Source organism: Propithecus coquereli, unplaced genomic scaffold, assembly GCF_000956105.1.
Source record: "Propithecus coquereli isolate 6110/MARCELLA unplaced genomic scaffold, Pcoq_1.0 Scaffold299, whole genome shotgun sequence".
NCBI classification, from domain to species: domain Eukaryota; kingdom Metazoa; phylum Chordata; class Mammalia; order Primates; family Indriidae; genus Propithecus; species Propithecus coquereli.
Window position 1 is genome coordinate 4,012,474 of NW_012148607.1, and position 137,547 is coordinate 4,150,020.

At 50.3% G+C, this 137,547-nt stretch overlaps 7 protein-coding genes across 13 annotated transcripts in view; 3 read left to right on the plus strand and 4 right to left on the minus strand.

Annotated features, from left to right (window-relative positions):
- Positions 1-10,657: 10,657 nt before the first annotated feature.
- On the plus strand, positions 10,658-13,421 carry HYI (hydroxypyruvate isomerase (putative)). The gene is made up of 8 exons (XM_012649043.1): positions 10,658-11,051; positions 11,129-11,240; positions 12,254-12,368; positions 12,550-12,628; positions 12,718-12,767; positions 12,869-12,938; positions 13,027-13,161; positions 13,264-13,421. The coding sequence occupies exons 1-8, from the start codon at positions 10,853-10,855 to the stop codon at positions 13,335-13,337; spliced, it is 834 nt and encodes a 277-aa protein (XP_012504497.1). The 5' UTR covers positions 10,658-10,852; the 3' UTR covers positions 13,338-13,421.
- A 38-nt stretch (positions 13,422-13,459) lies between these two features.
- Positions 13,460-63,427, minus strand: SZT2 (seizure threshold 2 homolog (mouse)). Its single transcript, XM_012649045.1, has 72 exons — positions 63,340-63,427; positions 53,250-53,375; positions 52,770-52,943; positions 52,301-52,471; positions 48,720-48,851; positions 47,832-47,973; positions 47,317-47,423; positions 44,254-44,464; positions 43,852-44,022; positions 43,184-43,418; positions 42,865-42,994; positions 41,951-42,093; positions 41,545-41,697; positions 41,312-41,426; positions 40,880-41,097; positions 40,564-40,779; positions 40,168-40,246; positions 39,825-39,919; positions 39,366-39,534; positions 39,071-39,185; positions 38,846-38,959; positions 38,457-38,627; positions 38,192-38,286; positions 37,830-37,953; positions 37,562-37,726; positions 37,273-37,477; positions 36,876-36,991; positions 36,506-36,752; positions 35,452-35,593; positions 35,201-35,293; positions 35,003-35,081; positions 34,606-34,899; positions 34,299-34,440; positions 34,017-34,124; positions 33,515-33,578; positions 33,098-33,283; positions 32,563-32,730; positions 32,409-32,487; positions 32,203-32,274; positions 31,817-32,018; positions 30,550-30,649; positions 29,660-29,789; positions 27,448-27,600; positions 27,246-27,348; positions 27,052-27,157; positions 26,851-26,962; positions 26,051-26,169; positions 25,778-25,942; positions 25,425-25,509; positions 25,099-25,263; positions 24,818-24,985; positions 24,305-24,438; positions 23,506-23,672; positions 23,275-23,372; positions 23,058-23,190; positions 22,742-22,872; positions 22,512-22,612; positions 22,262-22,438; positions 21,794-22,061; positions 21,643-21,722; positions 21,419-21,544; positions 21,097-21,296; positions 19,219-19,309; positions 18,916-18,996; positions 18,759-18,833; positions 17,956-18,169; positions 17,420-17,573; positions 17,145-17,267; positions 16,632-17,037; positions 16,402-16,518; positions 14,463-14,531; positions 13,460-14,295 (listed from the first exon to the last, which is right to left on the minus strand). The coding sequence occupies exons 1-72, from the start codon at positions 63,364-63,366 to the stop codon at positions 14,152-14,154; spliced, it is 10,290 nt and encodes a 3,429-aa protein (XP_012504499.1). The 5' UTR covers positions 63,367-63,427; the 3' UTR covers positions 13,460-14,151.
- Positions 63,428-63,553: 126 nt separating this feature from the next.
- Positions 63,554-70,151, plus strand: MED8 (mediator complex subunit 8). 4 transcript variants are annotated; one of them, XM_012648997.1, is made up of 8 exons: positions 63,554-63,572; positions 65,220-65,338; positions 66,032-66,176; positions 66,704-66,844; positions 67,035-67,116; positions 67,828-68,076; positions 68,951-69,011; positions 69,500-70,151. In XM_012648997.1, exons 1-8 carry the CDS (start codon positions 63,567-63,569, stop codon positions 69,546-69,548), a joined length of 852 nt encoding a protein of 283 aa, XP_012504451.1. In that variant the 5' UTR covers positions 63,554-63,566; the 3' UTR covers positions 69,549-70,151. The 4 variants fall into 4 exon arrangements, with proteins under 4 accessions (XP_012504451.1, XP_012504453.1, XP_012504452.1 ...); XM_012648999.1 differs by lacking the exon at positions 69,500-70,151 and having other exon boundaries at positions 68,951-69,330; XM_012648998.1 differs by lacking the exon at positions 69,500-70,151 and having other exon boundaries at positions 63,563-63,572; positions 65,158-65,338; positions 66,050-66,176; positions 68,951-69,330.
- A 7,043-nt stretch (positions 70,152-77,194) lies between these two features.
- On the plus strand, positions 77,195-87,948 carry ELOVL1 (ELOVL fatty acid elongase 1). 4 transcript variants are annotated; one of them, XM_012649006.1, is made up of 8 exons: positions 77,195-77,231; positions 85,716-85,775; positions 85,961-86,151; positions 86,331-86,411; positions 86,548-86,604; positions 86,694-86,799; positions 86,889-87,025; positions 87,208-87,940. In XM_012649006.1, the coding sequence occupies exons 2-8, from the start codon at positions 85,730-85,732 to the stop codon at positions 87,430-87,432; spliced, it is 843 nt and encodes a 280-aa protein (XP_012504460.1). In that variant the 5' UTR covers positions 77,195-77,231; positions 85,716-85,729; the 3' UTR covers positions 87,433-87,940. The 4 variants fall into 4 exon arrangements, with proteins under 4 accessions (XP_012504460.1, XP_012504457.1, XP_012504459.1 ...); XM_012649003.1 differs by lacking the exon at positions 77,195-77,231 and adding an exon at positions 83,149-83,243 and having other exon boundaries at positions 87,208-87,948; XM_012649005.1 differs by lacking the exon at positions 77,195-77,231 and adding an exon at positions 83,583-83,897.
- A 158-nt stretch (positions 87,949-88,106) lies between these two features.
- Positions 88,107-93,532, minus strand: CDC20 (cell division cycle 20). Its single transcript, XM_012649002.1, has 11 exons — positions 93,491-93,532; positions 91,684-91,912; positions 91,426-91,574; positions 91,243-91,339; positions 90,966-91,094; positions 90,671-90,867; positions 90,464-90,558; positions 90,090-90,318; positions 89,805-89,930; positions 88,696-88,813; positions 88,107-88,339 (listed from the first exon to the last, which is right to left on the minus strand). Exons 2-11 carry the CDS (start codon positions 91,862-91,864, stop codon positions 88,161-88,163), a joined length of 1,500 nt encoding a protein of 499 aa, XP_012504456.1. The 5' UTR covers positions 91,865-91,912; positions 93,491-93,532; the 3' UTR covers positions 88,107-88,160.
- A 3,589-nt stretch (positions 93,533-97,121) lies between these two features.
- Positions 97,122-109,719, minus strand: MPL (MPL proto-oncogene, thrombopoietin receptor). The gene is made up of 12 exons (XM_012649007.1): positions 109,641-109,719; positions 109,335-109,467; positions 108,835-109,010; positions 107,971-108,269; positions 106,989-107,151; positions 106,609-106,735; positions 103,206-103,390; positions 102,912-103,054; positions 100,866-101,025; positions 100,549-100,645; positions 97,583-97,670; positions 97,122-97,376 (listed from the first exon to the last, which is right to left on the minus strand). Exons 1-12 carry the CDS (start codon positions 109,717-109,719, stop codon positions 97,122-97,124), a joined length of 1,905 nt encoding a protein of 634 aa, XP_012504461.1.
- An 11,327-nt stretch (positions 109,720-121,046) lies between these two features.
- TIE1 (tyrosine kinase with immunoglobulin-like and EGF-like domains 1) overlaps positions 121,047-137,547 on the minus strand; it is a 19,398-nt gene continuing 2,897 nt past the window's right edge. Inside the window, exons 2-23 of the mRNA XM_012649057.1 lie at positions 136,605-136,922; positions 136,402-136,512; positions 134,819-134,974; positions 134,524-134,655; positions 134,225-134,365; positions 133,907-134,035; positions 132,904-133,049; positions 132,529-132,673; positions 130,220-130,378; positions 129,923-130,060; positions 129,464-129,760; positions 128,749-129,039; positions 128,215-128,405; positions 125,785-125,995; positions 125,518-125,628; positions 125,111-125,301; positions 124,175-124,288; positions 123,994-124,064; positions 122,787-122,827; positions 122,604-122,700; positions 122,378-122,477; positions 121,047-121,526 (exon numbers count right to left, since the gene is read on the minus strand). Of these exons, the coding sequence (XP_012504511.1) occupies positions 121,455-121,526; positions 122,378-122,477; positions 122,604-122,700; positions 122,787-122,827; positions 123,994-124,064; positions 124,175-124,288; positions 125,111-125,301; positions 125,518-125,628; positions 125,785-125,995; positions 128,215-128,405; positions 128,749-129,039; positions 129,464-129,760; positions 129,923-130,060; positions 130,220-130,378; positions 132,529-132,673; positions 132,904-133,049; positions 133,907-134,035; positions 134,225-134,365; positions 134,524-134,655; positions 134,819-134,974; positions 136,402-136,512; positions 136,605-136,922 (3,362 nt within the window). The 3' untranslated portion in view covers positions 121,047-121,454. The remainder of the gene's footprint in view (positions 121,527-122,377; positions 122,478-122,603; positions 122,701-122,786; positions 122,828-123,993; positions 124,065-124,174; positions 124,289-125,110; positions 125,302-125,517; positions 125,629-125,784; positions 125,996-128,214; positions 128,406-128,748; positions 129,040-129,463; positions 129,761-129,922; positions 130,061-130,219; positions 130,379-132,528; positions 132,674-132,903; positions 133,050-133,906; positions 134,036-134,224; positions 134,366-134,523; positions 134,656-134,818; positions 134,975-136,401; positions 136,513-136,604; positions 136,923-137,547) is intronic.

Sequence of the window (137,547 nt, forward strand, 5' to 3'; positions counted from 1 at the left end):
TGTCTAATGCAGTGTCTGTAGGATCCTGTGCCGACCCTGTGTTTTCTCCCTCACTCTCAGAGGATATGCTGAAAAGAGAGATACTTCATAGCTGGCAGAATTCTTATACTGGTCCTCTGACCCATGAGATGCGGGCTATTATGGTGAGAAGGAGGGCAGAGTGGAAGGTCCCAAAACTATTTCCCCTCATTCCTGCCTCACAACACCAACAAAGTCAAAAGCCACACTGCAATCCTGGGGATATTATGGTGATTAGTGCTACCATCAAAAACCTGAGATATGCAAGATTCCAAACACATCTGCATTTTACTTATTTATCTGGCCAGCACCAAAGCCAGATGGGACATGCAGAAAGAGATCTTTGTAAACTTAGTCAAGTAGTAATGTCAGTCACTAGAGTTTGACACAGCCCGTGACACCTGGCATTCAGCATCCAATTCCTGGGCTTTTGACCTGGGAAACATTTTCTTTTCAGGAAAAGCTGAAGCAGTTTGCTTTTACATAGGTGGGCAAATAATATACCCAGATCCTTCCTTACCATCTTGCACCTGGGCATTGCAAGTCTTTTCTTCTCTGTCATAATATAGTGTGACGGGAACTCGATCATCTTGATATCCTACAGGACGGCATCCCGGTTCATTACATTGATGGAATTATGCTAACTAGACCTGGCAAGTGGGAAGCACCAAGCACTCTAGATGCCTTTACAAGATATGTGTGCCTGAGGTTGAGAGGCATACCACAGAACTGAAGTTTTTAGGAGCTCATTGTTTGGGACACTGTCACTTAGGCTAGTGTGCAGTGGTGCAATCATAGCTCACAGCAACATCCAATTCCTGGGCTCAAATGATCCTCCTGCCTCAGCCTCCTGAGTAGCTAAGACTACAGGCATGCGCCATGATGCCCACCTAATTTTTTTTTTAAAGAGATGGGGTCTCACTATGATGCCCAGGCTTGTCTCAAACTCCTGGCTTCAAGTGATCCTCCTACCTTGGCCTCCCAAAGTGCTGGGCCTCCATCTTGAAGGGAGCAGAGATTTGTTCTCATGTTGTGAAAACATATTCTGGGTGTGTATTTATCTTCTCTGCCTGAAGTGCTTCTTCCAGCATCACTTGTAGACTTATAGAATGCCTTGTCCTTCACCATGGTATCAAATACAACATAACCTCTGATAAGGGGACCCATTTGACAGTATGAGAAGTATGACAGTAGGCTCATACCCATGACATTCACTGGTATTACCATGTGGCTTATCACTTAGAAGTAAGTAGCTTGAGAAAATGGTGAAATAGATTATTAACAGCTCAGTTACAGTGCCAGCTGGAAGATGGCACCCTCCAAAGTCTGGATGGTCTCCCAAATAGGATACAGTATATGCTTTAAGTCAGAAGTCAGTGTATGGTGCCCATAACCAGGGTACATGGCTTTGAGAACAAAGGGATAGTGGTAAGAGTGGTCCCTCTCACCATCATACCTAATGGTCCACTTGAAGACATTTTGGCTTTGCATCCTTGCAACCTTAGGCTCAGTGGATCCGAAGGTCCTAGTGTCCAAAGTAGTAATTCTTCCATCGCGAAAAATGATCCTGGTTCCAATGAACAGACTGATAAGAAGCTCTCTTTCTTGGCTGGGTGACTGATCCTGATCACTGGGGGAAACTGTGTTGCTGCTACACAGTAGGGGCAAGCAGGACTGTGTTCAGGGCCCCTCTTAGTCCTCTCTTGCTCTGAAGTCCCAGTGAGCAGAAAACTTTGACAACCTAATAATGTCAAAACCACCAGACTCACATCCTACAAGAATGAACATTTGGGTCATCCCGGCAGGTAAAGAAATCCGTTCGACAGAGGTGATGGGTGAGAACAAGGGGAACCTGGATGGAGTGGTGGAGGAAGGCAGCGGTCATTACTGACGTAGGCCCCATGACCGGGTACAGAAATGGGGGCTATAAAAGCTGTGTTTTATGTTACCTTACTGTTTGCTCCCTGTATTAGTTTTTAGTGCTGTTTAACAAATCGCCATAAACTTACCTTAAAGCAATACCCATTTATTAGCTCACAGCCTTGTAAGTCAGTGTTCTGGGCACAGCATACATGGCTGGATGCTCTGCTCAGGGTCTCACAAGGCTAAAATCAAGGTGTTGGATGCGTTGTCATCTGGAGCTCAGGGTCCTCTTCTGAGCTCGCATGGTTGTGGCAGAATTCAGTTCCTGTGGCTAGAGGACTGACGCCCCCCTTCCTTGCTGGCTCTCAGCTCTGGGAAGCCCCGCACATTCCTTGCCCCAGGCCCTCTCTGTCTTCAAGGTCACAGTGGAGAATTTCTCATGTATCAGATTAGAAATCTCTTCCACCAGGAAGAGCCCAGTTCCTTCTAAGTGCTTACCTGATTTGGTCAGCTTTACCCAGGATAATCTCCCTTTTCCAGCTGATTTGGGACCTTAATTACATCTGCCAAATCCCTTCCCGGCAGCCCCGTGATCAGTATTTGATTGAATAACTGAGAGAAGGTGTGTGTGCTCCAGGGAGCAGGAATTTGGGTAGGCAATCTCCGAATTCTGCCTACCACACCTCTCCTACTTTTACCCAATTCCTTCTTGGAAGAACATCAGCAGAAGTAATGCTTTAGGTTTCAGGAGGGAGTATGCCAGATTGAGATCACCTCCTGAGAAAACGGTAGCCAGTGAGACTTTGTGCATCCCCTTTGAGGAGGACATGAATTTTTCACCCAGATAAAAGGTAAGAGTTGGAACTGCAGTGGCTTATGCCTGTAATCCCAGCACTTTGGGGGCTGAGGTGGGAGGATCACTCGAGGCCAGGAGTTCAAGACCAGTCTGAGCAAGGGTGAGACCCAGTCTCTACAAAAATATTAATAGAAAAATTAGCCGGGCATGGTGGTGTGCCCCTGTAGTCCCAGCTACTTGGAAGGCTAAGGCAAGAGGATAGCTTGAGCCCAGGAGTTTGAGGTTGTAGTGAGCTATGATGATGCCACTGTGCTCTAGTCCAGGTGACAGAGAAAGACCCTGTCTCAAAAAAATAAAAATAAAAATAAGAGTATATACTGAGGGAGGAAAGAGGAGAACTATGCCAGGTATTTTCTGTTTATGCCTCCAGATCTCTCCTCCCCTCTCTCTGCCCAAGTAGGTGGACCCATGTTGATTACTCCAGCAGGTTCCCTTGCCCTTTGGCTCTGCTTGGTTGATCCAGTAGGAGAGTAGAGGGAGGGAGGAGAGTAAGGTCAGGTTATTTATTTCTCAGGCTTCCTCCCGGTGGGCTTGCCTCAAGCTGCCTGTGTCCTTCAAGGGAGGACTTCTGCGTGGCCCCTCCTCTTGGATTTCAGCAACCCCCACCCCAGCTTCACCCTCTCAGGCCTCAGAGGCTGTGGGTTGGTGCCCTGTCCCATGTGTCTCCCCTACGCCTGCCCACACCTTCATAAATAGTCCTGTTATTAAATCTCCTGAATTATCCTAATTGGAGGATGCCATCTGTTTTCTGTTTGGACTCTGACTGATTCAAGAACCTATTAAGAGATAGACACAGGAGTGTGGCAGATGGAAATGCAAATATTACTTTTATTACCATCAAAGCTGATACTGGACAATATGGCTTAAATCTGCCAGGCCAGCAGGTTTGCTAACATCCCACCCCTGAGGTCAGCCCTGCGAGGCCCTGTCCCTGTAAAACTCAAGGGCATGGAGGAGCAGACGGACAGAGCGGGGTGGAGGGGACGGATGCAGCTGAGCCTGGCATTTAGGCTCCTCCTTTCTGCCGAAGTCACCTGCTGATTGAGTCACTCGCTCTGCCCAGGGGAAGACTGAGAAGCGGGGCCAGAGGCGTGGAGACCTGCTCTGGAAGGGCCCCTTTCACAAGGGAACACAAAATCCGATAGCGCCAACATTTTGAACAGCGAATAAAACCAAAAGATAAACAAAAAACAGCCAAAGACTTAACATGTAGAATTTTTATAAAGAACTACAAACTGATTAATTAACAATACTGGGAATCCAATGGCAAAGTAGACAAAGACCACAAATAAGCAACTCGCAGAAGAGGAAATAATGACGGCTGGTAAACATCTGGAAAGATGTTCAACCTCAGTAATAGTCAAGAACTTGATTTCTTAACAATGTTTTTTCCCCTTCAGAGTGGTGAAATTTCTAAAGGCTGATGTTATCAGGTGCTGATGGAGATGCAGGGAAACAGGCACTCTTGTAGGTGTCAGTAGGAATGTAAATCGACAAGGCTGAAGAGCCAGTTAGCAGTGAGTTACAACTTCCAGAGTGCGTACTCTTCACTGCTGGGGATCTATCCTGCAGAAATGCTCTTATTTGTATGCAAAAAAAAAAAAGCATAAACCAGGGTGTTTATCATTTGTAATAGTAAAGATTTGGAAGCAATCTTGTTATCTATCAAGAGTGGAATGATAAGATCTTTATATTTTGGAATAAAATACAGTTAAAAGACTGGCCAAAAGGAGAGAGAATAATATAGTAAGGTAGATTTTATTTATTTATTCATTTATTTATTGAGACAGAGTCTCACTCTGTTGCCCAGACTAGAGTGCCATGGCATCAGCCTTGCTTACAGCAACCTCAAACTCCTGGGCTCGAACGATCCTTCTGCCTCAGCCTCCCGAATAGCTGGGACTACAGGCATGCGCCACCATGCCCTGCTAATTTTTTCTATATATTTTTAGTTGTCCAGCTAATTTCTTTCTATTTTTTTTTTTTTTTATTAGGGACGGGGTCTTGCTTTTGCTCAGGCTGATCTCGAACTCCTGAGCTCAAACAATCCTCCTGCCTTGGCCTCCCAGAGTGCTAGGATTACAGGCATGAGCCACCATGCCTGGCCGGTAGATTGATTCTGTATGTTTTGTTTCCCAAGGAAAGACTTCCTATCTATACATTGCTAAGGGGAAAAAATAAGTTGCAAAAATACACACATAACACTAAGGGTATTATCCATGGTTGTAAAAATTAAACAAGGGAAGGATAGGATTCTGTAGTATGGGTTACTGAGATTTTTCAAAATTATAAATTAAGAAAGAAACTTAAAAAAAATTTTATACGTGTACCCTTTGAGCCATACACATGCTGGTTGTACTTAAATAGGTTTAAAGTTTGCATGTAGTTGGCTGTGCAATTAGTTAACGTTCCCGTAGTTAAGACTACCAAGAGCCTGGTGTGTTGCTAACAACACGCACATGTAAGGAAGGGGCACGAGAAGGGTTTCTGGATGTGCTCCAACCACCCAGTAATAGAATAGAAACTAAAGATAAAGGGCCGGTTATAGGAACTTCCTTTTAAAGATAAGACTGTATAACATGGAACAGCAAATATTATAATATTCTTCCAAGAATATGGATGATCGCTCATGCAAGCACAAATTTTGTAAAGTGATTCAATATTGTTTTGTATAATGATGTTATTCAATGTACTATGTGTGTATGTGAGATGATTCTTTTTAAATCTGCTGAAATTTTAGTTATAGAGTTCTAATGTGGATGTACCATGGATATTCCTGTACGAATGCTTGGCTACAACAGAAACCTACGAAAGAAAAAATTTACCCAAGATTTAGTTTTCTTTTTGACACTGTTACAAGCTGTCATGAATCCATGTGTTATGGACTATTACTAGTAAAATTGAGTAAAGGAAGAAAGTTCAATTCTGAAGCCTTAGAAATGCAGGCTCAATGGCTCAAAAAATAATAATAATTGAGTAACACTTGAATGTTGATATTCTTAAATCTAGACAGCTGTAACTGTCTAGAACAGTGAACACATGGTTAACACCCAAATGAACACACGGTTGGGTGTTAAAATAAATAGCATGATATATGGAATCTGATTTGAGCATACTGTATAAAAATGGCAGAAAGACTGGTAGCTCAAGAAAGTTAAATAGATAATAGAGATGCTCTTATATAGAGCAAGGTAGGAAAGAGTTTAAAGAAGATTGGGTGAAATAAAAAACATTAGCATAAACTCATGACTTTGAAAGACAGATTCTCTCTTAAACACTGAAATCTCTAAGTAGCTATGGGGTCTCCCAGCCTACTCTACAAGTTATATGAAATTACATAAATTCATGAAATTCTATAAATATACAGCCCTAGCGTCCCAGGGTTCAGGTCTTTAAGTTGATTTTTATCAAGAGAACCAAGTATTTGCTGAAATGTGCACAATGCTGGGTTTTTGGTTGGGAAAAGAAAGTTAGTTCAGGGACATCTTGACTTTGGACAGAGCTAAAATGAAGCCAGAAGGCCAGCCTGACTGATTCCCCTACAGCGGCTCCAAGTCCTGAACACAATGCCTCTCAGTTTTTCTTTCCTCTTCTCTCTGTACATTATCTTTATTGTCTCTGGCTGAGTGTCCCCGTAAGTATGGTTCTATTAGGAGGGAGAAAAGAGGGAATAGATGTTGGCTAGGCAACCTGCAATGTCTATAACAGGCATTATGGTTGGTCCAGCTGGGTCAGGTGCCCACTCATTGACCAGTCACTGTGGCTAAGAAGAAAGAATCCCATTACATGGCAGCATCCGTTCACACCTTACGGTGAAGAAGTGGTGCAAGTGACATAGTTCCCCCAAACATGGGAACTGTTCTCAGAAAAAGAGATCCTCTATCAGTTATCTATTCGGCTAACAAATTACCCGCAAACTCAGTGACTTAAAACAACAAATATTTACTACCAAGAGTTTCTTTGGGTCAGAAAACTGGGTGTGGTTTAGCTGAGTGTCTCTAACTCAAAGTTTCTCACAAGGCTGCGATCAAGGTATTGGCCAGGGTACAGTCATTTTAAGGCTCAGTTGAGGGAGGATCTGCTTCTAAGTTCACTCATGTGGCTATTGGCAGGCCTCGGGTTCTTGCCAGCTGTTGGCCAGTGTATTAGTTTGCTGGGGCTGCTATAACAAAATACCATAGACTGAGTGGCTTAAACAACAGGCATTTATTTCACAAAGTTCTGGAGGCTGGGAAGTCCAAGATCAAGGTGCCAGCAGATTTGGTTCCTGGTGAGGGCCCCCTTCCTGGCTAGGAGACGGCTGCCTTCTTGCTGTGTCCTTACATGGGAGAGAGAGAGAGAGAGAGAGACAGAGAGACAGAGAGCTCAAGTCTCTCTTCTTCTTCTTACAACGACACTAATTCCATCATGGGGACCCCACCCTCATGACTTCATCTAAACCTAATTACCTCCCAAAAGCCTCACCTCTAAATACCATCACATTGGTGGTTAGGGCTTCCACATATGCGTACTGGGGGGACACAAACATTCAGTTCATAACAGCCAGAGACATCAGTTCCTTGACATACAGGTGTGTCTGTCCACAGGGCAGCTCACAAGGCAGCTGGTTTTCCTCAGAGCAGGTCAATGAAAGTGAGGGAAGGCACCTAAGACAGAAGCTGCAGCCTCTTTGTAACCTAATCTCTGAGGGGACATCATGCCACTTTTGCCATATTCTACTTGCTAGAAGTGATTTTGTAGGTCCAGCCCACAAATAAGGCAAGGGGAGTACCAGGAGGCAGAGACTGGGGACCATTTTACAGACCATTTCTCACAGGTTCTGGGCAGATAATGCAATAAACGACCACTACACTGAGCAGTGACAAGTTGAGTCTAAAAAAGCAGTAATTATAGTCCAAAGTATATAAATAATACAAACAAGCTGAGTCTGTAGAAAAACCTTGAGATCATAATGACATCACAATGAGGATGTTAATATATTAATAAAATGTGCTAACAGGTGGTAGTAATGCACACATATATGTAAGCTATAAAGAAGAGTGATAAAATTAACATACACAACCGAACCACTCAGTGTAAGAGAAGGGATAGCTAACACTCTCAAAGTCTCCAAAGCCATCTCTTCCCTGCCCCTCCAGATGTCACCATCTTGTTGAATTTTGTGATCATTTTTCACTTTATCTTCTTCATTGTTTTACCACAGATATTTATATCCTAAACAAGATATTGTTTGATTTTCCCTGATTTTGACTTTATATTAATATAAATGGAAACATACTGTGTGTATTTCTCTGTGATTTGTTTCTTTCTCTCAAGATTATGTTTCTGAGATTTATCCATTTGATGCCTTCACACTGACATTCTCAATTTGAACCAAACTTCGCTAAGCTCTTCATATATTGCTCTAACACAAGAGCAAACTCAGTATTATCATTTGAGCCACCAGCTTTCTCTTTGCTTTTATATACAGCACTGTATGACTATACTACAACTCATCTATTAATATATCTGTTTGTAGGGACCTTTGGGTTAGTTCCATCTTTTTGCTGCTAGGAACATCATTTAACTTGTTTCCTGGTACACCGTGCAAAAGTTTCCTCCGAGGATACACTTGGGAAAGGAACTGTTGGATCAGAGGCATATCAGCTTTAAGAGATGATGCCAGATTGCTTTCCAAAGTGGTAGTAGTGATTTATACTCTGATCAACAGTGAATAAATGTCCCAGTTGTTCCAAATCCTATCCAACATTTGATATTGTCTTTTTTATTTTTGCCAATCTGGAAGTTATAAAATGGAATTTCATTGAGATTTTGATTTGCATTTCATACATGAGTTGTAACATGTTTACCGCATTGGCAAATGCTATCCAGTGATCGAATGAGACTCTGAATTATATACTCAAGTTTTAACCATCATCCATGCAAATGCTTACAAATTCTTGTTACCTTAACATCACACCTGTACAGATTCCTTGGTTAAAAGTCAAATGCAAAGAATCAACATTTGTGATAATAACTTAGGGTAATGCATGTGCTGCAAAGTGGTATAAGACATAGAAGTCAAACGGTGAATAAAGCAAGCGATTTTCATGGACATTGTGCTTCTTACGTATTATTTCGGTATATTATGTGCAAGTGTTGTAAGGGAATTAAGGGGAAAATTGAGTCACGTACATCTAGTTTATACATTATCTCTGCTGTGCTGAAGGATGTACAAGGAAACAAGGGATAGACCACTGGGGGTTGGACAAATTTTGTTCCTGAGACAGAGCCCTGCAGATGGTGGTGCTTTCAAAGTCTTAAGTTAAGTTTGCATACTCAGAGATTTACAGGGAAATGTTAATAAAGGAATTACTTCCCTTAGATGTTACTCTGTATGGTCAACTTTGGATTGTAAACATGCTATAAAGTTGGGATTGATTAAAATGTTAAACTTAGCAAGGTCACATCCTAATTGGACTATACTCATGAGACACATTCCAGCACAAGCCAAAGGTCCAAGTATAAAGCCAGCTGCACATGGGCAAGAAATCAGGTGATCAGTAGTAGCTGGTGGCAGTCTGTTCTTGGAGGCGGAGCTTGGAACCTGCATGGATCAGCCCGAGCCCCAGGTCTGAGTGGACCTGACTGGGCAAGGAATTGAGCACTGACAGAATGAACAGTGGAAGCTGGGTGCTCCTATGCTGCACTTTGAGCTTCTCTGTCAAAGATATCACAGAAAATAGATCAAGATGATTTTTACTCGTGTATTGTTGGAATATAAATTTACATTTTTGGAAGGAAATTTAGCACAGCCATCAAGAACTTAAATATGTTCCTATTTTTTGACCATGTAATCTATCCATAAGAACCTGCCCAATCAGTTGGGTGATTGTAGATGTAAGTAAAATCAAATTATCTCATGAAAAATTAAGAGTCTATACAGACCCAGAAACCCAGGAAAGTCTAAGCAACCCAGCCTGGGGAAGTGCACACACCTGGGAGCAGCTATGGGTTTGGGCAGCCTGGGGACACCAGGGGTTTCTCAGTGTGCTACCTCCACTCACAGGACTTGGTTACCCTCCTCCCTGCTCTAGCTTTCCTTTGCCATCCTCCTCCTGCCCATTTCGTTTCTACAGCCTCATTTTCTGACAACACCACCTCTTTAGTTGACTCTCAGCATTTCCTTGTTTGAGCTTTTGAGAGGGGAATCTGGCCAGATTCTCTCTCCAAACTACGTGAGAGGTCTTGACCAGTCTGTGGACTGGCTGCCCTTGGATCAGATGTCCTCCCGTGGTCCAATCAGCTGAGGCTAGGATCGGACAGCCCACACATAGACGCTCAGTGCGGTGACCAGTGGCGGTGGCAGTTTTCCTTATAAAAGACAAACACAGTGAACGGACAAAAGCTGTGATGGACATCTCTAGAAAAGGAACCTAAGAAAAAGATTCAGCGATGGGGACTAAGAGATGCATTAAAGTGCTCTTATGGTGTATACACACGCACACTATCCAGCGACACAGTAGTATGATAATTGTGGGCTAGCTGAATGTGCAACAATGAGCAGCTAATGCATTGACTATTAAAGAACACGAGGAAACGCTCACAAATTAATATTACATAAAAAACAGGCTGTAATACCGCATGTACACTTGGATCAGAATTTCCAAAGAAAAATATTGCATTTATTTTTTAATTTGTAAGAGAAAATTAACGGGTTAGTGTTGTGATAACTGGTGGTATAAAAGTTCTTTATTTGGTCACACAGCTTTCAAACGCTCCTTAATGAACTGTTTTTATAATTAGGGGAAATGCTAAACACTGAAACCCACGTTCCTTAGTTTAAGCTGGCCCCAGGCGGCCGCGCTCTCTGGCCCCGCCCCGTCCGCCCCCACCCCGGCACAAGGCACTTTCCTGGGCTGCCCCGGGGTTCCACAACACGTCGCTTTTCTAGCCCCAAACAGCACGCGCGCGTTGGGAGGGCCAGCAGAGGGCTCCGGCCGCGCTTGCAGCCCCGCCTGGCCCCTGGGGCTCCCGAGGGCTCGGGGCGCCACCTCCCCGTGCGCATGCCCTCCGCGCCCCGCCTGCCACCTTCCGGTCGGCTCGCGGACTCTGCACTGCCGGTCCTCCCGCGACATGGCTCCGCTGCGGTTCTCGGCCAATCTGTCCTGGCTGTTCCCCGAGCTCCCCGACCTCACCGCGCGGCTCCGGGCGGCGGGCAGCTCGGGCTTCGAGGCCGCCGAGGTGGCCTGGCCGTACGCGGAGCGGCCCGAGGCGCTGGCGCGCGTGGCGCGGGAAGCGGGGCTGCGGCTGGTGCTGATCAACACGCCCCCGGGTGCGCCGCCGGGCCGGGGTGCGGCGGGGGAGGGGCGGGGTGCCCGAGCCCGGGGCTAAGGCCCGTTCTTTCCGCAGGAGACCGGGAGAAGGGGGAAATGGGGCTGGCGGCCGTTCCCGGGAGACAGGCGGCCTTCCGAGAGGGACTGGAGCAGGCTGTGCGTTATGCCAAGGCTCTGGGCTGTCCCAGGTATCCCTCTGCCCTACCCCCCCGTGGGACCCATGACCCTGCGGGACGTTTGAGTCAGGAAGAAGAGGACGCCAGGTCTGAGACGCTCAGAAGTCTGAGCGCACTGGCCCTTCTCTGCCTCTGTGGTCCTGGTCCTTTGTAAATTGCCCTTTGTGTTTTTCTGCCTTGTGTCATTCTCTTTGCCACTCTTTCATGCTTATCCCATGCCGAGACCCCATGCTGGGAGCTCGGTCTGTCCAGGGAGATAGCAAAGTAAATATTCCCAGCAATCCATTCAAGGTCGGGCCTATTCAAGCAAGCTGTGCGAGCAGAGTGGACACCCGGCAGTGATGCTGGAACTGAGTGTGAAGGAATGGGTGTTTTCTTGAAGGGCAGGAGGTAAAGAATATTCCAGCCAAGGATGCTGTAGCCAGAGGCAAGAGGAAGCTTGGAGTGTTCAGCAGAGTTCCTGAGGCTGGAGATGTAGCCTGCTGGGGTTGGGAGGGCCTGGAAGTCTGCTTGAAGCTGGATGTGGCTGAGAAAGATCAGGAGGTGATGGGAGGAGGCAGAAGGCTCAAAGTGGGGCTATCGAATGTCAAACCCTGCAGAGCCAAACAGGCTGAGAAGGAACTGGCAAGAGGAGATCGTTACTGGAGAGTGGTGGTGCCAAAAATCAGATGGGAAGAGGCTAAGAAGTAGATGCAAGGAGAGGAAGTGGAGATGAACTGCCTGGAATACTGGAGAAAGGGCTAAAATAACTTTGGAAAGAGAGACTTTAATGTGCTTGTCAGGTTGAGAAGGACCAAGGGGAAGGAGAGGTTGAAAGTACGTGAGGCAGGAGTGATGGGTTGACCCAGAGGTGTCTGGGAAAGGGCTTGGCCTTAGGCTGTCACAGGAGTGTCTCTGAAGGTGCTGGGAGGCCCGAGCATCGTGGCCCAGGTGGTGCTGGATTGGAGACCTGGGGAGATAGATGGGTGAGGGCTGGCCCAGAGAGCCAGGGGAGTGGCCTCCAGTCCTTCTAGTCTGCCCCACAGGATCCACCTGATGGCTGGCCGAGTACCGCAGGGGGCTGATCGAGCAGCAGTAAGGGGTGAGATGGAGACAGTTTTTCTGGAGAACCTCAGGCACGCAGCTGGGGTTTTGGCTCAGGTGAGACAAGTGGAAACACATACATACGTGTGTGTGGTTGTGGGTGGAGGAGGGGGCCCACAGTGGGGACACAAGTGAGGCACTGGCCCAGGTCAGAGGGACAGGTGAGGGTCTTGACCAGTGACTGCTAGGAGACCAACGTGGGGAGGAGCCTTGTTCATAGCATCCAACATGGTGCTAGGAGAACCTCGTGGGACTGCTGGAGCCCATCAACACCCGTGTCACTGACCCCCAGTACTTCCTGGACACACCCCAGCAGGGTAGGACCCCAGCCCTGGGCCTGCCCCTGTCTTCTTTGGTTCCTGTGGTCCCCTGAGTCTCACAGCCCCTCCCTGGCTTCTCCCCGCAGCAGCAGCCATCTTACAGAAGGTTGGAAGACCCAACCTCCAATTGCAAATGGTAAGTGGGAGGGCCAACTTCACAGAGGGCCCATGTGCTCCAAATCTGGGAAGGATGGTGGGGGCCTGAGGGGTCTCTGACTGTGGTATTCTCTTCCCCAGGACATATTCCACTGGCAGATCATGGATGGGAACCTGACAGGAAACATCCGGAAGTTTCTGCCCATTGTTGGTTAGAGGGTCTCTCCCTTGGCAACTTCCAAGTCTGCTGTGCTGCCTCCTATGCCTCCCACCCTCTCAACCCCCACATCTGTCCCCAGGGCACGTGCAGGTGGCGCAGGTCCCGGGCCGAGGGGAGCCCAGCAGCCCTGGAGAGCTGAACTTCCCCTATCTGTTTCAACTGCTGGAAGATGACGGCTACAAAGGCTTTGTGGGCTGCGAGTATCAGCCTCAAGGTGAGGTGGGGTGAAGCTCCAGGGGTCGCCCTGGAGGGACAGGTGTTAGATGGGGGCTGTTTTCTCCTTGTGGGGTGAGATGCCACTGCCTCTCTCTCCCAGGAGACACAGTGGAGGGCTTGAGTTGGCTACGTTCATACTGGGATAGGCAGGGCCACCCAAAGGCTGGCCAGTGAGGTCCTGCACACCACCAGCCCACCTCTCGGAGACAGTGAGTCGGCATCCAGAGTCCTCCTCTACATTAAAGACGATCTGCTGAATGTTTTCATATGTCTATGTTATAGGGGTCAGGGTGGGGGGGACACACAGTGTCTAACACTTCAGTTTCTCTGGGTTGCTTCCCTCCCCTTGAGAAGGGACATACAGCTCATGCTCAGATCCTCCAGCTGGTGCCAGGGTTGCCGTGGAGACAGGAGAGCTTTGGAGCCCACCTCCTCACTTGAGGATGAGAAACCAAGGGTCTGAGAGCAAGGGGACTTGACGGTGGTCACAGGTGCTTCACAGGCAGAGCTGGGAGTGGAACCAAGATGTCTTATCTCAATGGCAGTGTCCAGCAGTGATGCCCAAGCAGGAAATGAAGACCAGAGGGCTCCGGAGGGGCAGGTGGCTGACAGTGAGCAAAGCCCAGGGGCAGGATTCAGGCAGGGGAATCTGGGGGTGAGTGCCTGCCACCTGGGGTCAAGAACGCCTGGGACTCCACCAGGTGAACAGGAAGGAGGACCCCCCTTCTGGAAGGGCCCAGGGTGGCCTCAGGGAGTTGACCTGACCCTCTGGAGCCCTGGATTGGTCAGCAGATATGAGTGTTTGGGGAGGTCAGTTCCTGCTGCCAGGCTGGGACAGCAGACCCCCAAGACATAGTCACAAAGCCTTTGGTGTTATTCAGTGTCTGCGCTTGTCATGAGGCCCAGAACGGCTGGCCAGTCCCACATCAGGTGGGCAATTTTGTAGATCCATGATGTGAGGAACAGTGACATTCAGTGGTCCACTCCCTCAGAGGAGGCGGGTCCACAGGGTGAAACAGGCCGTGTTGATGACGGATTCCAGGTGGTGGTAGGTGGAGACCAGCTGGGCAGGGGGGCTCTCGCTGTCCTGGGGCTGTACTGGGAAGGGCTCTCGGAACACCACTGTCAGGGACTGTGGGGAACACAGTAGGGGTGTGGTGGTGAGAGGAGGGCATGGGTGGGGACAGGAAGCAGGGCTCAGGGAGAGTGGGCAACCAAGGCTCCGTGGGCTCTGAGGTGGAGCATTTGGAGTACAGCTTCCCACTGGGCTGACACAAAGCCCCCCACCCCTGTTCTCACCGTCTTTCCCAAGTGGGAGTCCAGAAACACTAGCACAAAACAGTCAGTGAACTTCTGATTCAGTACAACCTGCAGCGAAAGGAGACATGAGAAGGTGACTGAGATTTGTGTCACCTTTGGAGGCACAGACCCTCTGTAAGGCATCCTTTGGAGATGGGAGGATGAGGAAAGGCCTACTTCCATCACCAACCTAACCCCACCTGCACCCAAGGTCACTCAGGAAATGGCTCCAAACTGAACCTCAGCCTCATCCTCCCTGGCCTGCTAGTCAGCCTGTCTGAGAATCACCAGGATAAGTGTCACACTTGATTCTCGAGGCCCTGCACAAAGCCTGGCACCCTAAAGCCAATCGGTAATGGAGCATGCTCTAGCCCTGGTGCGAGCCCTCCTTGCGCCCCCGTCCTGGGTCCCTGATCTCCCTGGTGCTCAGCTGTGTGATCCATCCCTGGCTGGATTCTCCTCCCACTGCTTCAGATAGCACCTGTCCACACAGCTGCTGTCTAGACCTCTCCTGGGCTCCAATCCCTGATGCCCACACACCCTGCAGACAGTGAAGATCCTCTCGCACCTCAGACTCCACTCGCCCCAAGCAGGATGCGTTGCCTTTCCCCCAAACCCACTCCTGCTCCAGCCTTCTCGCCACCCGCAGGAGCACCCCCGTCTGCCGACGCCCACTGACACTACTACAGCCTTATCCTAACTGACCCCAGCCTCTCTGGATGATCCCCCTGCACTCTGAAACACACATCTTCTCACTGCAGGACCCCTCACCAGGCTCCAACTCCTACTTTTTCATTTGAAGTCTTTCTCAAATGCCTCCTCTCCCAAACCTCAGTTCTTGCTGGGCCTATCTCTTTAGTCTCTTTTAATTCCCCACACTTGTGCCCATGACCATAGCTTTTTCTACCTGTCTTTTATTTTTTATTTTATTTATTTATTTATTTTTGAGACAGGGTGTCATTCTGTTGCCCAGGCTAGAGTACAGTGGTGTCATCATAGCTCACTGCAACCTCAAACTCCTGGGCTCAAGTAATCCTCCTCCCTCAGCCTCCTGAGTAGCTGGGACTATAGGCTTGTGCTATCACGCGTGGTTAATTTTTCTATTTTTCGTAGAGGTGGGGTCTTGCTTTGTTGCCCAGGCTAATTTTCAACTCCTGGCCTCAAGTGATCCTCCCACCTTGGCCTCCCAAAGTGCTGGGATTATAGGCATGAGCCACCATGCCTGTCCTCCCCACTTGTCCTTTACCGCAGTGGTCCCCAACCTTTTTGGCACCAGGGACCGATTTCATGGAAGACAATTTTTCCATGGACCAGGGGTGAGGGTTGGGGGCATGGTGTGGAGCTCAGAGAGGTGATGCATGGCCCATTTCCTAACAGGCAACAGATCAGTACTGGGCAGTGGCCCCGGGGTTGGGGACCGCAGCTTTATAGCAATGCTTTCAAAATTTAATGTGTACATGAATCACCTGGGGAGACTATCATAAAATGCAGACCCTGAGTCAGTAGTCGGGGGTGTGGCCTGAGTGTCTGCATGTCGGCAAGCTCCCAGGTTATGCTGATGCTGCTGGTCTGAGGACTCCTCTTTGAGTAACAAGGCTCAAAGCCCAAGAGGTCCTTTCTGGGACTCAAGCCTCTGAGATTAACCCCTTATGATGTGCTGAGAGCACCTGGGGTTATCAGTTCCAGAGCTTGGCCTCAGGATCTCAAGCCAAGGTCTGTGTTCTTGGTGAGTCTTTGAGGGCAGAGCTCTCAGTGACTTCTCAGCAAATCACAGGCTGTGGACTTGATGCTTGAAGGGTTTTCCCCATATCTGCGTGGTCCCATTCCATCTAGGCCTCCCTCCGGAGCAGAGCTTGCTGAGGCTGAGGGGCACATCTGTCATCTCTGATGAGGATTTCTACTGTGTTTCCCATTTCAGGGGAGGGGCAAGGGGACTTACCAGGTACTGAGTTCCCAAGTCTGGGCTCTGGAAATGGCGACAGCTCTGGGGGAAGCGGCTTAGGAGGACCTTGATCAGGCTTTGGTACCAGGAGACCGTCATGGACAGGAAGCAGTCCTGGGAGAGGATGCACAGGCCTGAGTCTGCTGTCCCAGTCACCTCTGAGACTCCTGTGCCCTCCAGCCTGGCATCCATCCTAGCTAGCCCTTTCTGGGGCCCATGTCCCTTACCAGCTGGGGGTCGATGTCCCCAATGGATTTGGCATGGACTGCTTCTAGGAGCTCCTCCAGCTCTGCCAGGGCCAGGCGCCCTCCTAGCCGCAGTCGGTCAGGCCCTGGTGGCTCCAGCAAGAAGAGGCGCTTCCAGAGAGTGTCCCGGCGGCAGTGCCCTCCAGCCAGCCGTACCAGCTGAGCCAGCCGTGCCCGTGCCATGCCCACCTCTGCAGCCAGGGGTGGGAACAGAGGAGCTGGTCCCGGGGCTAGAACAAGCCCTGAGCCCTCCCCAGGGCTTCCGGCTGAGCTCCCAGGAGCCTCTGGCTCAGGGGGCAGTCTGGGTGGCTTCCGGAAGCGGCGCATGTCAGCAGTGAGTCTGGGGAAGAGCTCTCGTTGGCTGGTGAGCACCACGAAGAACTGCAGCCTGGGGTGGGGAGGAGGGCAGGAGAGTGGTGGTCTCAGCAAGAGACACACAGGGCAAGAGCAGGGGCAGGCTGGGAAACGGGCATGTTCAAGGTGGGGTCTGCTGACCGCAGAACGTGCCGCTCAGCCTCTCCTTGCTCCTCAAAAGGTGCAGCACAGTGACAGACGAGCAGAGACACGTCAAAGTCATCCTGGTGGCGAAGTCCCTCAGAGTCCAGGTAGGAGCCGGAGCTATGAAGTGGGGGTCGGGGAGATGTCATCTCTCAGGTTCTGATGAAACCAACCCCACCCCTTCTGCCCGGGAAAACATGGGTCTCCCGACTGCATGCACAGCTCCAACCTCAGCTTCCCCAGAGTGTGTGTGGGGTGCCCCCCAGCCTTACCTGTGCCATGCCGACACCAGGGCATATTCGTTATGTTCTGGGCCCCCTGGCCGGGCCATACGCAGTGGCTTCATGTGGTAAGAGCTGGCGTGGTCAGCCACGTAGTTGTACAGCTGGTGGGCGGCAATGAGTGGTGTAGGGAGTTCCAGTGTCCCTGAGGGGCAAGTTACAGGAGACAGCAGACACTAAGCTGGGATAGACACACTGATGTGGTGGGGTGTGCGGACGGGAGTTGCCAAGGCTCTGACTGGCCGGCAGAGTGGCTCTGCTTTCGTGGGGGGCTCCTGAGTTCCGGTGGAACACTGAGATGGGACCAGAGTAGCTCAGGACAGAGAGCAGGGTACAGGTGACATGCGGTCCAAACTTTGATATGAAACAGATTGTGAAGAACTTTAAGACAGAGACAGACACAGGACAGAAACATGGGGACCCGGTATGTGTGACATGAGGTGATTAACAACATGGGACCACTTGTTCTAGAGACACCTTGTAGCCTGTTCTTTTTCGGGCTCACTGGCTTGTCCTAGGACACTGACCTTGGTAAATGTGATTGCGGCCGAAGTGGGGTCCGTCAGGATGGTGGGCCAGGAAGTGTCGCAGGAAGGTGGTGAGGTGGTAGCCGTGCCGCAGCACCAGGTGGGCGCCCAGCACGTGCTGGTGCACGAGGCGCAGGTGGAAGTCATAGCTGAACGAGTGCACGTGCATCAGATCCCGCACCTTGTCACACTCCTCTGTGAACAGCATGGACAGCTGGGGAGGTGGCAGCAGGGGACGGGGTTAGGGTGTGGTAGCACTGGCCGCCCGGTACACATTTCCCTCTTTCCGTGGGAAGAGGGAGCACAGCAGACTCCCCCTGTTGCTGTGGGCCCAGCACAAGCCCCTCTGCCAGAGCGGTTTCCATGGGAGGCCCTGCTCATTCTAGTCTCACTTTTTTATACTGTCTGTGTCAATAACTCCTGGTTTACAGGAAACTATGGCCATTTTGAGAGACTGGGCCTTTTTACTCTGTCTCCCAGGTTCCACTAGAGTGTGGCACAGATGCTAGATGACCGCAGGCCAGGCCAGGCGCTGTGCTGGACTGACTGCCTTCTGCCTTGGTGCTACAGCTGAATACAGTTTGCACTGCCCGCAGGCTCAGAATGGCCACTGGTGTGGTCACGGCAGCAGAATGAGCACTGACCTAGCCAGGCCACACTGCCTGGCTAATCAGCTGACCAGCCGCCCACTACATTACTCTGACTGCCCGCCAGATGGGGCATGGGGCACAGCATACTGGGGTGCGCGGACTGTGCCTCAGCCTCGTTCGTCCACACCATATTCCTTTGTCCCCACCACATACCTGAGAGTTGACAGCCTGCCCCATTGGGATCCGGGAACATTCCAGGGCAAACTGTTTGACGCAGAAATAACAGCCCTAATGGGAGGGTGAAAATAAGGTCAGGAGGGCCAGGCACAGGTGGGTGTAGCTCTCCCCACGCAGTGCTCCTCCTGCTCACCTGGAAAGCCAGCTCCATGAGGATGATGCCCCCGGGCAATGCCCGCTGCAGGTGGTAGGTGGTGACCGGAGAGCCAGTGCTCTGAAGAAAGGAAAAAGGGGGCAAGGGTTGGGGGCTCGCCAGCTTTGAACCAGCAGTGGGAAGTCCCTTGGGTCCCTGCCTTTAATGGTGTCAGTCTGGGATCAGTGACCTCAGTACATCACTCAGGGTCACTGACCTCAGGCCTTAGGGAAGTAATTCCGTATCAGTGACACTGGTGTCTAGGGCATCTCAGACTTCACTGTTATATGACAATCGAGTTACCTTGGGGCTCCCATCAGCCTTGGTTTTTGGGCAGGAGAAGGAGCCTCGACCCTCAGTTCCAAGGATAGCCATGGCCCGCAGCCGGCTGGTGCTACGAAAAGGAGGAGAGAGGAGAGGCTGGGAAGGCGGGTGGGGTGAAGGGTTATGGCTATCAGACCCAGAATCTGCTTTACATGGGATCGTCTGCAGGGGAGGGAACAGGTCCACAGAGGGGAAGGACTTGCCCAGGGTCCCACAGTGAGTGAGTGGCAAGGCTGGGCTGGAGTCCAGGTCTAGACTGCAGGGCAGGGCTCGCTCCACAGCAGCTGCTACTTCAGGGGGAGGTGAGAGCAGTGCTCAGTGGGGAGGGAGAGACCAAGTTTCTCTCTATTGGTGAGAGGGTACGTACATGCAGGGCAAGAGGGGGTGATGCACGTCTAAGATTTAATTAGGAAAATTCAAGGAGATGCTTGATGCCTGGTTAGGCACTTTCCTCGGAGGGGAAAAGTGGTTCTTTTTTGGTTGGGGGATGGCAGTTTCACGTTTCATAGGCCTGCTGCTCTTCATTTCTTAACTCAGAGGCAAGGGAAGAGAATCAGGGAAGGGACTGGGAACAAGGACACAAGAGAAGGGGTCAACACATCCATTCCTCACACCAAGGGGCTAGAAACCACAACTCTTGCTGGGGGTCAAAGCCTCTGGCGGAAGAAATGTCCCATTTAATCCCCAAGGAGATGAGGACAAGACTTTAGTGATTGGTGATCATTAAAGATTGGTGAGAAAAGAAGGCCTGACTTTAAATTTTGCTCTAGAAACATTTTTTACCCCAGTGTCTTGTTTTAAAAAAAGAATTCAGATTTTAAGAAAAACATAACTGAATGGCAAGTATGCAAATTAAAGTCTTTTAGAGACTCCCATAGTTGGGAGTTCGGGCTGTGAGGAGAGGCACGCTGAGCTCCTCCTCATCGTACTACGAGGGGCCGGCCTGGCCACTGAGAAGGGAGTGGGTGGGCCGAGGAGATGCGGGCAGGCCTCTCTTCCTAAGGCCTGGAAAAGAGAGGGGACCCTGGGAAGTGGACAGCTAGTTACAAAACGCAAAGGAATCGGAATTGGCTTTCTGCCCCCAGGGGTATCTAGAGTAGGGAAGAACTACATTTTACGCTTGAAAAGGTGTCCAACTGAAAACAGAGGAAGAAAATGCCTCGATAAACATAAAATGAAGACCCGAAAGTAACTGTGTGTAATGTGAACAGATCATTTTTCCCCTATAGGGGGTGGGAACACAGAGCAGGGGCCACAAAAATGTGCATCTGAGATTTGGTACAGGATGGGAAAGATGGTTGCAGAGTTGTCCCTGAGCTCTGGGGAGATGGAAGGTGGTGACAGAGGGGCTGCCTATTTCCCCAGACTCAGACCTGTCAGGATTGGCCAGTGAGTGAGCATGACCAAGAACAGGCCAAGAAAAGTGATGCAGGTAGGCCCAGTGCGAGGTCCTGGGTGAGAAAAGGACTTTCCTGGGCCAAGAACCACTAAATCTTAGGAGAGGTCAGTAGCATGATCAGGGCAAGAATCATTAAGAACTTAGGAACATGTGTGAGATTCACGTGTGGATGTACACAAGCACGTAAGCACACAGGATGTGTGTGGGCACGAGCTTTGTGGGAACACAGTTCAGTGTATGGGCATGGCCGTGAGTTCATGAGTTCCACGAAGTGGATGAGGTTTACAGGACATGCACGAGGGCTACAGGAAGGTGTCCAAGACCCTCACGTGCATGTGTGCCAGCTGGGTGAGACGAACACACACAAGGCTGAGTTGTCAGTGTGGAACTCTGTGAAGGGCCGTGGGGCCTCACCCGCCGGAGAGGGGGAGACAGAAGGGAGGAAGGCATGGGCTCACCTGCGGGCGGGCGAGGGGGGCCGCAGCGGTACCAGCACGAAGCCTATGCTCTGCAGATACTGCACGTATTGCTGCAGGAAAGTCAAGCTCAGCTCCTTCAGCCAAGGCTCCTCACGGGCCCCTGGTGGAGGCACATCCAAGGATTCGCAGCTTGTGGGGGCCTCTCGGCTCCCAGACCCTGACTCAGGGCGATGGCGCCGCTGTGGGAGTGAAGATTAAAGACTCTGTCTGTTGTCTGCCACTCCGCTGGGGGTGGAGGAATGGAGGTCACTGTGGGGTATACAGAGATCTCATAGAAGAAATTGGAAGTCTTAAGCCTCACCTGCCCCTCGGAGGGCCCAGATGTCTCAGGGGGCCCATGCAGCCAGGCAGCTGGGTCAAAGAGCAGTGCTGTTGCACAGTAATGCACCAGGCGGGAGGACTGCTTCAGTGTCTCCAGCTCCCCGGCCTGGAGAAATGGGGCAGTGAGTGCTGGAGCAGTGCCAGGCAGGATCACCAGGTTCTTGTGGAGGACACAGGGTGGGGTCACATCTTGGGGTCACTCACACTGATGGGCATGCTGGCTGGGGCAGAACGCTGCTGCCAGGTTACAAACAGGTTTTCCATCTTCATCTGGCGCTCCAGCTCTGGGGGTTGGAGGCATTTGTACTAGTGCCAGGTGCTGTCAACCCTCTCCCTCCCAGCCCAGTACCGTTACCTCTGCGCTCTGTCATCTTGATCTCTAGGAACTGTTGTCCATGGTAGGTGACGGGATCAGGGGGTCTGGGCACGGGACCAAGTGTGGAGCTGGGGCGGGCAGCCGTGATATCCCTCAGGGCCTCATCAAAGGGGAATGTATCCAGGGGAAGGGGACCCCCACCACGAGAGGACCCACTCAGCCAGCCCTGCTCACGGCTCAGTGGGGGGCTTGCACTCCGGATGAGGGTTTCCACTTCCATGGTCGGCAATAGGAATGGGTTTGGCTCCTGAGAGATGGAGAATCACAGTGGGTTCACAGCCTCTGCTCTCGGACCCTCTCTCCTACCCCATGGCTTTGTCTTTCAGACTCTCCCTCCCTACTACCTCTGCCCTCAGACTGTCCCATCTCCCCTGCTTCTTAGCTGGTACTTCTTTAACTGACCCCTCAGTAGCCAGAACTAGAGGAGGGAGCCAGGGCAGCAGGCACCTTTTCATCTCGCACTGGGAAGTCCAACTGGCCATAGTGATGGAAGAGTCCAAGCTTCTGGCTGAGCAGGCAGAAGATAAGATGGGCTCGTGCATTCTGCCACTGCACAAGGCGAACCAGCGCTCGGCCCAATGCTGCCCCCAGGTCTGGAGCCCAGTTGTAGGTCAGGAGCTGTAGCTGGAGGTCAGGGGTCAGGATCAGTGAGATCACAGGATCCCTCCTCCCACCCAGTCCCTGGCCCCCCATTTACCTTCTTATCCACAACCTCCAGCAGCAAGAGTCTCTGCCGGGGAGCGTTTCGTCCTGAGCTCCCGTCACCTCCAGGCTCAAAGCGCTGCATGGCTTTGGCAGCTACAGGGTTAGGGAGGGGTACAATGGGGTCTGGGGGCAGATTGCCCTAGATCCAACCGACCTCCTGCAGGGTCAGAGACCACCCCATCAGTTACTCTGAACCCACCCTCCCCTAGGCCATGCCCTCACCCTGCTGGGTTGGTCTCCTCCACTGCAAGAAGTTCCTTCCCAAAAGCAGCAGATGCCTCTCAGCTGCTGGGTGGGGAGCTGGGCCCAGTTGCCCAGGGGAACAAGGACTGAAGATCTCTGGCTCTGAACCCCTATTGGGAGGGAGGGGTGGACACAAAGGAGACATCCATGGCACCATTCCCTGGCACAGCCTTTACCTCCCTGGGCCTAGATTCCGCCTATCCTAGCCCAGCCTCCACAGGTTTGGCTTCTTACAGGCCCAGCTTTTAGGAAGTCTAGGGAAGTTGTCTTTAATTCCATGAGAACCCAAACTCACAAATGCTGCTCAAAGACACGGACACTGGTGTCTCCGGCCATTGAGGTGACCAGAGTGGTGAACTCAGACAGGACGGATGGAAGGAGGAAGCGGGACACCATGTGGGTGGAACTTCTGGACACGGAGGCGCACCCTGGAAGGCAGAGAAGTCACTGGGGGGCTGTGGGTTGGAGACCAGGCCGGGGTGGAGGGATGGGGGCCGGGGCTGCGACCTCACCAATCTGAACCATAAACTCCATCCAGCGCCGAGTGACACGCGCAAACGCAGGATGCAGGGTCCCCACCTCACCCTCTTCTAGCTGTGTTGTCCGGCGTCTGAAGACACAGCAGGAGTAAGAGCCTCACATCCACACACGACACAGGCACGTTTGTACAAACCAACACCAGCCTGCGACTTCACACCCACGCCCTCCCAGAGCACAACACACGACACACAACGCACGCACACCTTTGTCTTTGCGCTCCAGAGTCCTGGCCTGGTGCCCGCTCAGTTCCACCAGGAGTCCGAACACTTTCAGTTTTGTGACGCCTCCGACCCCGAGTGTCCTCTGGCCGATCCAGGACAATGTCATCCGTTGTTTTGGGGGAACCCAAATCTCCACATTCGGTTTTACTCTGCGGGCAACGCAATGAATGAGGAAGAGCTACCGGAAGAGGGAAGCTATGGAAGGAGGAGGCACTGTGGAACAGTAACAAGTTCGGAGGACTTGGAGGCCTGGGTGCAGACCCTGGCGTCCTGAAGGCTGAGCAGCCTTGGGCAGGTTACTTGACTTTCCTGAGCCTCATCTTCCTCACTGGTAAAAGCTCTACTTGTCTTGCAAGCTGTCATGAGGATCTGACAAGAAAAATGGAAGTGAAGGCACTTACTAAGTTAAGGCTCTCTCTACATCGGCAAGAACTTGCCATGTTCTGAAAAATCCCATCCAGAGAACAGAGAAGTTTTTTTGTTTTTATTTTTGAAGGGATGGGGTCTCACTATGTTGCCCAGGCTGGAGTACAGTAGCTATTCACAAGCACGATCATAGCCCACTGCAGACCTGAACTCTGGAGCTCAAGGGATCCTCCTGCCTCAGCCTCTCTGTAGCTAGGACTATAGGCACGTGCCACCATGCTTGGCAGGACAGAGCAATTTTACATAAAAGATCTATGGCAAGGCCTATAGGGGAGTTGGGGGCATGGGGGAGTGTAGGAAGAGCTAGGAGGCAGGCAGGAAGATAGATGCCAACCCCACCACTTCCTCCCATTACCAGCATATCCCAGAAGCTACGCCGGCCAGCCTTGCTGGGTGGAGTCACAGGCTCCCCAGGGACAGGGGCAGGGGGAAAGGTGCTAGCTCGGCCTGCAGAGTTCCTGGTTTCCAATGACCCGCTCCTGAGACTTCCTGTGGACACCAGACATTAAAGACCCCCATCACTGATCATCCATCCCTATTCCAGACAAGCTAGCCTCAAGACTGGTATGAGAGTGACTTGCCACCTACTCTACCTGTTGGTGAATGACAGTATATGGAATTGATAGTGTGCGTGTGTTTGTGAGCTCCTGATGATATAGTTCTAAGTGGGTGACAAACTACACTTGTTCTGCCAGTGTATCACCTTGATGATGCCCAGACAGGGTCATGGCTAACTATGAATACGTGTTTCTCAAGGCGCCTCTGTCATGCTTTCCCTGAACTCCACCTTTCCATTCTCACCTGCCACACTGTCCTACCTAGATTTGTGACATTTTCTGGACCCCCAGGGGCCTCTTGACCTGCATACCTTGGGGAGTGTCCTCTGTACATAGTGAAGCTGGCAATAGCTGAAGCTCCATGATGGCATCTGCCAGGGCCTGGCGAGCTGCTCCCCGGAGCTTCTCCTCCAGCTGCACAATACTAATGTTCCCCTTTTCCCACACGTCCAATCGAAGCCGTGGGGCCCCATTCTGAGCTGGAAGAAAGAATGGAGGACACTTAAGGGTGCCCCTAGATCCCACCCTACTCGCTACCCCTGCCTCCCACAGCATTAACTGAAACCCCCATGCTCCGACCAAGTTGCCCCACCTGAAGGACTGTCCGGCATGACTGGGCAGCGAATGACCTGAGTCAGTTGCTCAAATTCCTCCTCTTGCAGTGGGTCTGGGGGCCCCGGAGAAGAAGGGGGCCACAGTGCCAGTGACATGGGGGCCCCTCTTTCATCCACAAAGGCCAGAGTGATGCAGGCGACCCCTGGGTAGACATCGACAGGAGGGCTCAGATCTGAGACTCGCAGACCTCCCTTCCCTAGGTCCCCCTCAGCTGCGAGGCTGGGAAAGGCCCTCTCAGCCACAAGAATGAGGAAAGGCTTTCCCACACCTGGCAGTGCCACAGGCCCGGGACCTGTACTGTACCTTTGCCCCCAGTGCCCTGTCCACCAGGCTTGTTATACAAGTAGATGTCCAAGTCAGGGAGGCCACCTTGTGGTGGGAGTGGATGCTGGGGAGAGAACAGCCACAGAGCACTAAGAGCAAGTCAGTGGACAAAACCCTCAGGGACGGCATCCACAGTGGGGAATGGGGTGCAGGTACACATGGGAGCACAAGGAGACACAGGATGACAAAGGTGCCTGGGGAGCACAGGTGTTTATGGGTCCATGGGCAAAGGTCCACGTGGGGGTATCTGTAGAAAACAGTCCCACAATAGGGTGTGTGTGGGCAGGGGGCGTGGGTGTACACAGTGTGGAGAGAGATGACTGCAGTCTCACTTGGAAGTGGTTCCGGCTGTTGCTGTCTGTGTACTTGGGCGAGTGCAGGAAGATGAGCAGGTTCTGCCGCAGGTACCAGGCCAGGGCAGGAAGCCAGGGCCTGCAGGAGCTGGGTAGGGCCAGATGCAGCACCTCTGAGGGGAGACTTCCAGGGGGCTGGATGAACTGCAGAGTGGGAAGAGAACAGAGATGAATGGGGAGTTTCCAGCCCAGACTGTCCCAGCACCTGCAGCTGAGCCTGGGAAGGATGCTGGAGTCTGGGAGGGAGCTGACCTCCACATCAGCTGGTGTCAGCTTGCAGTTCCGAACAAGCATAACTGTAATGACGTCCAGTGTGGCCTCATCCAGGCGCCGACGCAGAACCCGCACTAGCTCATCCGTGATCTCAGGACCTTGACACAGCCATGGTGGGAAGGTGGGGACACTGGCAGAGGATCCAGCTACCCACACAGCAGCCGTTATACCCAAGAGTCAAACAATCCCCTGTATACTGGAGGCAGTATTAGGAGAGCCAGCTCTGGAGGGGGCCAGCAGCAGGCTGTAGTTCTGCCAAGCTACTCACTGTGTGACTGTGGACATGTGAGTTTTACCTCTCAAAGCCTCAGTGTCCTCATCCATAAAATGGGAATTATAATAGCATCGCCCTCATAGGTTTGTTGGAAAGATTAAAAGAGAAGTTACGTGATCTTAGCCCAAGACTCAGTGCACACTAGGTGAGCTGTAAGTATTAGCTGGAATATCCAGCTGCCTACTGGACACCCGAGGCTCAACATATCCCAAACTGAATCACCCTCTTCACCCCAAACCTGCCCCTGCTAGCAGGCTAGAGACACCACCAGCCCTCCTCACAGTCACCCGGCTCCTCTTCCCCAAGCTGCACCTCAATCACCTACAAGACCTACCCACTAAACATCACAGGAGTCTGTCCTTTCCCACCCAGCCCTGCTTGAAAAAAGCCCAGAGCATAGCAGGAACTAGAGGAGAGGACCCAGGGCAGAGTAACAGAAGGCTCTAAGAGACATCCCAGAAGATTCTGGAATCTCATCTCGTCCCTCCCTTTCCCCTGTCCTTACCTGCCTGCCCTACGCCATGTACCAGCAGCTGGATGTGTCTGTCCACTTGGCCCACAGGACGAGCAGCATCTGAACTGCGGCTCGAAGCCATGTCTAAGGGAGAACGAGGACCCTACAGGGACAATTGTGGTCAGGGCCTGGCTCCAGGGAGCACAGGACAAGGGGCGCACGGGGGCACCAGGAAGTGGGAGTGATACATGCCGAGGCTTCCTCAGAGTAGATGGGCTCCTGGCTTCGGGACAGAGCTAGGGAAGGGGGCAGGGCGTCCCCTTCCCATGGCTGGTCACTGCAGGATGTCTCCAGGAGCCTGTGAGAGAGTGGCAAGGTCTCTGTACGTGCCTCCTCCCACACCGTCCCTGACTTATGCTTTACGCCACCTTCCCAGGGCCCCCTACCGAAGATAGTACACAGCCTTCGTTGCTCGCTCCTGATAAACAAACATATTCTTCCGGTTCACCACGGAGAAGGCATTGAGCACAGAGCGCAGGGCCTGGATGGCTGCAGGGGGTGGGGACGGGGTGGGGATATCACGGGCTTAGGAAACTCCCTTTTCCAGATCCTCCCACCCCCTACCTGCCCCTCGTGCCAATCACATACCCCGAGAGACCCCCATGCTGGGCCCCATTTTGAGGCGTGAATGGACTCGAATCACAGTTCCCCACACAATGTCACAGGAGAAATGGCCAGGGACAAACTGCATGGTGGCTGCTAGGTATCCTCGGGGTGCACAGTTCTCATCCGCAGCATAATCTGGAGAAAGGGACAGCACAGGTTAGGGACAGGACACACAGCCCTCTGAACTGGCTTATTTGTCCTCACTCTCGCAAACTCCCTGTCCCTGTCCATTCCGCTGCAGGGAAATGATCATGTTGGGTCACAAGACAGGGCCAGGCAGAGGTGCGCCCTCTAGAAGATAAGCTAGAGTACGAAGGTTCAAGGCGACTTACAGAAGGAGCCAGGGAGAGGTGTCAGGAAAGGCAAAGCATGAGGAAATCCTCAAGATGATGCCAAGAAATTCTGACCCTGTCGTAAGGTATGTCACTGGCACTTTGTAACCCTGTGTCTTCATATGGAGTTGCAACAGTAACGTCATTAAAACAAAAAGGGTATGGTTGCTTATGCACACCAGCTGCGCAGTAGAGGAAAATGATGTCTTGTGCTTTGGAGGACAGCTATCCCAAAGAACCCAAAGGGTGGTGTGGCAGTACACAAGGGCCCATGGCCACAGTCCAGTGCCGTGGTTGACCTTTTTCAGGTTTCCAGGTTGATAGGGAACCTTCCAGTAAGTCAAAGTGGCAGTCTGGTTTCCCAGAGAAGCTGCCGTCAGGTCTGAGCAGCATACAGCCTACAGGAGGCTGCAGAGTTTCCATGTAGACACTCTGGAACGGCATGCTGGTTGCTAAGGGTTTCAGGAGAAAAAATCTGGAGAGACTAAAATGAGCAAGGGCTGTGTCTGGATTCTGACTGGTCTTACAGCTCCGGCTGCTGGAAGTCATTTTGAAGTGAAAGTGCTTGGCTGTCCTTGCTCATCCTCAATTTGCAGAAGATGCCTTCAAAGCCATGGGAGCCCAGCAATTATGGGATTCTGCTTTGATATAGAATACATCCTGGGATGTGCTGAGAAAGATGCACTCTCCTGGAGATGTCAGAAACGTTTGGCTACAGATTTGCTGAGAATGTTAAAAATAAGAAGTGGTCTAATTTTAATTTTAAACCAGAAGGGAGAACTGCAAAGGATGACATGGTTTAGCTTTTCCTCCATGAGCTGGGGTTAGAGGTCATCAGGAGTAGGAGAAGGCAGTAGAAGTGTCAAGACTTCAATTACCATCTTGAGTAGATTATCATGTTTCCTTACCATGCCCAGAAATCTCCAAGGGGTCCTAGGCCTGCCTGCCTGGAGGAAGAGCCAATCAGAAGGCCAGTTCTTCTACCATTTTTCTCATGCTTTGCCTTTCCCAACACCTCTTCCTGGCTCCTTCTGTAAGTTTTCTTGAGATAGTTCTGGAATCCTTTGTGCTATGACCTGTATTCCTGAGGGCACATCTCTGCCTGGCCCTGTCTTGTGACCCAATATGATCGTCTTTTCCCTGCAGGGGAATAGACAGGGACAAGGAGTCTGGGGTAGTGAGGACAAGAAGGCCAGTTCCCAGGCTCTTCCCCTCTGGTCTTTTCTCACCTGGGAACTGGCCCTACTTGTCCTCACTCCCCCAGACTCCTCATCCCTGTCTATTTTCCTGCCAGGGAAAGATGATCTTTTTGGGTCACAGGACACAGCCAGGCAGCAGCATGCCCTGAGGACAGAGGTCATGGCCTGGTGCCCCTTCAATTCCCTCTTCTCCTCTGTACTTCTCCTCTGTACTCTTCAACCTCTCCCTCTCTATGGGCTCTTTCCCTAAGGAACATAAACATGCTCAAGTCTCTACCTTATTTTAAGTGGAGTTTTAAAAGTCCCTTCCCTGCCCCCATCTTTTTTAGTCACTGTCATATCTATTTTCTCTTTCCCTTCACTGCCAAGCTACTTGAAAGAGTGGTGATTCTCCACTCCACCTAGCTGTCCTTTCTTTCATTGTTCAATTTCATCTGGTTTCTCTTCTCATCTGTCCATTGAAGCTACTTTCATGAAAGTCACTGATGAACACGCAGCCAAATCCAGTGATCCCTTTCTGTCCTATCCTCCTTGCTCTCTCTCCATGACTTGGCACCAATGACCAAGTAATGAGGACTCGGCCCTCAGCTTCTTGCCAAAGTACTGCAGGGAAGCGTGGGCAGTAGCACCACCCTGTGAGGGAAGCTGCTGGTGGTACCTCACCATCACTGGGCAGCAGGGCCCGCTGGCGGGAGTGGAAGGGGGTCTCACTGCGCCACAGATCTTCTTCACTCTCAGCCACCAGAAGAGAGTTACACACATGACTGTCATGAAGGTCCTGAAGAAGCAGTCTCTGGGAGAAGGAGCAAGGTGTCAGAGAACTGAAATATCTCCTAAGTGGGTGGTGGTGGTCGGGGTGATCAGAGGCCAGAGAGAATGCCCGCTATCACTGGGGGTCAGAGGTCAGAAAGAACATCTGTCTCACTGGGAGGTCAGAGGTGGTGTCCCTCAGTCACAGAGCTCAGGGCTCTGAGAGTGAACTCCAGTTAGGAACACTTGTCCCTGTTCTTTGCCACAATCTGTTCCCTATTCTTCAGGTCTCAGATTAAAAATCACTTCCTCCAAGAAGCCTCCCTTGATACTTCAGATGGTCAGATCCCTATAATATGCTCTCATAGCAGTCTCTACTTTTCCTTTGTTCAATTCTTCATAATTGTCATTGAAATAATTTGTGTAATTTAGTTGTTCCATGCCCCTCCTCCCCGCCCCGATTCTACACAAGCTCCAGAGTTAGTTTCCCTCTGTCGGGTTCACTATTACATTGCCAATGCTAGCACAGTGCAATGATAGGGAACACCTCATAGTTACTGGGAGGGTATGACAGAGTAACCTGCTGTAACTGGGGATTGGTTGTGGAGAGCTCCCTGGTATGTGGGGCATTGGGAGAATAACAGCATCCCACTAACTGGGGCAGGGGGCACGGGCAGTCAAAGAAAACTTTCCATAGTTACTGTTGAATCTGATATGGACCAATAGCCTCTGAAAGTCAAGTTCCCAGAAACTCCTTCCTCATCGGATCTGATATCTCAGGGCCTAGAGAGCCCTGCCCTTACCTGGTTGACCTCTCTGCAGATCTCCCCAACTCGTCTCACCAGGAGCTGCTGCAGGTGGCGACACTCGGTGCCTGGCCCCCCATCCTCCCGAATCAGCCTCCTAGAAGGAAAGGTAGATTTGATACAGAACTGCAGTGGGGAAGGCTTATATAAATCATGAAAGGGAGGGGAGGTCACGGTACTGGGGCCAAGGGAAAGTATGAAAAGGAAGTAGACTTGGACAAAGGGAAGTAAACCTGATGGGAACTGGGAAAAGTAGAATTCTCAAGAGCAGTTCTGGAGGCCTAGGCTGCATGCTTGCCTCATGAGCTCCCACACCGGTACCACCAGAGGCTTCTGTGCATTGTGCCTCTTCTTTATTTTCAAATCTTCTTTGTCAGAATGGTGGTCTTCCCTTCTCAACCCCACCCTTCCTCCCTCACCCTATCCACCCCCGAGATTAGAGATTTAACCAGATGCCTCAGCATGAATCCTGGCTCTGACACTTACTGTGACCTTGGGCAAGTATTTAACTTATCTGTGCATGAGTTTCCTCATCCATACAATATGGATAATAATACTTCGTAGGATTGTTACATAGATTAAATGAGCTGATGCATGTCAAATTCTAGAACAGTGCCTACCACAGAGTAAGCACTTGTTAAATTTTAGCTATTATGCCTTATTTTTATATGTCAACTTCTGAAGCTTCTCTGAACTGTAGATATTCTTTCTTAATGCTCAGCTAGAAGGCAAAATCCCCATCAGCTTTTCAACTCCATTAAGAAAGTCAAGAATGACGTGCTTTGTCATAAGATACGGGAAGTGATCTGGAGCACCCAAGCTGAGAATGTAAGTCAGCTCCCTACCCAAGCTCTCGGTCCCAAGTATTACTTTTTTTTTTTTTTTTTTTAAGAGATATGGGGTCTCATTTTGTCACCCAGGCTCGACTGCAGTGGTGTGATCATAGCTCACTATAGCCTTGAACTCCAGAGCTCTAACAATCCTCTCACCTTAGCCTCCCAAGTAGCTGGGACTACAGGTGTGAGCCACCATACCTGGCTATTTTTTTTTTTCCTGTAGAGACAGGGTCTCACTACTTTGCCCAGGCTGGTCTTGAATTCCTGGCCTCAAGCAATCCTCCTGCCTTGGCCTCCCGAAGTGCTGGGATTACAGGCGTGAGCCACTGCGCCCAGCTGACACTTAATAACACTGGAAAGAGGTATTGTAGGAACACGGAAAAGGGGTTAACGTGAATATCAGGGCGCAAGCCCTGGCTTCAACTTACCGTGCATGTGCATACACTTCCACACGGTCCTGCAGTACTCGGACAATGAGCCAGAAGTCAGGCAGGCAGGGGCCAGGGAGGCCTGACAGTGAAGGCTGTGGAGGTGCTGGCCCGGGTGGAGTCCGTAATGTGAAGGGGGCCTTCTCACTGACGGTCTCGTTGGGACACTCACTGTCTGAGCCACTACTGCCACCATCATAACCTGTGTCAGATGTGCTGAAGTTCAGTCTCATCCTAAGCTGACTCATCTGATCTTCCAAGTGCATTGGCTTGATGGTCTCTTCAGATCAGTCCTTTTTGATACCCCCTGCCCAGATCCTTCCCTGTGCAGCCCTAAGCCCACCTCCCGTCAGCTTAGAGTCTTCTGCTTCCTGCCCCCAGCTTACCTAGGTGGTCTGAGTCCACACTGCCCTGACTGGACATGAGGCTTAGTCCCCGGCTGGGCCCAGGCTGACCCCCTGCATACAGAAGGGAAGTGCCTGGAGCCTTTCTCAGTCCTGTCTAGGGCCTCCCTCCAAAACTGGAAACAGGACCAGGGATCCAAAAGTCCCTGGTCCTGGCCCCAGACTTTGCTGCCCAAGTCTTCTCTTACCTCCCTGTGGCAGGCTGATGAGGGGGGCATCCTCAGAATCTTCTGGGGACCCAGGGGCTTGGGGGCTGGCTGTCAGGGCCTGAGGGGCAGGAAGTCAGGTCTGAGGTATAGGCCCCACACATCCACCTCACCCTCATTTCCAAGTCAGTCTCACCTCCCCTTCGATGCCTTCAGCCCTGTCCTCATGACTGTGCCAAGCCCAGGCTGCTGGAGAGGGCTCCCCATGGGCCCCACCTGGCTGCTGGCCCACTGCCACAAAGAAGAAGCCACTATCAGTGTCCTCAAGAAGAACATGGCCAGGAAGATGGAGGCGGCGGAACTCCTAGGGAGCAGGAGCCAAGATCACAGTTTAGGCAGGAGCAGCCCTCCCTGTACATGGTGCCCTACATATCCTCATTAGACACCCTGAACTACCTGGTGAGGCAGATGCTGGCCTCCCTATTGCTGAGGTAAGAAAAGGTTCAGTGACTTAAGGTTTAACACACCCAGTGACAAGGTTGGGAGCTGGGTTTATTTCTACTGGTTTGGGTTGCCAGGCACAGGGGTGAGGGCAGACAATATGGTGAGGAGGGTGACAGGAGGGGTAATTCTGTGGACTCAACCTAAGCGAGGGCCTTCCAGGCCTGTGCTTGGGGTCCAGAGAAGGACGGGCCTCAAGGTGACCATGGAGTGTTCTGAGGGCAGCTTACCTCCTTGAATTGTGTGAGGGAACGCTCTGGCCCAAACACAAAACTCAGTGGCAGAGTTTGGCGAAGGCAGGTGGAGCGTCCGGGAGAGCTATGAATGTGGGCAGCTGCACGGTGCAGGGCAGGGCTCTGGGGGATGCCCCCTCTTCGGAGTGCCCCCACCATCTCATCTTCCAATAGCCAGCGGATCTGTGGTCAGAGAGCATGCCAGGAAGTGGCAAAGGCACCTCCTTGCTTATTGGGGCATCACCTCAGTCCCAGACTAGAAGACACTGGAAGATACTTTGCCTCATAGACTGAGGGAGGCCACACTTCAATCCCACAATAAAGGGGACACCTTATCTCATGCATATAATGGAAAGGGTACCAGTTAACAGTATTGGGGGCTGTCACTGAGGTTGGGGGAGGGAAGGCCCTCACCTCACTCATGGTGGTCTCTATAGCCAGTCTGTGGGGCGTGGCCAAATTGGATAGTCCTGGGTGCCTAAATGGAAGAAAGGTTTAGATACTGGTTTCCAGAAAACGAAATTGGGCCGGGCACGGTGGCTCACGCCTGTAATTCTAGCACTCTGGGAGGCCGAGGCGGGCGGATCGTCTGAGCTCAGGAGTTCAAGACCAGCCTGAGCAAGAGCAAGACCCCGTCTCTACTAAAAATAGAAAGAAATTGGCCAAACAAATAATAGAAAAAATTAGCCGGGCATGGTGGTGCGTGCCTGTGGTCCCAGCTACCTGGGAGGCTGAGGCAGGAGGATCGCTTGAGCCCAGGAGTTTGAGGTTGCTGTGAGCTAGGCTGACGCCACGGCACTCTAGCCCAGGCAACAGAGTGAGACTGTCTTGGAAAAAAAAAAAAAAAACAAACAAAAAAACCAGAAAACGAAATTGAGGGGGAGCAAGGAACTCTGAGAAGGAGATAAGGAAATACCTCTCTTCTTCTGGAGGTGGCAGTGGGGGTCCTAGGCCATCATCTGACCTTAAAGATGATGGCTGCCCTGGGGATCGTGGGAATGAAGCACTGCTCTCAGATGTTGACCTGAACAGGGTGGGAGCAGAAGTCAAAGGTCAGGAGCTACTATCCTTCCAGGGCCTCCTCATCATTCCTTTCTTGGACTCAAGGTCTCCTTAGTCCCCACATACCCTAGATTCCTTTAATGGTCCCCCTCCCCTAACAAGGCCCCAGGGCCCCCAACCAAACTTGCTGCCACACCGGTGGTGCTGAGGGTCTGAGGCTGGGGGGAGCTCCACTTCCAGAGGCAAGGTCAGCACGAAGACATCCAGAGTGACACTGAGGTCCCTCAGGGGAAATCGGCCTCCAATGGGGGGGCCCTCCAGACTGGAAAGCACCTGGCCTGGGAGAGGGGGAAAGTTAGGTGTTGCTGTGGGGTTTAAGACAAGCACAGATTCCAAGTTCTAAGTACTATAAGAGTTATACCCCTAGGCTCTCCTCTACCCGCAGACAGGTAGGCAGTCTGTACCAGGACTTTTGCCCTTCCCTCGGGCTCCCCTAAACTCACCCAGGCAGGTGGGCAGGCTGCACACAGGTACTGAGCTGTGCTGCCCACGCAGCCGCACAGAGCACGTGAGGTGCAGGAAGAGTGGTGGCAGGTCATGCATGAGGTTCTCAGGTCCAGTGGGTGACTCGCCCCCCAAGATACTAAAGGAGTCTTCATCTGGGTTCACAGTGTCTGCATCTGACAGCGACGCGGAGTCTAGTCCAGCAGGCCCCAGGTCTGGTTCACGGCTCTCCCGGTATTCCACCTCCAGCTCTGGGTCACTCTCAGTGACCACACAGCCGGCAGATGTATCTCCTAGTGGTGAATGTCATGTGGTCAGTGGGAGAGGCTGGCAGTGGAGACCCCTGGATCCTGGCTTGAAGCAGCCTTCCCCACCTCGACCCGCTTGCCCACACACCTTCTTCCCCCATGAGCTCAGCCTCTGAAAACTCCAGGTCACTGACTTTTCTGTCTACTATGTCCCGGGGGCCCTCATCCTAGGTAAAAGAAAGAGACAGTTTGATCTAAGGCAGGACAAGAACCACATTCAGGCCTCAGGCAGGCCTCTGGGGCCATGGGTTTGGGGCACGAGGGAGGTAGAAAGAAAGCCACTCACCTCTCGCCTGCTGGATGGAGGGCAGTAGAAGAAGTAGTGGGGATTAGAGGGCACTGTGCAGAAATGGAGACGACTGATCTCCAGAAACTTCTCCTATTGTGGGTTAGAAGGAGGCTATGTCAGCCAACTCTCAGTAGGATGTAACCCCTACTCTAGAATAAGGCACATGCACACCACCACCCAGGAAAGAATACTGTCCCTCTGCACAGGCAGGACTCCATGCCTCTTCTACCCTCACCCAAGCTTCCCACCTGGATGAGGCTCTGAAGGGCATCATGTGCCTCTCCTCTGAGCTGGCAGATGTCTGTTAGAGAGATCTCCAGGCCAGGGTCTGGATTGCCAGGGACACGGGTGTTCTGAAACTCAGGCTCACTTAGGTCCTCGGTCTCTACGCTGAGAGGTCAGGATGGGGGGTGTTGAAGTGTTAAGAACACCAAGTCCTGGAGGAGCCTCTTCCCAACTGGGGAGCAGCACACTCCTGTTTATTTGTCTACAGGAAGGATGCTTAGCACAATGGATGGCATGGATGGTGAAAGAGACAGGGAGAACCAAACCACCCATTTGGGCTCTAACCTCATTTCTTAATGGTTAGGCATTTCTGTGAACAGAGTAAGGATGACTCACAGTTTTCTGACTTAGATTACTGGGTAGAGGGTGATATCTTTTACTGTGAATGGAGAAGACAGGTGGAGAAGAAAGGTTTGGTGGGAAGAAAATGCATTCATTTGGGGGCATGAAAGGTGGAGGATCTAGAGCTCCAGAGAAGGAACGGGGCTGGAGTGCCGACCTAGGAGCCATCAGCATACCCGTCCTTTGGGTTCTTCTGTTTCCCCAGTGCTAACACACTGCAGATGCCAGACACAAAGCTATCTGCTCCCTCTCTCCCTCTCCTCCTCCTTCAACAGGGATCTGTTGAAGCCCCTAAGGTGAGCTGGGGACCCAGCAGTGAGCAGAATACAGTTTGGGCCCCTGTGAAACTCACAGATCAGCTGGGGAGAGTCTTACTACTGTGTAAATGTCCTCAGAACAAGTCTCTACTTTCACTGTTGGTAACCAGGAACTCCCTATCCCTGCCCCAGGTCATCCCTCCACACCAAAGCAGGAGAGACAGGGAGAGCCGGGGAGGGAGACTGCTCTCTGTGCCAAATGCGAGAAAGAAGGCTGCGTGGGGGCATGGGGGACAGGGAGCCAGCGACAAAGCACTCCTGCTTCCCTGGTGCTTAGGTTCTACCTGGACTGGAAGCCCCAAGTTTACAGGGACTTGGTTTGTTCCCCCTTGTAGTATCATTCAAGAACAGTCCTAACCTGGATTCAGAAGCTAGGACAGCTCGTTCCCGAGGCTCAGGGCCTTCCTCGATACTGCTGCTGAAGGGCCCAGGGCTAAGGGGACCAGGGCTTGGGGGTGCATGAGGCAAACCCCAAGTGTGGCCACACAGTGCAAGCAGAAAAGGGGTGATGTCTACTTCTTGTAGTAGCTCCTCACAGGCATCTACTGCTGTCAGCAAATCCTGGGAGGTCACGCTCTGTGCTTGCTGCAAGCTCCGGAACAGTCCTGGTGGAAGTTGAAGGGGCCACACAAGTCAGGCTCTAGAATAGCCTCTCTACTCCTCACCCCTGTGATCCCTGCTCTCACCCCCCAAGCCCTGCTCCTCCCTCACAGGGGTCTCCTGCTCACCACGGACATAGCATCGCTGCGCGTGCTCCTGCAGCAAGGCACAGTGGTTGGCTGCCTCCTTGTACCTGGGCTCCAGCCAGGCTGAGGATGGAGAAGGGTGGTCGAGGAACTGGGTCCTAGGAATGAGAGGGAAAACAGAGCTTGACCAACTCCCTGAAGTGAGCCCTGATACTCATCAGCCACCCACATTCTGAGGGATCACCAAATGTATTCACAGCCTAGCAAGTTCAGCTGATTTGCTGAGGGACACCAACCAAGGAGCTGGTAGGACGTGGCTAAGAAGCTGAGTTCCTGCCACTGACCATCAGCCTGTCTGTCCACACCCATTAGTGTGTATCTAATCCTTGGTTGGAACCACGGTTGGGGGATGACATAGGTCAACATAGAGGGTGCTCACTGGAAGATGAGGTCTCGGGGTGCTTGAGGGGGCTGTGTGCCAACCATCTGCTCCCTCAGTGCTTCCAGTGAACAGCTATAGATATAGACAGGACACCGGGTCCGGGGCCCATCTGCACCCTCTGTCTGGGAAGCTTGACGCCCAGCGTGAGCCTGTAAGTCCCGACGGAAGGGTGGACTCAGCTCTCCTTGATTCTGGGCATTGTCTGTGGGGAAAAGGTGTCACATGGTCTTCATGCCCTCCATTGTTGCCCATTCCCGTGCCTGCATGAGTGAGTCAGCAGCCTCACCATCAGCCAGGGTGACACTGAGGATGGGGACTTGGGACTTTGTAGCCTTGACTCCAGTTCCTCCTAGATCTTTCAGGCTGGGGGCCCCACTCCAATCCCCAAACTTAGGCTTTGTCTCCTCTTGAGAGGGTCCCTCCAGGCCACAGGCGGCCAGACGCTGGACATCTGAGGAGGAAAAGAGACTAGATCAGAGCTGCCAGGTGGGCTGGGGAGGGAGTTCAGGGGTTTGTGTCTGGGGGAGTTAGTGAGGAAGGTCAGTGGCGGGTACCTGAGAAGGCAGCTGGGAGAAAAGTCAGAAACACATGCTGGGGGCTCACAAGCCTTGCATAGCAGCGCCACTGAGGGGCCTGGGCAGAGATGAGAGGCTTGAGAGCTTCAGGGAGACCTACACTCTGTAAGAAAGAAACAGAAAATTAGCGCAATCTGTAAGGGAACATGCAGCCCCCATTCCCTTCCTCCACCCTACAGCTGACTCATCTTAGGTGCAGCTTGAAAGACCCAGAACAAAGGGAAATGACAGCCTGTCACTGGCAGAAGGCATTCAGTATCCAGAGTGACAGGAAGTTGGGGCATGAAGATGTGATGGAAGGTCAGTATGGAAAGGGCTCTGGGAGAAGAATCGGTGCTGACCAGGGTGGTAAAAGCTGAGTCTCCAGTGGCCTGGGCGCTGCCAACTGCTTGGTCCTTCAGGAGCCCATGGCCCCCGTATGGTGACTCCTCTGCACCTACAATGGGGGTAGAGATGTGTAGAGGAGGGCAGGGCCAGCGGAGAGGCAGGGCTCAAGTTGAAGAGACAGAGAGGAGGAAGGCCAAAACTCAAAGGCAGGAACCACCCTGTGGGGGTGGGGAAAGGGTTGGGCTGGAGTCTGGCGTTAGGAAGAGGGCGGGAGCTCACCTGGACCGTGGCAGGTCCGCCACAGCACCTCACTCAAGAAGGCAGCCTGGTCAGCAGGGGTCAGCGGGATCTCCCGGTCACTCAGCTCCTGCCCCAGGCAGCTGTGCAGCAGGCACAGCACCATGTCGTTGGCGGGACAGGGCCCCTCGGCGAGAGGGACACCCTCTGGCTCTGCCCGACACACACTCTGCTCAGCACCAAGAGCCTCCTGCTGCCCAGTGCCCCTGGCTCAGCCCTGACCAGTAAGGCCCCTCCTATAGCCTCACAGCCTCCTCCTGCCCCCATCGCTGCTCTGCTCCCTCGCTGACCCATCTGCTCCCTATTCTCTAATAATCCCAGGCTTGCTGGCCCTTTAGGTGTGGGGTGAATGTGTACAAAGTTCCACCCACCTCGGGAAAGCAAAAGGAAGAACATCTGGAGCTGCTGGCACTGTGGCAGCAATCCCATTAGGTCAAAATGGAAAGGGATCTCATGGACACAGGTGTCTCCTCTCTGGTCCAATCCTAGGAGAGAGGGAAGACAGGACACATAGCAAGACCCAGATTAACTGTCTATGGCTGCCTTCTCCCTACCCACTCCGCTGTTCCACCCATTGGGCCTCCTCCCCCACTGACCATCAGAGACCCTTGGCTCTGGGGGCAGAGGACCCCACTCCTTGCTCTGGCACAGCTGTATCAGGTATTCAAAGCTCAGCATGGAGCCTATGCAGGCAGCATCTCGTGGATGGAGCTAGAGAAGGAATATCAGAGGTCAGGAGTCAACCCCTCCTAGCCCAGGATATCCCAGCCTCCAGCTCTCCAGGAAGCCCTGACATTCAGAGGGGCCAGGAAGCCCATGGGCTGCAGTACTCCAAAGGAGATGACACCGCAACCTGGTAAGAGGTCGGGGTACTGTTCTGAGGCCACTCACAGCTTGAGGGATCTCAGAGTACGTCAGGTCCTGGAGGTGCTTCCAGTTTCCAGGGCCAGGTCCCACTCGCCCACATTGTGGCTCCACCCACACCTCGGTGACCAGATTGAGCTCTGAGTCTCCCTCCAGGGCCTCCACCTCCACATCATTGTCATCATCTGTTGAGAAGCTAAAGGAGGAGGGTCTGAGCCTGGGGGAGAGGAGGGTGCAGTGCACAGCCTCACAGCAGGCAGCAGGCCTCACAGAGCACGGGAAGGAGGACAGCATGGCACAGAGGACAGCCACAAGTTGCACAACGCCTTTTCAGGCCAGCATCTGCCTGACAAACATCTAAACACAGCAAGCCCTGCCCCAACTCTGGACCAAGATCACCTCGGGGTATGAGAGCCAGACGTTTTGAGGGCAGTGGGGAGAGGGCGGATTCTGCAGAGAGGAGGATCCCACAGAGGCCTGTCTCACCTGTCTTTGGTGGAGGTGGAGTGTGGGGGGAAGAGGATGTACTGGACAACGCAAGTGTGCTTCTCTTCAGCTGCAGCCTGCCCGGGTGGCTCATTCTGTGGGCAGAATGGGAGATCTTGGGCAAATCCCAGCCAGTGCGGAGATCTGGCCTGGCCTACCTGTGGCCCTCAGAACTTTACTCTCCTCACTGCTTCATCCTACGAGGTGCCTCAAACCTTGTGTCATCTACCCACATGGCCCCTGTGAGGCAGAGTTTACAGCAGTCCCAACCCAGCTCAGAGGCAAGTGTCCCCGAGATTATGACGGACCTTCCTGGGGAGGTGTCATGAGGGATGGCGCATACCTGAATTGGAAGCTCCAAGACCATGTTGATGATTCCTTCCCCGCTGCAGGCGAAGTGGAACCCTTCAGAAAGTCGGACTCTGAAGCCCCATAAAGGTGGAGGCAGGGCCAGGATGAGGGAAGAAGAGACACTCAGAGTGCGGCCCCTCCCCTTACATACGCACCTCCCAGCAGTCTGCCAGTGGTCTCTTGGGGTGTGACAGGTCCAATTAGGACCAGAGGCCAAAATAAATCAAGTTGGGGGAGGGGCAGTGGGGAAGGGCAGTAGCGTGTGCTGTTCTGTACTGGAGACTGACGCTTAGAGAGGGGAAGTGAAGGATTTAGGCTTTTCGTCAAAACCCAGTCTACACTCACTCTCTCCCTGCCCCAAGTGGCCTGGTAGGCTTGGGTGACATACTCAGTGAGGATGGAGAGGAGCTGGGCGAGGGCACTGAGCGGCAGCGCAGGGGCCAGTCCTGACGGGACACTCCAGAGCCAGCGCTGATGGTAGAGGTAGCGCGACAGTGATGCTAGGCTAGAAGAGGCTGAGCGGCCTGACACCAAGGGCAGTGGCCCTGGTGGCTCCAGTGTCAGCAAGAAGGGTGCCCGGTAGTCCAGGGGTAGCTTCTCATACCTGGGAAAGGGGGCAACTCCCCAGTTGATCTCTACTCACACCCAGCTGAGCCGTACCCCTCCCCACTGGCCGTGGGCCCCTCCCCACCCTCTGTACCAACCTGATGAGCAGTTTGTCCAGTGGCTTATGTAAGACCACAAGGCAAGGACGGTCAGACAGGGCCTGCTGTGGCCCCAGAGTGGGGGGCGACTTGGAGGGCGAGTTGCCCCCACCAATGCCCCCCAGCCCTTTCCGTTTCACCTTTGGTGTCGGCTCCTTGCTTTGCACCCGGTGGGGGAAACGCAGGCGCAGGATCTCTTCCCGCAAGCCTGACACAATCTGAAAGGAAAATGCGGTCAGATCCTCTTACTCCCATCTCCTACAGGGTGGGAAAAGGGGCCTACGGGCAAGGTAAGAGAACCTTCCACTCCAAGCCGCACTTGGTCCGGGGGCCCCTGTCTCTACTAGCTCTGGCCCTGTGGGGTTTGGGGAGATGGAGCTAGTCTACACCCCAGGGCTCCTTGGTCTAGGAGTCAGTCCGGGCGCAGCTTACCTTGTGCCGGGCCTGTGCTGGTGTGCCAATGGGAAAACCCAGGCGAAGAACCATGCACGGGGCCTTGGAAATGATGCGGACCATGTAGAAGGAGGAGGGGGGCTGGTCTGGGGCACTGGGAAGAGATAGGAGTCAGTGAGCAGCCCTAGGTTGGGAGGGTGAGCTCTGGTGTTAGAGGAGGAGACATGGGATGGGGTTGGGGGGGAACGGTGAGGGGACATCATTTTGCCCACCTGGAGAGCAGCTTGACGTAAGAATAGCCCTCTACTAGCACAAAGCTGCTCCAGTCCCGAAGCAGAGAGGTCAGCGAGGAGTGGGAGATCCTGCACTGGATAGTGCTGTAGCGGCCATTGCTGCCTGGGGTGTGCAAGTGCTTGGGGATTGGTCTAGGAAGAGGGGTGTGGACTGAGGTCAGACCTCCCAGCCCCAATCTTGGGGAGAAAGAACAGATGGCTGCCTCTCTCTTTGAGGCCCTGCCTGAGGTTATGGGGGCTACTGAGCAGGAAGACGAGGAAAGGGCCATAGTTGCTACTTGGCCAGTTGGTAAGGGCTCATCTGCTGTTTCCCTTCCTGTCATTCCCTATTTCCTGAGCCCTGCTGCTCCACCCCAGCTGTAGCCCTAGCCCTGAGGGTACCCACGTGTCATGCTCCAGGATCAGCACCAGGCGATGCATGTGCAGCCACCGCTGCCAGGAATTAGCATCCATGGACAGCACTGGCTTCCAGTAGGCAGCGAACTGGGCATGGGATGAGTCAGAACCACTGTGCTGAAGGGAAAGCACCTGGGGACAGCAAGCACAGGCTTATAGGAGCATTCGTGGAAAACCAGGGTACAACCTCCAAAAAGCAAACAGAACCACAGGAAGACTCAGTGCAGGGGGCCAGAGACAGTGGTGGTTTAAGTCTGAAGGCTACCACCCAGCCTGGGACAGAGGCAAAAACTGCTTCCACTATGAAGGCTAGATTAGGATGACTGAGCCCAGGGACACACTGTGTAGCACTTTAAAGCTGAATCCACAAGGATGGAACCTGCCCAGCTATATCACTGACTTGGAAGGAAAGCCACTAAGTGGTTGCAGGACCTCATGATGAGGCCACTGCATACTAGCATAAGCCACTGGCCCATCAGTGCTAGGCTGACAGGGTAGACTGGGTGTGAAAAAAGCACAGGACCAAGGAAGCTGTGGTCTGCAGGAAGTACACAGTTCATGGTGGTTGGAAACAGGAGAGGGTCAGGGGGGGAGACCAGAGTATGCCACGTGGAGATGGGACGAAGGAGCGCGCAGTCTGCTGCGATACCACCACCTAGACATTCTGCAAGCGTTTGCCTCTGCCACCCGTGGTCTGTTTAGGACAGCCTCTCTTTATAGATGCTCCTCTACCCCAGGGCCTCAGGAGGAGGGAGAAGAGATGCTCTCAAGGCTAAAGCGTAGGCTTCTGGCTTGGGTGCCTCAGACTTAAGAGAAAAGGGATAGAAGGCGGTTCTGGGCTCCAGATGCCGTGCCAGTCCAAGTTGGCATGAAATGGGGCTACTACCCATCAGAGCCACTCACCGGGGTGGTGGAGCCAGGAGGGATGTAGAAGAGTGGCACCCCACTCTTGGTGCTGTCAGGAAGCGTGAAATGCTCGGGCACTGAGGAGAAGGACTGAAGGTGAGCTAGCATCTGGTCCGTCTGGTTGATGCTGTAGAACAAGGGGCAAGTCTGAGTCACATCTGACTCTGCTGAGTGCAGATGTGGGGAACCTCAGGAGTACATAGGACCCTGGACACAAGCCTGGTGCTCTGGGTGACTCTCCCCCATTGCCTGCTTCACATATCTGTCCCTCTACACAACAAGTGGGCAGCGCTCACTGAGTGGTGACCTCACTCACCTCTGCAGTGTGTTCCAGAAACGCCGGATAACATGGGTACGGTACAGTGAGCGAATGGGCTGCCTCAGTGCACAGGACACATCATGCAAAATGTCGTAGCCACCTTCCATTGTCACTTCCACTCGTGTTCCTCGAGGGCCCTCGGGCTCCAGGGGCCAGGGGGCCACAGCCACATACTCGATGCGCATGTTGTGTTTCCATAGCAACACCAGCTTCACCTCCAGCTGGGACCCCCCTTAAGTGAAAGGAGGCACAGGACTGCAGGCCTGGGACTGCATCCTCTCTGCAACCCCCCCAACCTCATGGAACTCCAGCTGGGCCACAGGTTCTGAGCATGGTTCCATAGGTTCCAGGCCCAGAGCCTGCCAACTGACACAAACAGAAGCTTACAGGAATAATCTGAAAGCCAAACCAAGTTCGGGATCCCACACCACCCCTCAGCTGCTTGACCTTGGGCAAAAGGAGATGGAATTAGGGAGCCACATGCTAACAGAACTAAGCCCTGAAGGCAGCTCAAAATGCACTTGTCTCAAATGACAAGTGGCGTCTTCACTACGACTCTCTTTCATGCGAGATACCTGCGGGTCCTCTGCTTTGTTCAGCAGGCCCTCCCACACACAAATTCTTAGAGGTCTGTGGGATTAACAGCAGGACCTAGTGACACTTACCTTTGGCCAGCGTGACCTCTCGGACACTATAGCCCTCTCGAAGCCGTACGGACACAGTACTGACCAAGTCAGCTGGCACCTCCTTCTCAGTGTGCTTCTTCCGGCGCAAGGCCAAGGCAGGGTTGCTGCTCGCAGACACCAGGTGCTCGTTAAACAGGCGGTGCTGAGAGCCTAGAAGACCAGTGAGGATGGGGAGGGGAAAGTGGTTATCTGCCAGCTGACAGAGCTATAGGGGGAAGTGGCACTGAGACCACTGAGGGAACAGTGCCAGAGGAGCTAGCCCCAGCTACACTTTCAGGCCTCTGAGAACCCAAACCCTGCTTAGACCAATTCTTGCATAATCTCTATGCAGGCCCATTCTATATTCCTTGCTTCCCACACCTGCCCCAGGCTGCCTCTCACCACAGTAATATTCAGGGTTCAGTGCTTCCCCACTGCGCAGGAAGGAGTAGAGGAGAAATGCCCGGTGGTAGACAGTCAGACCCAGGTTGCCTGGCTCAGGTTCGGGACAAGTGGACAGGTAGGAGCCAAACGTTGCCATTGCGATGAACTTCATCAATTCCACATTGGGCACGTGGCCAAAACTGCAGTCGTAAGAGTAAACTCCTCCCACCTGGGGAAAGTGAGTGTTTGGAGACCTGGCTCCAACAGAAGTACAGGAGAAGCAAGAACAGAAGAGGAAGAGACAGGGCTGGGTGGCTGTTCCCATTCCCTGGAGCGCAGAGTGGAAAGTGGGCCAGTGTTCTCAGATGGCTGCTCTGCACCTCTCCTTCCCTGAGCCCTTCTGTCTGAAGCCCATGTCATCTGGCCACACCATCTTCTGCCCTTCCTCAACATCAAATCCCCCCACACCCTTCACTAAAAATTTTGGCAATTGGTTCACTGGCTTCCTGTCATTATCCCGACAGACTCCAGTGTGTCTCTAACAAAGTGCCTTTCAAATTTTATGATGCATACAAAACCCCCAGGGATTTTGTTAAAATGCAGTAGGTCTAGAGTGGGGCCTGATATTCTGCTCTTCAAACAAGCTTTCTGATGATGCCAATGCTGTTTGTCTGTGGGCTACATTTTGAGTACCAAGGCTGTAGATCAGAAATTGGCAAACTATATATGCCTTGTGGGACAAATCTAGCCCATCACCTATTTTTGTAAATAAACTTTTATTGAAACACAGCCAAGCCCACTGACTTCGTTTTGTATTGTCTATGGCTGCTTTCACGCTTCAACAGCAGAGCTGAATAGTTGTGACAAACAAAATGGACCACAAGGCTTAACTGTTTACTAGCTGGCCTTTGCAGAAACTGTTGGCAGACCTGCTCTAGATGACTCAATTCCCTGGCTTCTCAGTTCCACACCTCTCATCTCCAGTAACTCTACTCCACTCACCTGTCCACAGGCTATACACTGGCCCTTGGAATAAATTCATCTTTGCAATTCCAAATTGCCACACCCCAGTGATTACACAATGCACTATCCTTTTAGCTTCCTGCCACTCTCCTCCTCTTGCTGCTCTTTGACCTCACTAAGACTACCAGGCCTTGAACCTCTGCATTCTCCAAGCCTATCCGCGCTTTCCAGACCCTCCTTCCTCAACCCAGCCTGGACCCTATGTTCAAGCAAGTTTATAAGCATCACTCTCAAATTCCTGGCCCTCTTCACTCTTTTCTGCATCTACCTAGAAACCCCACCTGGGGTTACAACCTCTATACTTGGCCAATGGTGCCCAAATGGAGAAAACTGTATAGTTGTGTAGGCTGGCACATCAGAACATACGACCCCCCAACTCAGCTAGTCCTTCATAGCTGTCCTCAACATTGTTCCTTCCTCCCAACTCTGGCCTGCCTTCCTTATGGCATTCACCTTTTACTTCAGACAGAAATCAGAGGCCCTTTGCAGAGTTTATCTGCATCTTACTTCTACCTTCCAGTCTCCCAGAAAGAAATGACTTTCTTTTGAAAGTCCAAAAGAATTCTCCAAAAGAATCCCTCAATCCGTTTCTACTTGACCAGGCTCCCTTTTCTTTCCCTTATTTTCACTCTTCTATGCCACAGATCCTTAGAAATATGCTTAAGTCTCTAGCTCACAAAACAAAACAGAACGAAACACTCCTCCTTCCACCTTGTACTTCCCTCCGGCTACCATTCTCTCTCGCTCCCCTCTTGATCCGAACAGCCATATTTCTTGTGTCAACACTTGTTCCTACTTCCTTCTCTTCTATCCACTCTTCAGTCCATTGCAATCCTTTCCCTTACCACCCCTTCACTGAAATCAAACTCTGAAAAAGATCCCTGTGACCTTCTAATCATTAAAGGGCCCTTTTCATTCTTCATTTTACATCATATTTTTGCTCCCTCTCACAATGTTAACAACTCCTTTCTTCCAAAAACTCTTAATTGCTCCGACACCAGAATCTCCTGGTTCTTGTCCAATTCTTCATTCTTGCTGGGCCTTCTTTCTATGAAAGACTTTTAAAAGTCAGTGTTCCCCTGGTGCTGCCTGATGTGCCTGATGTCACACAGCTAAGAAGCAGAGCCAGGATTCAGACCAGGCATGCCTAACTCTAAAGGCCATGTCCTTACCTGCTATCCTGTGTTGAACCACAGGCACCTCAAACACAACGTGCATAAACCTGAATTTATCATCTCATCCTCACTCCACCCCAACTGCTTCTCTTCCTGTTTGCTCTGCCTGCCACCCAATTATCACTGAAGTCAGAAACCTGGAGACATCTTTAACCCCTCTTTTTCCCTCATCTCCCACCCACATCTTGCTAATCATAAAGTCATGTTGACTCTACCTCTTCATGTTCTCAATCCTCTTACCCCTGATTCCCCTCATTGAAGCCCTGACCCTCTCTCACCTGGACCACTGCAATTAACAGCCTCCCTTCCTCCACTCTTGCGCTTCACCCAGCAGCAAGAGTAGCCTTAGTGGAACATAAACCCAACTAGTGATTTTCCTTCTATACAGCTGCATCACCCATAGAGTTACGCTTAAACTCCTTAATACAGCAGAACCAGCTTTTCACACTTTGGCCTGTGCCTACCCCTCCAGCCTTGTTTCCCATAGCTCTTTGCCTCCCACCCTATAGTCCATCAACCCCAACTAGCTGCAGTTCCATGAATATACCTCTCCCCACCTTTGCTTAAGCTAGTTTGAGCTGGGTTTTCAGACCCTTATACCCCAAATAATAATGACTAATCTATTGGGGGACGTAGGACTGGAACAGATTTCAAGTTGTGAATTCTTTTTACTATAACATGGCTCCCAAATCCTAAGAAAGAGGACAAAGATGAGAGTCCTCTCCCACCACTGCCACCTACCTTGTTCTAGACATGACTCCTTCCCTCCCGTGTAACTATGTCATCAACTTTATCTGGTAAATCACTACCTGCAAGAAAGCAACTGGCCATGCCCAATTTTGTGAGATATCCCACTTCTCTCTCCTTCTTAAAAAGTCCTCACCTGCACAAAGGAGCAAGCCACAGTGCCACTTCGAAGCTGGTTCAGCAGCGTCTCACAAACAGCAACATCAGGGACGCTGGTCACCCCATCTGTGATCACGATGATACCTGGAGCAGGGAACACCAGACAAACCTGGAGACACTGACCAGACCAAAGTCACAGGGAGGCACCTAATTGACAGGGCCTGGAAGAGCTCAGTATCTGCCCACCAATGTGTTTTATAAACTTGAAACACCTTTCCTTCTCCCCTCTCCTCCTAATTCTTCCTCCTGAGTGCTAGGTCACAATCTCCCCTAAGTGATGCCCTTGAAGCTCTACTCCTTCCCACTAGGGTCTCAGATGATTGTCAGAGCTGAGGGTACTGGAATATGCACTAATACAGACTTATATTTTACAAAAAAGGAAACAGATCCTCTTCCCTGGGGCCCGCTGATACCTTGGAATCTCTATCTTTGCTGATCTCCCACCCTTCCCAAATCCCTTTCCCCAATCCCACCAATGTTCCTTCTACTGACCTGCGCTAGAGTTTGAAGGTAGCAACTGCAGTGCCAGTATGCCCTGACGAATCATACTGACCAGCCCAAGATCAGCTGTCACCATGGAGACTCCCACCTTCCGGCCCAGTGGCTCCCCCGAGTCTGGGGACTGGTCCTCTGCCTGGTCCCAAGTTATAGAAAAGACAGGGTGGGACAGATGGCATTGATGCCCCATCCATAGCAAAGTCAGAATTTACAGCCCAGCACTGCCACAGGCCTAATCCTATGAGGACCCCAACCCCCTACTACTCAGCTGAGTCCTAACTGTGCTCCCTCCCCGGTGTGTGCTCAGAAGCCGACCCTTGGAATTCAGCACCACATGAAGCACCAGCCTGTACTAAAGCAAGACTTCTCCACCTTTTGCCAATAAGGGCCCCTTTCCATATTTTTCCATCACCATTATGAAATATTTTATACATCAGTTAAAATTACATTACTAGTCATCAGGCACATAGAACTGCCATTTGCCTGGCTACTTCTGGGGCACCCAAAGTAACAAGACTGGGCAGTCTAGCTGATCCCAAGCAGCTTTATCCCCGATTGTACAAAATGCTAACTAGAGATCAAAGCCACCCATGACCACCTTCTCAGATCCATTGGGGGAGAAGATCCATGAATGAAAAAAAAAAATGCCTTCACATTTTTCTCCCAGCAATCTGTGTTTTGGGGAGTGTATCTGAGTACTCCTCCAACAGGGAGCCTATTATGAACACTCACTAACACTCACTAGCACCTTGGCTCACTCTGTCCCTGGCTCTTAGACCCTTTCTGCTCTCTTTCCCTTATCTATTCGGCTTACTCCCCCTCTCTGCCCTGTGTCCTTAGCTGCTCCTCTAAGTTGCCTCTGCCACTTTCTCTCCCATGTACCTGGCTCTGGGGCTCATACTGCTGCTGCAGTGTGGCGGCCACCTTGTCCTCAAAGAGGCAGAGCTGCTCATACACCTGCTGTAGGAACACCTCCCGCTGGGAAGGGTCCAAGAGGCAGCCCTGTACCAGCACCTGAGAAACACAAGGATGAGAAGCACAAGGACTGAGACAGGACAGTCAGGAGGGCAAAGGACCCTATACTTTTGCTCTATTTATTTTCCATAGCTGCATCTAGGTGACTTCCCACCCAACCAGGATCTAAGGTATGGCTCCACAGCCAGTTCCCCTTATCACATCAACTACTCCCATCAGTCCCCAGCCCAGGTACACTGTGTCCCTGCTCAGGGCCCCCAGGCATGAGTCACCTTTACCCGGGTTACAACTTTCTTCTATCGATGACCCTCTACATTGGGCTTCCCCAAGCCCCCACACGGGGGTGCTGTAACATCTGGGGTTCCATCCATCTTGGGCTACAGGATGTCGTCTACAAACTTCCCCACCTCAGCCTGGCAAAGCCTTTTCTATTCTGACTCACACCTTTTAATTTTTTTTTTTAATATCTAAGCATACTGCACACAGAGGCTGTTCTAGACCTTTTCTCCTTTTTAAACCCCAAATCCTCTTCTTTGTCCCCCCATGAATGCTCCTTCCTTCCCTTTACCCTGAGCAGATAACTCCGCCCCTACCACCACCCTCTTCAGAGACAAAGGAAGCCAGGCAATAGGAACTCCCCACTTACCCTAACCCCAGGGGGCTTACCCTAACCCAGGTGTACTACTCTCCAACTCTGAAAACCACCCTCCAGGTTTGCTAAATATTTACATCTACCTGTGTTCTCATTCTTAGAATTCCTCTTCCCTCTCTTTTTTCCTACAGCTAATCTGTCCATCTAATCTTGGATCTTTTCTTTCTCTAATGTCTTCATTCTTTCTCCATGGGCTCCTTTCCTTCCTCTTCAAACATAAATACGTGCTCCCATTCTAAAAATTGCATGCGGGCCTGGCAGCGCTGTGGTGGCCCTCAGGAACTCGTCTTCTTTCCCCACTGCACTCCTACAGCATGGCCCACCTGCCCACTTCTCCCCCCACGGAACAACTACTTCTTTCCTCCCTGTTCCCAACAGGGTGGGGACAGTCAAAAGAGGGAAAGTGGGACACTATCTCACTCTACAGGCCTTTGAGGAGACAAGCAGAATCAGAGAAGAGGAAAGAATTAGAGCCATAAAGAGGTGAGAAAGATGTTCATATCTGTATTGCTCGGAACAATGAAGACTGGGATAACCCAAGTGGCCATAACAAGGGGCTGGCTAAATATATTGTGCTAAAATATGATAAAATAGTAAGTTAAATAGCCATTAAAAATTAGATTTTCAAAGAATATTTAGTGACATGGAAAAATGCCCATATTATATGTTTAAAAAGCAGGACATAAAATTCTATGTCTGGAACGAGCCTGATGTGTCTCCCTCTCTTTGGATGAAGGGATGGTGGTGAGGGAGAATAAACGCATGCTCTCGAGACTACAGGGAAATTCTATACCATGTTAACAGCTGTTTCTGAGCATTGTATTATAGATGAGTTTTGTTCTTCTTTATATTTTAATGTATTGTTCAAATCTCCTTCAATGAACATGTATTATAAATGCGATGTAACTTTTTTTTTTTAAGAGCAGCAGGATACATCTTGAGGGAGCTACACAGAAGATGAGGCTGGCTCAGGACTGATAAGTGCTGCTGGCAGCTTAACTGACTAAATCCCCTCCTTCCCTACAGCTGCTATCCTTGTTGTGGCCTCCTCCTCTCTCCCATGCTGCAATAATCTACCTGTTCTCCCCACATCCAGACTTTGTCCCCCAGTCCATCCTCCACATTGGTCACAAACTAGTGTGATCTTCCTAACGCACAAATCTGATCCTATTACTGTCCATTTAAAACTTTCAATGGTTCCCTACCACCTGGCTGACTGTGGTAACAGTTAACACTCGCACGTCTTCTACGTGGCAGGCAGCGTTCTAAGTGCCCAACGTGTTAATTCAATCGCCATATAATATAGGTACTGTTAACATCCTCATTTTGGAGAAAAGACACAGATGTACAGAAAGGTTAAGTAACTTGCTTAAAGACACACAACCAGTAAGTAGTGATCCCAGATCCAGTGCTCTTAACCACTGCACGGAACTCCCCTATAGAATACAGCACAAAGTCCTTAGCGTGACATTCGCTGCCCTTCATAACCAGCCTCCACTTATGTCTACAGTCTCCTCCTTGCCATCACCTCCCTACACTCAAACTTTACTTTGTCAAAACTGAATAATATGTAGTTCCCTAAAACACCTGTGATTGAGAGCACAGTGTTTGCTTGTGCTGGTCCCTCTGCCTGAAAAGCCCATTTCCCCTTATTTGGATGGTTAAGCTCAATTCTTTCTTTAAGACTCATTCAAATGCCGCTTTGTCTGAAAGAATCCCGTCACTGCCCTGGGCTTGGCTGGGTGCTCCCTCTCAATGCTCCCATAGCACCTGAGTCAGAAATTATCAGTGCCCTCATCACATCACATTCAACTGCAATTACCTCCTCAATATCTGTTCCAGGACCTAGCCCAGGCCTGGCGTAGATCAGGCTTCAGTGTTTGCTAAACTGTACCAAGTTTTGCGTGATTACCTAACACCCACGCTCTCCCTACCTTGGCTATCAGTAACTGCAAAGCCTGGCCCCTGTCTCAGGATGTAGCCCACAACCAACATTACTAACAGCCATACTAGGAAAGCACCTTAAACTCTGTTAGAGGGCTGGCAGTCCCTGCCTGGGATCCGGGCATGTACCAATCGTGCTGTTGTATATTTCAGACCCTCAGATGCTGTTCCTGGTACCCTGACTCTTAAAGCCAGTTTGATAGCTAAGGTGACAATATAGCCAGCAGGGACAGCTTCAGGGCAAACCCCTACCAATGAGCTGAGGATGGTTAAAAGCAGATGAGGGAAAACTGGGCCAATATTTATCTAAGCCAAAAACAGATATACCAGTAACAGACTTGGCCATTGCCCAAAAGGAGTGTCTTGTGATAGCCTGCTTGGGTGTTGGATAAGCCCTGTAATTATCTGTGTGGTTAGCATTATACCCAGCAGTTCAGATGGCCCTCAGAGAAAATGACCCTCCTCTGTCCTTGAAAGAAATTATGTTTCTGGGTATTAAATTTCAAAATCATGAAACTATTCCCAAAAACCATCTCCTGAGGTTACTATCAGGAGCCAGCACATCAGCAAACCATCTGACAGAACCAAAGGAGGAGGTTGGGATCAGAGAAAATAGACATCCAGTGGCCAGAACCAAAGAAATTTATAGGAGTGGTGAGAGTAGTGTTTGTCCAATCAATACCAGCTGACCTAAAGCCTATGGGAAGATCCTTTAAGACCAGAGAAACTGGTTCTTCTCAAGGGGAGAGAGACCATGGGGATGACTAGGAAATGGGTTCAAGAAGCCAGCAGAGCTGGGGACTTTGGCACGAACAGTAGATAGGATAAGGGCTTGGTCAGTGACAACAAGAAACTTGGTCTGAGGGTACAAACTTAGAGAGAAGAACAATACCTGGTGGGACTGTAGGCCAATGATTGAGGAGTAGGCCTGGATAGTTATGTAGATCTCAGGCTGGAAGTCGATGCAAGACCCAGGCACTCGGAAGGGCCGAAGCAGCCCACCCAGGCAGCGAGACAGGGCATGGAAAACTTCATCAAACAAGATCTCCCCTGTGGAATCATCCTGAGGGCAATGCAGAGAAAGATCTGTCAAGGGGGTCCAAAGGCAGCCCTAAGCAGAGGGCAGAAGCAAGCAGCTTCTGTGGGTCAGTAGGACGCTTATTTTATGGTTGATCACACCCACAAATACAGTGGCACACGTGGAATGGGATCTGTCTTTAAACTCGCCACCATTCCTTTATAAGCCTGTCTTCTTTCTACAATAGTAGGTTGGGATCATTTTTCATTTCCCCTAGGCCTCTCCCTCTCTTCCTCACCCTCTGCCCCATTTTTCTTCCCATTGTCTCCCTCCAACCACATACCACAATACCAGTAGATGGGCTAAGGTCCAGCTCAATGACAAATCGATATTGCCAAGCCAGGAAGGTGATCTGGGTAGAAGGTACGAGGAGGAATGGCCTTGGGACTACTGGTTCATCTGGCTGCCACCCAGGTGGAAGGACACTGAGCACTTCCAACTCTTGCTCAGACTGATGCTGACAATTAGGATGAAAAGAAAAGGAAAGGGTCAGGAAAGAGTCACCCCTTTCTTCCCAGCACCTGCCTTCTATATCCAAAATGACACACCATTGGCTCCACCTTCCTCAACACAACCATAAACTCTTCCCCCACTATGGAGAAAAATTATTTAAAAATTTTTTCATCATCTCATGGGCAAAGCCACTTGCCCCTCCCTGACTTAGAACCCTGAGAGTTAGTCTCCCCTCCTGTTTCTAGCACCCTCCTAAAGAACAAAACCTTCTGGGCCGGCCCCTTATATACTGCCTGTCTCTAGACCTCACCAGCATTTCCTGGGGTGTAGCCTGCACAGTTTGATGCAGATGATTGAGGAACCAAGCCAGGCGAACATTTCGGGAGATTCGATAATCCTTTTTCATTAACAGGAACACCTGCCCAGCTTCTTCCACCTGGGGACAAAGAGACATTTGTGAATCTAACAAATGGCACTGAGTTCCTAAAATATACAGATCATTGTGCAAGTAACTTGCTCAAGGATATCCCAATCTGTAAGTGACAGGCAAGGCAGCAGAGGTGAAAAGTTTACCCCCACTTCCACGCAAGGTGTTCCCAGGGAGTCAATTCTCAACTTTGTTCCCATTTGCCCTATACAGACCCTTATGCAGATGAAGTCATCTTTCTACATTACGTTTCCACAAGCGTTTATGTGAGTTTCTCCTATAAACTATATGCTCTTGAGGGCAGGAATTAAGTCTTATTCTATTTTTGTGCCCTGTGTTTGGCAAATTGCTTCCGACAGAGTAGATACTTAATAAGTCCCTGACACACTAAATGAATGCCAGGCAGTTGCTCCTAATAAGTCCCGACAACAGCAGGCACTGATGCAGTCTTCACTGAGTGAATGGCAAGCCTCCTGAATACCTCAAAATCAAACCTCTGGCTGGGGACGGTGGCTCATGCCTGTAATCCCAGCTACTTGGGAGGCTGAAGTGGGAGGACTGCTTGAGCCCAGGAGGGTGAGGTTACAGTGAGCTATGATCATGCCCTTGCCCTCCCTGTCTCTTAAAAAATATATATACATCAAACTTCTGTGGGTCACAGTCTCTACTCACGTACTTCTCAGTTGTCAACACTCTAGTTCCTTCCCTCCAATGCTTCATAAGTGGTCACTTTAACAATGTTCTAACAAGCACCAGTTCCCTTGCCCACTTCCCTTGTCCTCTTCCTTCCACTGCACAAGCCCTGCCAAACCTTGCCTTGGGATGAATCTGACATTCCCCCTCACTCACACCTATACCATGGCAGCTGCACTCTGACAGAAAGAAATGTGTCGCTTTGCCAGTGGTACCAACTCTAGCAGGCCTTCACCAGTCCTTCGACTTCTCCTTGGTCAGAAACCCACATAAGGTTTTCCGATCTCTCAACCCCCTCACTTGCAGCATATAAACTTGCCTACTGTTCACAGAGAAAATAAAGGTCGTCTGGTCTAAACTTCCCCAATGTCTCTTCCTAATTAATCCTTATCTGTAACATTCCTTACTCCCTTACTCTTGCTTATTCTAGATAAATGGCAAATTTCTCCTCCTGTGTCCCTGATTAGTGAAAGGAAGAACACCAAGCTGCAAGAATTAAAGAGCAAGTAGTAGAGGAGAAATAAACAGAAGTTAATGACTGCCTATTGAGAAACTTAATGTTGAAAGGAAGTGAATAATTTTTTTTCCCAAAATGGGGAAATGTACATGGAGCGGAGATGGAAATAACCCTGGAAAAGCAATAATGGAGGGCGACTGATATCAGAGAAGAGTGTAGACAACTAAAGATGTAGAAAGTCTTTCTTCTTCTCCAAGACCGAAGGCAAGGGTAAAAAGATACAGAAACAGGCACTGGGAAATGGCAAGGATGACAGTAGAAGGCAAGGAGGAGGAATTCACATCTATGGGGCACCTAAGGTATATCCAATAGTACTCCATAGAAGGTAAGTGCAAGAATTTCAGATCCAGCCTGGGTTTGAATCCCAATTCTGCCACTTATTAGCCGTGAGATTGTGGAAAAGGTATTCAACCTCTTTAAGCTTCAGCGTCCTCATTTGTAAAATGAAGATAATCCTAACACAAATCTTAAGTGCTGTTATGTGCATCAAGGGAAATCATGCATACGAAGTGCTCAGCACAGTGCACTTGGTAAGAACATAATAAAAGTTAACTATTACAGATTATTACCAGGTACTACGCTAGGGTCTCCAAGTAAGCTCATTCAATCTTCACAATAAAACATTTGCCAGAAGAAAACCAAGGTCCAGAAAAGTTAAGAGATTTAACTTAAGTAGTGGGTATAGGGTCAGAAGTCAAACCAAGGCCTGTTGAGCTGCAAAGCCCATCTACTGAGAGTAACAAGTGGATCAAACTGGGGACTTAAAAGCAGAAAAGATTTAGAGCAGTTAAAACAAGGAACATGATGGGGGCAATAAGCTGAAAGGATGCTTTGACATAATCAGAAAGACAAAAAGACAATAAACATCAATATTCTGTGATTCCATATTATTTTTTGTTATGTCTCTATAACATCTAAAATCACACTTTGGAAAATACCACTCTCTATACTGCTTCCCAACATTGCTGAGGTGGGCCCTGGCTAGATTTTGGATTTTACCCTAAGAGGAAGGTCAAACTACTGAGGGGTTTCAGTAAGGCAGTAATTATATCTGCTTTTTAAAAAACTCCCTCTGGCTATGATGTGATTCAGAAAGACCCACTAATGACCAGGGGAGACAATAGCAGCTTAGACCAGAGCTACTCAAAGTAGCCATTCTGTTAACTGTTTAAGAGCGGTCCTTGATGAGATAATACAAGACAGTGCTAGAATGCAAAACCATCACCGCCTTTCATTGAGAAAGTCTTGTTATGGGGAAAAAAACCCCCCAAATTCAGCCATACTAAAGAGTAAACTTAGTTGCATTTCAAGGGGTCTTTAGGATAGGACAGACAAGAAATGGTGATTAATTGCAAGTGAGGACATAGGAGTAAAGTAACAAAAAGGAAGGTGTGAAGGATGATCAGGGTAGAATTAGAAACTAGTATGTTGCTGAATGACTTCCAAGTTAGCTAGAAAAACTAGAGACAGTTATTACTATCATTCTTAAAACCCCTCCCCCTCAAAAGGTCCGATCAAACTGTATACACTCTCATTGCCACACTCCTAAAAACAGAAAAGGTGTCTAAGGAAGGAAATCACAGCAATTACTTGCCCTTTCTTTCTCTGACCCTTGGTCTTGCGGGGGGGGGATACTCTCTCTCATAAACCAGGCAACCTCTCCTTCATGTTTGACTTAGCTGGTGCGGGTATGACAGTGTGTGTTGACTATGCTGGATCCTGCCAAAGTTCTTATCTAAAAAAGGATGGTTTGGGGCTCAGAGTGTTATCAGAACAGGAAGGATATCCTAATTTAGCTGTCCTTTTGTTTGTTACTCTATCCCCAGAGCCTAGTGCAGTGCCCGGCACATAGGATGTTCAATACAATTTTGCTAAATAAGTGAATTCACCTTATGTTCTAAGAAACAAAGCAAACTGGACACTTAAAACTAATCATAAATAGTACAACTCTTCTTAAGGTAAGACCATCTTAATGCTAGTGTATGCACTATTTTCCTTTTGTTCTTTGGTATTTAGTAAAAACCTTCTTTTGGCCGGTTGCGGTGGCTCACGCCTGTAATCCTAGCTCTCTGGGAGGCTGAGGCGGGCGGATTGTTTGAGCTCAGGAGTTCGAAACTAGCCTGAGCAAGAGCGAGATCCCGTCTCTACTAAAATTAGAAAGAAATTAATTGGACAACTAAAGATATATAGAAAAAATTAGCCGGGCATGGTGGCACATGCCTGTAGTCCCAGCTACTTAGGAGGCTGAGGCAGAAGGATTGCTTGAGCCCAGGAGTTTGAGGTTGCTGTGAGCTAGGATGATGCCACGGCACTCTAGCCTGGGCAACACAGTGAGACTCTGTCTCAAAAAAAAAAAAAAAAAAAAAAACCTTTCAAGTGCCAGTCTGTTTCAGCTATGCAAGGAAAAACCAAGGAAAAAGAGATTTGGCCCATACTGGGCCAGGGTTAAAAGGAGGGCCAGCACATGTCTGTGGGTCAGCACTTATAAGGACAGAGTTGGGGCACTTAGTCACCCTATCTTCTAGCACTAAAATCTTGGCAAATCTGGGTTTAATAAGTGAACCTTTCCATGACTATCTGCACTAAATTAGGACCCTTTGTTAGGCATTCACAAAGCACCTACCAGAGTTTAAGCATTTGCATACTTTTTAACGTTTGTTTCTCCCACAAGTCTGGAAGCTCCAGGGAGGTAGGAGCCAAGTCTATATATTGTTCCTTGCTGTAACCCTAGTACCTAGCACATTGCTAAGACATATTAAGTGTTCAAATAATATTTGTTGAATGAATGTAGGAATGAGGGAAATTGCTCTTACATGCTATATTTACTCTCTTCTGTTTCCAGCTATGTTCTTAATTTCTTACTGATGATTCCTACTTTTTCAATCTTTTATCAACATCTGTTTTTTGTTTTTGAAGAGTTCCCATCCTTCCTCAACCACTTTATGGAAAAATTAACATATTCTATTGTTTGGATTTTTCCTTTGCTTCCACAAAAGTCATTTTTACCAGGTTGTCACTAGTATTTTCTTTTCTAGTATTCCTTTTCTTTTACTATTTCTGAATCCTAGGGGCAGCAGGAGTGGGGGTTCTAACGGATTTGCTTTAGGTTCCGTTAGATGTGTTTTAGAAGGAAGAACAGTGTTATGGAAAGAAAGTCTGATTTGATAGCTGAGACTCTGGGCTTGAGTTCAGTTTCCTCTTCTATAATATAAAATGCCACCACCTACCCTGATGATGTGTGAAAAGCACCTTGTAAAAAGTTCTGTATAAATGCACATATTAGTAATAACAAGACATTGCTGTTTGCTTCTTTTGAGTCAGTCTTTTGAAGAAGTCCTACATAGCCATTCACTTCAGCTTTTTATACTCACCCCCATTCAGTTGGCATTTTTGGAAATGTCCTCACACAGAGCCAGAATTTGTCTTCCTGATACTATCTTGACCCATTCTTGAAATCTGTTCTCTTCTCTAACCCACTTTTGGTTTTACCTCCTAAAGATACACGGAGAAAGTCTGACCCTCTGCCAAAGAAGAGTTTATCAAACATGTGATGACAGCCCTAAGTCTTTGCTTCTCCAGAATAAACATCTCTGAGTTCTTTAAATATGTCTCAAATGGCATAGTTTCAAGTTTCCTATTTTATATCTTACATTACATGCCCATGAATAAACTCAGGCTGGTCTACTTTTCAATTTAAAATACAGGGGCCAGAATGGAACATAATACCCAGGTAAGGTCATAAATTCAGATTCTTTTAGGTTATATTTGCTTTTCTTGAAGCTTTACCATACTGTTGACTCAGAAAACCTCCAAGACTTTCTGACTTGTGCTGCTGAGACACATCCCCCATTCTGTACTCATGCAGCTGGCTTTTTTGGACACATAAAATTATTCAATTAGTTCTATCACTTTGGATAAATTCACTCTATTATTCTATTGTGAAGCTTAGAATGTTGCTCCTTTTAGTAAATCTCTCCAGCTTAATTTCCCTGCTAATTTGATCAGAATGCCATCTGGTCCTCATCCAACTCCAGAAAGGACAAAGGCAAAGTAAGCATGCATTCATTCATTCAGTCAACAAATTTATAGAGAGCCTGCTACATGCTAGGCACTAGGCAAGATCCTAAGGATACAATGGAAAGCAAAAATATGTATTCCCTGCTCTCATAAAACTTACTTTATAATGGAGGACAAAAGCACTAATCAAATAATCACTGTAATTATTGTATTATTACAAACTAATTAAGTGCTCCAAGAGATAAGAATGTGGTTCTATGACAACAAATAACAAAGTAACCTGGCCTAGGCTAGTACTTTAGGAGAACATGATGCTGAAGGTTGAGCAGGGTTTGATTAGTGAGGAGGGAATGGGGGTAAATCAAATGGGGGACAGAGTGCTATTAGAAAGCTTTCCTCCAATTATTAGCAGGCCACTAAATTTCACTACTGTACAGCTTTCATTTCTCCACTTTGCCTTGAAGATTATTTTGAATGATGGATTATCCAAAGCCAAAATGAAATCTAGTTCATCAGTCAGTTCTTAAAGAATCCACCTTTCTGAAACCAGGAACCTGTGCCTAACATTTGCCTGGCGTTCTTGCAGCATTTCCCCTTACATATGATCCTTCAAAATCAACAACCATATTTTCAAAACATCATTTCTTGAGGCCAGGCATGGTGGCTCATGCCTGTAATCCCAGCACTTTGGCAGGCCAAGGCAAGAGGAGGGCTTGAGGCCAGAAGTTTGAGACCAGCCTGGGTAACATAGCCAGACACCATCTCTACAAAAAATAAAAAAATTATCTGGGTGTGGTGGAACATGTCTTGGGAGGCTGAGGCAGGAGGATCCCTTGAACCCAGGAATTTGAGGTTAGTGAGCTGTGATCGCACCACTGCACTCCCGCATGAACAACAGAGCAAGACCCTATCTCTAAAAAAATAAAACAACAAAAAACCATCATCTTTAGGTTTTTGCTTTCAAGATGTAACATATCAGAACCAGAAGATTTAATAATTTAAGGAGCTAGAATAATGTTTTTCAAAGAGGGATCCAAGGACCAGCTGTGTCAAAATCACCTGAGGTGTTTATTAAAATGCCAATTCGGGCCCTGGGCACCACCCCAGACCAAGTGAATTCAGAGTTGATGGGGCTCAGGAATCTACATTTCTACAAATTCCCCAAGCGATTCTTCCAGATTAACATTTGAGAATCCCGAATTAGTTCTCGCAGCATCTGCACTCATATGGAGCTTCGAGTCCCCAACAGTAATCCCCTTTGAGTCTGATGTACAGTACTCTTGGAGTAGTCTGGCAAAGATAAAGCAGGGTTTTGGAGTCAGAGACCTGGATTCTAATCTGGCTCTATTACTACTTGCTATGTAGGTGACCTTGGACAAGTTACTTAATTTTTCCAGGCCTCCATTTCTTCATTCATAACATGTGGATAAGAATATCTTCATAGGGATGTTGCAATTCAACAGGAGAGTCAGAACAGGAAAGAGGAAGGTTATCATTCTTTGGAACATTTATTGAGGCCTACATACCATTTATACAATTTGTAATGAATAAAACATTACCAGGCACTGTGCTGCATACTACGTATGCCAGGATGAATGAAACATGGTCCATCTCATTAATTTGTTTTGTTTTTTGCACCTGTCCTTTTGTGATTAAGGTCTAAATTATTTTTTGAGCCTTTTCTAATCTTTGTGCTGTCTAACTAACCCTTGTGCTATCTTCTGTTAACATACTCCCATACAATAATGTAGATTTTTCTCCTGTAAACTGGCTGAAGCCTCCTTACCACTTTACACCAAAGTCCTACCTTGTGCCAGCGTTGGTGGTATAGTGATGAGCATAGCTGCCTTCCAAAGTCCTACCTCTATCATGGCTTTGAGTTGTATCTTCTTCACCAGCCTTCTCTCTCACCAATACCCCCTTCAGCTAATAGCATGCATTCTAGTGTTAGAGCCCTTAGGATCAAATGCTGGTCCTGCTGCTTATTAACTATTTGGCTTTGGCATAGAGATTTTAAGTCTCAGTTTCTTCATCTGTGGAACAGGGATAATAATAGTGTCCATTTTATGAAAATTTTATGAGTATTAGATACTTAGTAAGCATTCAGTAAGTGTTAGCTATTCTCATTGTCACATTATGAGCTGCTTCCTCTCAGTTCTCTGAAGGCTCCAAGCTCCTTCTCACCTCAAGATCTTCACCATTCCTTTTGCCTATAATGCTTTGGCTTCTTCTTATAATCTATTCTTCAGGCCTCAGCTTAAATGTCATTCCTCTGAGAAGTCTTCCTGATCCATAATCCCCTGTCTTCTTAAAAGAGTGGGTTAAGATCCTCTGTTACACACCCTCACTCACTCCTTTACAGCACTTATTATCTTAGTGCTTGTTTACTCCACAAAGACAGGGAACATGTCTGTCTTACGCTGCTGTGTATCCACCCTGATACTTAGCACAATTCTCAGTCCACAGTAACACTCATAAAATATTTCAAGTATCTGATGAATGAAGGATTTCCTAAATCTGACTATGCCCAATCTTTCTCTCTTGGGATCCTAACAACACTAAAATTAAGTCACTTTATTACCCCCAGGGCTAGAACTCTTCACTCTTTTTACCTTCTGATAAAATTTTCAGAAATGTAAATCAAAAACTTAATGAATGCTTAACTTTTGGCTGAATGAGACTCCTACGATTTTGTATCTTGACTGGAAATTACCTTTGATCTGCACTGTTCAATATGGTAACCACTTTCCTGTGGGGCTATTAAGCACTGGAAATGTTGCTAGTCCAAAATGAGATGTGCTGTAAGTGTAAAATACAACACCAGATTTTTTTTTTTTGAGACAGAGTCTCACTTTGTTGCCCGGGCTAGAGTGCCATGGCGTCAGCCTAGCTCACAGCAACCTCAAACTCCTGGGCTCAAGCAATCCTACTGCCTCAGCCTCCCGAGTAGCTGGGACTACAGGCATGTGCCACCATGCCCGGCTAATTTTTTCTATATATTTTTAGCTGTCCAATTAATTTCTTTCTATTTTTGGTAGAGACGGGGTCTCGCTCTTGCTCAGGCTGGTCTCGAACTCCCGAGCTCAAACAATCCGCCAGCCTCGGCCTGCCAAAGTGCTAGGATTACAGGCGTGAGCCACCGCGCCCGGCCTTAGATTTTAAAGACTTGGTACAAAAAAAGAATGCTAAATATCTCATAATTTTTTATATTTATTACATGTTGAAATGACATTTTAGAAATATTGGGTTAAATAAATCACTAAAATTCATTTCACTTGTTACTTTTTATGTTGCTATTAGAAAATTTAATATGACATATTTGGCTTGCATTAGATTTCTACAGGACAGTGCCATTTTAGACTATCTGTATAAAAGGTATGCTGCATTTCCACACAACATCCCTCCATTTCCTCTCATTTTAATCCATAACGAAACATATTCCAAATTGTTTCATGGTTCTTCTCAATATCGACATTTCTGATGCATGGGCTATTCTACCACCTGTGAACATGTCTGAGTCTTTTAAATAAGGCACGGTTTCCTACAACCATATTCAATCTTGGGTCTTATCACACCAAATCCCAATGAACTGGAGATTTACCATCCTATGGCTACTTTATTATTTATACTATAAACATTATGGTTAAGAACACAAGTTCTGGAGCCAGACTACCTGTTTTGGAGTCCTGGCTCTAATACTTACTAGCTGTGTAACTTTGGTAGTTAGATAATAGTTCCACTTCAGAGGGTTGAGAGGATTAACTGATATCAGTAAAGTGCTTAGACTCCTGCCTGGCATGCAGTATTCAATAAGTAATGACTACTATTTGTATCATTATACACATCCCTCACCCTTCCCACCTACTACTATATTCTCTCGTAGTACTTAGCACCTCTCCTAGTGGTGTTTTCTTTTATTCAAATCTGAGATTTTATGCTCAGATCTCCTAACTCCAAAACTTTGCTACTCTCCAGCTAAGTAGCACTTGGGTAAAGTACTCAACCATTCTCACTTTTCAGTTTTCTTCTCTGTAAATGAAAATGGATATTGCCAACTTTCTTGCACAAGTCTGAATGACACAATGTATATAAAGTTCCTTGTATGGTCCTTTGCATCTAAAGACTACCTCATATGCCGTTTCTGGTTTGACACATGTGATCCTCACAACACACTATAAGGCAAATATTTTATAAAGAAGGAAACAGGATCCAGGAAGTTAAGACTTGCCCGAGGTTACACAGACAGCTAGCTACATAACAGCGCTGATATTGGAAAAAGCTTTCAGTTCCAGTCAAAGGCTTTTTCATGAAACTAAAGCTGCTTTTCCAAAAGCATGAGCGTTAGAACTAAATTAATTCATGCTGTTTATGGCATTCCAATGCTTGAAGAAATGCAGAAACCGGCAAAGTCAGTCTATTGCCGTGTTGCCCACTGAAACTGCAACAGAAATCAAAACACAGGTTTTGTTAATACCACTATCATGAAGTCAAAGAGTCTGAGACGCGGATGAAATTTCAGTAAAAAAACCCCAAAACAAAATGAAGAGTTTCTCCTCCAGCCCCCAGGAAACAGCGGACCGCGGGGAGAAGGTTTGATTGTTGGGCCTTCAAGGATGGGCCGGGTCCCTGCAGAGAGGCTACGCGGCCCGGCCAGCCCTAGACCCGGAGGAGGCCAATGCCACGCCTGCCCTCCGGACCCTCCCCCAAGGATCTCGGGGCCCAGTGCTGTGCCCGTCCGCCCCTCACCTCCGGCTCCGGGCGCTCCGAGGCCATCACACAGCCCTCCCGCGCCGGCCCGGGCCAGTGAGAGTGCTCCACACTTGACCCCTGACCTGGCTACTTCGACTCCCGGCAGGAACCGGAAGTGAGTGGGAGGGCCGAGTTCCAAGTCTTCTGATTGGTGATCGAAGCCCTCTCAGAGGCGCTTGCCGTCTGGGAAAACGGAAGAGGAGGTGTTTTGCAGGGCTGCCGCAATGCAGGTGAGAATTGCGTTGGGCTTACTAGTTGCTGGCTAGCTTCAGGTAACGGGACCGAGAGTGGGCTAGCTGAGGAACTTGAAGAATTGACACTGAGAGGGGAGGGCAGACTTCGCGGCTGATAAGGAACGTGGGATGGAGGACGAGGCCAACTGAAGAGGGAGCGGCGCAGATGAGAGGTGGGGGCGGAGCCCGGATGACAGGAGAGAGACAGACTCCGGCTAAATACGGAAGGAGGAGGCACCACTGTCTTGCTTGCGTGTAGGAAGGGATTAGGTTGTAATTTGGAAAGGCTGAGATTCACTTCAAGAAGACGGCTCAAGAAAGTGGTGGGTTGGCTCCGGCCCTGTCCTGCGCTGTTGGATGCATACATAACAGGGGATCTATAATTGGAGAGAAGCCCGAGGAGGTGAAGGAATTGTGGGCCGCTGTGGCCCAAAGTTAACCGGTTTATAAACTGAAGCCATGGTGGAACCCAGGATCAAGCTCCTGTCAGGCACATTGGCGGGTTTGCAGGACAGTTTCGCATCATTCTTCCCAGCCTGTGCCCGATAGTTGTTAAGGGTGAAGAAGTGAAGTAAAACAGGAGACCACAGATGGGAAGGAAATGCTTTGCAGACCTCCTGCATTTAAAATTGTTTGTCTAGTAGGGTGCGGTGGCTCATGCCTGTAATCCTAGCGCTCTGGGAGGCTGAGGCAGGAGAATTGCTTGAGATCAGGAGTTTGAGACCAGCCTGAGCAAGAGTGAGACCCCATCTCACTTTCTAAAAATAGAAAAATATATCTGGGTGTGGTGGCACACACCTGTAGTCCCAGCTAACTCCAGAGGCCGAGACAGGAGGATCACCTGAGCCCAGGAGTTCGAGGTTGCAGTGAGCTATGATGACAATGCCACTGCACTCTAGCTGGGGCAATAGAGCGAGACTTTATCTTAAAGAAAAAAAAAATTGTCTAGTGGCTAGGAGCACATGCAGGTTTTTGTTTGTTTGTTTTTTCATTGTCACTTAGTTTCTTGTACCTGGTAGTCTCTCAGTAAATGTCTATGGGTTGACTGAGCTCTAGAAAGAGGCACAGGAATATTGACATAGAGATAAACAAGTGCAAATTAATTCAGCAAGGAGAAGGTTGAAACATCAAATGCCAAGAGGTGGTGGGTGGGAGGAAGCCAGAGGGGAGTGCAAGGTTGGTATTCAGAGAAACCTTCATGAGTAGGCAGATTTCCCAGAAGTCGTTTTGATGACGAGAACATCCAGGTTCATAAGGCAGATTCTAGGACAGAGGAAGCTGGAGTACATGTGTTTCAGAGGTGCATGTGAGATATTGAACCCCATGCATTAGGTCTGCATTAGGTCTCCCTCATTAATGAGGGAGAGTAGGGTGTACCTAATACAGAGAAAAACCAGGCATGGCTTACGATGGGAGAAAGGAATCAGTTGGTGGGAGGACTTAGGGTCAGGTGAACAGGTTGAAAAGTCTAAGGGTTGATGCTGTCTGTAACCCAAATATGAAAGATAGAAAACAACCTGGCTATCCTATGCCAATGAGATCCTGTGTTACCTGACTGGCATTGCACAGTCTAGCTTTTTAGCCTTCCTCTGTATGTGTCATGTCCATGTCTATCTGGGTAACCAACTGTTCCTGTTGATGCAGAGGGAGGAGAAGCAGCTTGAGGCATCCTTAGATGCACTGCTGAGTCAAGTGGCTGATCTGAAGAACTCACTGGGGAGTTTCATTTACAAGTTGGAGAACGAGTATGACAGGCTGACCTGGTAAGGGTTGCCAGGGCAAGCTGGGTAAGGTTCCATGGGTGGGGGGGCAGGCCTTCTGATGGATAGGTCATTTCCAATGATGTAACCATTTATCAGTTTGCAAACATCTTTAGATTTGGAAAGAGCTGGGTTTCGCAACATTTAACAAGTGGGTTCCATGGCAAGGAAGTAGAGAAATGCTCAGTTTCTCAACCGAGGTTCTTTCTAGCTTCTAATTCTTGCCTTGTGACTTCTCTAGTGAGGAGGTCCTCCCTCAATGGGTCCTCCCACTACAGCTCTATTCATCCTGGATCTCTTGCCACAGATGTGGCTGAATCTTTTAAATCCAACCTACTCTGGAAGTGTGGATCCTATTTCCAGGCTGGAAAAGTGACTTTTACACAGTTTCTAACTTTTTAGTGGTAATAGTGTAGCCATGGTTCACTCCTATTTTGCCACTATTCCTTACCCTCATTCAGACAATGAACTGCCTTTTTTCCACATCAGTGTCAGAAACTGAAAGTGTAGTGTGCCCTTCTTTCCCAACCCCATCATCCCTGTTAGCCAATCTGGTTCTCACCTAGGCTAGTTATAGGACTATGAGACTTTTTGGGGTGAGTCTGGGTGTTCCTAGTCTGAAGGACCCTTTCGAGACTACTGGCAACCACTCCAGGGAAGGGGTAGAACATTCTGACACCTTCTTACCACCACCAGGCCCTCTGTCCTGGACAGCTTTGCCCTGCTCTCTGGACAGTTGAACACTCTGAACAAGGTCTTGAAGCATGAAAAGACACCACTGTTCCGTAACCAGGTCATCATCCCTCTGGTGTTGTCCCCAGACCGAGATGAAGATCTCATGGTAAGAGGAGGAAAAGGGTACAACTTGGGAAATTAAGTTATTGGATGAGAGCCTAGACCACAGTTGTTCATTAGTTATTCTAGAAGTTCTGAATGTGGAGTAGTGTGTGGGAATAAGAAGCAAAGGCTGCATTTTTGAGGCCTTTTTGTCCTTCTGGAGGTGGGGGAGCACTCCCAAATAGTGCCGTAATAACCTGAGGCCTGTGGCACCAAGGCAGAGACCTTTCTCCTCCAGTGTCTATCTCAAGCCAAAAAGTCTCCTTTTGTGACTGTCTATTCCAGTCTTTGATTAAAATGTAGCAGAGAGAGGTAGTTTAATTTGCCTCTAGGTCTGATAGAGATAGCAGTATGAGAAGACAGAAATGACAGATGGGAATGAAGGGGGCAGTATCCTAGGAAGCTAGATATTGCATCTCAGGTTGTGTTTTCCCTGAAAATGCACTGTTTGCCTGTGGAAGGGACTGTGTATCAGGCCAGATTGAATCTTCTTGAGTGCATAGTAGGATCAATAAAATCTGTGTGTTACAGCGGCAGACTGAAGGACGGGTGCCTGTTTTCAGCCATGAGGTAGTCCCTGACCATCTGAGAACCAAGCCTGACCCTGAGGTTGAAGAGCAGGAGAAGCAACTGACGACAGATGCTGCCCGCATTGGTGCCGATGCGGCTCAGGTTGGACTGAGTAACTGCCCTGCTGCCCTCGTCCCTGTCCCATCATGAGCAGCTAGGCATTACCATTCCTGTCTAGTAGGGATACACAGTTGGTTATATATAAGTTGCCTCTGGAAGAGCACAAGGAATAAACTTCTCCATGTCATTTCCTACTTACTCTAATCTCTGCACAAATTTCCATATGTTACAGAAGCAGATCCAGAGCTTGAACAAAATGTGCTCAAATCTTCTGGAGAAAATCAGCAAAGAGGAGCGAGAATCAGAGAGTGGAGGTATGGAGGGACTGGTGGCAAAATGGAGAGGGAGAGGTGTATAAGAGCACTGGAATAGGAATGGTGGCTTTGGTAGTAGTAAAGTTAGGACACAAGAATGAACTGCTGGCTGGGCGCGGTGGCTCACGCCTGTAATCCTAGCTCTCTGGGAGGCCGAGGCGGGCGGATTGTTTGAGCTTAGCAGTTTGAAACCAGCCTGAGCAAGAGCGAGACCCTGTCTCTACTAAAAATAGAAAGAAATTAATCGGACAACTAAAAATACATAGAAAAAATTAGCCAGGCATGGTGGTGCATGCCTGTAGTCCCAGCTACTGGGGTGGCTGAGGCAGAAGGATCGCTTGGGCCCAGGAGTTTGAGGTTGCTGTGAGCTAGGATGACACCACAGCACTCTAGCCCGGGCAACACAGTGAGACTCTGTCTCAAAAAAAAAAAAAAAAAAAAGAATGAACTGCTTAGGAAAGGGTTTGCATCCATTCTGTTAGCCTTTTGTACTTAAGGCCAGCCTTGGAGCAGGTGGAGGAAATGGAGACAGTGAGAAGGGAGACTTCTAAGATAGGTTTGGGGGTCCCCTGGCTCTTCCTCTGTGCTGCGAGGGAGTCTAGATGCTGAAGTCAGGACTCCAAACCTTGGCATTCACACTGGTCTTCCAGCTGCTAGGTTCGGTTCCAGGCCAGAGGCATTCTTCAGGGTTCCCACTTGCTTTTTCTTCAGGTCTTCGGCCGAACAAGCAGACCTTTAACCCTGCAGACACCAATGCCTTGGTGGCAGCTGTTGCCTTTGGGAAGGGACTGTCTAATTGGAGACCTTCAGGTAGCAGTGGCCCTGGCCAGCCAGGCCAGCCAGGAGCCGGGACAATCCTTGCAGGAGCATCAGGATTACAGCAGGTGCAGATGGCAGGAGCTCCAAGCCAGCAGCAGCCAATGCTCAGTGGGGTGCAGATGGCTCAAGCAGGTCAACCAGGTAAGGTAGCAAGAGTTGAAATGTAGTTGATTTTGAGCAGGGGAGTGGGAAAAAACTAGATTATCTGGGACCCCAGCATTCATCCCCAGGCCTGGAGATTTTCTCCTTTGTACCATGACCCAGAAAACAATTTTCAGAAGTAAAAAATCTCATCTGACACTCTGCAACAGGCACCAGAGAGTGAGGAAGAAATCTGAGTAACAGAAACTGCTCTCCTCTCCCATCCCCATCTCACGTCTCTCTCACAACTATCCTTCAGTCTCATTTACTCTGGATGTTAGGCGTGTTGTCATTGTCTCTTCTTGGGTAGCGAAATCAATGGTCAGACTTTAATCAAGACCATTTGGTAAGTGCATCAGGTATTGACAAGCAGGCAAGTTTCCCGGTGCTACATGTATTCCTTTCTCTGTATCCTGTCACTCTTGCTCTTGGCTTCCTGCCTTCTCTCCTGCTCACTTTTAATAATTATGAGAAAATAATAGATGTAAGCCACTAGAAGAGGTATTTCTTCCAAGCTGCCTAGGAAAAGGGACAATTGGAACAAGAGAGAACATGGTAGTCTTTTACCTGTGACATTAAATGGGGGTCTAAAGGTTTAGCTGTCTTTTCCAGGAGTGGATGAGCAGGAGACTGCTGGGATGTGATCTGACCACTCCCACTATTCTCCCATATCACTCCTTTCCTCCTAGACACCTTCAGGGACAGAGCTGGGTGAAGAACTACACCTCTGATCTCTGCCAACCCGGGTCAGATACCACACAGAGGTTCTGAGATGACAAAGGAAGTGGCAGAAGGGAACCTGAGGATACCACATTTCTGATTTTTCATGAGAGTCTTACTTTGCTTCAGAAGTCTTTCTTCATGTTTCTTTTAGGGAAAATGCCAAGTGGAATAAAAACCAATATCAAGTCGGCTTCAATGCATCCCTACCAGCGGTGAATGTGGCTGGCAACCTCCGCTCCCAGATGCCCTTTGCAGAGTTGAGCAGTGAAATTACCTTTTGCTCAAGGCCCACCTAGATGGGTACAATAAAAAGAACATGGGCTTTCGGCAACAGACAAATCCCAGCTCTACCACTGACTAGCTGTGTGACCTTGAGCAAGTGACCTAATTTTTCAGAGCCTGTTTTCTCATTTGTAAATGGTAATAATACCTACCTCATAGGGTTGTTGTGAGGATTAAAATGAGAAAATGAATGTAAAGCACTTAGCACAGTATATGAAATAATGGGTATTCAATAAATGATAGTTTCTATGGCCACTTCTCCCTACCACCCTCCACAATTCTTGATCCAGAACTTACCGTGATCTGATACTGCTTCATGTCAATGGTGAGCTAATGGACACAAGATCAAATAAGTCTGTGCTTATTTTCTGCTGCCAGAAACTGTAGCAGCCTCTGCGTCCTTACACTGTCTCTGCAGGCCTTCGTGCCCAAGTTCCATCATGGCTATCCCTCTAAGCTGCAGGTGAAGAGGCTTCTGGGCTGGGCCAAACTGTCCACCTACAGCTCTGGTGAAGCTCGGGCTTGCTCTGCTCTTCATCCTCTGAGAAGCCAATTCAGCTCTTACCTGGGAAATAGGCACAAAGTCCCCTATCCTTTACCCCACCCTGTACACATGAAGGATGATGTCAAAGGGCTGATAGGTGGGTGATTTCTCAGGATGTACCTCTGCCAGGTAGGACTGTATAAAAAAGAGTTTTTCCCTACCACGTGAAAAAGCCCCTTCCCCTGGATTGATTTTTCTTATTTTGGAGGGAGAGGGGCATTGCATTTCCCATTGTCATTGGGATTTAGTTGTCCTCATAATAGTGGCTAGTTCCTGGACTCTAACCCGGATGGCTTTTCTCCATTCCACTAAGCCTGTGGCTCAAACAGGAGCTGGACTGATGGTGGGATGGGGCAGCCCCCAGGAGCTTTGCCTGCTTTTATAAAGTTGAAGAACAGAGTGAGTTTGGACATGCAGCCTAAGATGCCTTTCTTAGCACTCGTTTGTGGGTAGGGGCAGGGGTTGAGTCAGCAGAAGTGGACCAAAGGATTCCTCTGAATAAGGTTATTTAAGTTGATGTTCACTGGCTCAGGGTTGTCTGATAGCAGTTTATGAGAGCACCACGTAGGGATCAGAGACAATTTGAAGTTTGCTGCAAGGCAATTCTAATTTGTTCTCCATTAACAGTTTTCTTACCTTTAATTAGCTTTGGTTTAAAAATCCTAAGACTTCCTTCCTGCTCATACCTTCCAGCTGTCTTTTTTCTGTTCTGTCACACACTGGTACTTTGGCATTTATTCAGTGCCAAACAGAATTCTGCCAGGCTGTGGCAGCAAAGGACTGGAAAAGTGGTCCCAGATGTCACATCTGTTCTGGTTCCATCAAGACAAGAAGTGGTATCCACAGGCTCACTGACCACAATACACAGCATCAGGGGAGTCCTGTGGTCAGCTCTGAGGCAATGCCAGACCTTTCCTCCACTCAAAGGGTCCAGGTCATCAGCTCTCTCAGGTGTTCTTTATCTTCTCATCTCTTCCCTTCCCACTGGAAATGTCAGAGCCAACTGTCATGCTGGAAAGAGTTCAAGCTGTGCTTCTCTAAAACCCCTGGATTGTCTTTTGGTGACTGCTGTCCTTTATTCCACCAAAAGATTCCCTCCTATTGAATGCACCAACCCTGAGTTTCTTTGTTGTCCCTGGCTAATATGACTTCATTCCCAGCACTACTGAAATGGATTCCTTGTCCTCCAGGAGTGGAAATGTCCTCCTGCCCCAAGAGGAACATAGGATGTCACCTATCTTGCGTGCTTAAGCAAACACTCCTTAAGCAAACACTGTGGAGGCACTCTCACCTCTATATTTGTCACTGTGGGGCCACATGCTCTCATTTCCATCCCCTCCTCAAAATTCTCTGGGGTACACAAGCCTCTGTAGGATCTCCCACTTTGGGGTTCATACTGCCCAGAAAACACCTCAATGGAGAATATGTATCTCTCACCCCTAACGCTTATTCCCTCAGGAGGGAAATATATATGGCATTTCCTTTGAAGAGGACATGACCTGCTTGCTCAGATTTAGGATTTGCAGAGGTGACTCTCTCAGCCTCCTTTGGTAATATTCCTCTGTTTCTGAATGCCCTGTATTGCTTGGAGGTTGTGCCTTCTACTCTTGGGGTCTCTGGAGAAAGCGATTAGCCCATTGTCTCCCAGGTTTGTGTCTAGGATGGAGAAAGAAGCAGCAGCTGTGAAACCTCAAGAACTTGCTGTAGCACAGAATTCATCCCACTGAAAGTCGGAGCTTATAGAGTCAATGTCAGCAGGAAGCCCACTGCCTAGGCCCTCTCCCTCTCCAGCTCTGCCTGAGCCTGAGATTTGGTCACCGCTGAAGCCCGCCTTTTGTTCATTTCCCAGGCATCCCGTTCTCTTCCCCTTCTGGTGTCTGTTGCTGCCCTGCAAAGCTGGCTCACCTCATTGAACCCTGTACTTTTTTGGGAAACAGCCAAGAGAGATTGTAGCCAAGTGCTGCTTCCATTGCCTTAATGGGTCCCAGGAATCGGACTGAGCTGGCAGGGCTGCAATTGCCCATCTCCTGTCCTGCTGCTGAAGGGAAGAAGCTGAATTCTGCAGGAATGCCCCAGTGCAAGGCTGGTCCCTTTTCCCACCCCCTTCTCACCTCCCCCAGGCAGCTGGAAACAACCTCTCCCTTTGTCTGAGTTTCTTGTACAGAATAATCCTCCTTATGGACAATGTATTCTCTGTGCCCTGTGGACACAGGAGCCGTGTGAGCCGATCCCAGCACCAGGCAGGACAGAGGCTGAATCCTTCCAAACGCCTACCCTGGGTCAGTTCCTGATTACTGTCCAGATGAACCACTAAGGGGTATACATTTTCTTCCATCTGCCTTTTCTATCTGCTCCAGAATTAGTGGGGTGGAGGGGTGAGTGGGGCACTAGGAAATAGCCTATTGAAGTTTAGCATTGGGCCAGGAGTAGGAATAGGGGCTGTGGTCCCTTATCTGTTTAGTCCTGGGGGTTAACAGCACTTACCTAGGGAGGCTTGACATAGCTATTTCCTGAAAACCTGAATGCACAGGGGCTAACAACTGGAAAGGGCTTCCACCCTGCAAACAGGGTTTTCTGTTCCACGGTTAGACAGACCGTGGTGCCCTATCACTTCAACATGTGTTTTGTCCCACGGGATAAATTTCCTCTCTTTAACTTCTATCTCTTGTTTCTGAGCTCCCATGTGTCGCTGAGGCAGCTCTTGGGTTCCTATGTGGTCTCTCCGTGAGTCACATACTCTCAGGATGTCAGCAACCATTTGGACATGGCAGCTTCCCTGAGTACATCATGGACAAGGCACCTGAATTCCCTGGGCCTCAGTTTCCTCACCTGGGGGATCCCAGTGATCTTTTCTAGCCCTAAAGTCTCTGGCAATGATTTTCAAGCCCCTTTTCCCCAGGCATTTTGTTTGTTTTCCTCAGTGCACAACTGTGTTACATAAATAGGCCAAGTTTTTCCTATATCAGCCCCCAAATCCCTCAAATTCCTATAAACTGTTCTTACAGTTCTCCCTATCATCTACAATTTAACATACCAACATCCCTTTAGACCATTACCCCAAAACTGTTTTCTAGCTTTCATATCATTCTCTAGTGAAGACTCATCAAAGAGGTGGCAAGTTACCATAAGTTACAAGTTCCAACATGTATGTCAAAAGTCACCCTCTGACTCTCAAACATCTCTCTCTACCCTGGGCAAGATATCTGTACCAGAGAGCCTCTTCTCACTTTTTCAATATGGCGATAACCTTTCCTACTGAATCAAATGTCAAGTGCCCTGAGTTGCTCCCCTTCCTATGTTCTCTCTGCCATTCCACTGCCTTCCCTTGCCCTTACCCCAGTTTCCCTAGTTCGTGCTTATTTTGAATTTTCATCTTTTGTTGTCCATCCTTGTAGCCATGCAGACCATCCTTGTTCTTTTTGCTAATTTCTCTGGGATATATCCATTTCCATGGCCTTGGCTTGTGCCATTTTAACTGTCTCTTCCACGTTAAAAAATCCCTCTTGACCTGACATCCCTTCTCACTGCCTCACTCACAGCCACACTCCTGAAATAAAGAGCCTATAATCACTGTCTCTTCTTCCATCTCCCATTCACTTTTCAGCCCCTGTGGTTGGGCTGGTACTTCTGCCATTCCTCTGAAACTGTATCATAGATTATTGTTGACCAAATGGCTAAATCCAGAGTTTTTTTAATCCTCATATTACCTAATCTCTTTGCAGAATTTGACAGTACTGACCACTTCCTTTAAGTCTGTTTCTCCCCACCTTGGCTTCTAGGGTGCACACTCTTCTTTGTTCATCTACTCTGGCCATTCCTTCTCTGGAGCTTTTGGATTTCTATATATCTGCCTGCTTCTTGAATGTTGTTATTCTCTAGGACTTGTCCTTAACCCTCTTTTCTTTTTATTCCACCTGCTTTCTCTGTGATTACCACTTTTTTTTTTTTTTTTTTTTTTTGAGACACAGTCTTGCTCTATCACCCTGGCTAGAGTGCAGTGGCATCATCATAGCTCACTGCAACCTCAAACTGCTGGGCTCAAGCAATCCTCCTGCCTCAGCCTCCTGAGTAGCTGGAACTACAGGCATGTGCTGCCATGCCTGGCTAAATTTTTCTGTTTTTAGTAGAGACGGGGTCTTGTTATTGCTCAGGCTGGTCTCAAACTCCTGACCTCAAGCGATCTTCTCTCCTCAGCCTTCGGAGTGCTAGGATTACAGGCGTGAGCCACTGTGCCCGTCTGATTACCACTTTTATGTGCATAACTCAAACAAGTTTTATTTTCAGCCCAGACCTCTTTGCTGAGCTGCAGATTCCTATTGGGCATCTCTACCTGTATGGTCCACAGGTACCTGAATGCCCAAATCCAATTATCCTTCTTCCCTCCACACCTGTTTTTCTTCTAATTTTCCTGGGCATGGCCTAAGCCAGGAATACGGAAACCATCCTAACCTATTCCCCCTCTATGTCCCCAGCCCCCCTATACCCAATCAGATACCAAATCCTATCAGTTCTGTCTCCCCAGTGTTTATCTATCCTGCCCTACAGTTTAGGCTCTGGGCCTCTCTCACTAAAAGTATTGTTTAGACTTCCTATCTCCAGTCCCGCTCACTCTAACTTGTCTTCCAAAGGCTGCCAGATAGTGCTTCCTAAACTGCAGATCTCATCAATTATTACCTTGATTAAAATATTTTTCATAGTTCACTCCCCGTGTTTCTCAAACTGGTGTCCATGTACCTGGTGGTTGGTAGGGGCGGTGTGCCAGGCATACTGAAAGTCAAGATAAAATCATCCTGGAATGTTCATTTTACCTGTAAGGTAAGTAATTTAAATTTAAGGTAAGTAATTTAAAACAAAGAATGGAAATTTAGCATACATGCATTATTAAGAGAAAACAGACTTCAAAAATTTTCTACTAGTCTGAAGAACTTCAGACTAAGTCACTAGATTCCTTGGGGATGTTTATTTACTCTTTTTTTGGGCTATTACATCTACTTCATTGGAAAAGTTTGAAACATAGCTCAAATTTTCTGGAAAGGCAAGTAAGATTCTGTGTGATCTAGCCCCCTGCTTCCTTCTCCTAACTAATCTATATTGTCTTGCCACCCACTAAGTTCCCAAGCCATGCAGATTGCTTGCAGTTTCCTGAACATAGCAGGTTCTTTCAAACTTCCATTCCTTTATTCCCACTGTTCCCTTTGCATGGAACACTTTGCCCTATCATTCTGATGAATACCCAATCATTTTTTCAAAATTCAGCTCACAAATCACCCCCTGTGAAGCTTTCCAACAACCCGGTCTGTCTACAAATCAACGCCATTCCCACCAGGTAAGATCAGTTACCTCCTCTTTTATGCACATTTGTACATGGTACAAACTTATTGTAGCTCCTGCTACACTTCCTTGTCCCTCAAGTTCAAACATCCTGAGTTTGAATTCTTGTTCTTCTACCTGAGAACTGTGTGATCAAGATGATGTGTGTGTCTGGCATACTACAGATTCTATAAATGGTAGTGCTTCTATTATTATTACTATTATGATTTATTTGACTTTGGAGAGGTAGCATAAAATAACTTTTTGGTTAAAAGAGCAGGTTGTACTGCCAGTCTGCCCAGGTTCAAATCCTAACTGTGCCACTTACTAGCTGTGTAGCCTTGGGCAAGTTAGTTCACCTCTCTTTGCCTTCCTTTCCTTATTCCTAGGCATGATAATAGTGACTGTTTCATAGGTTGCCGTGAGGTGTAAATGGGTTAATAAGTACAAAGTGCTTAACAATAGTAGAAACTCCGTACACATTAGCTATCCCTAGCATAGCATCTAGAAATCTGCTTAGGAATTGTTGCTTGAATAAATGATTGACCAATCCCTCTAAGATGTCATAACCTCTCCCTCCCTCTGCAGCTCCCCTGTGCTTATGGCTTAGAAGCTCAGCCTCAGGTGAGACTTTTTGTGTACATTTCATCCCCCGCAGTATTTCCTTAGCAACTAGTGTGGAGTAGGCACTGGGACATTTTTACATTGGAGTGCCTGACATGATAAGTCAAACTTGACTCTAGTTTTGCAAATCTTATTTCTTCCACTTAGTTGTTGCCTGTATTCATTCTGTCATTAAGCCCCAGTTTGGTCTTAAATGGTATCATTTTGACTTGATACCAAATGACAAGCTCCCTTACCTGAAATATTCTTCTTCATCCACTCTAAACTGTATCTCTTCCCTGTCCAAACCAGCTAAAGACTCAGTTTTACAGTCTTCCTACATTCTGTCCCTAAAGGGGGCCCTTCACCACTCATAGCTTTCTCTGTGTGCAGCTGTGATGAGTTCTTGCCTCATTTGTCTGTGCTTGCTAGGTCTGGGCTCAGGTCTTCATGGGTGGCTGTGAAATTCCCTGGGTATTAAAACCAGAGCTGTTTGATGCCATGCTTGCCTCTCTTCCCTTTGCATTCACCATCTGTCTTTCAGACCTTGTTTTGTCATAGCATACTCCACTATTCTTGCCACTCTGCTATAAGTGCTCTCAGCTGTAGCCATCAGGAGGCACTTGGGGGTCAGGTGCTGCCTCACATCTCCATGGCTTACAAATGCTCTGCCCTCCTCAGAATGTCTGTCCTCTCTTTTTCCTGCTCTAACCCCCTTGTTCACCTGGTGAACAATTCATCCTTTCACTTCAAATGTCACCCACTCCTGTAAAGTCTTTACCACTTCCTCTCCTATACACTTGACCATTTTTAAACTGTACCTCTCTTGTACCCTCTACAGACCTCCATTATAGCATCCGTAATTCTATTAAAGTTTATTTATTTACAAGTTCCAATGCTGGCCTGGACACTTATCCACTGTGTGAGCTTAGACAAGTTACTGCTCTTCCAAGAACCTCAGTTTCCACCTCTGTAAAATGGGATTATAGTACCAACTTCAAAGGGTACTTTCAACTGAGCCTATTTAAAATTAAATTTAGACCTTTAAGTAGCTCTTACTTTTCTACAGAATAAAGCCCAAGATTCTTAGCAGGGCATACAGGGCCCTTTAGGCAGATAGTCAGCACTTAAATGGTAACTATTGTTCTCTTCTTCTACTTTCTTCTGAGCAATCTCCTGATGGTATATTAGACTGGTTTCATTTCAACACATTACAATTAAGCTAGCGTAACCAAAATAAAAAAAAAGGGACCCAGTTGTATTTGGGTTAAATGGATGGCTTTAGATGGGCTCAGGAGCTCAAATGTTGTCTGGACTGTGTCTCTGCATTTCTCCACTCTACACTATCATAACTCATCTCATGGAAGAACTCTGGTTTTGCTTGGATTACATGCCATGAGGAGCTTGGACTAAGGGGAAGTTGGAGAGAACACCAGGATTAATGAGCCAATGGAGTTGGGGAGGAATTCCTTAAAGGAAATGAATACAACCAAAACTAGAGCTACCACAGTCCACTTTGCATAGTTTCATCTCTATACAAGAATCCTCAGATTTTTTTCTCCAGCCCAGTCCTTTCTCCTGAACACGCGGTATTATGTTGCAGATTGCCTGCCAAATGGACCAGCTCACCTCAAACTCATGGTGTCCCAAACTGCATTCATTTTCTCCATCCTGCTCCACCTGAGTTATCCAGGTAGACAACCTGCTATCAGTTTTGGGTCCTCTCTCTGCCATATCCTTTCTTCTTCCTTTTCACTGCCATTTCTCTAGGTCAGGACTTCATTGTGTCACAGCTTGCCTCTAAGCTGGCTCCTAGCTGGTCTCCCTTCCTTCCTCTGCTTTCCCCTTGATGATGTACATTACTGTTGCCAGGTTTGTCTTTTTAAAGCACAATGGGAAACATATTAAACCCCTACTCAAAAATCTTCAGGTCCCAGAGACTTGGGAGGCTGAGGCAGGAGGATCACTTGAGGCCAAGAGTTTGAGACCAACCTGGGCAATGTAGCAAGACCCTATCTCTAAAAAGAAAAGAAAAGAAAAAATCTTAGCCATGTGTGATGGCATGTGTCTTAGTCCCAGTTACTTGGGAGGTTGAGGCAGGAAGATCCCTTGAGCTCAGGAATTCAAGGCTGCAGTGAGCTATGGTTGTGCCATCACACTCTAGCCTGGGCGACAGAGTGAAACCCTGTGTCAAAAACACAAATGAAAATCTTCAGAGATGTCCAAATACAACTATACTAGTTTTTTTGAATCCAAAAAACATCTTGATTTAGGGCCAACTTACTTTTCAACCGTCTATCATGTGAAGGTCTTTCATTCACCATATCCTTAGCCAAACTGAATCCCTTGCAGTTGCCTATGCCTGTCCTGTGCTTTCTTATGTCCATTCATTTGCCATACCTTTTCCTCAGCCTGAACACCTATATTGTTTCTACCTTACTTGGTATGTGACCTGAGCAGACCCTTCAACCTCTCTGATTCTATTTTTTTCATCTGTTAAAAGGTGATGATAGCACTTACCTTACAGGATTGAACCGTAAGAGTGAGTATATGGAGAGCAGCCTGGCCCTATGCTTGCCAAAGAAAGTGCTGAATAGAATAGCAAACTTCTCTTTTTCCCTTTTGGCCCTTCCCACATGTCTTCCAGATCTTGCTCTCTTTCCTCCATCCTGATAACCTGGTTTACCCACTAACAAAAAGCCTCCCCTTTTCTCTCTCCAGAGTTCTTCCTACAGGTTCTCTCGTATCCTTCTCTCTCTCTCCCCCTTCCTGAATTTTTGTTCATCTCAGTAAACAGTGAATGACACCCATAGTGTGCAGGCACTGGCTACCCACTGATGGATCAGACCTTGGCCCTGAACTTTCAGGAGCCCAGGCAAACCCTCACATTCCAAATGATATGATGAGTGTTTGCATGCACTCTCTCCCTTCTGACAGCCAGATGTCTTTCCAGCCCCAGTCCCTCCAGTCAAGGTCCTAGCCTGCTTGAGAAGAGGACACTGGCTTGCTGGCTGAGGCCCAGGGACATGCAGAATGATTAACTGGCAAACACCTTGCCCTCATCTTTGCTCTCCTGTCCTCGTGGGCTCAACCCTCCCCTCAGCTCCTCTGTGTGGGTACTGTGTAGGAAGTGCCCTTTGACCTTTACAGGATAGGGAAGGGAGAAGCTTGACACACTCCCCAGGAGGCTGCTTCTGTCTCCACCTGCCACTCCTGTTGCCGCTCTCCCTAGATCCTCAGCTCCTGGTGTCATAGCTGATTCCCCCGTGTCTCCCACGGCCTGTTTCTTCTCACTCACACATAAACATGCAGGCATACCTTTTTCCATTTTTCATTCACTGCCATTCCTGCTTCTCTGATCCCACTTCCATTTAATTTTTGTGCCAAAACATATACAGTCTCAGACAATCACAGAAATAGAGTTCATAGCGATAGTGGTTTTTAGGCTGAACTTTTATTTCATTTTTTAATTTATTTTTTGAGACAGGATCTTGCCCTGTTGCCCAGGCTAAAGTGCAGTGGTATCATCCAATTCCTGGGCTCAAGCAATCCTCCTGCCTCAGCCTCCCTAATAGCTGGGACTACAGGCACATGCTATCACACCTGGCTAATTTTTCTATTTTTTGTGAAGACAGGGTCTCGCTACGCTGCTCAGGCTGGTCTTGAACTCCTGACCTTAAGTGATCCTCCTGCCTCGGTCTCCTATTACAGACGTGATCCAGTGCACCTGGCCAGGCTGAATTTTTAGAGAAACTACATTAATGGTTTATCTCCTTGAGAAAAAGGATAGATAAGGGCCCCTTGGAGAGCAGTGAGTGAGGAGTGAGTCAGCAGGGTGGGACCCAGGGGAAGTCATCACCTCACTTCCCATGAGTCGGGAAGGCTCCATGAAGGAGGTTTTAGCTGTTGGACTGAGTATTCTTTCCCTACTACACCGGGCCTTCTTCCTTATCAAGTTTGGGAGTTCCTTGACCCCTTCAGTTTTTCCAGTTGATCCGCCCACCCCTGGTTAGTTTTCTTTCTACTTAGCCTTCACTAACCTTCTCATCTACAAGGCCTTCTTCCTGGCTTCCCTGCAAATCCCAATGGTCCCGTTTCTGCTCCTCTGCCTCCCAGTCACTTAGCTATGCTGGAGAACATCACACAGCCTTCTCCACTGTGCACTCATGGTCTCCCAGCCAGTGGGGCCTTCAGCTCTGCTCACCAAACCTTCCCAGCACTCTGCCTTCAGCTGCCCCAGACTGCCACTTCCCTAAAACTCCTTATCCTACTCCCCGCTCATGCTCAGAAAATACCTCACCTTCTGATTAAAGGAAAAAATAGACTCCCACATTTCAGTGTGGGAGGTGTTCTCCTTAGCCACAGGCTAATCTCTCCCTGTGGTTGCTGGATCCCATTGTCTCCTTCCACGCCTCATATATACATGCTCCAGCCTCTTCCCATTAAAAACAACCATTGGAATCAATCTGGAGGTAAGAGCCAGGCAGTAAGCTCCCCAGGTGATTCTGGTGTGCAGCCAGGGCTGAAAAATATAAACAGAATCAAATCCAAACTTCTTACCATGGCATACAAGGCTCTTCATAAATTGACTCCTGCCTACTTTTCCTGCCCTTCCCATAAGCCCTCTGAGCTGGAGCCATACCAAACTACTTAGAGTTCCCCAAACCTGCCACATCCCTTGCTCCTGTGCCTTCACATACACATGTCCCTCTGCCGGAAGGCCTTTCTCTGCCTTATAGAAAGGGTCCTTTAATGCTCAACTTAAGTGTTACTTCTGTGAATCCTTCCAGAACTAACCCACACCCTGGGCTAGTACCCCCCCACCCGATTGCTTTCATAACCTTCTGGGTTTATCTCTATGGGAATACTTGCCACATGCTACTATAATTGTTAATTTATATGTCTGTCTTCTCCATCGCACTATTTTGCAGGAACCCTAGGGCCATGGAGATCCCATATGGTAGGACTTGGGGCTAGGTGGTCTATATCAGATATTTGAGGATGCTTTCTCCCAGGACCTGGACAAGAACTGAATGAAGTGTCTTTGAGCATGTTCATTCTAGTCAGTCAACATTTATTGAGGGCTTGCCATGGTCATACACCAACATAGTCCAGTTGAATAAATGCATAGTTGAAATTCCCTATCACTACTGTGTTTAGCTTCTGGGACAGTTTCATCATCTGTAATCTTCTGCTTTATTCATCGTTAGTGGACTCTCATGTTGGACACTTGATCCGAAACTTCTCAATAGTGCTCTCAGAACAGTGCTTTGCACAGTGTTTAGGAATAGTGCTAAATGAATGCTTGTGAATCTACATATAAGTATGTCCCTTATTGATTTAGTATTGGACTGCTTCCCCACCCTGTCTATTAAATGTTGAGACAGAAACAGTGCTGAGCACTTTACATGGGTCATCTCTTTCAATCTAAACAATAATCCTATGAGATAGGTACTTTTATTATTCCCATTTTATAGAGGTTCAGCCACTTACATAAGGTCACACAGGTACAAATTGGTACATTTGAACTCAGGACTTTGGAGTCAGGTGTGACCCCCCCAAAGTCACTAGCATATACCTGGAATACATTAGGCTTTCAATAAATATTTATTGACTCAATGAAACTGTTCCCATGGAAGTAGAAAGGCTTTTGAATTCTTAATGTCCTCCCCACTTGACTCAGAATTCCTCGACCTCTCTTCCTTTCTCACAATGTCCCCTGTATGCTAAGATTCACTCAACAAACATTATGGGGGTCAACTGAGCGCCAGACAACGGGCCAAATGCTAGAGATACAGAGATGGAGCTAGGCGTGGTGGCATGACCGTGTAATCCAAGCTACTGGGGAGGCTGAGGTGGGATGATTGCTTGAGCCCAGGAGTTTGAGTCTAGCCTGGGCAACATAGGGACACTCTGTCTCTAAAAAATAAAAATAAATAGAGATAGAGATGACTAAAACATGGCCTCTGCTGAGAGGAGCTTATAGTCAGGGGATGCAGATGAGCAGATAATTACATTACAGTATGATTGTGGGAGCAAGAGGAAGGAGTGACTTATTGCCTGGGAGACTTCACTATACCTTGTACTGAGCCAGGAGGCAGAGATTGGGGGTTGGGGAGTATGAAAGACCTGACATCTCTGGGAAATAGTTAAAGCACAGGTAGAATGAGAGGACCAGGTAGGGACTACATCAGGTAGGGTCTTAGTTTACACTGCTAAGAAGTTTTGAGTTTTTTGAATAGTCAATTCTTCCATTTTCTTTTACTGGCAGGTGCTAATGGGCTGGGTCATATCTGTACTTTGCCTCATACCTCTTACCTGAGCTCCAGGACTGAACTTCCACATAGCTACATCCCACCATTTAAGCACATATTATTTCTCCCAGCCACCACCTCTTCTGAATTCCCTAATTCTGTCCACATTCACACCAGCCTACAAGCAGTTATTGGATCACTGTATGCAAACCACTGTTCCAGGAGCTGCTGGAGATACAGATTTCATTTCACTAAAACCTAGTCCTTGCTCCCACTAGTTCAGTCTAGATGGTGAGTATGTGGAGATGTGGATATGGGGGCCAGGGAGTGTAGAATAGACAACTAAATATTCAGAGAGCTAGTCTTGCTGTCTGGAGGAAATCTCTATATTGTATGCCTTCTTCGATCCCATCAGTTCCCAAACCTTGTTAAGTCAGGCTTTTGTTTCTCACCTGGTCTCCCTCCAGCACCCTCCTTACACTGGCTGCCAGAGTGAAGTGATTCAGCTAGACTGTAAACCCCATGGGTACAGGGACAGTGTCACCAGAGCTTAACACAGTCTTACACACTGTAGGTGTTCAATAAATGTTTGATGGATGAATGATACAAGTCTGATTATATTCTCCTCCAAAATCTTCAATTTCTCTTCTGCTTCTAGAATAAAAATCAAATGGCTCCATTTGGCCTTCAAGACCTACTACATTCAGCCACAGTCAGGTTCACTTCCTTTTTTGCCTTTCGCCACCCTGAAGGCCAGTTTAGCTAGTGATTCACTAGTCTTGCCCCAGGTTACTTGTATTCTCCCGCCTCCGTTCCCGGAAGTCCTCTCAGCGGATCCTAACGCTAGGGCTCGTCCAAGTTTATAGGCTCCTAGAGAAGGCTTACCTGGTCAGCTGCTCCCTCCCGCTAAGACCTCCCGCCACCCCAAGTCTGCCTCCCGCCCGCCCCTCTGGGCTCACTCTGCGGGGGAAGGCGCTCTTTGAAGGAAAGATTGAGCCCTGGAACTCCCCCGAGCCGTAAGCTGGGCCAGCCGCAAACAGATGGGTGGTCCTGTTGGTGGGCCAGTCGCCCGCGGGCCGAGAGTGGGCGCACCGGGGCTGCCCGTTGGGAGGAGGCAGCGCGCTCCCGCGCCGGGCCGGGCCGAAGCCAGCAGCCGGGGCGGGCAGAGAACGGGAGGGAAGGGGCGGAGGAGTCCGGGCTGCTGAGCTTCCTGCCGAGACCGCGGCCCGCCCCTACCCCCGCCCCCGGGCCGGTCCTGCGCTGGCCGGCCTCCTGCCCCGGGCGGCCGCCCAATCAGCGGGCGCCCCCTGCCCGGCCCGCCCCTCCCCCTCCGGTGACAGAAAGTCAGCCCAGCAGATGAGGAAGTGGCAGGCAGGCAGGCTGGCCCCGGGGACTTCTCTCTGGCCCTGCTCCCTCGAGCCTTCCGCTGGTGCCCGCCTGGCCCCCCGCTGGTGAGTCTGGACCTTCCCCGGGCTCTCCACGTGCCGGCGCCCCCTGCCTGGCCCAGCCCTTGCCAGCCCTGCCCTGCCCTGCCCTGCCCGGGCTGTGGGCGAGGCTGTTACTGGGGCGAGTGGGTGGGAGGTCCCAGCTCCCTGGGGCCGGGCCTCGCCTACACCCTCCCTCCCCCGACACCCGCGTCCCCGGCCTCATTTGCTTACACCCAGGCCTTCCTCCACCACCTCCAGCTCTTGCTCCTCACCCCCTCCCTCCCGCTCTGCCCTCGGCTCCCCCTTCCCCTCCGCCTTCCTTTGCCCGGCTCCTTTTCACTTCCATCCATCTTAAAGGAAGGAAGGAAGGAAGGAAGGAAGGAAGGAAGGAATAGCCTGAGTTCCCCTACGGGGACACACCCAGATTTTCCTTCCGCTTGGGGAGAGGTCCTTCCCAGAAGCTTTGAGTCCCTCCTGACCTCCAGGGTGTGTGTATGTGGGAGGGTGGGGGTGAACTGAGGCTTGGTGGTTGAGAGCGATAAGCTGGCAAACTCATCGTGTGTAGAGCACATGCCTAAGCCTAGGCCCTGCCCCAGAATGGGCACCCCACAAAGTCTGCACGTGAGGGAAGAGGTGATCATTGGTCTCGGCGAAAGAGCTGTGCCAGACCGAGGGCAGGTGCGTGTCTGCTCCCAGGGGCTCACACGTGTGCGAGTGGACCTGTGTGTGCGCCTTCCAGCGGGCGTGGGCCTGGGCGGGGAGCAGATGCGTCTGCACATGGTACCCAGCCTGTGAGGGCGCTGTGTGAGGGCGGTGTGAGGGCTGGAAGCCACGCGAGTCACAGTCCGTGGAAGCCAGTTTGGCTGGTGTGTCAGAGGCAGGAGGCTGTATGTGTGCTAGCCCTCCCGTGTGCTGGCTTTGTTGTCGGGGGCATTGGGGTGGGCAGCTGAGACGAAGGGGGCCTGTGCGGATGGCAGGGCTGGGGCATGACCATGGTGTGTCTGAAGAAGTGGGGGGTGACATGGAGGTGTGGGGCAGCACCTGTGAGGGGTGTGCGCAGGGTGCACTGCAGCCCCTGGTGGATGTGTCAGAAGGTGTGCTGCATCACTTAGCACCTGTGCAGGTGGGTCTCTGGATGGAGGGAGCCAGGAGCACCTGCTGCCTTGGCTGGGGAAATACCTTGTCCCCCTGGGACTGTCTCAGAGTCCCAGGTTCTCCTGAGTCTGGGCAGAGGCTCTTGTGTCCCTGTGAGCCTTCCCCCGACATTCCTTCAGGCTCTGAGGGGGATGGGGCCTAGCCCATTAGGACCCCTCCCTGAGGGAGGGAAAGATTCCTGAGACCTCCCCCACTCCCCCACCTCCTCACATGCCACTGGCTTCCCTGCCCCTCCCTGGAAGAGAAAGGTGATTGTACCCATTCTGAAGTAGGACAAACTGAGAATTAATGGCTGGCTCAGGAGAGGATGCTGGGTGTGGATTTTCAGCAGTTCTTTGGGCCAAGGCTAGGGCTGGAGTCTGGGGGAGGTTTCTGACTTGGAACCTTGGACCTTAGCTCATCTGCCTGGTCCAGGGTGGGTGGGTGCTGAGTCTGGGGCTTTACTTGGCTTTCCCAATCCTGGTGGGTCCTGCTCCGCCCCCCACAGGCACTGACCTGTGGCCTGGATCCACTCTCCACCCCATGCATCCTTTCGGCTGGGGTGGGTGGAGGGAGGGGCTACTGCCAGATCTAGTCAGACAGGTGGAGCCGCCGGGGCAGGAGTCTCAAAGAGCCAGGCTCCAGGAGAGGAAGGGCTCTTGGAGAAGAGAGAGGAGGAGAGAGGACAGCACCGAGAGGAGAGCCTGGAGGTGAGAGCCCTGGGAAGGCAGAGGAGAAACCCAGGGAGATCAGTGTCCCAGCAGGGGAGAGGAGGAATCCCAGGCAGGTTCTGGAAGGAATAGAAGGGACCAGGGAGGTGAGAGTTCTGCCAGGGGAGAGGAGGGACCCTGGGAAGATAAGAGTCCCTGGAAGGGACTGGGGGGAAAAGAGAAAACAAGAGAGGAGCTGTTGAAGGGGAACATCCCTGGAGAGAAGAAAGACCCAGAGTTGGTGAGAGACCTGGGCAAGGAAGGGAGAGGAAGTTCATTCTAAAGATGTTGGTGAGGAGTTAAGACTCTCTGGAAAGAAACCAGGGATTGAGAGTTCCATGGAGGAAGAGGGGAGAGGAGGCCAGGAAGTAAAACTCTCTGGAGAGGGCAGAGAGTGAAGAGAGGAAGGTGTGGAGAGGAAGGTGTGAAGAGGAAGGGTGGAACAGCCCTTCCCGGTAGGCAGGATGTGTAGGGAGCAGATGTCCCCACCAAACTGCCTCCTCCTTCCCTAGACCCCAGCAATTGCTTCCTCTCACTGCTCTTCTGTCCTTTCTGCAATGAGGAATCGGGAGTTGTCTGGTTCTGTGTCTTGTCTCTGGGATGAGGGTGCACAGTGTGCTCTGTCTGACATCTACCTTCCATACCTCTCCAGAGTCCTTAGCCAGGATGGAGGCTGTGGTGAACGTGTACCAGGAAATGATGAAGCATGCAGGTAAGGTGCCATCCACCAGCCCTTTCCTCTCTTCTTCTCTGGGATCCCTGGATCTAGGGCTGTCTGCTAATGGAGAGACCTCATGAACCCCTTGACCCTTTTATGACCTGACCTCATGTCTGTAGAGCTGGTGAAGACCTTTTGGAACCCATGGCCCTTTCTGATCCTTTGACCTTTCTTCATAGATCCCCGGATCCAGGGCTACCCTCTGATGGGATCCCCCCTGTTAATGACCTCCATCCTCCTGACCTACGTGTACTTCGTTCTCTCCCTTGGGCCTCGCATCATGGCCAATCGGAAGCCCTTCCAGCTCCGTGGCTTAATGATTGTCTACAACTTCTCACTCGTGGCATTCTCCTTATACATTGTCTATGAGGTGGGCCCCTGGGATGCCTGGGCTTTAATTCCTGCCAGCAGCATAAGGGGTGGGCTATAGGGCCAGAGCATGGCATCTCTCCTTTCCAGAGAGGCTCAGGTCCATGTCTGCAGCTAGCAAAGGGGAGGGAAGTGCTGGGAGGGGAGAACTCTGGTGGTCTAATCCACACCCTTTCCTAGTTCCTGATGTCTGGCTGGCTGAGTACCTATACCTGGCGCTGTGACCCTGTGGACTATTCCAATAGCCCTGAGGCACTTAGGGTAAGTAGGGGCCAGGGCTAGATCAGAGCAGCCTGGGGGATAGGAGTAGTTTGGGTGTGACCTGTGCCCATGGCCTAGTTTAGGGAGACTCTTAGAGTAGCCTGTGGGGTCCTAAGGCTGCCCTGACTTCTTGCAGATGGTTCGAGTGGCCTGGCTCTTCCTCTTCTCCAAGTTCATTGAGCTGATGGACACAGTGAGTAGTTATATGAGATGCGAGAACTGGGGAGAGAAAGAAGGGTAGAGGCCCTGGGTCTGAACCCCCTTCTCCCACTCTTCTCTCAGGTGATCTTTATTCTCCGGAAAAAGGATGGGCAGGTGACCTTCCTACATGTCTTCCATCACTCAGTGCTTCCCTGGAGCTGGTGGTGGGGGGTAAAGTTTGCCCCGGGTGAGTTGTGTGGGCCACAGGGGGAAGAGGGTGCACACTGGGGACCAGAGGCTCGACTCTGCTGACCCTGTTTTATTGTCTACTCACAGGAGGAATGGGCTCTTTCCATGCCATGATAAACTCCTCTGTGCATGTTGTCATGTACCTCTACTATGGGTTATCTGCCCTTGGCCCTGTGGCTCAGCCCTACCTTTGGTGGAAAAAGCACATGACAGCCATCCAACTGGTGAGGGGCTTGGGCCTGGCCTATAACCATCCCCCCAACATACCTAGTCTGGATCCTGCCCTTCTCCAACCTGACTCACCTTTGACCCCTTCCCTCCCCACTCAATGTTTATTTCTTTCTCTAGTCCCTCTTACCCTGTAGTCCTCTCACTGTCCCCTCTGACCCTTGCCTTTCTGTCCTAGATCCAGTTTGTCCTGGTCTCACTGCACATCTCCCAGTATTACTTCATGCCTAGCTGTAACTACCAGTACCCAGTCATTATCCATCTCGTCTGGATGTATGGCACCATCTTCTTCGTGCTGTTCTCCAATTTCTGGTATCAATCTTATACCAAAGGCAAGCGGCTGCCCCGTGGTGTACTTCAGCAAAACGGAGCTCCAGGTATTGCCAAGGTCAAGGCCAACTGAGAAACATGGCCTGGATAGGCGCCCACCTAAGTGCCTCAAGACTGCACCTTGGGCAGCATCTGTCAGTGCCCTCCTTGTCTACACCTGTGACCAGGGCTTGCATGGTCAGGACTGAGCAGGGGACTGGCCCTCCCCTCCCCACAACTGGTCTACAGGGACCACAGCTTCCGTTCGTTCCTCACCCACTTCCCCCTGCCAACTCCAGGGATGTGGCCTCATTGCCCTCTGCCACTCCAGAGCTGGGGGCTAAAAGGGCTGGACACTTACTTCCCCCTCTCTGCCTTAAACTTGGGAGAGGAGCACTCAGGGCTGGCCCCCACCAGGGTCTTGTGGCCTTTTTCCTCACACTGAAGAGGTCAGCAATAATCTGTCACTGTGGACCCGGTTTCCCTCCTCCACCCCACACTGAAGCAGTAGCTTCTGGGCCAAAGGTCAGGGTGGGTGGGGGCCTGGGAATACAGTCTGTGGAGGCTGCTTACTCACTTGTGTCTTAATTAAAAGTGACAGAGGAAACCAGAGGTCATGTGTGTACATGTGTGTGTGGAAGAGGTAGGGTACACAGCTTGCTTAGCCCTGTCTATAAACAGGAGTGATGGTCAAGGCTCCCAGAGGACATTTCTAGCTCTCTGATCCCAGTAGAGAGGAGCCCTTGGGACACAGGTCACGCAAGAAGAAAGGGAGACATGACTTTATTAGAAAAATAAAAAACTGAGGCAAAAGGTTGGTCCTCAACGGATGCCTTGGTGGATGAGGCTGCTTTTCGCTGCACTAGCCTTCTCCCGCTCCCGCCGCCGTGCAGGGTCCAACTCAAAACAGCGCCATAGCCTCAGGGTCTCATCTGCTGCTGCTGATGCCACAGTGGCCCCATCTGGGCTCATTGTCAGACTCAAGACCCGGGATGTGTGACCTGGGGCAAATGAGGACAGTATATCTTAATGCAGACACATCCATAGACCTCCCAATTTTGATGGCCACGTTGCCTTTCTTGTTTTTCGTAACCACTTTATTGAGATAAAATTCATACACCATAAAATTAATCCTTTTAAAGTTCACAATCGAGTGGTTTTTAGTATATTTGCAAAGTTGTGCAACCAATAAAACTATCTAATCCCAAAACATTATCATCACTCCCTATTACCCTCTTCCCCTAGCCCCTGGCAACCATGAATGTGTTCTGTCTCTCTGGATTTCCCTATTCTGGACATTTCATGGCGAGTCATAATATGTGGCCTTTTGTGTCTAGCTTTTCACATAGCCACCTACCTTTGAGCTCAGCCACCTTGGCCATGGTTGGGTACTTCCAAATAACCAGCTGGTTCTGGGCAAAGCCATGGCCTGAGATGAGCTCCTTGTAGTGGGGAGACCAGAGGATGGAACACACCTGTGGAGAGGAGATAGCATGGGCACGACATACAGGCTGACTCAGAACTGAGTCAGTTCCAGTGTTGGGCACCCTGCCAGGTGCTACAGACTTAGACTTGAATGATCAGTCCTTACAAAAGCCCTTTGAGGGACAATAAAAGATGGTCCCCAACTTAACACTTTTGACTTTATGATGTGTTTATTGGGATGTAAGTCAGGGAGTATCTGTATTATCCATTTTATAGATGAGGAATCAATCAGAAGGAAGTTCAATAAATTGCTTAAGGTCACATGCAAGTTAAGTTAGTAAGTGACAAAGCCAGAATTTGAATTTTGGCCATCTGGCTCTAGAGGCCATGTCAAGGGCGAAGTTGCATGTGGGGGAATGGAAAGAGGAAGCGGAAGTGGTTGCATGGAGGCCCACCAGCAAAAACCTCAAATGTCATTATAATGGATTTGGATTATATGCCATAGGTGATGGGGAGCCATTACAGGCTTAAGGACAGTAATAGACCGCTCAGACCAGTGTAGAAGACAGATTGGAGGAAATAAATGCTTGAAGCCCAGTGAGGAGGCCATTGTAGTGGGCCTCCACTGGGAGGAAGGGTGAGTCTGAGGGAAGGGGACAGATGTGAATGATGTTCTGAGGAAAAACTGACAGACTGTGGTGAGGAAGACGAACGATTCTAAAAGGTTTTTCATATTTCTGAGCAGGTTCTTCCATTCTGAAGCAATTTAAAAAGAGAAGAAGGAACACATTTCAGCAAGGCAAGGGGAAGTGACAAGTTTAATTTGGGACCTGTTGAGGTGGTTATGCCTATTGGGCATAAAGGTGGAGACAGCTACAGACTGTTGGAAATAGAGCTCATAAGTGAGAGCTGAGTTCGAAGTCTGGGAATTATCAGGGTATAGAGTTGGTGAAGCCACTAAAGTGAACATAGTCGCCCAGGAAGACTACACAGAGTAAGAACATATCTGGGAGTGAGAGGCTGGAATAGGTAAAAGACTACCTGGGAATGGGCATCCACAGCACTCAGACAGGCCCCAGAACAGACATTCCAGATGCGAATGTGTCGATCACTGGTACCCCCTCCTGTTGCCAGGACATTGGATTGCCAGGGACACCAAGCTACAGCCTAGGTGGGATAACGGTGGGGTCAGCAGGTACTAGAACTAGACAAGGAGCTATAGGGGTCACAGATTAACCCAGTCCAATCCCACCATCCCATCTCCCCTTAATAGTCCCCATGTTATAGATGAGGGTCTACAGAGACCTTAGCCCAACCCCCCCTCACCTTGACAGCCCCTTGATGCTGGGTGAATGTTTGCAAGGGAACCCAGCCACCCTCTCCAGGAGCACTAGGCCACACATTAACCAAGTTGTCATTGCCACCACTGGCCAAATGTCGTCCATCTGGAGCCCAGCACAGCCCACACACTTCCTGGCTGTGGCCACTCAGTGTGGCCACATGGTGTTCTGCTACCCGAACATCATGGTGGTGGATGTGGCCGGAGCGTGAGCCGCTAGAGGAGGGAGAATGGGAATCAGGTTCTGTGGCAGCACCAAATGCAAACAAGCCAGGGCTGCTTCAGTTCAGGGGTGTACAGTTAAGAGCAGAAGGGGCAAAAATCAGACTGATTTTGCCAAAGACTGGCAAAAATCACTGACCTGGACAGGATATAGCTGTTCCAACTTAGGGAGCCGACTCGGGCAGAGTGACTGGTCATATTTCGAAGCCGTTTCTGCTGTTGCACATCCCATAGCTAGAGAGAGAAGACCCGCAGGATAAGAGACTGGGACTTGGCATTAACATCCGCCAGCTGGTCAAGTCCCCTGGGTGATGACAGAGCTGCAGTGCAGGGACACAAGTCTCACCTGCACCTCAGCACTGCTGGTGCCCACAGCCAAGTAGTTGCCCTCTTTGATCCAGGCCACAGAGGATACATATTCCCCAGGCTGTTCCATTTGCAATAGCTGCAGGATATCACCAGAACTTGCACTCCACAAGTACACACTATTATCCAGCGCCACAGCCAGTACATTCCCAGAGCTCCAATCCACAAGGTTCAGGTCTGCCAGATGTGGAAAGGGAGGAGCATGAGCTTCCTTGTTTGTCTGGTCCCCAGGCCCTCTTTCTCCATTCACAGGACAAGGATAAGGCTGCACTTACAGTAGTCATTTCGGATTTCAGGGGCATCCAGGATACGGTCTGGCAAGGAAGGAATGTAGCGGCAGGTCTTCCGGCTGGAGCCAGGTGTGGCCTTCTGGCTATAGAGTACTTTCAGTCTGTTCTGGTAACCTGTGGCAACAGAGTGGGTTTAGACGTTGGGAAAATTGACACCTCCCTTACCCTCAGTCTTAGGTAAGAAGAGCAGACAGGTAGCTCCCCTCAGCCCTTATAGATGGACTGACATCTCCCTCCAAGAACCAGGAACTTCAGGTCTTACCTTCTGGGGCATTTTGTGGTTTTCCACTGAGGCGAAGGATCTTGGCTTCCTCCACATCAAAACCGTTCAGGTTCAAAGCCCAGGCTTTCTGATGTTCCTGGCATGTAAAAGTGGTGGCGAAGCATGATGTTATCCAATGGACATAGTCAGAGCCCGTGCCTTGAGACCCTCTCTGACACATACCTTCTTGGTGGGCGTCTGGCTGTCTTCAGGCTGGTTCTCCTTGCTCAGGAGGAAGCTGGCCACCTCCATCTGGGAAGCACTGCGATGGGGGATGTAGCGGTCACCGCCAGGTTTGCTAGGAGTGGTCTGAACCTTAGAACTGGATTTGCCTGGGGCAGAGAGAGAGAAGGCAGTCTGACTAGGCTCCTGGGGAAGGAGGCATCAAGGCTGCGCCCAGCCATTCTCTCTTGCTCCCGTGTCCCGCCACACTCCACCGACCAGGAGTTCGGCCCGGAGTCCTGCCGGCGCTGTGGGATCGGTTGGCGGCCCGCATGGGTGACGGAGCCGGCCCTGCGGCTTCCTTGGCTTTGCGCTGCCAGCGCGCGGGAGGTGCATTGGGGATGGGCGCGTCCAGCTGCAGCAGCGAGTGCAGGTCACTCTCGAACACGAACTGCGCCATGGGAGCGCCTGTGGGGGAGGGGTCCTTCCAGTTGGTGCCCGCCGAGCCCTGGAGGAAGAGAGGCGACCGTGCTCAGGGGACAGCGAGGGGCTCCTCCGTCCCCGACCGGCCACACAATCAGAGGCACCCTCGGCTGCAGCCCCTCATGCCTGGTACCCGCTAGCCGCGGCCCCACCCCGGCTCAGCCCAGCCGCCTCTCACCGTATGTTCCCGAGCAGGTTCCAATCCTAGACCGGCTTCAGCACGGCTGGCTTACGCCTCTTAAACTCTCCGCTCCGAGCACTCATTGGCTCCTTCAAAACCCAACCGTCGCAACTGTCGCCCTCGCCTATTGGCCTCTACGGCACAGAGGGCGGGTCTTCCGGGCATGTTACGGATCTCACGAGAGTCCATCCGGGTAGCGTGATTTGAAGGGTGGGAGAGGGGCTTAGAGGCGGTGCCGGGGTATTGCTGTCTGAATGCTGGTGGGCCTGGGTGAAGTGGAGCCTGCGCTGCCTCGGCGTACCCCGCTCTCTCCCATCCGCTCAGCGTCCCCTCACCTGGCGCGAGTCCAGAGTGTCGGGCTCCGGGTGCTTGAGGTGTCTGAGAGCCTGAGGACGCTCACATTTAAAGCCGCGCGTGGGTCGTATTTAGGATACACGCCTGCAGAACTCGGCGGAGAGACCCAAAGCGCTTGAGCCGTTCAGAGAAGGGAAAGGGGAGCCAGCGAGGGGCAGGCAGGCGGGCGGGGTGGGGCGGAGGGGCGAGGGGACGGAGTTGAGCAGCTTAGGAGCAGGAAGAAGTCCGGAGCTAGTTAGGGTGCATCCCGCTATTTGCTTGGCGCCTGGCAGAACCATCCCCCGACACACACCCCCACTAGAGAGGAAGTAACACACGTGTTTGTTTGTTTGCTGTTGTTTTACAACCAGGGAAAATGAGGCTGGAAGAGGGGAAGGGAATTCCCTAAGACCAGGAAAAAGGACCAGAATCTAAATCTGCCTATCTGGAAGATAAGGTTAGACTGCCCTATGGGAGACACTTTGGCTTACTCCCAGAGCCTTTAGAAGTGTCCGGAATCTTAGAGACCCACTTTAACCTGTGCGTGGTCCACCCTTCTCCATCCCCGCTTAGGGGAGGGATTTGGCCGAGGTCATACAAAGAAGTTGGTGGGAATCCAAGGCTGACTCCCGTTCAATCCAATGCTCTAATAATGACAGAAATGAACTGTGTGATTATGCTCAAAGGTGAAGCAGCAATAATAAAAGTAATGGGTACCACTTATTGACCATCTGCTAACTACTATGTTAAAAGTTTACATACATTATTGAGTTCAATCCTTAATCCCATAAGGCAGATACTGTATCTTCGTTTTATAGAAAAAGAAACTGGGTCAGAATGAGGTTAGGAACTTGCCCAAAGGCGCACAGCCAATAATAAGAGTGCAGCCAGAATTCAAAGTATCTAACTCCTGCAATCGTAACAATATGCTATACAGTCCCAGAAAGAGGCTGGAAAAATCAGGTTCTCAATCATTAGTCTTAACACCAACCCTGATGATAACAGAGAAAAATCTGGGGCTCTTTGCCCAAACTGAATATTGTTATTATCTTTGAATTTGAGGCATTCATATTCTCTATTTTTAATTACCTTGGAAAACAAGGAGTTGGATGTCCTGGCATTAGAAGTGGGGAGTTGGCCAGGCACCGTGGCTCACATCTGTAATCCTAGCACTCTGAGAGGCTGAGGCAGGAGGATTGCTTGAGCTCAGGAGTTTGAGACCAGCCTTAGAAAGAGTGAGACCCCATCTCTATAAAAAATAGAAAAATTAGCCAGGCAAGTTGGCACATGCCTGTAGTCCCAGCTACTCGGTAGGCTAAGGCAGGAGGATTACTTGAGCCCAGGAGTTTGAGGCTGCAGTGAGCTATGATGACACCACGGCACTCTATCCAGGTTGACAGAGTGAGACCCTGTCTCAAAAAAAAAAAAAGGAAGTTCTTGAACTACAGAAAATAAAAGAGGTAGTCTAGTATCAGGCTGGTCAGGGCCTTAAATATTAAGCTATGGACTTCGGACTTTATCTGCTAGGCATTGTGGAACCAGTGAGGGTTTCTGTTTAGGGAAGGACCAAACAAAACATATCTGAGGGGAGAACATGGCCAGCAGTTTGTGACTTCTGGACTAAGGGTAATTGTAGAGGAGAAGGATAAGGGTACAACCCCAGGGAATTTGTACATTTAAAAATAAAAGAATGAAGGAAAGCAATGGAGATTATAAGGACATGGACCTTGAAGTGGGAGGTCCACTATGCTATAAAGTGGTCAAGTAGTAGAGTAATGACAGAAAAGGTCAGATTTGGCCATTGGGAAGCAAATCACCAGTGACCTTGGTGAGCAGGATCAGGAAAGTGGGTGCTTGAGCTCCACTTGGAAGGGGCTGCAGAAAGGATGGGATAAGGAGAGTGTGCAGTCCGCAAGCATAGGCTGCTTATGGAGCTCATCCTCTGACCTCCTCTGTATTAGCTTGCTGTGGCTGCTGTAACAAGCTACCACAAACTGAGTGGCTTAATTGACAAATATTATTGTCTCACAGATTTGGAGGCTAGAAGTCCCAGATAAAGATGTCAGTAGAGCTGGTTCCTTCTGAAGACTGTGAGGAAGAATCTGTTCCATACTTCTCCCCTAGCTTCTAGTGGGTTGCTTGCAATCTTTGGCATTCCTTGGCATGTAGAAGTATCACCATGATTTCTGCCTTCAGCTTCAGTTGGCTTTCTCCCTCTGTGTATCTGTGTCCAAATTTCCCTTTTTATAAGAATACCAGTCATATTGGATTAGGGGCCATGACCTCATCTTAACTAATTATATCTGCAATGACCCTATTTCTCAATAAAATCACATTTGAGATACTGGTAGTTAAGACTTTAACATCTGAATTTGTGTGTATGCGGAATACAATTCAACCCATGATATCCTCCCAATGGTGGAACCCAAACAGAAACCAGAGCCCAAGAGAATTCATTGATGCAGACCATATGAATCAGCCTTGCAGAGCACAGGATAAGGTGGATAAAGATGAAGAGTAGGTCTGGATGGGGCAAATGGATGACATCCAGTATACCCACTCTCCATAATTCCTTCCCCAGCCATATGAAAGCCTCTGATTCTACTCCTAAGGACCCAAGTCTAGGCGGGGAGGAACGTGAGCTTGAGCTATTTATTCCCTTGGCTCCCTCCCTGCCACATCCCTCTACCAAAGGCCACAGCTCCTGCCAGGCAGCCCTCTCTCTTATCTACTCTCAGAGACCTGGGAACCACTTCCTCCCCTGACCCTTTGATGCCCAGGGGTGATGCCAGCTCCTTGTTAGCCCCATGGTACTGCACTGTTCCTTAATGGTTTTCCCAAATCTTGCCCTCCTCTTTGTAAATGCTGTATGCCCTTTATTAAACTCGCATCAAATTACTCAATCTGAGCATGTCATTTATTTCTGCGAGATCCTGACTGATACAGTGTGTATATTTGGAGCCAGCAAAAAAACCCAAAAAACATCAACAACTAAAAAACCATTTGTTTGAGAATACGAATGGGTTAGGGAAAACCATAACCGGAATTGTCTATGTACATTTACTGCTGCATATGAATGGCCAGCAAATGAAGCCCGACCTGCACCCACAGCCACTCCCCATCGCTCTAATCACTGCTCCAAACCACCCCCCATCATATCAGCAGGGGCATCAGACCCTCATAGGAACGTGAACCCCACTACAAACTGCGCATGCAAGGGATCCAAGTTGCGTGCTCCCCGTGAGAATCCAACGCCTGAGATCTGAGGTGGAGTGAGGCAGTGACGCCCCCCCTCATCCCTCCTCCCCTTCCCCACCCGCTGTCTGTGGAAAAACTGTCTTCCAGGAAACTGGTCCCCGGTGTCAAAAAGGTTGGGGATCGCTGGCTAAGAGGATGAGGGAAGTTTGCATGGGGCTAAGGTAATATTGCCCAGAAAGATTTCATTCATTTAGGAATCATTTATTGAAGGCCTACTATCATGCACCAAGCACTACTCTAGGTGCTGGGGGAAAAGGACAAATAAATCAGGGTCCTTGCCCTCAAGGAGCTCACAATCTAGTAGCGGGAGACAGACATATAAATAGTTACTTGCATAAAGCAGCATAGGTGCTTTAGTAGAAGTCCGGGCTGCAGATAAGAACTTTGGAATGGTCAACATATAGTAAAGGCACTGAGAATAGATGGGATTAGAGACTGTGTTAAGAATGGAATCTTGAGTCTGCAATTATCAAGGAGTAGAAGAAACCAGACTAGGAGATTAAGAAAACCAATGCTGTGTGTGGAAACAACTTAAAAAAGAAAAAAAAGAAGGAATAATTACAACAGGAGTTTCAGATATATTAAGCATTTACTATGTCCTAGGCATTGTGATTTACTTAGATTATCTCACTTAATCCTCTTCCTGACCCTATGGGGTACTGTTATTATCCCTGTTTTACAGTTGAGAAAACTAAGGCTCAGACACTAAGTTGTTTGCCAAGGCTGCACAGCTAAGAAGTGTGAAAGACAGGAATCGAACTTAGCTCTGACTCCAGAGTTTTTCCTCTTAACTGCTCATGTACTCAGAGAGGCAGGAGCAGAGCCAGGAGAGAAAGTAATGTTATAGAAGTCAAGGTAGCAGGGAATTATTTATTTCTTTTTTTAAATTTAGAAACCGTATGCGTGTTGTACACGCCCGAGAGCCTCTTCCATCCTTGTCAAGGGGAGTGCTAACCTTCTCTCCTTTCATACAACACTAGCAGAGAATTTAAAGGAGAAATGAGTAGTCAACCATGATGAATGCCACAGAGAGATCAAATAAATTCGTGATTAACAAGATCCTATTGGATTTTGCAATTAGAAGGTTTGAGGTGAACTTTGCCTGGGCAGTTTCAATAGCAAAGTAGCAGTGGGGGTAGTAATTGAAACAGTCTGAGGAGTAAATAGGAAGTGGGGAAGTAGAGACTTGTTTGCAAGGAGTTTGGCATTAAAGAGGAGAGAGAAAGAAGGTAAAAGTTCGAGCAGCTTAGTCAAATGAGCCTGCTTCTGCAGAAGACACCTGAGTTGATGTCAGCAGCAGTATAGGAAGATCAGTGCTACGAAGCCCAACTGTGAGGGGAGGCAGAGGGGCACGGAGGTGAGGTCTGAGGTGTTTGTGGTGGGGGTAGGGAGGGTAGAGAGGTTCACAGCAAGATCTAGAGGGTTAAGATCTGTCCAGGGTACTGGGGCGAGGAGCCTGCGCTCAGGGCTGCTGCCAACAACTTAGTGGTAGGTAGGAATGGTTGGCGATGTGGGTGGTACAGCAGGACGCTGACTCGGCCATGGGTGGGCACACAGATAGGGGCATGGTCCCCAGGCAAGAAGGCTGCAATCCTCGGTAGTCCATCTGGGCCTGGGAGGAATACAGGGGCAAGGGGTTCCTCTCTGAAGACTTAGGTAGGATTTCAAGGAGGCTGGGTTCCACTTCTTCATAGGTATCTGAGACTGTGGCCTTAGGCTGGGAGAGATGCGGGGAGAGGAGCTGGGTTAGAGCAGATCCTGTGGGAGGAGGGGCTGGATTGTGCAGGAAGGCGCATTGAGCTGGGGGCAGTACCTGGGGATGGCGCACGGGTAGATAAGGACCTTGAACCAGCTGTGTTGCGGGGGCAAGGACCCAGCACCAGGCAGTGTTGGTGATGGGGGCAAGGGAGGGAGCACACTCACCGGACTCAGGGCCGCAGTATCCCTAAGGTACTGGCCTAGGACCCGGTGTAGGTCTGGAAGTGAGGGCCACAGGGCATGCCTCAGTGTCCTGGGGAAGAAGGAAGAGGAGACTGAATCATGGGAGTGACTGGGAGGGATGAGGAGAGTACTGAGGTGGGGAAGTGGAGGAGGCAGTGAGGGCGGGGAGAGAGGCTTGGAGAGATAAGAGTGTGGTCAAGGCAACAAAGTAAGGTAGAGGAGTGTAGCTGAGAGAAAACCTCAGGTGGGGGAGGGAAGTCAGTGGCAGCAGCTACAACAAAGGGTGGTGGGGTTTCCTCAAACATTTCTGCTTCAGGGCCTTTGCACTTTCTGTTCTCTCTGCCTGGAACTCTCCATTCATTCCCTCATTTCAATTTGATCTCTGCTCAAATGTCATCCTGATGAGAGGCATTCCCTGACTACCCCACCTGAAACACACTGGTCGCCTCCATATCCACCAGGGATATGTTCCAAGACCCCTAGTGGATGCCTGAATCAGCGGACATATATCGTGTTTATTCCTATGCTACATACCTATGATAAATTATAAATTAGGCATATTAATAGTAAGAGATTAACAATAACTAATACTAAAATAGACCAATTATAGCAATATGCCAGCACCACTGCTCTTGCACTTTGGAGCCATTATTAAGTAAAATAAGGGTTACTAGAACACAAGCACTGCAATACCACGACAGTGGATCTGATAACAGAGATGGCTACTAAGTGACTAACGGGTGGGGAGCATATTCAGCATGGATTCTCTGGACAAAGGGATGATTCACGTCCCGGGCAGGATGGGGCGGGACAGCAAGAGATTTCATCACACTACTCAGAACAGTGCACAACTTGAAGCTTATGAATTATTTATTTCCAGAATTTTCCATTTAATATTTTCAGACTGTGGTTGACCAAGGGTAACTGAAACTGCAAAAAGTAAAACCACGGATAAGGGGGGATTACTGCAGTACCACCTCTCTTCCCCATCAGTCTATCTCCTGCTCCTCTTTGTTTTTCTTTATTGCACTTGACTTATACATTTATTATGTTATAAATATTTGTTTTTGTCTGTCTCACCCCACTAAACATAAGCTACACAAGAGCAGAAAGTATAACTATTTGTTGACTCCTGTATCTCCAGGGTGTAGAATAGTGTCTGGCCCATAGTAGGTGCTCAAGAAATTAGTTGAATGAATGAATGAATGAAGAGAACCAGCAGAGCTTATTACTAAGTTCCTGGAGAGGGTGGGCCATCTGGGAAGGGTATGGATTAAAGCATGTTGTGGGAACCTCCAATTCTTTATCCTCATATTTTCACATGGAGGGACTTTAGCTGAACAACATTTCAAGCCTCTTCTGTGACCTAACTAATATCTATCCAGGGGACTTACCTGATGAGTTGGGGAAAAGGAACTGAGTATGTCTGGCTCAGCACCACCTCCCTCTTCTTGCCCAGTTTTTTTGCTGAATCTGGTTACCTGCACATAGGCTGCATTCCGGTCTGCTTGTACATATGGGCAGATTAATTTTATTTATTTGTTTTTTAGACATAGGGTCTCACTCTGTCACCCAGGATGGAGTGCAGTGGTCTGATTATAGCTCACTGCAACCTCAAACTTCTGGGCTGAAGCGATCCTCCTGCCTCAGCCTCCTGAGTAGCTGGAACTACAGGCATGTGCCACCAGGCCTGGCTAATTTTTAAATTTTTTTGTAGAGATGGGGGTCTCACTATGTTGCCTGGGCTGGTCTCAAATTCCTGGGCTCAAGCCTCCCAAAGTGCTGGGATTACAGGCATAAATCACTGTGCCCAGCACAGAGGGGCAGATTAAAAGTTCAAAGAGAGACATGTTCAAAGAGAGATGGGTGCTCATGAGAGTGGCACCTGACCCAGCGTAGTACCATCAAATGCTGCTGCCTGGAGGAGCTGACTTCTGATCTAAGTCTTGAATCAGCAGATGTTACCAACTGAAGGACTGAAGTGGGATGGATTCTATCCTTCATGTTATAGCCTCCAGTGACATTTCTCCTTGGCCTTAGTATTCCCATGTAAATGAGTCATTTATTAATAACATTTATTTAAGGGCCTGCTATTTGGCAGGCACTGTGCTAAGGACCTGATGATGACCAAGTAAGCTATAATAGGGAAGATATATAAAGAAATGAATGCAGTAAAACGCTGCCGGTACTGTATTGGAACACAAAAGAGTGGCCAAGAGGGAAGGTCAGGAAAGGTTTCTTAAGAGTTGGTGAAGAAAGTTATTTAAAGATGAATGGGTTCAGTCACACACGGAGGCTATTTCAGGTAGAGGGGACATTATGTGCAAAGGCACTGAAGTAAAACCACTCGGCTTGTGGAGGAAATCATGGACCGTTTGGTAGGATGGAAGTGCTGGCAGGGGCTGGATTTTGCAGAGCCTTGCCTGTCATCCTAGGGAGCCTGGACTCTATCCTGGGAGCTATTAAAGGGATTTAAGGAGGAGAATGATAGATTCGTGTGTGCGTTTTAGGACGATTAATCTGGTGGCTGCGAGGCAAGTTTGGAGGGAGAAGAGGCTCTGTTTCAGTGAGTCTGGCAGTGTCTGTAGGGCTAGAGAAAGGGGGCCATTGTTCGAGCTAGGTTTAGGAGGTGGAATGACCAGACCTGATGGCCGATTGGATGCGGGCGGGGTGGGCAGGGAGGCACCTGACTGTTCTGGCTTGGGTGAAGGGTGGATGGTTGCCTTAGAACTGAGGTGAGCAGCAGGAGGTGGGGCTGTTTGAGGTGTCCAATATAGTGGGCGTGTTAGAGTGTAAAAGGACAGTGCGACTCCCAGAGGACACGCGCAGGAAGCAGCTAAAGCCATAGGTGTGGATGTGCGGTGATCACAGAGTGACCCCAGAATGCTTGTTTAGAGGCTGCCAGCTCCCGGGTCCAAGGCAGGTCTTCCGCAAGGTGGGGGCGGTACCTGTAGTGCGCAGGGAACTGCCATCTCAGCAGCAGCAGGCCCAGAAGGGCGCTGAGGCCCAGCACCAGGAGCAGAGCGGTCACCAAAGAGATCCAGGCTAGGAGACAAAAACCGCCAGATCTCAGCGGAACCTGGCTGGAGCCCCGCCCCCAGGCCCGCCAGACCCACTCTAGCTCCGCCCCTCGCCCCCCCAGGGCACCCTAGAAATCAGCGCAGCCGCAGACCGGTGCGGCCAGAGCCCCGCCCCGCGCCCGGCGCCCCGCCCCCTGCGCAGGCCCAATGCGGCTTTGGCCTGGCCTGGCCCGGCCTGGCCTCACCGGTTTCGGAGGTGGTCTCCACCTTCGCTTGGTCGGACCAGGCGCTCCAGGGGCCGTGGTAGGTGGGGCCGTTGAGCCTGGCGCGCAGCTGTAAACGGTAGCGAGATCGGGGGCGCAGCTCCAGGGTCCCTCTGCGGGCCCCGAGAGGAGGCTCCAGCACCTATGCAGAGAAGCGTGCGGTGGCCCGGCGTCTGGGCCTCGAGAACCCGGCCTGTGTGTGACCAAAATCCTACCGCTTTGAATCCCTGGGCAGTCGAGGATCCCCACAAAGAGCCTTAGCGGCAGAAAACACATTTCTCGACAGAAAGATGCACGATAGAGCACTCTGACGGAGAGCATCTTCCTAACTGGGCCACGTCCTGCCACGATACACACCCTGGCACGCAGACCGCACCAGCTCTGAGAACTCCGCATCCGACACACATCCCCTGGTACACCCTCGGCAGAGATCCTGGTACACGAACACCCTGCCGGATGCTCTCTCCACAACTCCAGGTCAACCCGAGACACTCGGATACTCAGCCACACAGACCATGCCACAAATGATACCCGTGCCGCAGAGGATGCCAGATTGTGCTAGGTGCTGGGGTACGAGCATCATGTGTATGTACAAGCAGGAAGACTAGCGAACATTGTGAACTGTTTGTGATAAGCCAAACGTTGGGCTAGACACTTGGGAAAAAGAAAGTACGGTCTCCCACGTGTCTAATGAGGAAGACATCCAAACAGGAAAGTAATCACAACAATTAATTAGTGCAAGGCACCATGGGAACACAAAGAAGCATTTAGTGCTGCTCAGCTGCTTGGATGGGTGTTGCAGAGTAGTTTAGTGTGCCGAAAGCATGGAAGGCTGGTTGGTCACAGATGAGGCTAAGACAGTCCTAGTAGGAATTTGACGACTTTTGGCACATTGTACTCAGCTTACTTGCTAATAAATAAGGGGAAGGGGTGAGAGGAAAGGGAGAAGAGTCAAAGGTGCTTCAAGGTTTGGGTACTGGGTGAGTGGTGGTGCCATTGTCAGATGAGGGACAAAGGAGAAGCAAGTTCGGGGAAGACGTACTTTAATGGCTCCATTTTATAAAGTTCAACAACAGTCAAAGTGAATCAAAGGTAATGTCAGGGTAGTGGTTACCTTTGGTGGTGTGGAGGCTGAAGAGCACATAAGGAGCTTCTGGGGTGCTGGAAATAATTTATATCTTGATCCTGATAATGGTCACATGGGTGTATATGTACACATGTACAAACTAATTGTATATTTAAGATTTGTATGCTTTATTGTATGTAAGTTATATCCATGGAAAAGTAAAGCTTGGGGAGGAAGATGAGTTCAGTTGTGGATACATTAAGTCTGAAATATCGGAGGGGAAGGGGTTTGGTAGGACTGTCTAGTAAGAAGTTGGATATGTGTGTGGTAAATGAGAATAAAAATAGACAAACTAATATTTAATGCATATTGAGCACCTTCTGTATGTCAGGCAATATGCTAGGTATTTATATACAGTATTTAATTTTTACTCTAACTCCGTAAGGTAGATAGCATTGTCCTTATTTCAGCAATGAGGAAACTCAGACTTCAAAAGTTTAGGTAATATGCCTGTGGTTTGCACGTTCCTTTCCATATTGGGGCCAGAATGATAAAATTAGGATCATTAATATGCAGTCATTTAAACCATGGAGTTGAAGCACTCACCTAGGGAGAACATGTTTATTTATCAAGAGGAGAAAAGAGCCTAGGATGCACAATATTTTATGAAATTGTGGAAAGGAAGGAGCCAGGAGAGGAGAGTGAGAAAGTTTAGTCAGAGAGGTAGGAAGAAAATCAGGGGAGACAAATCCCAGAGGCAAAGTGAAGAGAAAATTTGAAGTGAAAGTAGCCAGTGGTGTCAGATGCCCAAGAGTGATTAAGATACCAGTTAGACCAGATAAACATCGATACACTAGCCCAGACACGGATCCACAAACACTTTCACTCCTGATAACAGACGTGACAAGCCTCAGGAATACCCCGTGCAGGGAGGCCTGTGGGCCTTCATTGCGTCACTGTACCTTCCAGTCCTGATGGCCTTCTCCCATGTATCGGAGCTGATAGCAGATCTCTTGGGCTGCCCAGGATGATGGGTGCTGCCACTCCAATTCCAGCTGCCCACTGGAGACCTCCCTCCAGTGTAAGCTTGGGGTGGGAATGAGCACTGTAGGGAATGTCAGCAGGGACTAGTTTAAGCCCTTTTGTACATGAGGCATCATGCCACCAGGGCCATGGGTCAGAAGTGTCGGAGTTGGGGATCCTGGGCAGAGGGTCAGATTTGGTGGGGAGTGGGAACTGTGTGGGAAATTCCTTACCAGTGCGGTGGATCCAGAAAGGGGAGCCCAGGTAGCTGTGAACAGCACCCTGGGCTGTGGTCATCTCCACAAGAATGTGAATAACACTGTCATTTCGTGACTGGAAGTGGCAACGGGAGAACTGGGGGGTTTGTGATCCTGGATGTGTTTTCTCCTCCTCTTCACACTTCTCCCAGATGGGGTACCTAAGAACCAGCCCCGTAGAGTCATTGAATCAGGCCTGCCCCAGAGACCAATCCTGATACTCCCCATCCCATAGGAAGTATAGCCTTCATGGATTATAGTCTAATGCCTCCCTGGGTGGGCCTCCAGGGCTTTCCCTCTGTCTTCATATCATCACGTTTTATTTTCTGAAGTCTGCTTTGTTGTCTAGCCTCTTCTCTTAGAGAAAAGAGCTAGCATGATAAGTGAAAATAGCATGGGCTATAGAGTTCAGGTCTTGGCTTACCGGTATATAACTTTGGGCAAATTACTTGTTTTATCTCTGCCCCTATTTCCTTCCATTTGTAAAAGGGATTGATGATACTTACCTCACAGGATTGTTTCAAAGATTAAAGAGGCTCATCTTTCTGGAGGAAAACATCCTATATTTTTAATTTGTTCTGATATGGCAGCCCTCTTACTCACCCTTATGTGTTATTTTGCTATTAGGTCATTAAAACAGTCTCCTAACTGGCTTTTCTGTCTCCATTTTTGCTACTGCCTTCCATTTGTTTTCCACGCCGCTACCAGAATTCGCTTCCAAAAACGTTGATATGATAATGTCCAGAATATATCTCAAATCTGTTTATTTTGATTTTCACCGCAGCCACATGAGATGAAACCACCATTATCTCATGCCTGGATTACGGGAAATTTCTAACTGATCCTGCTTCTACTCTTATTTATAATTTCACAGAGAAACATGTCTTTTAAAAATGTAAATCAGGCCGGGCGTGGTGGCTCACGCCTGTAATCCTAGCACTCTGGGAGGCTGAGGCGGGTGGATTGCTCAAGGTCAGGAGTTCGAGACCAGCCTGAGCAAGAGTGAGACCCCGTCTCTACTAAATATAGAAAGAAATGATCTGGACAACTAAAAATATATATATAGAGAGAAAAAATTAGCTGGGCATGGTGGCGCATGCCTGTAGTCCCAGCAACTCGGGAGGCTGAGGCAGAAGGATTGCTTGAGCCCAGGAGTTTGAGGTTGCTGTGAGCTAGGATGACGCCACGGCACTCACTCTAGCCTGGGCAACAAAGCAAGACTCTGTCTCAAAAAAAAAAAAAAATGTAAATCATATCGTGTCACTTTTCTGTTTAAAATCCTTCAGTGGCTTCTTGTCCCACTTGGAATAAAATCCCGACTCCACTCCAGGGCCTCCAGGACTCTATATGATTTGGTTCCTCCTTACCTTACCATTCTTATCTCCTGTCATTCTTGTGCCAGTTTGTCATCCTTCATCCACATGGGACTTCTTTCTGTGCCACAAATATGTCAAATGCACCGTCTTTACTCTTTGCCTTTGCCCTGGGTTGCTCAGACTGTAGGTCTTCACGTGACTCACTCCTTCTCGCCACTTAGATCTCAGCTTACTTGTTACCTCCCTGGTGAGGCTTTTCCTGACCACTCAGTCTAAATTAGTATCCCCCTCCTTAACCTCTATCATATAACCTTGTTCCTTTATTTCTTTACTTGTTTGTCTGCTTGTCTTTTTTCCTTCCCCAACACTGAACGTAAGCCCCAACAATGCTGGAACCTCTTCCATTTTATTTGTCAGTCTATCCCCAGTGCTTGGCACATAGTCACTCTCAATAATTGTTTATTGAACAAGTGAATCATGTCTCCCTCCTGATTATAACGTCTAACTGGCCTGCCATCACCAAAATTATTTATCACTTATGTTTGCCCATTTATGTGCCAGGCACTGTGCTAGGCCCTGTGAGTCCACGGAGGAATAGAATCAACTTCAAGGAGCTCTTGTTTCAGTGGGAGAGACAGAGAACAGATGATATTTTTCTGTGATGTGCATATGCTGGCTTGGGAGCATCAGAAAGAAGCATCTAACCCAGACTGGGAGGGTCAGGGAATGCTTCCTGGATAAGGCAGTGTTTAGACCGACTGTCGGACTAAAAATAGGGTAGGCAAAGGGGACAGACAGGCATCCAGGCACATGCTTATGCACAGATAAGAGTGTGGTGCTTTGCGGGAAATTCTAAGTGGTTCAGATGGTTTTAGCAGAGGGGCCTGGTGGTAAGTGGTAAAAGTGAGACTGCAGACCACATCACAGATGTCCTGTGGCCTCTATGTGGAGCTTGAACTTAATCTTGTGGCAATTATCGAGACTTTTAAGGATTTTTAAGCAGGGAAGTATCATAATTAGCTTTGCTCTTTAGGATGCTCACTCTAACTACAGTTTTTAGAAAGGATTTGTGAGGGCAGACTAGAAGCAGGGAAATCCGTTAGGACACCGTTGTGCTTTTTCATGTGCAAAGTGATGATGGTTTGACAGTACGGTAGTGGCAGTGGGATAGAAGGAAAGGGATGAGTGAAGAGATATCGAAGAGATAGAAATGACAAGCTGATTTCTGATTGGACCTGGAAGGTGTAGGAATGGGAGAAGTCCAGGATGATTTCTATTTTTCAGGGCTGGAAAACTGAGTTGATGGTAGAGTGGAGGACAATAGAGGAAGAGCAGGTTTTGGTAGAGGAAATAACTTCCGTTTTGCCACCCTTTAATCCATTCACAGCACCTCTGTACAATGGGTATCTGTGCAGTTATTAAAAAGAATGAGTTACATCTTTTTGTAATGATCTCTAAGACATATTTTTAAGTAAAAAGGTGAGTTAACAAACCATATATTAATATATAATGTGATCCAATTTATACTAAAAACTTAAATACCGTATATAGTCATATGTAAATGCAGAGAAAAAACTGGAAGAATACATTAAAACTGTTAATAGTGATTTTTCATTATTCATTAAAGCAACAGTTTTTTAGAGATATATGGTAGAACAAGAATGTATAATAGTACCATCGGATCTAGTAGGGAAGGTCAGGGAAGGGTTCCCCCAGTAAGTGAGACTTGAGTTGAGATCTGAACGATTAGTAGAAGTTAAGTAAAGACAGGAGGATAAATTAGAGGTGAACGAGACTGTAGGCTGTTGCAGTGGTCCAGGTAACATGATTAAGGTTGAACTAAACCAAGCCATTCCCAGCAGGAAAAGAGAGAGGATGAGGAGATAAAATCCTCCCCTTTAGAGGATGAGAGAATAGATAAGAGAGCATGGAGGCTGTTTGATTTGGGATGAGGGAGGAGAGCGAGGAGGACCAAGAACAGTCTCTTTCTTCTTTCTGTAAGATTGTGCCTCTCTCAATCAGACAATTGTGACATCAGACTCAATTAGCAGTTCAACCCTCACCTGTCTCTGGGGCAGCACCGTTCCCTGCTGTGATAGAAGAAGCCTTGGGAGCTAGCATTGTCCTGTTGCTGCCACTGACAGGTGACATTCTTTAGGTCCAAGGTAAAGCATTGCAGTCCAATTGCCACTGAGGTCAAGAAGTAAGTCCCATTAGGTCCCATGTCCCAGTACTCTATAGGGTATTCAGATCATTCTCACACACAGCACTTAGAATATTTGCTCCTGCTCTCTCTTCTCTCCCCGAACATAGTTCATCCCGTCCAATGGCAAGTTTGAGGTTGTTGGGGGACCATGGTCCCAGAACCCTCATATCAATCCCAAGCCTCCCTGGAGATCTTTTTTTTGTTTTAAATCTCTTCCCTATTCTTTTGTTGACTCACTTGCATCTGCAGGCAGGTCCACGGTCACAGGGAAGGACCAGGATCCCCAGGAGCCACCAAGGGAAACCCCATCAGGTTGGCTGCGCAGCTGGAGCCAGTAGGAGTGGCCAGGCTGGAGGCCTGAGATGAGGCAGCTTCCCCGCATCACTGTCAGAGATGGAGCCTTGGGAGACAAATCCCAGCCTCAGGATCTAAGCCTGCCTGCCAGCCAAGACAGCCTCCAGCCAGTACATTTGAAGGCCCACAGCATCCCTGTGGAGAGGAGCTCAGCTCCTTACTGGATAGATACGCACCCAGACTAGGGGCCAGGTCCAGTAGGTTTCAGGTGCCATTCAGGGGTTTTTAGGGAAATCTCCAGTAATTTGGAGGCATGAAAGCCCTCCATTTTGCCAGTGTGAATGACCCAAAGTGGGAAAGTTCTAACTAGACATTGCTCCTGAGGGCTAATCAGAGCCTATAACTGGCCGGGCATGGTGGCTCATGCCTGTAATCCTAGCACTCTGGGAGGCTGAGGCAGGAGGATCACTTGAGGTCAAGAGTTTGAGACCAGCCTGAGCAAGAGTGAGACCCCATCTCTACTAAAAGTAGAAAAATTAGCCTGGCGTGTTGTTGAGCACCTGTAGTCCCAGCTACTTGGGAGGCTGAGGCAGGAGGATCACTTGAGCCCAGGAGTTAGAGGTTGCTGTGAGCTAGGCTGATGCTACTGCACTCTAGCCCAGGTGACAGAGTGAGACTCTGTCTCAAAAAAAAAAAGCCTATAACTCCCCAAAGACCAACCCAACAGCCTGGGATCCCCAAAGCTCTTTTTTTTCTTTTCTTTTCTGCAGAGAAAGGGGCTGAGGGATTTGCAGGAAGGGGGACCCTGCCCAGAGGTGCCCCGCCCCCGCTGAGCCCACTGGAATTCCCAAAGTATGGCCTGTCCTTTCCTGGGGCAAAATTGGGGGTAGGGGATAGGAGGTGGAGAAGAAGAGGGCCGGAATACTTCTCTAGTTGGGGAAGTCTGCTTGGATCCATCCTGTCGGGGCATCGTGGGCTGAGCACATGAAGGCTGGTCCAGAGCGGGGCCTGAGTTTGGCCTCCACAGAGTGGGGCAGCAGGTTTCTGTGGTGATCAGCTGCATGACTGTGGGGCCAGTGGAGTTCTCAGAATCCTTGGGGCCATAGCGGAGTTCGTGCCTCAGGAAATCACTGATTTCGGGAGCTGGGGACTCCCAGCTGATCTGAAGCTCTCCTGGCTGGCTCCCACCCTTGGCCTCGATGATCCTAGGGGGACCTGGCAGGCCTGAGGGCAAGACAGGGCACACAACTCTCTGAGCGCCATAGTCTATGGCTCAACCCATGAACGGTAGGGAGGGGTGCTGGCGGCTGAATTGGGGGCAGCCTCGGGGTTCAAAAAGATCATAGACCATCATTCTCCTAGAGGGCAGGCCAGGAAGGCTTCTTATTCTGTTCTTCGCTCATGAGAACAGTGACCTCGATGCAGTATAATGGTTTGTTAGACTCAGGGCTCCTTGAAAGCAGGGATCTCTTTTTATCTCTGTGTCCTCGTCACCTAGCACAGTGGCTGGCACACAGTAGGTATTCTGTAACTGTTGAATGGGTGAGTAAATGAATATGTGGATGACAGGAGGACCAGGGTGTCCCTGGTGTGAAATGATGTGTGGGATAAGTCTAGCTCTGGGTGCCTAGGCTGGGAGGAATGACAGGGAGTCTCGAGGTACCTCTAGGGTCTGGTAATGGGGGGCATCCCTGCTGTCCTGAAAGAGTACAGACAAGTCTGATTTTAGGAGCCAGACTGGGGGCAGCAAATGGAGGGGGCAGGGTGGTGGGAAGATGATGGCCCTTACCCACGCTATCCACAAAGAGCACTCGCTTAGTCGTAGTCTGGTTCAGGAATACATTCTTCACCCAGAGGTACAGCGGAAAGAAGAGGCGTACTTCATCCTGGGCGGGAAACTGGCACACATATCGGGTTCCAAAGGGTACACTCTGGGAACTCAGGGGGCAGGCCCGAGGCGTCTCCCTGTTGACATAGGAGAGGTCCTACCTACACGACCACCATGCTCAGATCTGAGAACCCAGACCTGGACCCATGCCCAACTTCTGTTTCCATCACTGCTGTTTCTCTTCTCAGTGCCTGGGATAGGTGAGATTAGGGGTTACATAGGGGGTTGAGCTGGGGCCCACTTACATCCAAATCACATCTGTTCATAAAGTGGCTACCTAGGGCATGCATTTGGAGTAGTCCTTGGATAGGACCAAAGACAGGGAAGCCACTGGAGTGGGACTCAGTTCAGCTAAGTGCAGGGGCAGATACATGGGGAGTGGGGCACAGCCCAGCACCTACCCTGGGTAGGCATACAGCAGCTGGTATGTCCCACTGGGCGCTGCCTCTTCCTCATCCCAGAAGCAAGTGAGGTCCTCAAATGTTCGGGAGAAACAGGTCAGGGGCTCTGAGTCCAAGGCCAGCAAGGAGACATCTGAGGAACAGCTGGTGGGTTGGGCTCTGGGTCCTCCCAGGCACGTTTATGAGCAGGATTAAGGGACCAGTGGGAGCCTCCTCCTCCTCTGCATCCCCTCCCAGGGCTCTGCATCCCCTCCCAGGGCTCCCTCTTCCTGGGCACAAGTGATCTCCACCCTCTGCACACCTCACCTTGGCTGGTGACTTGTGCCAGGTTTTGGGGGGCCAGGAGGAGGCAGGAGGTGACCATGAAGAGGGCCCAGGAGGGCATCTTCTCCGGCACTATGTGCCTGCCTCAGCCCATCCTCCCTTCAGGAAGCCAGGCCCCAATCCCCTCCCAGGCCAGCCCCTCAGGTTCCTGTCAGATACAGCCCCACGTCCTGTCCCTGTCCCTGCCCCTCTGGGGCCCATCCAGACCACACTGGGGCCAGGGGCCAGGGGAGGGGAAGTGGGAAGGAGGGGAGGAGGAATTAGAAAGAGCGGACATAGGCCTTTTGCTGGCGGGGGTTGGGGGAGATGGGGCTTGTACATTTGACTGTGCACCAAAAGGAGATTAAGCCTCGTGTGTCTGTGTCAACTATTATAGAAGGACATGATAGCATCAGTATAGCAACATTCACTGAACACTTACTATGCTGCCATGTGTTAAGCACTTTGTATCTATGTACTGAAACAGTCCTCACAGCAGTCTTCCATTTCCATTGTAGAGATGAGGAAACAGGTGCACAGAAGTTAAACATTTGCCCAAGATCACTTACATACTAAGAGGCAGAGCTCAGGAGGTCAGCCTTTAGAACCCAAGTGCTTAACAACCACGCTGTGTTCTTGAGAGGTATGATCTACTGAGAAATGACTGCCTACCTCACAGCCATGGCCTAATGGTGGATATTTCCACTTTAATAGATTCTGTGACTTCGTGCAGATAAACACAATCGTGCAAATAAATGGAGGACATGCGCCTTCCATTTTGGGCGGCCTCTACAGCTGCCTCTAGCTCCTTGCTGTTGGAAATGTGGTCTGTAGACCAGTAGCAACAGTGTTACCTGGGAGCTTGTTAGAAATGCAGAGTCTTAGGCCCCACCCTGGACCCACTAAAGCAGAATCTGCATTTTACCCAAATGTTCAAGTGATGTGAATGCACATTAAAGTTTGAGAGATGATGGTCTTCAGTACGTTTATCTGACTTTCTCAGAATCAGGGGATGGTTGGTCTCAGCTCTTCAGCTTGTGCTCATGTTCTTCACCTTCAGAGCAGAGTGGTGGGTGTGACCCCATTGTTGGACCCCAGGCCTCCTCCTTGGGGTGCTGTAACCAGGTGGACTGTATGCCCATTCTAGGAGCTTTGACCCTTGCGTGGATGGGGGCAGGACTGGGAGCTGGGGGGAGGGTGCATAGCCACATTAACTCCTACATTTATCTTCTCAAGCTTCAGCTGGGGCTCCCGTTCCTGGCTTTCCTGACTAAGCGTCCTCATTATTACCTTCCTTTCTTCCGCCTTCTGAATTAATTTTACTAACAGAATTGTGGGGAATGGGGGGTGATAAATGGAAATCCTTCAGCCCTCCTGTGAAGTCCTGGCTTCTCTGGCACCATTTCTCTGCAAGCAGTCCCTGAGCCAGGTTTGTCCTTAGCCCTGTCTGGCTCTCGGTTTACAAGGACCAATGGACTTGCCTCCCCAGTCCCTGTCAAGGGCTGCCCAAGCTTCTGTCAGATCAAGTGAGAGAGGTAACACAACATTCATGGTTTTGGATGCCATATATGCACTGATGACTTCAAAATTAACCTCTCTAACTATGACTTCTTCCCTGGGCTCCAGATTTGGGCAAATGACTGCCTTACTAACTTTTCTGCTTATGTGTCTAATAAGCATCTTCTACTTAAGATGACCAAAATAAAATAAAACTCTTGATTCCTTTTTTTTTTTTTGGAGACAGAGTCTCACTCCAGGTAGAGTGCAGTGGTGTCATCATAGCTCACTGCAACCTCCAACTCCTGGAATCAAGTGATCCTCCTGCCTCAGCCTTCCAAGTAGCTGGGACCACAGACACACGCAACTATGCCTGGCTGATTTTTTCTATTTTTAGTAGAGACAGGGTCTCTCTCTTGCTCAAGCTGGTCTTGAACTCCTGATCTCAAGTGATCCTTCCGCCTCCCAGAGTGCTAGGATTATAGGCGTGAGCCACCACGACCCCGCCTAACCCTTGATTCTTGTTCCCACCCTTAGCCTGTTTATTTTTTTTCTCCAGTCTTGCCACCCTCTGTAAATAGCACCATCATCTACTCAGTCGCTCAAACTAAAACCCTGAGTACTCCTCCATTCTTTCTCTTACTCTCCATCCCGGTAATTAGCAAGTGCTGTCAGATCTTCCTTCAGAATGTACCCGAATCTGAACCCTTGCTCTTACCACCCTAGTCCAAGTCTGGGCTACTGCAACAGCTTCCTGACTGGTGTCCCTGCCTCCACTCCTGCCCCTGCAGGCTGTCCTTCACAGACGGAGTGATATGTCTAAAATTCATGTCAGATTTCTTCACTCCTCTCTTAAAATCCTGCGAAGATTTCCCATTGCACTTACAATGCAGTTCTCCCGCCTCCCAATGGCACGCCAGGCCCCGCCCGACCCGGCTCCTGCCTGCTTGAATCTCATCTCCTACCACTTTCTTCTTCACTCTAAACCAGCCACGACAACCTCATTGTGTCTCTCATCTTGATCCTCACCGTACTCAACTGCGACACTTGATCTTCTTCCTTGAGTCCCACAGTGTCGCATCCTCCTGGTTTCCTCCTACCTGCTGCAACATTCCCTCTCATTCCTTCTGTGGTTGCTCTTTCTCGCTCTCGTGCTGTTCCCAGGTGCCCTTCCTTAGCCCTTTATATTGCCCGAGTGACCTCAAGGCTTCGATTCTATCTATATACCGGTACCTCCCAAGACCTTATCACTCTCTTGAACTTCAAATTCTCAGTTACTTATTGGTCATCTCTATTGGTGTTCACAGGCACTTCAAACTCACCAAATCCCAAATAGAACTATTACTAACTCCCACACACCCTTTTTGGATCTTCCCTTCCTCTATTTTGCATCTTGCATAGGCTGCCCAGGCATCTAAGCCTGAAACCTGAGCGTTACCCTCATATTTTCATTCTCCCCCCACTCCTACACCCCAGTCCTTACCAAGTCCTCTGTCTTCTCTAGGGACGCAGAATAATAATGGTTAAGGGTGCAGAGCCCATGAGGGGCTTGTCCATGACTGTCAAAGGGTTGAGATGGGGGCTTTCTGCTCTCCCTGTCATTTTCCCATTTTCCTCTGCATCCACGCAGCTGGGAACAGCTGCCTCCCCCAGTCCCTGACTTCTTTAGAAAACCAAGCAGAAACTGGGATAGGGCTAGGGGAAAGGTGGGTCTGCTTGCTTTGGTTAAGGACTCCTGCAGGCTGTTTAAGGTCCAGCCCCACTCCGCAGGCCTAGGCTTTTCTGTGGGGATATGAGGCCAGAGTCCTGGCTTATAAGAGCTGGTACTTGACCTCTGGGTAGCCGTTGCTCGGAGAACACAAGAGGTTGCAGGATGAGGACTGGCTTAGGCAGTAGTGTGTGTTAAACTGGCTCCTGGGAGAGGAGTGGAGGCGGGGAGAGTCTTAATTTGTAGCATTTGCTGCTTTCGTGGTGTTAAGTACTTCCGTCAGGCCAGTCCCAGGCTACTAACGTCGTCACTGAGCAGTGGGTTGGGAAGGGACCTGGCTCTTGGCTCTCCTGAGCCCATCCCTGTGCACTTGCCCCCAGCCCCCCATCTCTCCAGATCTCCCAACACCTGCTGTTTTTATCCAGTCGGAAAGTCTGGGACAGGTAGCCCTGGGCACCAGGATTCTCTCTCTCCATCTTTTCCCCAACATGGCCAGCCCTCTCTCTGAAACGAGTGTTCCATCTGTACCCCGGCAATGTGTTAGGATGCTGTATTTCCCCCCACCTTTGTCACTGTTGTTTTGAGTTTGCCATTCTGATAGTTGGAAAATGGTATCTCCTTACTTGGTGTTTTTTTCCAAGGTTCAAATTTACTTTTATTCTTTCCCTGCTTAAGATCCTTCCGTGGCTCCACGTGATCCTTTGGACTAACACTTGTCTCTGCTGGAACACAGGGCCCTCGCCACCTCCGCCTCTTCCCCTTGCTGTTCTCTCTGTGAAGCTCAGTTTTCTAGTTTCCACTCAGTCCTCTTTCCTGCCACAGGGCCTGCTTCCCTTCGCTTCCAGGCACAGACTCTCCCAACCTATCAGCCTGGGGAACTTTCTTTGTGATTCCAGACATGTCCCCACGTCACTACTTCTTGGGAGTCTTTTCTTATCCCCCCAACTGTATGTAAGGAGGGGAAAGGGCGAATTGAAAAGGAGAAATGCAATTTCGCACCCCTTTCAGAGGCCCCATAGCTCTTCAGTGATCAGAAAATACTTGATGGGCCTTTCTGTTTTAAAAAGACAGGGCCTTTGGGCGTGGCCTCCATCAGAAGCATCAAAGAGCTAAATTTGCTGAATATGAAATGGATGGGAATTTTGGAGTATCCTGTGGTAACTCCAGAGGAAAAGGAGGACCAGTACGTGAAAGACAACAACCTGAGGGGAAGAAAGGCCGACCAGTGAGAAACTCCAGGTAGGACTGTCTGAGAACAATCTCAGAGCGGTGATGCTTCATACTCAGTTTTAACTTTGCTTCCCAGTCTGTGAATGTTTAGCTTCCCTAGAGCATGCCCCAACATTCAGTAAAAGTGTCCTGCACACTAAACCTTATATTCCGGGAGCTTTAGAAATGAAGGGAAAGAGGCGATGCTACTTGTGGAGCTGAGACAGGAAGTGAGCAGCCCAGTGGTGGCGAATTTAGCAAGAGCAGGAGTGCAGGCTGAGAGGCAGTGACAGGACATGAAGCCGTGGAGAGTCCTGGTAAAGACAGAGGTAGGCATGGGCTCCCCAGAGGATGCGGAACAGGGACAGAGCCATTCCGATTAGATGTAAATGGAAAAGGTGACCCCAAAGGCCGGCAAGCCTGGAGGACGTTTGGGTGGCATACACATAATCTTTCCTTCCTCTGAGACCCGCAGAAATTTGTGCCTCTGTTGGGGGTTCTTTTATGTGAACAGCCATGCTGTGGCTCCATGCTAGCCAGACGAGATATGACCCCCAGGTGGGGACTGTCCTCTTCACTCCTCCGGGGGCAGGAGCTGGGTGGGAGTGGGCTTGCCTCTCCTCCCGCCTCTGTCTCACAGTGTCCGCCAGCTAGCAGTAACAAACACTTGCTATCTGCCAGCACTAATGTGAACGCATTGTCTCATTTCGTCACACAACAACTCTGTCAGATGCCCTTGTCCCCACTTTATGGAAGAGAAAACAGGTTTAGAGGAGTAAATGAGTTGTCCAAAGTCACTGTTAAAGGTGGAGCTGAGATTTTAAATTCATGTCTGTTTGACTCCAAAACCTGTTCTTTTAACCACTACAGAGACACCTCTCACTAGGACCACATTATAGCTATTTCCTCTGTTTTATTCAGTTATTTAACATGTGCCTGGCACAGGGCAGTCTGCCCAGCGGTATGAGGCTGAATTCAAAACAGGCATCCGGAGAGGTTTGATTCAGGTAAATGGGGAAAGGACCAGTAGAACCCAGCAGGAACCTCAAGAGAGAGAGCTGCAGGGGACCCAGTCTGGTCAGCCCTCTGTCCTCTGTCCGCCACGAGACATCCTGGCTCCTGAGCTGTCCTCACTTAGGCTGCTGGCTCTCTCTGACCCCTTGAAAGGCCCCCTGAGGAAGCGGGAGGACCAGCCCCAAGACGGCCAGCTTCTGGTTTGCCTGCCCTGCCCTGGAGAGGGCCTGGGGTGAGATAGGAAGATGCACAGCCCAAGGGAGGAGCCTGAGATGCCCGGAGGGCCACGCAGGAAATCTCTCCTTCCTTGGGGCCGAGGGGAATGAATGACTCAGGGCTGATGGGGAAGTTGCTTTTCTGTGGCTAGGATGGGCTGCAGTGAGGCCCCTCGGATAAAGTGCTCACCACGTTCGCCTTCCCCAGCTGCCTGCCTAGTGAGGCTTTTCCTCTTTGCTTTTCTATCACTTCTCTGGGAACAGGTTTGTGCTGCTGGGCTGGCCTCTTGCTCCAGGCCATCTCCGTGAGAATGTGGCTGTAGAGAGCCCGGCAGTGAGAACTGAAGCTGGAATGGGCGGGGCAGCCAGGCTGAGCGCTTAGGACTGTGCTCTGTACCTGCAGGTTGCTGACTTGTTTGTAGTGGGAGTCTGGGTCCTTGTGGTGCCACGGCAGCCATGTGGCGGTCTTCTGTTGGGGAGGCTGCTTTTGGGGCCCACCACCTGGCACATGCACGTGATCAACATGTTTGTGTTGAATTTGGAAGCGTACCATGCCCAAATCTGACCCTTCCCCGCTGTGCCAGACAAGCAGCAGAGTACTGTGGTCAAGTGAGGGACTCTGGAGCCAGAATATCTGGGTTTGAATACCAGCCTGCCACTTACTGGCTATCAGACTTTGGCCAAGTTACCTAACCTCTCTGAGCCTGTTTTCTCTTCTGTAAAATGAGGGTAATAACAGGAGCACTTACCTAGCGATGTTGTTGAAGATTGAATGAATTAATACGTGCCAAGTGCTTGGAACAGTGCCTGGCAATTAAGTACTAGTAAGTATTAGCTGTTTTTATTCTTGTAGCGACTGGCATCTCCATCCAGCTGTCATATAAACAGAAGCTTGGCGGTCACCTAGACTCTTCCCTCTCCTTCCACTCCCATGTCCAACCCCTTTCCATTCTTTCTCCGTGGGATGTCTTCCAGTTCACCACAACCACACTGTCATTTCAACCCGCAGTACTGTAGCAGTCTATCACTCATCTCCCGGCCTTCACTTTTTTAAAAAGACAGCTTTGTTGAGTTATAATTCAAATACCATACAATTCACCCATTTAAAGGACACAGTTCAGTGGCTTTTAGTATAATCACAGACATGTGCAGGCACACTCAAGTTTAGATCATTTTTATCATCTCAAAAAGAAATCTCGTACCTTTTACTCTTACCCTCTTATCCCCCTAACTTCCTCCTAGCCATAAGCAACCACTAATCTACCTTCTATCTCTATAGATTTGCTATTATGGAAATTTCATATAAATGAAATATAACTACCATATGTGGTCTTTTGTGACGGGCTTCTTTGACTTACCATAGTATGTTCAATGTTCATCCATGTTGTAGTGTGTATTAATACTTGATTGCCTTTTAATGGCTGAGTAATATTCCATTATGTGGATATACCACATTTTGTTCATTCATTCATCAGGTGATGGGCATTTTGGTTGTTTCCATGTTTTGGCTATTATGAATAATGCTGCTATAAACATCAGGTACACGTTTTTATATGGACATATATTTCCATTTCTCTTGGGTATATACTTAGGAGTGGAATTTCTGAGTCTTGTGGGAACTCTGTGTTCAATTGTTTAAGGAACTGCCAAATTGTTTTCCAAAGAGGCTGCACAATTTTACATTCCCACCAGCAGTGTATGAGAGTTCTGTTTTCTCCTTGCCCACACTTATCTTTTTGATTATAGCTATCTTAGTGGATGTGAAGTGGTATCTTATTTTGGTTTTGATTTGCACTTCCTGATGACTAATCTTATTGAACATCTTTTCATGTGCTTATTGGCCATTTGTATATCTGTTCAGATCCTTTGCCCATTTAAAAAAATTGGGTTATCTGTCCCTTTACTGTTGAGTTGTAAGTCTTCCAGAATATTCTAGATACAAGTCTCTTATAAGGTATATGACTTGCAAATTTTTCTTCCATTCTGTGGTTGTCTTTTTGCCTTCTTGATAGTGTCCTTTGATGCACAAAATTTTTCAATTTTGATGAAGTCTAATTTATCTAATTTTAATTTTGTTACTTGTACCTTTGCTGTCACATCTAAGAATCCACTGCCAAGGCTGAGGTAATGATGATTTACTCCTATGCTTTCTTCTAAGGGTCTTATAGTTTTGGCTCTTATATTTAGGTCTCTGATTCACTCTGAGTTGATTTTTGTATATGGTGTTTGAGTAGGGGTCCAACCTCATTCCTTTGCATGTGGCTATCCAGGTGTCCCAGCACCATTTGTTGAAGACCATTCTTTTGCCATTGAATGGCTTTGGTACCTTTGTTGAAAATCAGTTGACCATAGACACATGGGTTTAGTTCTGGACTCCTAATTCTGTTCCATTTATCTACATGTCTGTTCTTATGCCAGTCCCACACTGTCTTGATTTTTGTTGCTTTGTAGTAAGTTTTGAAATCTGGAAGTGTGAGTCCTCCAACTTTGTCCCTCTTTTTCAATATTGTTTTGGCTCTTCTGGCTGGGTCCCTTGCAATTCCATATGAATTAAAAAAATCAGTTTGTCAATGGCTACAAAGAAGCTGGTTGGAATTCTGATAGGGATTGCATTGAATCTGTAGATCAATTTGGGAAGTATTATCATCTTGCCAAATTAAGTCTTCCAATTCATGAATATGAGAAGCTTTTCCATTCATTTAGATCCTCTTTAACTTCTTTCAATGATTTTTTATAATTTTCAGAGTATAAATTTTACACTTTTTGTTAAATTTATTTCTAACTATCTTATTCTTTTTAATGCTATTATAAATGGAACTATTCTCGTGTTTTCATTTTCAGATTATTCATTGTAAGTGTACAGAAGAAAATTATTTTTTGTATATTGATCTTGTATCCTGCCATTATTCTGAACTTGTTTATTAGCTCTAACAGTTTTTTAGTGAAATTCTTATTATTTTCTACGTACACTATCATATTATCTGCAAATAGAGATCATTTTACTTCTTTCTTTCTAGTGTGGATGCTGTTTATTTCTTTTTCTTGCCCAACTTCTCTGGCTAAAACCTCCAGTACAATGTTGAATGGAAGTGGGGAGAGCAGACCTCCTTGTCTTGCTCCTGATCTTAATAGTGAAAACATTCAGTCTTTCACTATTAGGTCAGTATGATGTTAGCTGTGGTTTTTTTTTTTTTTGTAAACACCCTTTACTAGGCTGACAAAGCTTCCTTCTATTTGTAATATTTTTAGTTTTTTTTTTTAATCATGAAAGGGTGTCAGCTTTTGTCAAACGTTTTTTCTTCATCTATTGAGATGATAATGTAGTTTTTGTTTTTTATTCTATTGATATGTATTACATTAATTGATTTTCAAATGTTAAATGAACCTTGCATTTTTGGGGTAAATCCCACTTTATCTTGGTGTGTAATCTTTTTTATATGTTGCTGGATTATTTTTTCTTTTTTTGAGACAGGGTCTTGTTCTGTTGCCCAGGCTGAGTGCAGTGGCGTCAACATAGCTCACAGCAACCTCAAACTCCTGGGCTCAAGCAATCCTCCTGCCTCAGTCTCCCAAGTAGCTGGGACTACAGGCACATGCCACCATGCCCAGCTAATTATCTGATGCTGGGTTCTGTCTGCTAGTATTTTGTTGAGAATTTTTGCCTCCCTATTTATAAGAGATATTGGTCTGTAGTTTTCTTGTGATATCTTTGTCTGCTCTGGGTATCAGGGTAATACTGGCCTCATAGAATGAATTGGGAAACATTCTTTCCTTTCTTGTTTTTTGGAAATTTGTGAAGATTTTGTATTTATTCTTTAAATGTTTGGTAGAATTCACCAGTGAAGCCTTCTGGCCCTGGGCTTTTTCTCTGTGGGTAGTTTTTTTTTTTTTAATTACTAATTCATTCTCTTTACTTGTTATTAGTCTGTTTAGATTGTCTATTCCTTCTTGAGCCAGTTTTGTTAGTAGGTATCTTTCTAGGAATTTGTCTATTTCATCTAAGGTATCTAATTTGTAAGCACGCACCTCACCTTCACTCTTTTTTCTATATAATGCATTCTCCAGAGGTTATCCAGAGTGACTTTTTAAAAAATGCAAATCTGATCACGACACACCCCTGCTTATAGCTCTTGCATGGCCTCCCTGCCCTTAGGATACAGACCCAAGTCCTCAGCGCTGCCTGTGAGGCCCGGCACAGCCTGGCCTCTCTCCTCTCCGGGCCTGTTACCCTCACAGAGCTGCTCTCTCCTTTGTTCCAGCCACACGGAACTATCTGCAGCTCCTGAACATACCATGTGTCACAGGTGCTGTTTCCTGTGCCAGGATCAATTCCTCTGGGGAACTTCTGCTTCCTCTTTATGGCCCAGATGAAAATGTCACTTTCTCTGGGAAACTTTCCTGCCCCAACTCCTGTTCAAGTGTTCCTTGGGTCCCCTCTGTCTCTTAGAGCACACCCACTGTGTTTTGTTGTTTACATATCTGTCACCCCACAGAGGCATCCTTGTTTACATATCTGTCCCCATCGGGGACACTTTTTAATCCCCACACCCTGGACCTGGCAATATCCCTGCAGTGAATGTGGCTCTGAAATGAAGTTTTATTCCAGCAAATCCCATCTCCTCCATCCTACATGGCCTCCCATTTATTCCGGTTAATTTCTTCCTTTTAAATTCATCCCCACACTCCAATCATTCAAGTCTTTTCAGAATGCAGACTCTGATCATCACCTCCCCGTCCTGCATTGGAGCATGGTGATGTCAGTGACACGTGCTGAACACTGACTGTGGCCTGGGCCAGCAGTGAAAGACAGGCCTGTGCGATCTCATCCAGCACCAACAGCAATGAGGTAATTATTACTAACCCCACTTTTCAGAGGAGAGAACTGAAGCTCAGAGAGCTTAAGTGACTTGACCAAGGCCACTCAGGTCGTGAGTGATATAGCAGAGACTAGGACACATGTCTGTGACCCCAGTATCCGTGCTCTGGCCATACAGTGTTAGACCTTCTTTGATTTCATCTGATTCACTGAAAAAATGTGTGAGACACAACCAGTCTTGTTTCTAAAGGACCACGGGGAGAGAAATCTGAGGCCAGCCATGAGCCACCCAAAGGGTAGGAAGCCCGGAGGCCACACCGCATGGGGCAGCGTGGGACTAACTCTCAGGACAGGAAGCAAGAGTGCAGAAAAGGAGCACCTCCCAGAGCACTGTGACACCCTGAGCCGGGCAAAGGAGTCCCAGCATGGTTTGCTGCAGTTGGAAGTGGCCTCTGCCCTCCTCTCCCTTTTGGGCTCACAAGCTGGGCAGTCAGGTGGCTGCCTGGAGCATAAGGAAAAGGACAGGAGCATAAGGAACTCAAGACGGGCCAGACTCTGTCTGGTGCCAAGGTGCCAGTCTGAGCAAGGCTGGGCTGCAGCTGGTCCTGGCGTGGACCGCTCGGACAGAGCAAGGAACCCGAGGCTGGCAGCACCTAGAGATTCGGGGAGACACATTGGTGATGAAGGCTGGAGAGCAGGGCAGGACCAGGGGAAATCGGACTTCTGATTAGGACAGAGGTGAGGGCTAGCAGTGCATGTGTAAAATGGGTCTTCCACAACATCTCCCATCCTGGAGAGGGAACCTCAACAGAGGGCTTGGGCCTCAGAGAGCGTAACTAGTGACAGTGTTTCTTTTCCTGGAAAGACCAGTTTCTCTCTCTTGGGCTTAATTCCCACCCTGCCCCGAGGCCCCATCCCGCCACTGACTAGTAGGAAAAGACAGACATTAGATGGAGCTTCTCAGAGCATTTATTTTTTTCTGAATACCAGGCAGGGAGTGGGGAGTAGCTGAACAGGGTGTGCTAGCAGTGTGTGTGTTGGCTTGGACGGAGGGCCTGGGGCGGGGGCTTGCACGTGGGGCGCAGCGGGACGGGGAGCACACCTGTAGGATAGCTGAACTAGAAGGAAGGGTGCCCGGGGTAGCTACAAGAGCAGCTGCAGGGGGCAAGGGAGCAACTGCAAAGCATGGGACCCAATTCCTATAAACCCACCCCATCCTTGGATCCCCTCTTTTCACCCTTAAGTTAAAAAAAAAAGTCCTTGAGGCAGCTTAGGTCAGAGGCTGTCAGGGTCAGAAGTCACAGGGTGGAGTGCAGAGTGCTCCGGCCAGCAGAGCCAGGTTCTAGCTGGATGGCGGCTCAGGCCTCTTCAGCTGTGGCATCAATGCCCGCGTAAGTGAAGTTCTCGAAGAGCGACATGTTCACATAGGCCTAGGGGCAGAGCAAGCTTTAGTGGGGGCCATGGATGAAGGATCATTTGGCCTCGAGCTCCTTGACTTTAATGCAGCTGGGGCATTTGAACTGACACTGATTTGTTCTGGAGACTCAAGATGGCCCTATGGCCAAGGGTGGCCCTTATCAGCCCAAGGCAATGTGGACATCAGACACAGCGGGGCGTCTCAGGTGAGAGGCCCTTGACATCACTGTTAGAGCAGGGTTTTCACGCATTCATCTGATGAACTGTTTGCTTGTACATTCATTCATTCATTTACTTATTCATCTAGTCAAAGGCTATTTTTGATGATTCACTCATTTGTGTGGTTATTTGATTGTTCCTTCATTCTTAAGATATTTAGTCATTAATTAATTCATATGAAGAACTCTTCATATTTACTAATTTTGATATGTTTTTCATTTCTATTTATTTGATAGTTCATTTATTCACATGATTCAGTTACTGAATTATGTATTTATTGATGTAGTTATTGTATAATCCATCCACTAATGCCACTCATTCATTCATACGGTTACTATATGATCCCATCCACTAATTCCACTCATTCATTCATACAGTTACTGTATCATCCATCCACTAATTCCACTCATTCATTCATAAATTACTGTATCTTCCATCCACTAATTCCACTCATTCTTTCATACAGTTACGGTATCATCCATCCATCCTACTGTCAAACCCAGCAAGGGCTGGAGAGGTGGGCTGCATCCTGGGGCTCAGCCCAGCATGGTGACAGCCCCGGCTGAGGGAGTCTGGGCAGGCAGTGTGGCTGGCACCTATGAGAGGGCACTCGGGGGGGCCTCAGCCCCCACCCCAGCCTCCTCACCTTCCTGGCTTCCAGCATGCGGCCCAACTGCAGTGCGATCTGGGCAAAGGGGGGTCGCTCATATGGACGGTCCCGCCAGCACTGACGCATCAGCTCGTACCTGCGAACAGGGGCATTGCTGAGATGAGGGGTCAGGGCCAACTGGGGTGATGGGGTCACAGGGCTCGAAGTTGAGGTCACTCATCATGGAGATGGGGTCACAGAGATCGAGGCTGAGGTGACTCACACTTCGTCGTCACAGTTTCGAGGCTGCTCCATGCGGTAGCCCTGAGGCAGCTTTTCATAGAGCTCAGCACAGGTCATGCCACAGTAGGGTGTGCCTCCTGCAGGAGGGGACAAGGCTCTCTCAGTGCAGGGCCCCACATGGGTAAGGTGGGGGCACTCTGGGGAGTGGGGGTCGGGGACTCACCAAGGCTCACTATCTCCCAGAGAAGGACCCCAAATGACCAGCTGAAATGAGAAGGACACCTTCAGTTACCTTCCAGGCCCCAGAAGTCTAGTCTCCACCTACCTGAGGTGTGCAGCCCCTCCCAGGCCCTGCATGGGGCTACTCTGCGAGTGCCTGGCAGAGTGCCTGTTGTCTCTGCTCCACTGAGCTCCTGCACAGTCTCCCATGCCCAGGCTCAACATAATTATAGCCAACATTTTTCTGAGCACTTACTACAGTCCAGGCACTGATCATTTAATATATATTTTAGTTCATTTAACCCTCATACCAACCCTGTGATATAAGTTCTATTATTATCCCCATTTTAGAGATGGGGACACTGAGGCACTGAGAGGTTAGCTAGCTGGCCCAAGATCACACAGCTAGTAAGTGGCAGAGCAGGGATCCAAACCCAGGCAGTCTGGCTCAAACCCAGTTAAGTCTGCTCTTAACTGCCTCTCATGCTGTAATCACCTCTGGGTAGGTGTGCATCAGACCTGAGACCAGGGAGAGAGTTCAAGTGGATGGAGGGGATCTAGGGAGCCCTGGGGCAGAAGCAGGAAGTAGGTGCATGATGGTCAGAGGGGCAGTCAGTGTGGGGGACAGTGAGCTGGGCAGGCCAGGACAAAGGGCTTGGGGCAAGGGGCAGAGTGGCTCGGAGTCAGGGCTGAAAGGTCAGGCAGGTTCAGACAGAGATGGACATCCCTGGTCTGGGGGGGGCGGGGGGCGGAGTGTGCCAAGATGGTCACCTGAGGGTGGGGAGTCCTGGGGTCATACTCTGGTAAGATCCTCAGGTGCGCATGACCTTGCCCTTCAGAGGGGAAGGCGAGAGCACTTCTTTAGTGGTCTCTCCATCTATGCCCAGAATTATCCACGAGTGTTCCCAAACCTCTCCAAGACACCCCCTGTCTCTTACACAAACACAATCCTAACCTACCCCTACCCCAATCCTACCCCTGAAACACCTTCCAAGACAAAACCTCCTTCCAGCTAGCCCCACCGCCTTCCCACTAAGATGCTGGGCACTGCCAAGGTATACTCCAGACACACCTATGTTACACCCGGCACACACCCTACGGATGCCACGTCATGTCTTAGACTACCTGAGCCATTTCTGAGATGTGTCTGGGTTATGCCTGGGTGACCCTTGGGCGCCAGGCCCCCCGATCCCCTCCCTTTCCACACTCACACATCACTTTTCGTGGTATAGACGCTGTAGTTCAGAGATTCAATGGCCATCCAGCGCACGGGGAGACGCCCCTGGCAGAGAGTGGGTTTGAGGGGTCGGGCGTGGAGGAAGGGCCCGTTTGGGGGTTCTGGGGGGCAGGGCTAGGTGCAGGCCCTGAGGGGGAGGGTTGAATGATACTTACCATCGTCTTCTTCACATAAACCTCCTCCCCCCGAGAAAGGCCAAAGTCTGCAATCTTGGAGGCCAGGTTCTCTCCGACCAGCACATTTCGGGCAGCCAGGTCCCTGTGGATGAACTGTAGGCAAGGTCAGAAGTGAGAGAAGACTGGGGGATGAGGACGCCCATGACATTGGGGCCAGTCAGGGGTCTGGTCCCACCGTCAAGTCTTCATGGGCACCCTGACGCCTGTAGTGCCCCTTCCTCTTCTCCGACCCACCTGGGCCTCAATCCTAGATGAGCCGACTCCTGTCTGAGAAAATCGGTGCTGGCTCTCACGCCCTCCTCCCAGGGCCATGGCCAAGCTCAGGCTGTATCCCTCTTCCTGGGACGACCATGGTCACATGGCACCTTCCCCTCTTGCCATCTCCCCACCCCCTTTCTCCCACCCTCCTGCCCCCTTGGTCCCGCACCCTCCTCAGAGGCCTCTCTCCATCGACTCCGCCCTGGGCACTGGCCCTTCCCCTCTGCTTTCACTGATACTCAAAGCCTTACTATCCTTAAAATGCCTTGTGTCCCCCTGGGCAGTCATCCCTTTCTTGCACTCAGGCAGAGTGTCTTCAGCCCCGGGTGTGGGCCTCCACTCGTCCCCCTGCCTGGTGGATCTCACCGCCCCCTCGCCATCAGGCACCCTCTGCAGGGTGACAGCCGAAGACCGCTGCTGCAGCCTGGGCCTCTCTCCTGGGTGCTGGGCTGGCACCTGCAACTGCTCACTCCACACCCCTCCGGACATGCCTCTCACCCTTGCTCCCTCCTCGCTGCACTTGCACTCGCCTCTCCCCAGGGCCAGGAACGGGGGCCACATCCTTCCTTCTCACCGTTCCTCAATCCCCACATCCAACCCCAGCCGGCTGACTGGCAGCCTTCCCCAGCCCCTCCATCACCCGCCCCGCTCACACACCTGCTTCTCACTCAGGTACTGCATGCCGTTGGCAGCGTCGCTGGCAAAACGCAGCAGCTGCCGGGAGCTGAGGGTGGAGGCCGTGCCGTGCTCTCGCGCAAAAGCTGGGTCAGTCTCCAGGACCCGGCTCTTCCGCAGGAAATCTAGCAGGTTCCCGTAGGGGGCATACTCAATAGCGATGTACAAGTAACCTGGGAGGGGAGGAGACACATGTGATGATTTAGATACAGGCCACCTGGGCTAGGAGCAGGTGCCCAACGGTAATAGACAGGAAGCCTGATGCATGAGGGAGAACCGAGGTGGACGTGCAGGTCACCTGCAGTGCCCAGCAAGCTACCGATGTGGCGGAGGTGATGGCCGATGGTAGGGGTTTGGAAGGAGGAGTAGGTGGTGAGTTGGGAGCTCACCTCGGTTCTCGCAGGCCCCCAAGAGGTTGATGATGTTGGGATGATGCCCCAATTTGCACAGAACTTCCAGTTCTCCCGCAAAGTCACGATGGTCATTTTCAGAGGCATACTCTGTAAAATATCCAATATCACTTTTGCCAGAAATAACTCTGGAGAAAGGGCTGGGCTGGTGAAGGTGGGGGACCAATTGCTGGAGGGAGCCGGGGGGCCTGGAATCTGTGGGACAAAGGAGAGGGCCAGGGTTGGGTCAGGGGACCCCTGGGGGACCTTTCAGCATCTTGATGGCTGCGTTCATCTTGAGCCCATCCTTCTTGATCATGGCCCTGATGACCTGGCCGAAGTTGCCCTCCCCGATGAGGTCCTCGAAGGTGATGTCCTCCCACTCCAGCACTGGGTAGCTCAAGGGCTCGGGCTGCGGTTTTGGCCGCCGGGTCAGCGTCAAGGTCCCTGAGCTGAACTGCAGGATGGTCTCCTCGCCCTTCACAGGATGGGATAAGTGGGTAGACAGTCCACGCAAGAGACGTGGGGGCAGGAGAGGGCCAGATGGCACACAAAGAGGTTCCAGTGGTTAGACAAATGGACAGAGGGTGCCCTGGTGGTCAGCCAGGGACAGACACTGGCACAGAATCTCAGGTGGTAGAGCCACAGGGGGGCCACTGGGTGGACAGATGTCCATGGAGAGAAAGGCAGAGCTGCAGCCTGGGGATCTGGTGTGTGGGGCTCTGGAAGGCAGAAGGAGGGCTTGTAGGTAAGCTTGCTAGGAGCCACGAGGGAAGGATGATATTTCTAACATTTAAAACAGAAAAGGATTAGGGTGAGCTGCACAGCAGGGAGTGCCCCACCACTGAACTAATCCCACACCTAGGCTTCTTTGTCACCGGGGAGGCTCTGGAGAGGATCCCAGCCTTGGGCTGGCTGTAGGTGAGGTACGTTTATTGAGCACCTAACACATGCTAAGCCCTGAGTGGCTGGGAGCCAGTGGAGGGCTCTTCTCCACAGTAGCAGAATTAGAGATTACCCTTGTACACACATTTGGTGTCTATCCACAGCTCTAAAGCCAGGCCAGGAGATGAATACAGCAAGACCACAACAAAGAAGAATGTCACTTCCCTCAACTGAGTAGGAGGTGGGCCACCTGGGCAGGGCTGAGGGCAGGAAAAGGAAAAAGGAGCTGGAAGAGGGGTGGAGGTGGGCCTTGTGGTGGGGCTCCCTAAGTGCACTGAAGCCCAGTCTGACAGGCAAGGGCCGAGGACATGGCACACACGGATTTGCGTGAAGCATGGACAGCTGAAAGCACACACCAGAGTGCACGTATATGTTCTTACGGCAGCACCGTATGTAGGTGCATCCAAGCATAGGTCCGTGTACATGCGTGAGCAGGGAGGTGCACAGAGACACACTGCATTCAGGACACATGCATATACACAGGGGTCCCCACAAGGGGACACACACGTGCCCGGGTTATGATGATGTGGCTGCCTTCCCACCTCCTGCCCTCGACATTTGTCCCCACCCCCCTCCCCCACCACAGCAGTGGCGGCTTTCTGTGTGCACTGACCTCAGAGGAGGGGCCGACACAGCCTGGAACAAAGAGGCCAATTGAATCTCTGAGTGGATTTTTTTAAAGGCACAGCAGAGACACCAGCCCTGGACACTAGGCTTTCTATCACAAGGGTCAGCCCTTGAGAAAGAAGAGGGCTTTATTTTTTTTTTTAAATGCCAAAGCTTGCCTCTAAATATCAAGAGTTCAGGCCTGGAGGACCAAGGGTAGAGTTCAGGTTGCGAGTGACAACAGTGAGGGAGATCCCAGAGGAGACAGGACCTGGGGTGGGAGGCCAGATGGGAGGGTGTGACAAGATGAGGGGACATTGGGTCCCCTCCCCCCCACCTCTAAGTGTTGGCCTGAGGGCTGGATGGGCGTGGGCTACAGGAGGACGGAAAACTCTGGCAGGTTTACAGGGCAGCTAGGAAGAGTGGAGGCTGGTGATCTTTTCTCAGGGCGGTGGCAAGGCTGCCGGCCTCACACAATTCCAGAGCGGCAGGAACAGTTGTCTGAGGGGTTGTGGCGAGGGGTCTGAGGGCCACAGAACGTGCTGCCCTCCGCAGGGTATGCGGAAGCCCCCAGAGTTCTTACGTTTCCCAAAGGAGGCCCTGGGATTTGCAAGGATAGGGGTTGGATGAGGAGCTCACGGCATGAGTGGCCTATTGGCAGGAGGCCACAGCAGGGCTGGGGACATCTGCCAGGGATGTGTGTGGACAGAGGCTGGCTCCCAGGTTTTCGAGGGCCTGCAAGGACAGAGGCCAGCATGGAACCAGGTGCCCCTCCGTGGTATCACTGTGCTACCTGGGCTTAGATCACCCCTAGGGCGAAGGAAGGGGGAGAGGAAAACCCAAGTCCAGGAGTCCAAGCCTGGAATGGGCCCTGGCGAAATATGGACATAACTGAGTTATTTTGAACTGGGATATTAAATATTTCACCACCAACATAAATGGGCTCATGAGCTGAGTTCAGTTCTAGAGAAATAAAGAAAATTATATTTTGCATCCTTGAGTGTTGTGAGTGTAGCTTGATACCTGGGACATAAACACACGCGCATGCACACACACACAGTGTGCAAGCACTTATGTGTACTTAGGTAGAAACACACGCGCACGAGGGGCTGCACACATGTACCCGGGCGGGCGTGGGTCACTGACCGATCCTGACTGGTAGGTGAAGGTGCGTCTCCGGTGCAGGCAGCTTCTGCGGATGCACACCAGGGTCAGGAGAGCGGCCAGGATGGTGAGGCAGGTGGCAGACACGGAGCCCACCACAGCCAGGATCAGCTGCTGATCGAGGCCCTCTTCCGCTGCCCGGCTCTCTTGGACTGGGCCCTCGCCCTGCAGCCCTGGACACAGTAACAGGGGCAGCTTGTGGGGACGCCTGGGTCAGGGAACCCAGAGGCCACACATGGGGTCACACTGAGGGAGAGGTCAAAGATCCCAGTACAGGACACGGGGAGGTCACTTTGGCCACATGGAGGAAGGCCCAACAGTGCCACAGGAGCGACATGATTTTCCAGCCTTAGGACAGTGGGTCACAAGAAGGGAAAGGTCAGAGTCCCCAGTACCAGGGCTGTGTCACTGGTTGGGAGGGGGCTGCGGTGCCCGGGCTGCACGGGGGGTCAAGTGGAGAGAGAGCACACCGAGGCAGCCCCAGGCCCTGGAGTCTCATGGGCCTCGCCCTCTCACCGTTGCCCAGGGTGGCCTCTTCTACCGTGTTGCTCCAGTCACCAAGACCCTGAACACTGGCCCGCACTCGGAAGAGGTAGCGCGTGCTGGCATTGAGGCCTCGCACGACGGTGCTTGTCTCCTCGGGCCTGTCCACATCCATCCACAGCGGGTCTCCTGCGCCCCCGGCCGCCTGCACCTCCACAATGTACTTGGATATAGGCCCAGCCGGAGCCTCTGGGCGCTGCCACGTCAGCTGGATCTCGGAGTCTGAGAGGGCCTGGGCCTGCAGCTGTCGGGGGGCTGGGGGCCCTGGGGAGATGGGGGTAGGAAGACAAGGCTCAGGCTATGCAGCTGTGGGTCAGACACATCTGCTCCATGTCCCCTGCTCTGTGGACCCCAGAAAGGGAGCCATCCCGTCGAGCTCCTGCTTCCCCTCCCAGGCTGAGTTCCTCTCTGCCCCAGGCCACCCTCACTCTGCTTCCCCTTGCTCCCCTTGCATCCCAAGTCCTCCCCACGTCCCCGCATGCTGTGTCCCCGTCCCGCATGCTCCTGGTGACCTACGTCCTCCTGGTATCCTATATCTTCCCCACGTCCTCCGTCCTCGCTGGGTTCATGTCTGCCTGACGCCCTAGGTGTGTCCTGTGTCCACTCCACGCCCACCCAATCTCCTCCCACATCGGGTCTCATGTGTGCCTGTGTCCCATGTCCTCTCCCCTCCCCAGCCCGGGCATACCGCTGGGGGGCAGATGCACGTGCGCAGGGGGCGAAGCGGGGCCCAGGAGAGTGCAGTGGTAGAGCCGCACATCCAGCTGGTAGTGGGTGCCAGGCGTGAGTCCGGTCAGGAGGGCGGTGCGGGCCTGGGGGGACGAGACATTCTCCCGCCGCTCCTGCCCCCGTGCCCCGTCCCACAGGCGCAGCAGGAAACCGTCGCCCACCAGTGGCGCAGACACCAAGGGCAAGGACCAGCTCACTCGCAGCCGGTCAGGACCCTCCACATGCCAGCCCTCCAGCCATGGCTGCAACACGGGCTCTGCGGCCAGAGGTCAGAGGTCAGAACTGTCCAATGGGTCCTCAGAGCTGGACAGGACAGCGATCCCCAGTGGACAGCCTCCAAGGGGAAAGGCAGGGGCCCCTTGGGGAACAGGACAGGAACCCCTGCGGGGACAGGAAAGGATCACTCTTGTCCACTCACCAGGACAGTCTGTGGTCATGAGGGTGGGAGGCCCCCAGGCCCCCTCACCCCCTTCCCCTGGCCGGCTCAGCTGCACACGGACACTGTATCCTGTCTTTGGCCTCAGGTTCATTAACGTCACGTTCTCACTGGGGTCCACTGGGGACGGGGTGTACGGTACACATCATTCAGCCTCGGCCTCTTCTAGAAGCTGCCACGCCCCCTTCAGCCCTGCTCTTCTCCTTGCACCACCCACCCTCCCTTTCCCGCTCCCCTACACCCAGCACCCCTGGCCTGCCCTGACTCCCTCCAACTCACCCACAATGGCCGACCATGCCATGGTGCTGTCCTGGGGCCGGTAGTGCAGGCGGACAGAGGAGATCGGTCCATCCCCGGAGAATGAGACCAGCGGGGAGACCACGAGCTGGCGGCTCTGCTTGGCCAGGAGCCGAGGTGCAGCCAGGGGCACCGGGGGCACTGCCGGGAGACTTGGGGTGAGGCATGGCCACACTGCCTGTCCAGGCCTCAGGGAAAGGAGGGGCTCTGCAGTGGGCATCAAAGACACCTCTGGGCTTTGTCTGGAGCTTCGGGGAGACCAAGTTCAGCAGATGACCAGAGTGGCCAGGGCCCAGGGAGGACAGAGCTATGGTCAGGGATGTGGCAATAAGGACACGAGTGTGTTCCAAAAGTTGGTAGGTGAGGGAGTGATGTGGCCAGACAGGGTTTGGGGTGAATACTCTGCCCTTATAGTGTAGGGGTAGATGAGGGGCTGGAACCCAGGGTCGGGGCACAACCTGGGTGTCACTCTGCTCTCTGCCCCTCCCCTCAGCATTCATCACTCTCTTAATTTAAAAAAAAAAAGGTGCCAGTGATGAAGCACCTGCTCTAGCCGATGCTTCATTGCGCAGCCTGATTCTCACAGCTACCCTTCAGACAGGGCTCATTACCCCGCATGAAAACACTGGGGCTCAGAGACATTGAATAGCTGGCCTAACGTCACACAGCCAGGGCTTGAACTAGGTCTGTCTGACCAGGCAACCCCAAATCAATTGGTTCTACTCCAAAGCAGCTTTCAAGTTCCTGCCTGGCCTCCCCACTCCATGGTCACTGTTCCTCTCCTGGCCTCAGTTTGTCTCTCCAGATTATTGCATTGATGCCTTGATAGGTTCCCTTGCCTCTTCCAAATAATTACCAGACTGACTTTCTTTCTTTCTTCATTTTAGAACCAGAGTCTTACTCTGTTGTCCAGGCTGGAGTGCAGTGCTGTCATCACAGTTCACTGCAGCCTTGAACTCCTGGGCTTGAGGGATCCTCCTGTCTCAGGCTCCTGAGTAACTGAAACTACATGTGCACACTACCACGCCAGGCTATTTTTCACAAATTTTTTTGTAGAAATGGGGTTTCACTATGTTGCCCACACTGGTTTTGAACTCCTGGCCTCAAGTGATCCTCCAGCCTCAGCCTCCCAAAGTGTGGGGATTACAGGTGTGAACTATCACGTCCGCCGGCGCAGACTGACTTCCTTCCTAAGAAGGAAGAAAGGAAGAGAGGGAGGGAGGGAAGAGGGACAAGCCTGTTGCAGAGCTGTGAGCTGAGGGGGTGTCAGGTGTCACGAGTGTGTCATGAGGAGGTGCTCATTTGTGGGGAGACAAAGGCCCAGTTTGGGTCCTGAGGAGACCCTGGTGCCTATGGTTCATACGGGAGTTGCCAGAGAACAATCAAAATCTTGGGACTAGATGACATTTAAAATATCAATAATTGTCAACGTACGTTGAGCACACACCCTGTGTCAGGCACTGTGCTAAATGCTTAAATGCATCCTCTAATTTCATCTTCATAGCAACCTTATCACCATTTTACAGAGAGAGAAACAAACTTAAAAGAGGTTAAGTACCTTGTGAAAGGTGATGGAGCAAGGAACTTGTGGACAGAGGATCAAACCCAGGTGGTCTGAGCCCGAAGCCCAGGGAGAGTGAGCAGGGAAAGGTGGAGGGTGGAGCCAGGTGGTGGGGCTGGGGTTAGGCGAGGCGCTGGGAGGCAGAGTGGACAGTGAGAAAGAGCAATGCAAGGGGTGCTCATGTGGAGGAGAAGGGGTCAGGAGCGGGGATGGGCTTAGGGGTGGCAGGTGTGTGAGTGGCTGAGGCTCATGGTGCTGGAGAGGGTGAAGGGTCACCTGGACCTGGGTGGGGTGCTCTGCTCTGGGCAACCCCAGGACTGGCAGTTCCCTCCTATTCACCTGGCAGACTCCTAGGCATGCACTGCCCCTGGGAAGCAAAGCCAGTCACCCTCTGAGTTCCACAGCCCCATGCACTCCCCTGGGCGTACTCGGACTTGTGTGTGTGCGGTGGTGGAGGGGCAGCATGGCTAGGCAGGAGGGAGGGTGAGGCTGGAGGGTGTCCCCAGTTTCTGTGGCAGGAGATGTCCTTTCCAGATGGGACTAAGCCGTGCTCCAGCCTTGACACTGGCCAGCCTGGATCTCTGGTTGACCACAGCCCTCTTCTTTGTGTGGTGTTATGCTGTGACCTTAGATGCCCTTGCCCTCCTGCTAGGATCTGAAGTCTGAGCAGCATCAGGGAGTGTCAGTTCTGCTCACTGTCCTTTCTCCATGGAGCTAGGACGTCACTGACCTTTGACATTGACCTTGAAGCGTCGGCTGTCTTGGCCACCAGATGTGGATACGCGGCACTCCCAGAACCCACTGTCCCCAAGAGCCAAGCGGGGCACCTCGAACTCAGCTGTGGTCCTATCTGGCTCCACGATGGCTTTGGTGGACTGAGGGATGGGGGAAGGGGACAGACCACAGAGAGTGAGCACTCCTGTAGCAGACACATGTGTTTGTCTGGACTGTCCGTGGGAGCCCCTCACCAACCAGCCCCACCTCATTTGAGCATGGTCTGGCCAATGGGTAGAGCATGCAGAAAGTTCTGAGGGGTTAGGGGTCTTAGGGATCAACCATGCAGCTGGCAGGATGGGGACCAGTGGGCTCGGGGGTCGGGGCTGACCAGGAGCACGGTGCCATCCGGTTTGCGCAGCTCCATGCTGCCCCGCACTGGGAAGGGGTTCCCGGCGGCTGCACAGTTGATCCGGGGCATCGTCTCTAAGTTGAACTCCAGTTCCGAGGCCACGTTGAGGATCTGGGGGATCCGGTCTGGGGAGAGACAGAGAGGACACTCATCCTGGAGCTCCCATGGGGCAGCACGTGACCACCAAAGTGCCCCTCGTCCAGTGTTCTGCTTCCCAGTGGGGGCACTGCCATCGACCTCGTCACTCAAGCCTGAAAGCCATCAAAGTCCTCCTCTAGCACCCTCAGCCCCATGCCCCGTCAGTGCAGCGTCTGCCTCCTACCCGCTCCCACTTCCTAATACCCTCTGATACCCGCCGCAGGCCCCTCGCCGTCCTCGCGGCCAGCACACTAGCTCGGGCCTCACGGTTTCCGGTCCCCGTCTACGGACTCCTCCAGGGTCTCCTGCCTCTGCTCTCCAGCCAGCAGCTAGGGGCCCTTTCTCAAACTCAAATGTCACCGCCTTGTGCCTCTTCAACATTTCCCTCTTGCCCCTATCCTATTGAGTGCAAACCCTCTGGCTGGTCATTCAAAAGCCCCACGGTCATTCCAAAGTCCCACGATCTGACCTCTTCTGAGCACTCCCCAGCCCCGCACTCCACTGCCCAGCACCCGCGCCTGAGTCCTCAAGCCCTGGGCCTCTGTCCATGTTCTTTCCCCGGCCATCCCTCTCCTCTCTTTCCTCTCCAATCTCAGATCATGCCTTCTCTCAGAACCCTCCTCGACCCTCCCGGACTGATTGGTGGCGTCCTCTGGGCTCCCACGTGCTCTGGGCTGCTGCCCCTTGGGTCAGGACGGCTGAGAACTCCTGCCAGAATACGGCTCCCTGAGCCCGGGGCTTGGACGTTACAGGGAAAGCAGGGGCGTGATGCTTATGAGCCAGGAAGATGAGTTTGCTGAAGGCTGACTCATCTTGAGGGTCTCAGAGACCCTGGTGCTCATACCTGACTTCTCACAGTGCACTCCATGCCACCCAGAGGGGCAGACACAGCCGCTGAACCGGTCACAGGTGCCGCCATTCTGACACTGGCACTGGAGGCGGCAGTCAGCCCCAAAATGACCAGGGGCACAGGCTGGGAACAGAGGAGGTGCGGTTAGAGGGGCCCGGGTGCAGGGGCAAGGGGGGCCCAGATGGGGCACTGGTCAGGCAAGTGGGGACTGTGGAGGGCTTGACGTGTAAGTCAGGGTCAGAGTGAAGGGCCCTGGTCAAGCTTGCAGCCAGCTGTCCTGGACAGGGACCAGGAGGGTGGGCTAGTCTGTACCTTCCTGGCACTGGCTTCCTCTCCAGCCAGATCCGCAAGAACAGCCATAGGGGTCCGGGAGGCAGAATGTGAGGCCCCGGCAGCCTGATGTGCCCGGGCACTGCTCCTGGCAGCTCTGCCCGAAACGGCCCTCTCTGCAGGCTAGAAAGAGGGGGTGTGGGTGTACAGGCCTCTGTTGGGCCCCAGGGTCAGGGGTCTACCTGGCACCCTCACCCTCCAAGCTCCATTCCCATGGCTCTAGGGTCTTCCCCCAGTCAGCCATCCTCCCCTGCCAGGACCCCAGCTCTCCTCCTCCTTACCCTGCTCACAGCGGGTCCCAGTGAATCCTGGGGGGCACACGCACTCGCCGTCATGGTCGTGGCAGACACCTCCATGCAGGCAGCCTGGGCATTCCTTAGCACAGCCTGGCCCCCAGCGCCCAGCCCCACAACCTGGAGGGAAGTGTCTTCAGCGGCTGACCTTCACTCACCTGGCCATGGCCACCGAAGAGTGGGGTAGTTCTGGGCAACTGGGGGATCCAGGGGACACACAGGAAATACCCATAGGGCTCCCAGCCTCCCACACCACCCACGACCTCTGTCTTCTGCCTCTGACCCCGCACGATGAGCCGAAAGAAGGCACTGCCCAGGGGGCTGGCTTCCAGGTAGGTGGCACTGTAGATGCCGCTCGACGATGGCTGCACGTTTGGGAGCTGCAACAGGAACCACCCATCCCGGGCCTCATGCCAGTCCAGGGTGTAGAAGTAGGATCCTGGGGTGGAGGAATGGGTCAGGGGCCTCAGCACCACATGAGGGCTGGTGTCAGTTCCCTCTGTCCATCTCTGCCCACGTTACACCAGTGGGCCCCATGCACAGTGGTCAGACCTGGGGGCGGTACCATGAGAGCCTAGCACTTGAGCCAGAGAACTCTAAAGCACCGTCTTCGTGCTCCACTACCTGCCCAGTAAATCACAAGTCCTGTTCAGTCTACCTGCTCGTCAGCTCCTAAACCAGTCCCAGACCATGGCCACCACCTTGGTCCTAGCCACCAACGGCCTCGTAAGCAGGCTCTCTGCTTCTAGTCTCGCCTCCCCCCACGGTCCTGCACTCAGCAGCCAGTGTGATCTTTCCGCAACAGAGCCGTCTATAACTCTCCTGGGCACAGCTCCTAGTTCTCCCCTGCCCTCAGGATGAATCTCACTCCTCAGCACCCTATCTCACCAATTCAGCCCCTGCTGAGCCCTCAGCCCCACACTGCTCCACATCCTGCCTGAAAGCTGACATTCCTGCATTCCTGACCTCCAGCCTGTGCTCTTACCAGCCCCCCTCCTGGAATGCCCTTCCTTCCGTCTTTGCCTGGCTTCTTTGTCTTCCCACTTTTCCTGGGCACAGTTCAGGTGCCATCTACTCTGGCGTCTCTCCCCTGAGCCCCTCCCTGCAGGACCTGCAGACCCCTTATCAGAAGGGTGTCCCAGTCCCTGCCCCACCCCCTTCTTGCCTCTTTGCTCAGGACTGAACAGGCTCTAGAGACCTAGGTCTGCCTGCATCTCTCCAGGGGGCCTGGAGCTCAGAACCCGTTGGCCCAAGGGAAGGGTCCTCTTTCTGCAGGAATCTTTGGGGCCACACAAGAAAACAGCTTCCACCCAGGGGTTAGCTAAAGGGCCTGATTGGGCCAGGATGGAGGGCAGGCCTGAGGCTGAGTTCCCACAGGTCTGCCTTGGCCTCATCGTGTGTCTGTCCCGGGCATCAAGGATCTGGGCTGGATAGATCTTTGGGGGAGGCTAGACTTTATCCTGCCTGTGTTGGCACTTTGTTACCAGTTCTCTGCCACCTCATAGGATGCTGCTTTTCGCCTGCCAGGTGGGCATGTGACAGCACCTGCTAACTCCCAGGGGACAGTCAAAGATGAGGATTCAATATAGCGCTCGTTTGGGTTAGAGGAAGGAGGTAGCTGACCACAGGTTCCTGGTCCTCTGAGTATGGTAGGAGGGCAGCTCGGAGCTGAGCTGAGATGGGTTCAGGTGCATCCCATGACCTGGTCCAGGACAGAGGAGGGGCCCTGGAGGTTGGCCAGGAGGGTAAGAGATATATCAGGGTGACGAGTGTGTAAGGGGCCAAAGCTGAGGATCCCGAGGGCGATGGAGATTCAGCGTTAGAACTCTGGGTCTACCTGCCCGGCTGGTTCAAATGCCCCCTCACCGTTGCTCTTCCAGATCACATCTGTCTGCTTCTCCTTGTGCACACGTGCAGAAAGCACAGCTGTGTCACCTTTGTTGACAGTGTGCGTGACCTTGTCTGGGAGCAGGTGGGCTGCGGGTGGAGGGTGCGGTCAGCCTCTGGGGCAGAGTCGCATGCCAGGCTGTCCTTCCACCCAGCCCCTCACCCCTGTCGGCCACACTCACCTCCGGGGCTGTTGTGCACGTAGAGGACACGCGTGCGCTGAGCCCTGGCACCGCCCACGCAGGAGAAGACGCCCACGAGGTCCGAGGGCTTGGAGAAGCCGCGCAGCGTGACCTGGTGCGAGCCGTTGCGCGCCAGGCGCAGGGGCTGCCCCGGCGGCAGGGTGCGCACGACGCGGTCGTCCTTCTCCAGCAGCAGCGGCGGGCCCCAGGCGTCCGAGCCCCTCCCCGACCCTGCCTCCCCGGACACGCAGGTCAGGAAGAAGCGCTGGGGGTCCGTGAGGCGTAGGTTGGCCAGCAGCGTCAGGTCCACAGCTGCCCCTGGGACCAGGGCACTGGTGACTCCATCGTGGGCCCAGCCAACCCTCGGCCCGGAGACCCCCACCCCAGTCCTCCGATCTTACTGTTCCACCGCCCCTCTGAGGAGGGTCCCCACCTTCGCCCCTCTTCCTTGCCCTGCCCTGTGGCTCAGACCCCGCAGGCGGGCAGTTTATCAGGATTTCCATTCCCCTCCCCCCTTCCACCTGCACCAGCCCCTTTCCCTCAAGTCTCTTCATCCTAAAAGAACAAAAACAAAACCACAAATCTTTCTCTGGCTGCGCATCCCCTTCCTTCTCCTGCCAGATGACTTCCCTTTCAGCCCAGCTTTCGGAAAGAATGATCTATGCTCCCCGTCTCCACTTCCTCACTCTGTTCCTATCAGTCCTGTTTCCAGGCTTGTTGGGAAAACTGCCCTGCATGGGCTGCCCTGAGCCCCCTTCTCCCTGCCCCCACCACGAGGGTGCAGGCTTGGAGAGCCCTGGAGAACAGAAGTGTCTCTGGGGAGATGCAGAGACGTTTGGTGGGCTGGAATTTGAGGTGGGAGAGGCTCTGCAGCCAGCAGGTTATGGAGCAGAAACAGAGCTCGCTGGGGCCAGCCCAGACCAAAGAGCTCACCGCCTAGTTG

What these genes read in the sequence shown, in the direction of transcription:
- HYI (XM_012649043.1), top strand. Translation starts at nt 10,853, where the DNA reads ATGGCTCCGCTGCGGTTCTCGGCCAATCTGTCCTGGCTGTTCCCCGAG. An exon ending in AAGGCTCTGGGCTGTCCCAG is followed by an intron (nt 11,241 to 12,253) that starts GTATCCCTCTGC and finishes TCTGCCCCACAG; the next exon opens with GATCCACCTGATGGCTGGCC. An exon ending in CAGCTGGGGTTTTGGCTCAG is followed by an intron (nt 12,369 to 12,549) that starts GTGAGACAAGTG and finishes ACATGGTGCTAG; the next exon opens with GAGAACCTCGTGGGACTGCT.
- SZT2 (XM_012649045.1), bottom strand. Translation starts at nt 63,366, where the DNA reads ATGGCCTCGGAGCGCCCGGAGCCGGAG. An exon ending in CTCCTGGCTCCACCACCCCG is followed by an intron (nt 42,094 to 42,864) that starts GTGAGTGGCTCT and finishes TGCTGTCCCCAG; the next exon opens with GTGCTTTCCCTTCAGCACAG. An exon ending in CTCCTCTCCATCCTCACTGA is followed by an intron (nt 40,247 to 40,563) that starts GTATGTCACCCA and finishes ATGGGGCTTCAG; the next exon opens with AGTCCGACTTTCTGAAGGGT.
- MED8 (XM_012648997.1), top strand. An exon ending in GCGAGAATCAGAGAGTGGAG is followed by an intron (nt 67,117 to 67,827) that starts GTATGGAGGGAC and finishes CTTTTTCTTCAG; the next exon opens with GTCTTCGGCCGAACAAGCAG. An exon ending in GGCTCAAGCAGGTCAACCAG is followed by an intron (nt 68,077 to 68,950) that starts GTAAGGTAGCAA and finishes TGTTTCTTTTAG; the next exon opens with GGAAAATGCCAAGTGGAATA.
- ELOVL1 (XM_012649006.1), top strand. Translation starts at nt 85,730, where the DNA reads ATGGAGGCTGTGGTGAACGTGTACCAGGAAATGATGAAGCATGCAG. An exon ending in CCTTATACATTGTCTATGAG is followed by an intron (nt 86,152 to 86,330) that starts GTGGGCCCCTGG and finishes ACCCTTTCCTAG; the next exon opens with TTCCTGATGTCTGGCTGGCT. An exon ending in TCATTGAGCTGATGGACACA is followed by an intron (nt 86,605 to 86,693) that starts GTGAGTAGTTAT and finishes CTCTTCTCTCAG; the next exon opens with GTGATCTTTATTCTCCGGAA.
- CDC20 (XM_012649002.1), bottom strand. Translation starts at nt 91,864, where the DNA reads ATGGCGCAGTTCGTGTTCGAGAGTGACCTGCACTCGCTGCTGCAGCTG. An exon ending in TGAAATCCGAAATGACTACT is followed by an intron (nt 90,868 to 90,965) that starts GTAAGTGCAGCC and finishes CACATCTGGCAG; the next exon opens with ACCTGAACCTTGTGGATTGG. An exon ending in CAAGGTGGCTGAGCTCAAAG is followed by an intron (nt 88,340 to 88,695) that starts GTAGGTGGCTAT and finishes CATTTGCCCCAG; the next exon opens with GTCACACATCCCGGGTCTTG.
- MPL (XM_012649007.1), bottom strand. Translation starts at nt 109,719, where the DNA reads ATGCCCTCCTGGGCCCTCTTCATGGTCACCTCCTGCCTCCTCCTGGCC. An exon ending in TTTCTGGATCCACCGCACTG is followed by an intron (nt 103,055 to 103,205) that starts GTAAGGAATTTC and finishes CATTCCCTACAG; the next exon opens with TGCTCATTCCCACCCCAAGC. An exon ending in GGAGACCACCTCCGAAACCG is followed by an intron (nt 100,646 to 100,865) that starts GTGAGGCCAGGC and finishes TTTGTCTCCTAG; the next exon opens with CCTGGATCTCTTTGGTGACC.